The sequence below is a fragment of the Neolamprologus brichardi genome, chromosome 5, assembly GCF_056152115.1.
Source record: "Neolamprologus brichardi isolate AB-2024 chromosome 5, ASM5615211v1, whole genome shotgun sequence".
Classification (NCBI taxonomy): Eukaryota; Metazoa; Chordata; class Actinopteri; order Cichliformes; family Cichlidae; genus Neolamprologus; species Neolamprologus brichardi.
The window spans coordinates 20,231,915-20,376,093 of NC_142108.1; the positions used below are offsets into that span (position 1 = coordinate 20,231,915).

General features: G+C 38.8%; 7 protein-coding genes across 18 annotated transcripts; 2 read left to right on the forward strand and 5 right to left on the reverse strand.

The window, feature by feature from the left end:
• Positions 1–4,215: 4,215 nt before the first annotated feature.
• Positions 4,216–7,678, forward strand: rdh20 (retinol dehydrogenase 20). Its single transcript, XM_035904486.2, has 5 exons — positions 4,216–4,668; positions 5,505–5,603; positions 5,851–5,996; positions 7,230–7,361; positions 7,492–7,678. Exons 1-5 carry the CDS (start codon positions 4,216–4,218, stop codon positions 7,610–7,612), a joined length of 951 nt encoding a protein of 316 aa, XP_035760379.1. The 3' UTR covers positions 7,613–7,678.
• A 4,076-nt stretch (positions 7,679–11,754) lies between these two features.
• On the reverse strand, positions 11,755–20,718 carry stau1 (staufen double-stranded RNA binding protein 1). 3 transcript variants are annotated; one of them, XM_006783116.3, is made up of 15 exons: positions 20,517–20,718; positions 17,684–17,963; positions 17,303–17,424; positions 17,063–17,219; positions 16,800–16,956; positions 16,525–16,696; positions 16,325–16,420; positions 15,965–16,177; positions 15,735–15,878; positions 15,462–15,608; positions 15,292–15,367; positions 14,894–15,213; positions 14,659–14,781; positions 14,039–14,118; positions 11,755–12,561 (listed from the first exon to the last, which is right to left on the reverse strand). In XM_006783116.3, exons 2-15 carry the CDS (start codon positions 17,865–17,867, stop codon positions 12,474–12,476), a joined length of 2,079 nt encoding a protein of 692 aa, XP_006783179.1. In that variant the 5' UTR covers positions 17,868–17,963; positions 20,517–20,718; the 3' UTR covers positions 11,755–12,473. The 3 variants fall into 3 exon arrangements, with proteins under 3 accessions (XP_006783179.1, XP_006783180.1, XP_006783178.1); XM_006783117.3 differs by having other exon boundaries at positions 16,800–16,953; positions 17,684–17,967; XM_006783115.3 differs by having other exon boundaries at positions 17,684–17,967.
• Positions 20,719–20,869: 151 nt separating this feature from the next.
• On the reverse strand, positions 20,870–35,502 carry pbrm1l (polybromo 1, like). 6 transcript variants are annotated; one of them, XM_006783113.3, is made up of 30 exons: positions 35,397–35,502; positions 34,926–35,102; positions 34,657–34,754; positions 33,108–33,255; positions 32,793–32,939; positions 32,467–32,583; positions 32,192–32,260; positions 31,997–32,095; positions 31,833–31,918; positions 31,608–31,699; positions 31,305–31,521; positions 31,055–31,196; positions 30,808–30,893; positions 30,392–30,671; positions 30,184–30,289; positions 28,938–29,577; positions 28,219–28,433; positions 27,943–28,125; positions 27,632–27,789; positions 27,314–27,550; positions 26,552–26,697; positions 26,268–26,425; positions 25,769–25,952; positions 24,989–25,196; positions 24,683–24,881; positions 24,427–24,582; positions 23,510–23,671; positions 23,095–23,159; positions 22,613–22,826; positions 20,870–21,265 (listed from the first exon to the last, which is right to left on the reverse strand). In XM_006783113.3, the coding sequence occupies exons 2-30, from the start codon at positions 35,067–35,069 to the stop codon at positions 21,102–21,104; spliced, it is 4,920 nt and encodes a 1,639-aa protein (XP_006783176.1). In that variant the 5' UTR covers positions 35,070–35,102; positions 35,397–35,502; the 3' UTR covers positions 20,870–21,101. The 6 variants fall into 6 exon arrangements, with proteins under 6 accessions (XP_006783176.1, XP_035760526.1, XP_006783175.1 ...); XM_035904633.2 differs by having other exon boundaries at positions 24,511–24,582; positions 27,943–28,128; XM_006783112.3 differs by having other exon boundaries at positions 27,943–28,128.
• Positions 35,503–38,492: 2,990 nt separating this feature from the next.
• camk1a (calcium/calmodulin-dependent protein kinase Ia) lies at positions 38,493–57,810 on the forward strand. The gene is made up of 12 exons (XM_006783111.3): positions 38,493–38,683; positions 39,881–39,999; positions 50,924–51,055; positions 52,083–52,157; positions 52,625–52,763; positions 52,887–53,013; positions 53,292–53,367; positions 53,470–53,582; positions 53,683–53,761; positions 54,235–54,322; positions 54,488–54,656; positions 55,141–57,810. Exons 2-12 carry the CDS (start codon positions 39,914–39,916, stop codon positions 55,242–55,244), a joined length of 1,188 nt encoding a protein of 395 aa, XP_006783174.1. The 5' UTR covers positions 38,493–38,683; positions 39,881–39,913; the 3' UTR covers positions 55,245–57,810.
• A 389-nt stretch (positions 57,811–58,199) lies between these two features.
• LOC102784765 (protein FAM107B) lies at positions 58,200–63,841 on the reverse strand. Its single transcript, XM_006783110.3, has 5 exons — positions 63,324–63,841; positions 61,897–61,948; positions 61,462–61,648; positions 61,214–61,373; positions 58,200–58,666 (listed from the first exon to the last, which is right to left on the reverse strand). Exons 1-5 carry the CDS (start codon positions 63,345–63,347, stop codon positions 58,562–58,564), a joined length of 528 nt encoding a protein of 175 aa, XP_006783173.1. The 5' UTR covers positions 63,348–63,841; the 3' UTR covers positions 58,200–58,561.
• An 859-nt stretch (positions 63,842–64,700) lies between these two features.
• LOC148102775 (protein FAM3C-like) lies at positions 64,701–68,648 on the reverse strand. The gene is made up of 8 exons (XM_087840840.1): positions 67,571–68,648; positions 67,390–67,488; positions 67,016–67,139; positions 66,861–66,919; positions 65,582–65,632; positions 65,391–65,475; positions 65,183–65,309; positions 64,701–65,049 (listed from the first exon to the last, which is right to left on the reverse strand). Exons 1-8 carry the CDS (start codon positions 67,581–67,583, stop codon positions 64,957–64,959), a joined length of 651 nt encoding a protein of 216 aa, XP_087696966.1. The 5' UTR covers positions 67,584–68,648; the 3' UTR covers positions 64,701–64,956.
• Positions 68,649–68,788: 140 nt separating this feature from the next.
• cfap20dc (CFAP20 domain containing) lies at positions 68,789–106,960 on the reverse strand. 5 transcript variants are annotated; one of them, XM_035904563.2, is made up of 19 exons: positions 106,839–106,960; positions 106,600–106,689; positions 106,200–106,293; positions 106,022–106,094; positions 104,922–105,036; positions 104,603–104,750; positions 104,007–104,153; positions 101,751–101,866; positions 101,457–101,559; positions 99,797–99,907; positions 97,015–97,328; positions 87,103–87,444; positions 85,301–85,537; positions 79,987–80,048; positions 76,061–76,155; positions 73,608–75,184; positions 71,673–71,779; positions 71,461–71,572; positions 68,790–71,334 (listed from the first exon to the last, which is right to left on the reverse strand). In XM_035904563.2, the coding sequence occupies exons 1-16, from the start codon at positions 106,857–106,859 to the stop codon at positions 75,066–75,068; spliced, it is 2,187 nt and encodes a 728-aa protein (XP_035760456.2). In that variant the 5' UTR covers positions 106,860–106,960; the 3' UTR covers positions 68,790–71,334; positions 71,461–71,572; positions 71,673–71,779; positions 73,608–75,065. The 5 variants fall into 5 exon arrangements, with proteins under 5 accessions (XP_087696967.1, XP_035760456.2, XP_035760455.2 ...); XM_035904562.2 differs by having other exon boundaries at positions 99,797–99,919; XM_035904561.2 differs by having other exon boundaries at positions 99,797–99,937.
• Between the last annotated feature and the right edge of the window lie 37,219 nt (positions 106,961–144,179).

The window sequence follows — 144,179 nt, forward strand, 5'->3', positions numbered from 1 at the left end:
ACAGAACTAAAAGAGTTTCAAAATAATATGTTTTATTTTCTAAAGAATGCTTCTCACACCAAAAGGTCAGATTCACAATGAAATAAGAGGAAATGATATCCATTTGGGAACAAGAGCAGATTTCAGTCAGTTACAATTTCTCCAGTTAGTTTATGGTTTTATTCACACAGTGCTGTGAAAAAGTATTTGCTCCCTTCTTGATTTTTTCACTTTTTTGGCTTAGTTATCACATTTAGATGTTTCAAATAATCAAACAAATAATAATATGAGATGAAGATAACATGAGTGAAAACAAAATGCAGTTTTTAAATGATTATTTTATTTATTATAGGGGGAAAAGCTATTCAAACCTACCTGGCTCTATGTGGAAAACCATTTGCTCCCTAAACCTATTAAATGGTCGTTGCCACCCTTAGCAACACAGTCAAGTGTTTCCGATAGCTGGCAATGAGTCTTTTACATCACTGTGAGGGAATTTTGGCCCGCTCTTCTTTGCAGAATTGTTTTAATTCTTACACATTGGAGTTTTTTTTAGCATAAAAAATCAATTTAAAATTAAACTAATGTGCTCTTGGAGGTCATTTTTTGTAGGTCGGCCACAATCCAGGTAGGCTTGGATATCTTTTTTCTCGTAATAAATTAAATCATCATTTAAAAACAGCATTTTGTGTTTATTCCGGTTATCTTTGTATAATATTAAATTGGTTTGGTGTGAAAGATCTAAGTGTGATAAATATGCAAAAAATAAGAAATCACAAAGGAGGAAAGTACTTTGCTCTGATCATTTTAATAAATTATTTTTATAGTGATTTTTTATATCACTCTACTTATTAAGATAGTAATTATGAAATAAACAACATCTCAATGTTGCCACCCTGTAAAAACCCGACTGGTCATCATTTCCGGTTTTGACATGTGCTCTGTAAATATACTGACTTGACTCAACCTGTCTAACGTCACCATGGAGAAACCCATGAAACAGGTTTTGCTGTTATGGTCATTCATCCTATCCATGCCAACCGATTATTGCTTAATTATATTTGTCTCCATTTCACAACAGGCAACAAAATCTGCTTTACTCAGTTTTTGCTAAAATATATTATATTCAAAGGTTTATTTGCAGTTCACAAAATATTGAAACGGCCCAGTTTTAAATGGCTCACAACAGTAAGGGTGCTGAATACTGTTAGAAAATGTATCGTTATCCATGCATGTCCACCAGAGGAAGCAAACAATGATACACAGCTCTGTACTGGGTTGCTAAACCGGCACACTTGACAGAATTTAACATGTTAAATGCTTGTTAGACACAAACTAATACCAGCTTAAAAAGCAGGTTTGCTTACCTTAATTTTGTTTCATAATTTACCCCCCACCACCTCTTTAATTCACATTTCAATATGAGAGCAAATTATGCATAGATTCAAACTGGGGTCATCCATCACAACTAAATCATTGCTGTGGAATAGGCATTGCCTCGTGGTAAGTAAATGTTCTTTGTAAATCCTATAAAAATACATACAGTGGGGCAAAAAAGTATTTAGTCAGCCACCGATTGTGCAAGTTCCCCCACTTAAAATGATGACAGAGGTCAGTAATTTGCACCAGAGGTACACTTCAACTGTGAGAGACAGAATGTGAAAAAAAAATCCATGAATTCACATGGTAGGATTTGTAAAGAATTTATTCGTAAATCAGGGTGGAAAATAAGTATTTGGTCACCTCAAACAAGGACAATCCCTGGCTCTCACAGACCTGTAACGTCTTCTGTAAGAAGCTTTTCTCTCCCCCACTCGTTACCTGTATGAATGGCACCTGTTTGACCTCATCATCTGTATAAAAGACACCTGTCCACAGCCTCAACCAGTCAGACTCCAAACGCCGCCATGGCGAAGACCAAAGAGCTTTCGAAGGACACCAGGAAAAGAATTGTAGACCTGCACCAGACTGGGAAGAGTGAATCTACAATAGGCAAGCAGCTTGGTGTGAAAAAATCAACTGTGGGAGCAATCATCAGAAAATGGAAGACATACAAGACCACTGATAATCTCCCTCGATCTGGGGCTCCACGCAAGATCTCATCCCGTGGGGCCAAAATGATCATGAGAACGGTGAGCAAAGATCCCAGAACCACACGGGGGGACCTGGTGAATGACCTGCAGAGAGCTGGGACCAAAGTAACAAAGGTCACCATCAGTAACACACTACAACGGCAGGGAATCAAATCCCGCAGTGCCAGACGTGTTCCGCTGCTGAAGCCAGTGCATGTCCAGGCCCGTCTGAAGTTTGCCAGAGAGCACATGGATGATACAGCAGAGGATTGGGAGAATGTCATGTGGTCAGATGAAACCAAAGTAGAACTTTTTGGTATAAACTCAACTCGTCGTGTTTGGAGGAAGAAGAATACTGAGTTGCATCCCAAGAACACCATATCTACTGTGAAGCATGGGGGTGGAAACATCATGCTATGGGGCTGTTTTTCTGCCAAGGGGACAGGACGACTGATCCGTGTTAAGGACAGAATGAATGGGGCCAAGTATCGTGAGATTTTGAGCCAAAACCTCCTTCCATCAGTGAGAACTTTGAAGATGAAACGAGGCTGGGTCTTCCAACATGACAATGATCCAAAACACACCGCCCGGGCAACAAAGGAGTGGCTCCGTAAGAAGCATTTGAAAGTGCTGGAGTGGCCTAGCCAGTCTCCAGACCTCAACCCCATAGAAAATCTGTGGCGGGAGTTGAAAGTCCGTGTTGCTCGGCGACAGCCCCAAAACATCACTGCTCTTGAGAAGATCTGCATGGAGGAATGGGCCAAAATACCAGCTACTGTGTGTGCAAACCTGGTAAAGACCTATAGTAAACGTTTGACCTCTGTTATTGCCAACAAAGGTTATGTTACAAAGTATTGAGTTGTATTTTTGTTATTGACCAAATACTTATTTTCCACCCTGATTTACGAATAAATTCTTTACAAATCCTACCATGTGAATTCATGGATTTTTTTTTCACATTCTGTCTCTCACAGTTGAAGTGTACCTCTGGTGCAAATTACTGACCTCTGTCATCATTTTAAGTGGGGGAACTTGCACAATCGGTGGCTGACTAAATACTTTTTTGCCCCACTGTATATTAACATTACCTATAAAAAAATTGACAAGAAATGGGTTAAAACTGCTATTGGTTGATAAAAGTGGCTCACATGCCAATGCTGAAAGTAAACAAGACTTGCACTGTTCACCTAGAAAACAAGAACGTGATACACAGCAAGCAGGCTTCATGGGATATAAGTAAGAGTGCAGAGATTTATCGTTCATAGACATAATCTCCTTATGTTCTCATTTAATATGATTCTTGCTGCTCTACTGAGCAGCTGTAGAGCTGGGACCAAATCTTATCACTGAATCGTATCCCTTAACTGAACCAAATTAAGATCTATCTTGCGAGGTAACTGTGACTAACCCTCAGAGCCACTGCTGTCCTTTTGTCTAAGATCTGTGGGAGTTTAGAGGGTTTAGAATATGTTCCTGGACTTTCAGTAAGCTCTTCTTTCTTGTTTGGCTAAATCTGTATTATTTCAAAAATGCTAAATACGCCGCGCTAATCTTTCTGGTTGCTTGACTCGGGTACAGCTGGAACTGAAAAGTTCATTAACCGAGCTTCTTGTTTCCCCATCACAAATAGATATTAGGATACAATTTAATTACTGATCACTTTGCCTGAAAGCGATATTAATGGAGCTCTGTATTAATGTGAACTAATGATGAAAAATCACCTGTCCCTATTATCCATTTAATAATTTGTCTCCATCATTTAAAGCAGTGCCTCACCACCTCCCACTTTCAGCCAATGTTACTGTATGCATACATAAAAAAAAAGATATTTTACATACAGTATTCAAAGTATTTACTGATGTGCATCTGTTAGTATTTGTCAGCTGTGAACTTTAAAAGGTTAAACCTGAATTTGCTGCAAAGCTGTTGGTCCACATTTTTCATCTATAATAATTCATACATTTACAGCTTAGGAGCTCAAGTTATTTCCTCTAATCCGGGGGGGGAGAATTTAAATCAGCCACAGTTGAAGACTGAGGGTCACAGGAGGAGGAAAGCACCAGCTTGGTTGTAGGACAGGTAGGAAATCACGCCTTTTCAGGTAACAGGGGTAAAGTCTGAGCCTCTGTAGGGTAAAAAAACCCCCAAAAAAAACCCCAACAAAATGATCTTTCTAATGGACCTCCAGATGATGCTGCTGGATGTCATTTACTTCATCCTGAGAAATTCTTTGCGGGTTATCTTGCGTCCACGCACCAAGCCCATTGATGGCGAGCTGGTGCTCATAACCGGATCAGGCGGTGGCCTGGGTCGTCTCTTTGCTCTGGAATTCACCAAGCATGGGGCAGAAGTGGTGCTGTGGGACATTAATAGCAATTCCAATGAGCAGACAGCCAAGCTGGTGCGTGAGATGGGGGGAAAGGCGTACACCTACACAGTGGACGTAACCAGCCGGGAAGACGTGTACCGCAATGCAGAGCTTATGAGAAAGGACCTCGGCCGGGACGTTACAATACTAGTGAACAATGCTGGAGTGGTGGCTGGGAAGCGCATCCTAGACTGTCCTGATGAGCTGATTGAGAGGACTATGAAAGTCAACTGTCATGCTCTGTTCTGGGTAAGAACTTAATGTTTAAAATCTAATGTATAGAAGACATTTCCCCAGTCACATCTGAAGCAATGAAGCTTCTTATTTGAGTGGTTTAACAGTCCAGATTTACTTAATCTTTCCAACTTTCTTGTTAGCTGGATATACTTGTAGATGCCAGTGTACCACAAAATTTTAGATGCTAAGCTTTGGGGCTTACCATAGCTTCTTTTCTTTTCTTTTTTCTAACTTGATTATCCAGAGCAATACTGTGTTTTTTATGAGTATGGTCAAAAGAAAATGTGTTCCTGTCAAAGTATGCTACTATCATCGCAAACTACTGATCAGAAATCAATCAAGGTCACTAACCATGCACATCCAGAAGATGAATGCTGAAAGTTAATCAGCTTTGAAAATGCCAAAAGCTGGAACAAAAGGCAGAACGGTTTAGCAGCACATCACAGACGATTACACATCACACAATCAAATCATAGCACATCTTCGGCCAATAACTTTTACCGACTAAGAATCAGAGAGCTGGAATTCTTTCTTTTGGATTTCATACTGGATAATCTTTTTACAGTCGGCTGTACACAGAGCACGTTATTGTGCAAACGCTGAGGGACACTTGAAATGTAAAATTGCTTTGCGTCAAGAGCATTATCCCATTCACCCTATGGACTAGCAACTTTGACGTCAATCCTCTTAATAACGAGGTGCTTGTGCAACGTAAGCTACACACAATAACCTACACATCGAACACTATTTAAGTCACATTTAACAACACTGCACAGTTTATTGCCTCATTCCATTTTGCTGCTATGACAATGCATGTTTGTCTGGTTGTTCCTATGTGTGGGCCTCAGACAGTGAAGGCTTTCCTCCCCCAAATGAAGGCCCAGAATCACGGACACATCGTGACCATTGCCAGCGTCCTCGGTCTCTTCAGCACAGCTTGTGTGGAGGTGAGCCAATGCAGGAGAAATACCGCTACAATAAGTCTATATGAGAAGATAACTAATAAGAATATGACAGCTTTATTATTGTGTTTTACACCGTTCTCTCACAAAGTCCCAAAATCAAGTAACACATTAAAATGCATATAACGGCACTGGCAGTCAAAGCAGGGCTGGCAAATCAAAAATAATGAATATTCAGCATCTTTAAAAGCAGCGTGAATAAGCTCTGATGGATAGATTTTCTTTGTGGTAGGATTACTGTGCCAGCAAGTTTGCTGCAGTGGGCTTCCATGAGTCTCTGGCCCACGAGCTGCTGTCTGAGGAGGTAGAAGGAGTGAAGACTACCCTTGTGTGTCCCTACATCGTGGACACGGGCATGTTTGAAGGCTGCAAGATAAGGTATGCCAACATAATAATCATATACAGTTAAGGTCCAAAAACTATGGTGAGCGAAACAATTTTCATAAATTTGGCTCTCTTTCATGAAACAATGACGATGTGACAAGAGTGCAGACTCAACCTTAAATCAAGGCATTTAACTAAAAACATTGCATTAACTGTTGAGGAATTACTGCCATTTTTATCCAGAGTCCCTTATTTTCTGTTAATTGGAAAGATCACTGAAGACCTCTTTGGCTATTTTTCTGTAATTATTTATTTCTTTTCCTTTTTTCCCATTAATTAGATGGTAAAAGGTCTAGCGTTGACTCTCGAGGTAGTATTTTGAATCTAGAAGCTATATATGTGAACAAGTAAAAGAGAAATAAAAACAAAACAAAAAATCCATCACAGGCCAACTCAACAGTTTGGTACACTCAGGAACATTAAAATAAGATGAAACACACACAGGTTTATCTCTATCCATCTATGTAGAAGACTACAACAAAGAGAAAATATAGAGTTCCCTAGAAAGTATGAACAATTCATCACCCTCAGCAAGAGCTAAATTTTGATCTAATTATTAGTTACTGTTAATCGCTGGCTCTCTTCCAAAGCATGTCTGTGTACTGTCTTCATCCACTCACCCCCAACCGGCCGCAGCACTCGCTGATCCTGGTTCTGCTGGAGGTTTCTTCCTGTTAAAAGGGAGTTTTTCCTTCCCATTGTTGCCAAAGCGCTTGCTCATAGGAGACCATATGATTGTTGGGGTTTTCCCTGTTTTCTTTGTATTACTGTAAGGTCTTTACATTATAATATAAAAATAAAGGGTGTTGTGATTTGGTGCTATATAAATAAAACGGAACTCATTTGAACTGAAAATTGAATTGAACTGAGAATTTAATTGGTTATTAAAAATTAAAGGTCTGTATTTCAGTTGTAGCTTGCCATGTAAAAAATTATGAAAACGGTGTCACTGACAGTCCTAACATGTTTACTCCTAACTCTAAATTTCTTTTGAGTGTCATAGTTTAGACACAAACAAGGAGAGTTTAGTCTGTAGACCTGAATATACCTCACTCACATACACATACAGACTGAACATTCTTTGAGGGTCCATCATAGAAGGCTAAATCCAATTTTGCTCTTAACAGGACAAAAAAATGTCCTCAAATACTCAATGACACAACCTATGTATGAGTCTATTGCTAATGTTTCATGTTGCTTGATATTTTAAATGTTCCTTGATGTTAGGGAGGAAGTGGAACTGCTCCTGCCCCCTCTGGAGCCCCAGTATTGTGTTGAGCAGGCTATGAACGCCATCCTGGTAAACCAGCCATTAGTGTGTATCCCTCGCCTCACCTACCTGCCTGTTCTTTTCAGGGTGTGAGTCTCACAACCTTCACATTTTCCAGATACTAAATAAAGATGAATGCTTTTCGAAAATGTCCTTTTCTATCCATTTTCAACAGCTGATTACAGTATTTAAGCTTCTACTGTCTTTGTTCTTTTTCAGGTTGTTGCCATGGGAATCTAACGTGACTGCTTATCGCTTCATGGGTTCTGACAAGTGCATGTACCCCTTTATTGAAACCACGAAAAAACAAGTGACAAATGGCTCTGTTGCAGTCGCCTAGTTTTTACACAAAGAAACAACTTTAGGAGTACAAATGTTAACAATATCTTCAAATGTATTTCAAAGGGTCCACAATACATCAGACAGGACAAAAAACAAAAAAAGAAAGAAACAAATGTGGGTTTTGTGAACAACAGGCCAAATTGTCCATCTGCAGCCATGAGTCAGTCAAATGGAAATAATAAAACAGACTTTACATTTTCAGGCTGATCATTTGGAAGTCTGTACTGGATGACAACTCAGCCAAGTAGTCATCAGCCTCCAAGAAGATTTCAATAATGCTCATATGAAATGTAAAGTGCCCTTGAAATGTTTTCACCATAGATCTGTGAAATGCCCAAACAGTGATTAAATCCTACACTGATCCAAATGGGAAAGCTTCTTTAATAGCTGTTATGCAATCCTCTATACTCTGTTATATTCACATATAATAAAATGACCTAAAACAACACCTACAAATGCTGTTAGAACACAGCAAACGACGCGTCTGGTGCATTGTTTTCCTGTAAAGATCATAAACTGTAAGCAAGCAAAAGTAAGTAACACTGCAAAAGGGGAATTTTATTAATCTTTCTCTATGTAGACCAAGAATAATAACTTTAATAATAATGTGTCTAGTATTTATGACGTATGACTTACATATAAAAATATGTAAGAACTGTCCCTTCTAGAAAAAAGATGCTTAGCTCCACTGACTGAATGCTAATATGGACTTTTGAGTGGAAAATTCTGGACAAACTGCACTTGCAGATCATGCATGTATGAGTGCACGTGTAGTTTACGTAGCAGAAGAAGGCTAAAAAGTATTGCTAATCTCACAAGACAGAAGTGATGCTGCGCAGCACAGTCACTGGACAAACGTTCTCTAATTTTATGCAAGTGAACGAGTATGACTAACGATGAAACATTTCCTGCAGCACAATGTGGTGTTGTAAATGTCTCCGGTCATAATTGCCAGAATGAGCTCTTGTTTGTGCACTCAAGGAAGAACAACTGAAAAGTTTTGGATGAGAAGATTCAGATCATGCACATTTGTTTTTATGAAGCAAATATTTGGTTATAACTCAACAAACGATTAATAGGACTGTTAAAGTAAATACTGTAAAACTAACCCTGAATTCAATTAGCAGAATCAATATTTATTCAGATATAGATTTACTGTAATGATACCTTCAACCACTGAATGGGACAATAAAGTATTTTCTATAAAAATGTTAGCAAGCTACCTTGAAAATGGTTATGAAAGAGGGGGTGAAACTTTAATTACAGAATAGGTTTTCAAAACCACTACCTGAGTGACATGCTGTTAGTACTGTGTTGGTACCCTGTTTATGTCTTAAGAACCACCCTCATTTTTTATGGCACAAATTAAATTCAACAAGGTGCTGGAAACATTCCTCATAGATTTTGGTCCATATTGGCATGTTAGCGTCACACAGTTGGTGCAGATTTGTCAGCTGCACGTCCATGATGCCAATCTCCAGATCCACCAAATCCCAAAGGTTAAACAATGCTCAAGGGCCCAAAGTGTGCCAAGAGGAATTCCCCACAGCTTTACAACAGCAACATACTGAACTGTTAACACATGACAGGGTTGATCTACGCGTTCATGTCGTTTACTTCAAATTCTCACCCCACCATGTGAATACTGCAGCAGAAATCAAGGCTCATCAGACCTGGCAATGTTTTTCCAATTTTCTATTATCCAATATTTGTGAGCCCATGTTTATTGTAACCTCAGTTTCCCGTTCATAGTGTCTTAGTCTTCTGTTGCTGTAGTCCATCTGCTTCAGTGCTCCATGTGCTGTGTATTCAGAGGTGTCTTTGACGCATGCAGAGCGATCCAACGTTTTCAATGGAGCAAATGTTTCATCAGTCATCCAAGTGACTTCTTCAGTCTCAGCAGAGTACAGGTTGCCGAGAACTTATTTGCACAAGCTTAGTTTCTTGATTTGCATATTAATAATCATGAAACTAAGCCCATGGCTCATTGTTATGCAATGGTGCTAGTTTTGGTCATTATGCAAATGCACTGTTTATAAGGTTTGGGAAACCTGCAGTCAGCTGGGACTCAAGATGTCATTTGGATGAGTGATTAAACGCTCCTCTGACTGAAAACACTCTGTTGTCATGAACAGAATCAACTTTCAGGCAATATGTTCAGACGTGATCATCTGCATGTGGTTATTTGAGTTACTTCCGCTGGCCTATCAGCTCCGAGAAGTCTGGCCATTCTCAACTGACCTCTGGTATCAAAAAGGCTTTTTCACCCAGAAAACTGCCCCTTACTGGATATTTTCTCTTTTTCAGTAAACAACTTGCTACGAAATAGTTATTTGCCGCAGATGCTGTTGACAGTATCATAAACAGTTGAATATTGAGTTTATGTTCTACCTAAATAATCTGTCCAATCAGGGCATATTAGACAATATATACCCCCTTGATACTAGTTTATGAAATGTTCACTCCGTGTGTGCTTGCTGCAGGGGCTTTATTTACATTTTTTTAAACATCAAAAAAATGAATCACCAAAATATGCAATCTGCCCAGAGATTCACAAGAATTAGCATATGTGAAGGAGATTAAAGAGTTAGTATATTTGTAACAACTCTTTTTTTTTTTTTGCCTGTCCCATTTGGTTCTTTAGCCGTCAGAATTGTTGTCTGAAGACCAACAAGGATACCCAATGGATTTATTTTGCCAAATGGATCATCATGGCATTGCCGTATTGGTCCATTTGATCGACCTTTGTTTTTATTATTTATTTTATTTTATTTTCAGTTGTTACAGACGGGACAGACATGAGTGAGGGATAGGAAAGGGAGAAAGAAAGAGGAAGGAAAAGAAAAACAGAAGGGGAGAGGGACAGTGAGAAAGGGGGGAAAAAAAAAAATATCTCCGGGATCACCTGTTGAGAGAAAAAGAATAGAAAACAAGCAAAAAAACCAAAACAAAACAAAGCAACATACTATACACAACACCATCGCATTAATCTACCTAAGTGTAAACAGCAGTAAATACTAAATATTGAATGTTGTTGTGCAGCACGCAGGACAGACAGCGCACAATGTGCTTTGAAGTAGCAGCCAAGAAAGGTGTGATTTAAGTCTACAAACAGTGAACACCTGTGTGCACACCTGTGTGGATCGGCGCGCTTGTATTCAAATGGGTTCCCCATGTAATGGTCTGCAAGAGGATGTAGAGAGCCATAGCCCTGTCCCTCAGGGCATGAAGCAGGCATGGAGGAGATCCAGGCCCCAGACATCCAGAGGTCCCAGAGTGCAAGAGCCCAAGGAGGACCACCGGAGGGGCATCCGTGCCACCTTCATGGGAAGGGCTGAGGATACCCAGGCGAGGGGTCACCCAGTAGCCACCGGGCAGAAACCAGAGGGGGCTGCACCGGCGTGCTCGTCGGCTCCGCCGGCAGCCAGCTGTGCCAGAGTGAACCGAGCCGCAGGCACAGAGGCCAGAGGCCCGAGGGCACTGTTTATAAGGTTTGGGAAAACCTGCAGTCAGCTGGGACTCAAGATGTCATTTGGATGAGTGATTAAACGCTCCTCTGACTGAAAACACTCTGTTGTCATGAACAGAATCAACTTTCAGGCAATATGTTCAGACGTGATCATCTGCATGTGGTTATTTGAGTTACTTCCGCTGGCCTATCAGCTCCGAGAAGTCTGGCCATTCTCAACTGACCTCTGGTATCAAAAAGGCTTTTTCACCCAGAAAACTGCCCCTTACTGGATATTTTCTCTTTTTCAGTAAACAACTTGCTACGAAATAGTTATTTGCCGCAGATGCTGTTGACAGTATCATAAACAGTTGAATATTGAGTTTATGTTCTACCTAAATAATCTGTCCAATCAGGGCATATTAGACAATATATACCCCCTTGATACTAGTTTATGAAATGTTCACTCCGTGTGTGCTTGCTGCAGGGGCTTTATTTACATTTTTTTAAACATCAAAAAAATGAATCACCAAAATATGCAATCTGCCCAGAGATTCACAAGAATTAGCATATGTGAAGGAGATTAAAGAGTTAGTATATTTGTAACAACTCTTAAATTGGCCAACATCAGTGCAAAATCATAACCGAGCACACCTCTATACATTACAAAGAAAGAGACAAAATGGCAAATCTTAGTTTTGTGCATGTAAGCACATTTAATTACCATGGGGAGCAGAAAGAGTAGGGAGAGTTTGACATAAGGGAGGAAAAGGGATTTTCAAGGAAACTGGTGCAACAGGGAAACATCCCTGCCACACACAGATTCGACAAGATCACATTACAACACGCTACATTTAGTCACAGATTCTTCCCAGCCCTACATGGTAATGTTGATAACACTTCACTTGTGGTTGTTGATATAAAGCACTCTAGGAAAATCAGAGGTTCGCCAGCTGCACCCTAGACAAAGATCTAAACCATATTGAGAATATTCTTTAATGAACTACCTCTGCAGGGGACAAAACGTAAAACACTTAAAAACAAGAGTTAGCAGTTCTCACAAAGAGTAAACAAGTTCTATGCAAAATAAAGAGTTCACAGTAAATCACTTCTTCCTTTTTCTCCTCCCCTTATCAAGCACCCCTCCTCCCAATTGATTGGCTAGGATGCAGCTACTTTTTTTTTTCTACAAAGCAACAGAAAAAAAATAATGTGTACAATTAAACAACATCAAGGAGGATAGTCTATTTTTCCTATTAATCTTGTTTAACTGTGAACATTTTGTAACGGTGAATATGAACAGTGATGGTTTAGAGTCTACAGAGTCCAAAGTTTCCTGTAGCCTTCTAAATCTGACTAAGAACACAGTGTCTGAGTTTTCTCTAGTGCTTTTACAACCAAACCTCATAATCTAAACAGTGCCATCCAGGGTCTGTGCCAATGTGCTTGAGTTAGCCTGTTTGATGTGCAAGTCCCCTTCAATTTCTTGTTTGCCACACCTGCGGAAAATAAAAAATTATTAACTTAGCTGAGCTCTCACATAACACTCTTTTTTTGTCTCCATACACAAGTGTTTAATGAAGTGGAATATACTTCATTTTTAAAAATAACATGGAAGAATTTACACGTGACAATTCTGTTGTGTTTACCAAGCCTCGCATCATTTAACATCTAACAAGATGAGGCGTTTACTTCTTCCTACACCCCTTATAAGCTCAGTAAGACAATAAAAGACAGAAACCTCTTTGTGACTTGCATTTGCTGCACAACTAGCAGTTGCGGTGATCACTTTCGATGAGAGGGTATCGGCACAGGTTGCCTGATGGGAGGCAACCTGTCTCCAAAAATTTGTGGTGTGATTTTGACTGTGGTCACTCTCAGAGAGATTTATTATTTGGTATTTGTCACCAAAGCCTAACTGAAAAACATAGAAAGATTGCTAACGTGTTGCAATCAGAGTCAGTCTGCACCAACTGGACTTAACTACTTGCCAGTTGGTGTATTCTGGTTATACTCCGATCTAAAAGCAAAGTTGCTGAGCGTCTATGTAAGTTTGCATTTAAATCCCCATCCAAGTAATTTCTGCATTTCTATTTCAAATTTATAAGGTTCGGGCTGAATATAGACAGTTAATGTCATTTTCTATGCATGTATAAAGGGATAGAGTTGCAAAATTTTTCAATTTTCCCCAATTTATCACAGTTAATATTGTATTATCACAGACAGATTGCATGTAATTCCCAGCTTGACCCTGTTCAACTGAAAACTGATCGCAGACTGACTCCATACTCACACACCAAAATTGCTTTGAAGACAGCAGCTGACTAACAAGTGGCTCAAACCTGGTCCTGGGCTTCAAACCAACCATTTCCAAGGTAACAAGGTCACAAGTTCATCACACATTATCTTTGGTTGCATCTCAGTCTCCAACCACTGTTTAGTGTCACTATTAGCATAAAAAAAGCATCAGACGTCCAGATCTTCTTCTTCTTCCTTTTTTTTCTTTGAACCATCCCACACACTCTTCCTCCTTGAACAATCTAAATACACAAACCCCAAGGATGTATTCTCGTGCCATCTCAAACTTCAACCTCACATCATCTACAATGCAACTCAACTTAATCAGAGAATCAGGTGTGTTATATTGTTAGTCCAATATGTAGATATGGGCATAGTTCCCTTCTCTATAACACTACACCGCCAAAACCTCTTTTCACTCTCATTTTTACTTTTCAGATCTAACAGACATTTATGCAAACTGACATCACTGTATGTGATTCATCAGATTTTGGACAGCTGCATTTGTCTGAAGGTTTTAATAACTCTTTCCTGACTGGAAAGAGTTAAAGAGCTTCAAAGCTCCAAATCTTTGTCTTTATTGCAAGCAAACAAGAGAAAATTAGGTTTTTAAAGACGTAACGGCAACGAAAATGCAAATGCTTTACAAGTTGAAAGGCAGTGTTTCTCATAGCTTACCCAGAAACTGGTCCATTTCCTGTCCTTTCGTTTGACTGCTGGTCCAACTCTGAGAGCAACTTCAATATGTTCAGTGCAGCCTAAAAAAATAAGCAACAGTATGCGTTATCTGAGCTGCAACCTGAAAAGTATGAGTCTTGGAAGTCTTACTGTCTTGGAAGAAGCAACAAAAAGGAATGGGAGTGCATGAAACAGCTGGCTTATACAGCCCCTATTTTGGAAACGGCTGGCCTAAAGCCTTTGTAATGTGTCATCATGACATTATGACATGACATTAACAGCAATCGTGTGCCTTTTGGTCACACTTGCACGACTCCACATGAGATTTATTCCAAATTCTCTTCACGGAAAGTTGCTGGGATAAAGTTAGGAATTATTAAACGTGTTTTTCTGTTAGTAGCAAGGGCTCGGGACTTTCACACTGAGAAAGAAACCCGTATTACCTTTGAAAGCTTCCTCTTCCACTCTCACGAAATAAATATTTAACAACTGATTATTATACATCAACAACTGACTATACCCCCCATCACTGAAAATGTATTTCCCTCATCACTATTGTGGCTCACTCACAGAGGGTGTCAATGAGTGTTAAATCTGTAGTTTCTGAAATAAATACTCACCATATCATGACAGGATTCTACATCTTTCCCAATCCCATGACTGATGAGCGGTGGCTGGGAGGAGCAGTTAATCAGTGACACAAACTCATTCTTATTGTTTTTGGGAAAATCCTTGTATTCCACCTGCAAGCAGATGATATATTTTAAATTATTTATACTCATTTGTACCATAAAAAACAATTTATACAATTCAAACTGAATAATTAAGCTCATGAAAGTCAAACCCGTTGTTTACCTGTAGGCCCTGCACAGATGCCAGATAGCCGAGCTGTTCCGAGGGCCTGGTTAGGGGGCCGTGGGGCAGTTGATTCGTGTTATTTTTAGTCTTCAGGATAGTCTCTGCAGTCAGTGATGTCCCAGCGTAAAGCAGCTCGTTGGCAATCATGGCAGTGATCGTGGTCTTGCCTGGGTTGGGTATACTTCGACTGTAGTCCTTGGCCTGGGATCCTTGGCAGGCCCCAACTGCTTGTGCCACCTCAGGCATCATGGGCAGGATCCCTGCAGGCAGCTGCTGGTGGCTCAGGTAAGGCAGGCGGAAGTCCTCCTCCTTGGAACCTTTTGAACAAAAGGCTCCAAGGTTAATGATTTTCTTCATGATTGTTAATAGTTTTTTATTTTCCCATCAAGTCTTACCCAGTGTCCCCTCCTCTACAGAACCAGGTTCGTAGAAGGTCACTTTGCGCCCATCACCTGGCTTTTTTACTGGGGTCTAAATATAACAACAATTTTACTATATAAATATAATATAAACATTGGCCACCTAACTTATTTATGAGACTTTCCTGAGAAGGTCTAAGCAGTACCTTTTCATCAGTTTTGAGTGCCGGTTTTGGGGGTTGAGGCTGAGGCACTTTATACCCCAAGAGCTCCAGCATTTTCTCTGCTGCGTTCCTCTTGGCCACCTTCTTGCTGGGTCCCATTCCCTCTGCAGACTGCCCACACACAGTAACCTGGACCAGAATAAACAGATGGAAGAGATGAACGAAATGAGAAATTAACAAGCGGAGACAGAGGAAAGCAGAGACAGATGTTACATAAGTGCTGCTGCCAGCATGCCTCGGCTGCAGCTGACTCACCTGCATGACAAACTCCCTGCGCCGTGGCAGCCCTCTCTCTGTCACCATGCTATACTCCGGCTCCTTCTCCTTCTTGGCCTGCTGGATCTGAGCCAAGCGGCTGATGGGATTCATTCCCTGTCCATATTCTGGACTGGTCTGCAGCTGTTGGCACGACAGGTTAATGATTGCTTAAGGAAGCCGTTAGGTGTGTAATCACTATCCCAACTCTAGTATAAAACTTGCACTACCTTGATGATAGATTTGGTTTTCTTTTTGATGCGGGGCTGCGTCTTTTCTACACTGGGTATATGGGGTAGTCTCTTCAACTCTCCCAGCACCGCTGCTGCTGCTAGCTTCTTTGCAATCTTTTTACTTTTTCCCTCGCCCTCTCCTGTGAACTCGCCAACTGTAACACGCACTACAAAAGTCTTCATGTGTGGAGGGCCCTCTTCTTTTAAAACCTGGAAAGCAACAGTGGAAACACCTAATGTAGGGGAGCATTTATTCTATTAAACTCAATAGATTATGGGCAGAAGGAACATGCAGTGGTGTACAAATTGGTGAATGACATAAATCCCCCCTAAATGATAAATAAAATCCATTTAAACCTCAAAGCTGACAGGTAAGTTGCGTTTAAGTGCAATTTCAAAGACTTGACTGATTTCTGATTTGTTCAGGTTCTCCTCCTCTGGCTCTCCATTCACCTGTCAAAAAAGAGGACATGTTTTAAAAAAAACAAACAACAACGACAAAAAAAACCCAGAAGCAATAAATATCACAGATGCCGAGTGTGGGCTTCTTTCCTCACCACTGGCAACTGTTGCAGTATTGGCTCCTTCTGCAGTACTTTCAAGGCCTTGGCAGCAGCATCGTGTTTGGCTAACTGCCGCGTTCGTCCTTTCCCAAAAAACTGCTGGCCTCCAATAGAAAGCTCCACATGATATAACATTGGTCCCACAGGAGGAAATGGGTAGTAGTACCTGGATGACAATTGAAGTTAAATACAACCCATTTTCCCCCATTTCCTCAAAAAAAGAGAGACAATAAGATTTCTGCTCAGATTTCTAAATGATGCAAACTCACTGTTGCATAGAGCGCTGGTAAGGCCCTGGAGCCCGCACATTGTAGTTGAAGTTTGGTGGTCTCATCCCCGTATATGCGTCGATGGGTTTATAGAGAGGCTTTTTACCAAGTTTGATGCATAGTGCACTCAGCTCTGTAATATGCGTCATGCCATCTGCTTTGAGATAAACAAAAAAACAAAAATGAATTCACTGCTTCTATTCTACAAGGTGTTAGCAACAATTAGAAAAGAGAATACAATAAAACCAGTGGGAAGAGCGTACCTTGGTGCTTTCCTGTGCTGCGGGGTGTCCTCACAGTGGGTTTAGGGAGTGTAGTCTCAGCGAGGGCTGATGCAGCAGCGGAATGCTGAGCTTTCTTGATACTGGTCCCCTCTGCCTCCCAATGCTGATCTCCCAGCGTGAGCCTCACTGAGAAAATCTAAAATTGATTCTCTATCATTAGCATAAAGTTGCAGCAGAACAGGACAACAGTACTAATAAAATGATGTGAGCAACTTGTACCTTTGAGTGAGCTGGCCCTTGCTCACAAAGCAGCTTATATTCAGGTTGAATCTTGTTAAAACGGGCTAACTCATTCACCAAACACATAGGGGTCTTCTCTTTAGGGTTTGCCATGTTAGATACTGTTTATGGAAAAGAAAGATCCAAAATTTTCTTTATAACTATCTACAGGAACCATCATAAAGTCTCACAATCTAATACACATACTATCTGGCAAAAGCATTCAAGGTTCTAACAAATTTTTGAACAAAATATTGCAATAAAAAGGGTATGAGATGCATAATGTGATCATAAAAACTAAACAATAAATCCCAAACTAATTTTTTTAAATGCCATCACCGATAAGTAAGCTTTTTGACCAAACAAAATCAGAAAACCTACCTGTGGTGCTATTGTAGGGAGTGGCTGACCCTGCGGGGAGAGCGGAGCTCCTGATGGGCTGGCTGGCGCTCTCTGACGGTAGGGTGCCTGAGGCACAAGGGATGCTGTAGCTAGGCTGTGGCTGCAGGGGGGCAGAAGCAGCGGGCATGGGGCTAGCTGGACACTGAAACTGGAGCTGAGACATCCTCGCTGCTATAGCTAAGTTAACAGTAAGATGAGGTCAAGAATATAAATTTACAGTGGGGCAGGACTGCTGATTGAGGTGATCTGAATGTAGGGTCTACCTGGAAAAAGAGGACATAAGTTTTCAAATAATAAATAACTAGAATATAAGAAAATCTTCATTTTGAAAAAATAAAGCAGCATCAAAACCTTCACAAGAGCAGAAACCCTAGAAGTCAAAGATAAAAGGTGTCAATTGCAGGACTGTTAAACAAAGACTTAAACACCTGAACAATTTACTTACAAGTGCAACAAAAATAGACAAGGGGAACCAAGAGTAGCACCGTCCAGCAGTCAATAAATGTTCTTTCTAGCACATTCAATCAGTTAGGAATGCAATGAAGAAAGCCTGGCTTATGTACAATACAATTTTTCTTTTTTTTCAAGATGTAGAAGGATGTGTTTTCTATTGATTCAAACTAATGTTTCAATACAGTCCACAGATGTCACATGTAATGGTAGTGCATTCCATAGTTTGAAGCTGCAACTTTGAAAGCACAGTCTCCATTAGTTTTCAGTCTGGCAATATGTGTCGAGCAGAAAGACTTGAATTATCTGCACGTTATATAAGGACGAAAGAGTTCACGAATGTAAGCAGGCATTTGATAATGCACATCTCTAAAAGTTATCGCCAAGATTAAAAAAGCAGGATCGCACAAGACTATTACTACTTTCCCCATAAAGACATCATTTAAAAACTTTCCCTGTACCATTAATGGCAAGTTTTGAATCTCTGTATATATCAATAAAGATGTGATCTTGGGGCCTTAAGAATAGTTTCGGTAGCTGCCCAGGTAGAGACCACCCTCACCGACTTCTGCCACACACGCACACACACAGTCATTTTGTTCCATAAGCAACTGCTCAGTTCAGAAGAGCTTCAATGGTTACTTCTAGCAGGCTTTCAAGGGGTAAAGACTTAATGTGTTTATCAAAACTAAGAAACTGGTCCAATATAACGCCTACATTTCTGACATTTGATTGAGCTGCCACTAGCACAAACAACAACTTATGTTGTTCCAGTAATAACTAAAATGTAATCAACAGCCATGCAGTGCTTTATGGCATCATTAAAGTCATGAAGGATAGATATTTTTGGAACATTGTGAGGCGAAGAAAAGGAAATGTACAATCGGGTATCATCTGCATAATGATATGAAACCCATTTAAGGTGGTTTAAGGGTGTAAATACATTTTATTGTAAGTAACAGACATTTGACAGCATAGCATGGGGAAAAAAAATCACTCTGGTAGCTAAATACAAATTTTGTGTTCATTTGAGCACTACAGACAATTTGCCAATTTAAAGAAAAGCTGGACAGAAACAGTAATATGTGTTGGGTCCCAGCACAGGTCACCCAGTTTGTCTATATTGGGGAGATAACTTTATCAATCAGCCTATAAGAACAGTGTTGTGCCCAAAACGGATTAACAGCCTTTGCCAAAAAGCGATTGGCTGTATTTAAACTGCTAAAAATAACTTGTTGGCCTATACTGTGTGAAACATATGTCAAATGTATCCCTCATGAATGATATCAAGTTATCTTGAGCCACAAACAACATTCCTATCACATGGTAGAATCAGTTTATGGCTATTATATATCCATTTTTAACAAGTTAAAAAGTTTCATTGACAAAACAAAAATGGCTTTTTAAGAGTAATCTGGCCAAGAGGACACCAGAAACTGCAAGAAATATAAAAATAGTTATTTAAAGGTATTTTAAAGGGCCAAAAAGGACTGGAAACATGGGAAGCAAAAATGCATGGAATCACTGGAAATCACTTTTTGGCACAAAAAGTGATAATCTGTTAGGTGACCAAGGGAACACGTAGCCATATAGTGCCTATAATAATACAGCACAATAATGTTTTATTAACAGCATTTTCGCTGCTTTGATCTCACAGTAAGGACGCTGCTGACAAAAACTCATCACTTTTTGTTCTCATTCAAACCACAGCTGGGAGGGTCCGTGCTGTCAAAGGGGCCCTGGGAGCCTTCACTAACTGTGATAGAGCAGAACCACCATTTACATGCAACGACTGTAACCTGCATCTCATGCTAAGCATTGTTAGATACAAAAATAATACTAATAATAACTAATTTGTTTAAGAAAAAATGTTTACCATTAGCTCGACTTACAACACGAAAAACTGAGGCTAGGTTGTTAGCTGATACAGCCGCTTGCAAACAACCACGATTACTGTCTGGTAGGCTTTCTGGACCTGTATATTCGTCAATGATTTGACTAGCTGTGAGCAGCACAAGCTACTGGCAGCTAATTCCTAATTAAAATCAGGCCGCCGGCTGGATGTACAAGCTTTACAGGAGAAACATGCTCGCTAACTAGCTTATTCGCTACGAAAGGCAGGGGTGGACAAAATAGGACAATCTTTGCAAAAAACAAGACTCGTTACTGAACAGGTGCTGAGAACAGCAAGACAACGCCCACAACTCACTGACAACAGCACTTGACATTTGTTTATTAAATTAATACATCAGAAAAAAGGGGAGGAAACATCTTGTGTTTAATTCAAAGCGAGTCTGGGAGCACCCGGTGTCACCGCTAGCTAGCTAACGCCGACAAAGTCTGAGCACAAAGTAAAGCTCACCTCGTCGCTCCTTCTGTGCGGTTTTTAGTTACTCCATATGACACGCTGATTTACGGTCGTTTGCTTTTGTTAATGGCCAGTTTGGAGACTCACAGTGCGTTATTTTGATATCGAAATGCGAGCGGTGAGGAGGTGGACATTGGGAAGACAGGGCAAACACTAAAGAGAATGGCACTATCTCGCTTCACTCTGCAGGAAGTGACATCGACTAGGAGGAAGTACTTCCACGATCTCAAATATTATTATTCAGGATCGAGAGGCTTGTGAAGCACAAAGGAGTAAAACACAAACATGTTATGAGGGTAATCACATTAAAAAAAACACCATCAACAACAAAAAGAGGACACCGTCTATTTGGGGTATTGACAAATTTATTTGCACCAATAAGCCAAAAATCACAGGTTTAGCAGAACTATTCATCCAAATGGTATAAAAAAAATGAAATGCAGCACACAATTAACTGTTAGCTAATAAATATAAAATTGCTCATGATTCACTATAAAATATTGCTTCTAGGGTCTACAAGCTAAACTCCGTGACTTGAGGATAAGAGCAGTGACTGAGCAGAGTGGTAAGTTCAACAGGTTACAGGTTGTGAGCCTGACAGATGTTCAGAGAGTCTCTTAACATCAGGTCACGCAGACGCCACAGTGCATCCACCATGGTGGTGTGGGCTCCTTTGCTCTTCAGCCAGTGAGCTGGCAGCCGACTCTCTTGTTCTTTGGTCAGGTGAGAATCTCGCCTTTGCGCTGTTAATGGAAACGCATATTTCTCCTTAAGTGTGATTATTCAAAAGGCAAATAATGTTCAATATTGCCTTTGAAAGCAAACAAAAACAAAGATATGCACACACTCAAACAGGTAAACATGCTGGGAAATGACAATTTGGGCTTAATGCAAAAATTAAGGCAACACAGTCAACATTTTAGAAACATATTCCTATCATGTAAGGCCAGCATCATTTATGGGGAAAAAAAGGTATTGTGTAATGCTCTGAAAAGCTCCTGCTTGAATGCCTCAGAGCTAATTAGGCTGATTGGAAGGAGGTCAGCAACATGACTGGCTCTAAAATAAGCTCCCCATAGAGGTCAAATCTTTGAAAGGTGGAACAATTCATAATATCGTCAATGTAAAATGTTAAAAAAAAAAAAAGGATTTGTGGATTTCAACATCTACAGTGCATCAGAAGCTGTCATTTAGCTATTTCCCCTAAATGTACACATGAAAGGGTTGATACTGGTAGCATATAATCATTTACAATTACTGATATGCAGAAATATCACTTATCAGTAAATAGCACTGGAGAGTAGCTGATTTTTTTTTTCTTGGTTGAAAGAACTTTATAAAAGTTATACTATAGTAAAAATATGAATAGGTTAAACACACAATACAAAATGAAAGCATTTGTATGAGATTATTTACATATTAAAAGTGTGCCATTTAAGTGTGTTGGTCAATAAGACAGGAAAAAAAACAACTGCTCCGTTAATTAAATGTTGCCCATTTGAACCCATATGAAGGAAAGCTGGCAGCAATGTAGGACTGAAAGAAGTTACCATACTTATAATCACAACTCTTCTTATTAAGACATGACTGAGTCTGATAATTATAATTGAACTTTTCATTTAAAATATTGTTTTTACTGCGTGTCTTTCCCCACTTTCTCTCCCCTCCTGATTTCATACATGTTGACCTCTAATCAGGAACCTACCCTAAGTTACCATGGCGCTCTACCCCGGTAGGAGGAGATCCACCTTCGTTGCACTGAAAACCCAGTGTCAACCCTCAAGTTTCTCAGACAAGCCGAAATCCTGCTTTGTATTACAGGAATCTGGTCCTCTCAGTTTTCCAACCTCTTACAGAGGGGTGTTAATTATGTTGCTTTAATTTTTGTGACAATGACTTAGACATCATTTTAACATAAGAAAAAAAAACTTCAGAGCAAAATACAGTCTTTACAGTTGTTGCAATAACTCTTCAGAGCTTAAAAATACAAAAATGTTAAAAAAGAAAAAAGAAAAAAAAAACAAAGCAACTGAAAAAAAAAGCAGTGATGGAGAGTTTTCTAGAAATAAAAGTAAAAGCAAAGAACCTACCTTTGAGTGCTTGGTCCCACTTGCTAACAGTGCTGGAGTCTGAATTTAAGCCCTCTATGTACTTCAGGTAGGCCTCTGAGTGAAGCACTCTCTGAGTCTTTGGTGGTGGAGCCACAAACATGGGAGTGGTGGGCTGCAAATGTGAGGGTTGGCCTAACTGTCCTTGTCCAGGGTAGGGTGGAGGAGCATGCTGTCCTGGGCTAAACATCCCAGGCTAAGGTCACACAATAACAACATTTTGTTAGCATGTAGATGATACATAGAATGCATAATTAAAATTATCATTATGATTATCATTATTTGCAAAAACAAAATAGGCCTATATATACACTTGCTAGTAAAACTGAAGCAGGTGACGTCTGATTATGCAGGAAACAAAACAAAATCCATATTTTCTTGTACAGTTAAAAACACCAATATAAACTATATAGAAATATGAAATAACACCTATACAGCCAGGGTTTTTCTGCACTCAGGCTCACCTGCTGAATAAAGTTTCCTTGTGCAGGACTTCCCGCCATGCCATTCATACCAGTCCCCATCATCCCTGTTGTAAATGATAATATTTAGCTTGTGTGCATTTTGTAACTGTGGTAAACTCTTGTTTTTGTTCATTTTATGTTAAGCTTTATAATGGCTCATGGAAATGTTAGTTTTTTTAACTACCAGTTGAATGTTAGTGGTTTGGTATCAGTTTTGCATGCATTCCATGTGTGAATTTCATATATTTGTTCGTATATTTTAAGTGTGAAATGTGGGAGCACTTTAGAAGAGACTGCTTTGACTGCTCAGTGTGTAGATCAGGCTTTGCAGCCTGTGGACCAGGTAAACCCCCTCCAGCAGGAGAGACACGACTGGATGTGACTGAGCAGGTGCGGCTAGGACAGTGGCCCTTACCCTGATGAGGCATGCCAGGGTACCCGGGCATACCTTGCTGGAGATGGTGAGGAGGCAGGTGAGGACCCCCTGTAGGGTGAGGTGGCATTGGGGCCACACTCAGCAAACCCTCATGGGGGCCCTGCATTGGCATGTAAGGTGGACCGTAAGCTCCCATCATGCCTTTGGGAAAAGTGTGAGGAGAGGACAACATATCCATGCATAAGTGACATGCAGCTGACACCAAAATAACATGCACTACTACTGCACACAGTGGCCCCTTTCACACAAGTACCTTAAACCACAAGTGCTGTTAATTTAAAAGTTTTCGCATGTCTACAGACTTTCTACCATTCATGCAACTACATTTTTCCTCATTTGTGAGCTCTGAATGGCAAAGATGACCGTATGGGAGATAAAATTCCACCACTGTGTGAAATGTTGTTGTTAGCATGGAAATTCCTGAGATAAGATCACAGTGACCTTAGACCACTGAAATCTAGTCAGCTCTTTCTTGCACCGATTACATTTCCAAAAAAAGAAACGTTGGCCTCCAGCCCCACATGGTCATCGGCAAAGATAAATAGACACAGTTGATGGTTGATATTGAAGGTTTCGTGTGAAAGGGGAAGACAATACATATGGGTTTGAGAATGTTAGCAAAACAAGCATGAATGGCAAATGAAATATTAACAAAAGGCATTCATAGTTAAAAAATAATATTCATGCAATTCATGTCATGCAATATAAAATATGAAGGTTGATGACAAAACTACAAACAAATAGCAGCAAATAAAGAGGAAAAACTGCAATAACAACATCGTTTTGAGATAAACTTCTTTTCAAGTGTTAGAAAATTACAGGATTACTGTCTTTAATTCAGTCCAGCCTCATTTTTCCTGCTGTCAAACACTCGTGCTGTCTCTGAGAGGGGTTACCTGACACAGGTGTCATGGTCTGGTTTATCATTCCCATAGTGCTAGGCGAAGGTACCACCCCCATCAGTGCCCCTACAGGGGTACCTGCTCTTGGGGAAGCTTGCTTCTGAGGTGGCCTCTCACGCTCTTGCTGTTCCACTATTTTGGCTGCACGCTCTGAAACATCCAAAGATGTGATTTATTTATTTATTTTTGGTTTTGCTAGCACAAGTTCAAATAGATTCATATTTGTATTCATTTAATTATTTTATCTGACCTTCATACTCTGCCTTCTTGGAAGCTTCGAGGTTCCTCCACTCTGTGCCTACCAGTCGACTCAGCTCCCCGAAGGAAAAGTCTGGGTGACGAGCTTTTATCACTGCTCTCATTTCACTGCTGAAGAGGATATAACCACTCATGTTGATCTTTCTCTTGGCCCCTTCCTTCTTTGACAAGCCTTTAACCTTAGGAGTGGTCTAAATGGAAAAGCAAAGACACAAGTTTATATAAAAAAAAAAAAAAAACCAAAAACAACAACAACAACATTTTCAAACAAGGAACAGATGGTTTAAAAAAATTAGACCTGCGAGGGTGTGTATGGCATGACGTCCATGTCATTTGTAAGTGGGGTTTGCATCTGAGGCAAAGAAGGTGTCTCTGGAGCTTCCTCATCCTCATCCATGTCTTCCATGTCATCATCTGCATCCTCCATATCTGCCAGTTTAACCTCAAGCTCATCTATCTTCTTGTCCAAAATTGGTGATGCTTCCTTCTGTGGCACTATTAATTTTCTACGTGGAATAAAATAAGCAGACATCATAGCACCTCAGTGCTAATTGTTAAATTTAAATCAGAATCATAGAGAGCATAAAAGACAGCTGTGGCTTCAGGTCTAAAAAGAGAAGCCCATGTGCCTCAAAGCTAACGTTCTACTCAATTCCCAGCAGGGGGCAACTTCACCGGTGCAGTTTCACTTCATCCTGAGTAAAACATAAAGTCCATTATGATCGTTATTCATGTCAGAAACAAGAATCAGCCAATCAGATCAGATCCACCCCTCACTCATCAGCTCCAGTTTTACAGGAACAGCTTTACTGAATGGGGCAAAATAGAGTAAGTTCAATCCCCACACAGTGCTCAGAGGTTTGGTTAGTTTTAAGGTTGATCCAAAAGATTGGACTGTTTTCTAAATACAGGTGTAGTCAGTTATGGTAAATGGCCTGTATTTGTACAGCGCTTTTACTTTTACGCAGTTAATTTCAATATCAAGCACAAAAAAAAGCTTATTGGCAACTTCCTGTTGGCTACATCCATCCTTTATACCATCTATGATCCTAATAAGTGCTCTGTTTAACCAACAGACCTGAAGTAGTAGATCTCATCCTCGACCACTTTGGAAGAGTACGAGAAGCGTTTCAGACCCTTGAACTTTTTCATCATCTTCTCACTCTCAATGTAACGGCTTTCGCACAGCAGTACATCGTCTTCTGAAAGCTCGGTGGGTCTGCATGACAGGTAGTCCTTAAAGGAAGACACTACACATTTGCCTGGAGAGCAGACAGGCAGAATAAAAGATTAGAAAAGACTGCTATGAAAAACTTGTTCTGAGGTAACTCAAATGTAGAAAATTATAGCTTTAATGTTCATTTAAACATTAATAAATGAAATGGCCTGGGAAATGCACTTTTGTCTGTCTTATCTAAGACTATTTCTCAAGTCTATGAGGTTGCCATTTAACCAATTTGTTTTCTGCTAGAAAAACAAAATTATTTTTTTCTTTAGTGCACAATTCATTTAAATGCATTACACAATGAGTGAATGAGCTGACTCAAGAAATCTTTGGGAAGTTTTCAAAATCATACCTATGACACAAGTCATGGGCAGCGTCTCCTCCAAATGACTCAGAAACACCTCCCTCTTGTAAAACATCTTCGTGGGCTCGTGCTCTGTTTCCTCAGGGTGAATGAAGATGGGTCCAAAGAAGAATGTAGTTCCATTCTGTTGCCACAGCTTCTCTATCCTATAGCCCAGCACAGGAAGTCATGTTACTAACAGCTAATAACTCCATCTTATCTAAACACCACCAATCAACACATCAGGCCCTATTTCAAAAAGTGTCTATGTAGCCTAATATATGTCAACCAACCTGGCAACCCTAGGTTTTGATAATCCATGAGACTGAATGTAAACACAGTCTCCCACTTTAAACCACATGTTTTTGTAGCATAACTGTTCATAGTACTGGCAGCCGGGCTCAGCTCCACTCATCTCCGTAGGGACATCCTCTCTCTCCTAAATGAACACAGACAGAGGATTCAGGTGTTTATTATATGGAAAAACAATCAACAGGCTCCTTATCAGTGTGCTAATAGTTTATGAGTTAATGCTTTCCAATTAACGCCAACTGGCCAACTGTTTCGTTTTTTTGGAGTAGTGAACATAGGGCGGGGAGGGTAAAGCTGGGCTGGCTTCCTCCGAGGAGTAAGTTTTTATATCTATATATCTCTATAGATATAGAGAGATATAATAATAATGTTAAAAATAACGGATTGCATTTATATAGTGCCTTTCGAGACCCTCAAAGCACTTAACAATTCCACTATTCATTCACTCTCACATTCACACAATGGTGGAGGGAAGCTACAGTTGTAGCCACAGCTGCCCTGGAGCAGACTGACAGAAGCGAGGCTGCCATATCACTCTATCGGCCATCGGCGTCTTGCCCAAGGACACAACGACCAAGATAGACAGAGCTGGGGATCGAACCGGCAACCTTCCGGTTACAAGATAAGCTTCCCAACCCCCTGAACCACGGTCGCCCTGATAAATATATCTATATAGATATATATATTCTTCTAAAAGTAACATTATATATGTTCAAAGCCTAGAATACACAATCTCACCTTACCTTCTCTACAAAGCCATTGACTGTATATGCCAGCGGTTTTTCCTGGTCAGGCTTCACAAACATTGAGGCTACACGAACAACAGGAAGAGGCGCCTCCCGAGGGACTAATTTAAAGGAACTCTCCGGCATGGCCCAAATCTTGATCTTTTTGAAAAACTTGTTCCTGGCAGTGTAGCGGGATTCACATACATAAACGTCCTCAGGTCTGAAGCCCTCGGGTTGCATTTTGAAATAATCCTACAGAAAGATTCGTAATTAGACAATGGACTTTTGGCGGCTCAAATTAAACCATTTTTAATATGTGGTTCACTTTCTCACCTTCACAAAAATGACCACACATTTGCCCAAAACCTTACTGATGGACACTTTGTTATAGTAGTCACTCTTGAAGACTTCTTTTTCCAGAAACTTGCGTGTGGCCAAGTGAAAGGTTTCACTGGGTCTGTAGAACCAGCAGCCATAGAGCCACTTCTCACCTGCATATATAAAACACAATCTGTTTTTAGCAAAATATACTGACTAAATGGAAACAAAATCAAGATGTTGAATCAGCTAACTTGCAGAAACAGAAATATTTAAAATCATGATATAATTCTATAATTCTTCCTATAATTTTCAAGTTAGGCTACCTGCTTCATCCTCCCAAAGACGTTCTATACAGACAATGTGGGGCTTGAGGTTTGGTTCTGACGGCTCCACATAGACGAAGTCCCCCACGTGGTAGGTACTGTTTTCAAATCTGCAGTCTTGACTGTACACATGCTCTGGCTTTGACTGCCACACCTCTCCCGCCAGGTCCTCTGGCTTCTCGTCTTCTTAAGGTGAGAAATATGTCATGATTTCAATGCCACAACCACATTTAATATTCTTCAGACCTCCTGCATGTCTTCTATACGTTTACACACCTTGGTTTTCATCCTCATCCTTCTTTTGTTTGTCCTCTTCAATCTCTTTGGGAATTTTCTCCCTCTTTTCCTGGTCTACGTCACTGTGGAGGTGTTTTAACGTGTAGTTGAGTGCAACGGACAGTAAAATCTCACCATTCTTGCACAGCTCATCCCTTATTTTGATGAAAAACTGTTGTAGCTCCACTGCATCCTCAAATATCTCAGAGTCAGTCCTGCCAACGTGAAAAACATTCATCATAAGAAAACACTGGCACACATTTGAGTTGTATCACCTAGTGTAGCAAAGCAAGTATAAACAGGACTTATTTATTAAGAAGAGCCACATATTTAACAATAAACAGTGATTTGCTTACAATAAAACTGATTACACTTAATGCATATAAATTTTTTTAAATTTCAGTTTCAAAGTAAATATGTACCGGTATATGCACCATATCACTAATTTCTCCTGAAGAGCAGCACACAAACAAAATGTTTGATCTTTACAAAATGGAAAATATAAAATGGGCAATGTTTCAAGGTAAAAAGGTTCTAACCAGTTAGCATTGTCAGAAGTTTATTTATGTTGTGAACACCCATTTTCATTTGCCATTTCTCTGGTTTTTGAAGCCTTGGTGAACCGCTCAAAGCAAATGCACTTTACTTTAATGGATAAACAATTAAAGAAAAAAAATTTTTTTAATGCACCAAGCTCATTTTATAATAAGTTTCCATACCTGTGTAACCTTCTTGCCTTCTCTAGCACTTCAAACATGTGTTCCTGGAAGACATCGAGTCTCCTGTAGCGACCGCGCTCCACATTCATTTTGATGACATCAAAATTAAGCGGCGGCTTTTCAGGGGCAGCTGGATCAACAGCAGGAATCTCAGCCAGTGAGTCACTATAGCAGCGACCCTCTTCATCCTGGTGACCCATCACGGATACAAACAGGTTCCTGATCAGTTCTCGCACCAGAAGACCCACACCAGGAGGGCCAAACTCCTCCCCTCCCTCTTGCTGTTTCCGTGTCTCCAACAACACTCGGTGCAACACTAAAGCATCCCGATAAATCAGAGACTCAGGCTCGTTGTATATGCAGGCATTATTGAACATCAAAGCAAAGTCCTCCACCAGGGCGTCGACATCTTGGTAACGGCCTGCAGCCATGTGGCTTCGCACACGTTCCATGTCGATTGGTCTCTTGATTGTAGCGTAGTAGTCAGGCAACTCGGCACGAGAGGGTAGACGGAGGAAGATTGCGCTTAGGCGCCGACCTCGGCGGTCAGTGAAGTTTCGCACAGCATCATACAGCTCATTTAACCTCTGCTGAAGAGGGGTGAGGTATTTGGACTTCTTTGGAGAAACACCACTCTTTCCTTATAAAAAAAAAATGTATGTTAGTTTTAAAAAGCTTTAAAAAAAGAAAAAAATGTGAAACAGAAGCTAAAAAGAGCCAGAAAACAAAAGAGCAATACAGCTCAAACTGTCCGAAATACTTAAAAATGCCTTTCTTGTTCTTTTTTTTTAAGTTGATTTTTGAACATTTTTGCGCTATTAGATAGTCACAGCAGATACAGACAAGAAGCAGGAGAATAATATGCAGCTACAGTCCGACTGGCTGGGAAATGAAACAACTCATTACTAATGGCATTTGTTCACATACTGTACAAGTCCAACCACTAAGCCATGTAGATTTCCAGCCAGCCCTGATTTCCACAGCTGCTGTTTTAAGTGTACATGAGAGACAGGCAGCGTTTTGGCTGATAATAATTTAAGAGGAACAACTATATAGTAGGTTACCCCCTTCCCCCCCCAAAAAGTGCAAAGAAGTAGTTCGACAAATTAATTAATTTTTAAAAATGAAAGACTAACCAATTAGTGAAAAACGGGTCAAGGATACACAGACGTCAGTGTTATTACATGGTAATATTTTACAAGTGTAGAAGTATTTTCAACCAACATGCACAAGCATTCCCACTTACTTAGTTTCAGTTTGGGAGATCCCACATCCTCCTCCTCAGGTGGAGGACCCATCTCCTTGCGCTTATCTTTCAGTATCTTTTCCAAAATGTCAGCATCATTATATACCTACATAAACCAGAAATTGGGGAGTCAGAAGACTTAAAATCATTATAAATTTGACTATAACAAAAATTAAAGTTTTATCACAGAAGGAGTGAAAGTCCCAACCTGAGATCCCTCTTCGTTGTAATGCCGGGCATTGCGGAACATTAGCTTCATGTCTTCCATCAAAGCTTCCTCTGTGGCATAGCGCTCATTGCGAACGTTATGTTCAATTGTTTTCAGGTCCATCGGTTCAAGGATGACGTTATAGTAGTCAGGGTAATCCTTCTTGGATGGTTTAACCATAAAGAGATCACACAGACGTCGATTTGTGCCTGCCTCCCTGGCCTCGGTCACGGCAGCATAAAAGGCTTTCATTCGGTTCTTTTTCACGTTTTTTTTGTGGCTGGACAAAAATTAAAAATAGATAAAAGTATGACAACACTGAGACATTGAGAAAACATAAAAAAAATTATAAACAATGTTTGCAATTTTAATACTTTAAATTTCAAAAGCATTAGTATCAATAGAAATAGTAATACCTTTTTCTCTTAACGCTCCCTGCATCAGAAGACAGAATGCTGTCCCCATCTTCGTCATCTCTCCTTAGAAGTTCCCTCTTTTTTGCCTACACAGAACAGGCAGATGGGTACATTGCCTTGCCTATTATTATCCATTATCTACAGTCTGCTTCAAATATTCTGCTTTTATAATGTGCTCTTTGACTTTTAAATGTACAGGTAAAACTGTTTTAAGCACAACCTGACAGAATGATTAACAAGGTGCTACCTGCATGATCTGCTGAAGCCTGAAAGCCCGTTTATAGATGCTTGAGTTAGGCATGTTGTAGCGCTTTGCATTCTCAAACATCAGATTGAGGTCAGCCTCAATTTGTTCCACGCTTTCATACTCGCCATTCTTCATCTTTGCCCTAAGAAGGAGAAAGAAAAAACTTTTTTTAAACTTCCCCCAGAAATGTAATTTGGTAGAAAAAGGGTTAATTTTTAAATACCATATGGTATGAATATCTGGTTCTTGCCTGATTTGCTGGAGGGAAATGGGTTGTTTTATCTGCTGATAATAGTCGGGGTATTCCCTGCGAGAGGGCAGCTGCTGAAAGGGTTCAGAGAACATCTGGCCCTGGTTATTTCTGGCACCCCTCACAGCTTCGTACAGTTGAAAGATCGGGTTGCTCATCTCCATACTTGAACTCTGACTCTCAGCTTCTGACTCTCCCTCATCATAGCAAACAGAACCTGCAAACATCGACGACACAAAGTGTTACTTTTTTCTGCACAGCCACAAAGTAAATTTGTCTGCTACATGAACTGTTAAAAATTACCTGAGAGCACAGGATCGTCCTCACTCTCAGAGCCATACTGTAGAGCTACGCTGACACCAGAAATTCGATCTCCCTGACCAGACCTGCGATTTCTAAATAGTAACACAAGATACACAATTCACCAGATATATCTTAAAGGTATGAGATTTTTCTGTTGGTATAACAAGCAGATTTAATTTGACAAAAAGACAACGCTAAGAGCAATGTTATACTGTTGTTTAATACCTGATACGAAGACTAGATTTAGTAGGTTCTGCGTGCTCAAGCTCTGTCTTACGTTGAATGAAGACTTTCTTTATGGTGTTGGCGTCCTATAGAATAAAAGAGCAATTGTTAATATTCAGAGTATTAAAACTCATAAAGAAGAAAACTGAGAAAAGGACTTTTACCTTAAAAACCTGAGATCCTGGCTCATTGTAAGTTTTAGCATTTTTGGTCATCAGTTCAACATCCTTGGCCATAGCATTGACATTTTTATAGTATCCAATCTATGCAAATTAAATTACATTTTAATGGTTAGAAATGCAACACACTGAAGCTGTAAAATTAACAAATGGTTAAAGGTCAGGAAGCAAAATGACTACCTGTATTCTTTGAGCGATTGTTCTCAGATCTATCGGCTCCTTTATAATGGCATAGTAGTCTGGGTAATGCTAAAAAAGAAAGAACAATTCTATAACGGACTGGAGTTGGTACACAAAACCACAAACACAGGAAAACAACTGGACTTTACACTCCTAAAGTGCCTTGAACAAAAAACCTATATGTAAGAAAATAGCAAAGTGAAACTTTGTTCAACCTGTCTTATATTATTAAGCTTTGTGTGAAGAACAGTTAATCAATTTCAAGTGCAACTTACCACTTTGGAAGGCAATTTCTGGAACAGTTCACTGACCAGACGCCCTGAGGGATCAGCATGTGACACTATAGCCTCCAAAAGTTGCTCCAGCACTTCCTTCAAACTTCCAGCTGAAGTCTAAAAGACAAATATGTATAAATAAGTTCTGACCCCACACAGTGGTGCTATTTATTCATAATACAAAGGCAATATCCTGAAACAGATTTTAATATTTTTTAATTATTTTTAAATTCAATACAGAAATATGAACCCTTTGTTATTATTGAGCTAATAACTGGCAATCATACACACAGGGCAACTCAGTCTTACATGTAATGAGGACTTACCTCCTCTTCAGTTGCCATTCCTGGGTTATCCATATCATCGCCATCTTCATCATCCTCATCTCTGTCTCCAGGTTGCACAAACTCATTCCTTGTTTGAAAATACACTTCCCAAAGCTTGCATGCAGCTTGATACTCCTCACTGTCCCTCTGAATCATTAAACATGAGGCAAAATAAACAATCACATAAGGTTTACATTGGGAGATGCATACATAAGTAAAGGCTTATATAATGAAGCTGAAGTAATAGTGTATTTATTATAACCTTAGAGGCTACCTGTAGGAATAAAGAAAGCACTGTCGTTCTCCAAAACCTACCTTGTAGAATGATCTGGCATTGTTGAACAGGAGCTGAAAATCTGCAGTAAGCTGCTCAACATCATTATAATCCTCAGACTTCAGTTTACACTGAATCTTCGTCATATCAATTGGCTGGGACACCACTTCATAATAATCAGGCTGATTCCTGAAAAAGAAAAAAAAAAAACAGGCTAATTGAAACACTTTCACATTATCCAACATTATTGAGTATGTTCAATATACATTATTCATTCATTTTACAAAAACATTTCTTTTTTTTCCTGCATATTTGTCACATTAACACATTTCACATGAATTTAATTTTAAAAATAGGCATAATAACATAAAATAAATATATAATAATCAGTAAAAATTCCGTTTTTACATGAAAATGTCATTTATTGAGGGGAAAAAAACTGTCCAAACCCATCTCTGGCCCTGTGTGTGAATCAAGAAATTATGGGGAGAAATTTGGCTCAAAAGGGTTGCAAATGCCAATCAAATAATCCACAAGCATAACTAATTCTTGCAAATGTGCACAACGAGTACAATGATCAGTATTTATTCAGGTTTGGATGTATGAATGTGTAAAATTGTTTTACATGTGGTCAAAGTGCTTTGTATTTGTGTGTGGATTAAAACATGTTTGTGAGTCCTCAAACGTTACACACAAATCATTGTACACATTTGTAAATCTTAGTTTATGCTTGTGGATCATATTTTAGGCACTTTTGAGGTAAATTTCTCTTCACAAGTAGTCAATCAAACTGAACCAAAGTGAGTAGGAAAAGATGTCAAAAACCAACATTTCATGCCACAAACTAAACAAACAGATGAAAAACAAAGTCATTGACATCTATCAGTCTGAAAAGAGTTACAAAAGCATTTCTAAGGTTTTGATAATCTAGCAAACAACAGTGAGAGTCATTATCCACAAATGGCAAAAACTTGGAAGAGCACTGAACCTGCCCCGGAGTTGCTGGCCTACCAATATTACTTATAGAAAGAACTCATCCAGGAAGTCACAAGTTCATGATGAGTTCATGATTCAACAATAAAAAAGAGACTGCAAAAATGGCATCCATGGGAGAATTCCAAGGTGGAAACCATTGCTGTATAAAAAGAACATAAAGGCTCACATTTACCAAAAAACATCTTGACAATCCCCGAGACGTTTGGGAACACTTGACTGCGTTTCCCACAGCTTGCAGCTAACCGTTGCTGCCAATGGTGGCACAACTAGGTTTTAATTTTTTTTGACCAGTTATTTTTTTCTAACCTTCTTCCCCATAATAAATGAAATCTTCATTTTTTTATTTACTCAGGCTTTCTTTACCTAATATTAAATGTCAAACAATGTAATTGTGACAGATATTTAAAAATAATAAAACAACAAAGGGGTAAATGCTTTTTTCATAGCAACGTCCATTATTCCATATATTCAGTACACATTTTGTGTGTTTGTCTTTTGCAGCTTCTAAACATTACTATGTAGGTAAGCTTTAGCTTTTCTGCAAAGATTACCTTAAATCCTCTTCAGTATTGTAATATCAAACAGATACAGTACCTCCTCTTTGGCACCCTCTGAAAGACTTCACTAAGCTGCCTCCCTTGATCATCCTTGTAGTCTCTGATAGTGTTGAACAATTCATGGCATACAGCAATCTAAGAGGGGGGAAAAAAGCTTTTAAAACTCCAATATACTTTTACTATGGTTTCAAAGGCACGTACAGATCACATCGGCCTTGCTAAAGTCAGGTCATGTAAAATACACACACACACACACACACACACACACACACACACACACACACACACACACAAAGGCGCATTTACCGTATCCACAGGAGGGACATTGGAGACTCTTTTTCTTTTTCTGCCACTTCCAGGAGTAGAGGAAGAGACATCATCGAGGTCTCCCCCTCCGCTCACACTGCTGGAGGGAGAAGTAGCTCGTCTCCGTTTGGAGCTCGCTGACATCGCTGGCTGGTTAAACAACAGGCTAGCCCACGGCTACAAGAACAGAGAAAAAATAATAACGCCACTGTAAATTTATTTTCAATCAACTTAGTATAAAGAGGACAGTCGGTCTTTTATTCATTTATAAAGTCTAAAATGGGAAGTAGTACTTAATCAGATAACATTAGCGTCGCTTGGATGTATGAAACAAAGCAAACAAACGAGCGACAGTTAGCATGCTACTGCAACACGAGTAAATTAAAAACGATGAAGTTCTCCCCCAATAAAATACGCGCAAGCTGGGGGAAAAAAACAACAAATAATTTAAATTTCAAAAACAAGTCTTACCAAAATCTCAGAAAAGTTAGCCGTAATTCCCTGAGCAAAAATGTTTAGCGGCTAACCGGCTAGCCAGTGTTGTTTGAAAACTCCTGCCCGGATGTTGAGGTTGTGTTTGGAAGACAGAGGCAAAAGTGCCAACCGAGGCAGTGCTGACCCCTAGAGTCTAGGTGTAATACTGCACCGTGTACTATATTCAACGAACATTTTTACAGTAATATGATTCATTGATTGACAGATTTCTATTTCACGCCGATTTAAATCACAGGCAATACATTTATATGAATCAACACTGAAATACTGAAAGAAATTTCATATGGATCAAGTGGTTTTTCATAGTGGAGCTTCTGGAAGCATTACATAACAAGAAGCACATTCATGAGAAACAAATAACATTTAAAACAATCACAGAATTTATATTAAAAAAAATTTAATAAGAAATCACAATCGACCCAGGCGGAGGTACACCCAGGACAGGTCACCAGTCTTTCACAGGGAGACAGACAACCATTTACACTTAGAATCATAAATTAACCTAACTCATGTCTTTGGACCTTGTGAGAAAGCCAGAGTACTCAGAAGCAACCCACGCAAACAGGCCCCAGCCAGTTAGGGATTCGAACTCAGGACTTTCTTTCTTGGACTTTCAATGGTATCCACACCACTTCTTTGTGTTTTGACCTAAAGATTTGTTCAGGTTGAACCTTTTTCATGACTTTTTTTTTTTTTTTTTTTTTGGGGGGGGGGGGGGGGGGGGAGGAGGAGGTGTCAGAGACTGCAAACCCACCCAGTTGTGCTTCATCACAAAGAAACCTGGCAACCAAAAAATTAAAGAAGATTAAAGAAATGCGCAGAAACAAAACCAGGAAATGTGGTGATTTATGTGGAGAGGACACCTCCACTCCAATCAAAGTCACCTGAATCACCAGAGTGGAGTGGAGCAACATGGAGTGGTAATGAGAACTAATATCTCAGAAGTCCCAAGCCCAAGAAGCAGTGGACACAATGCATTCTGAGCTAGAACCATGGAGCAGAGTCTTCACCCTGTAAGTTGTCCCTGTATTTTAACAAACATATGACATCAACTACAGAGGGATCAAGCTGATGAGCCATACTGTGGAGACAGAAGGGAAAGAGTTGTTAAAGCTAGGTTAGGAAGAGAGGTGATGATCAGCAAGCATATATATATATATATATATATATATATATATATATATATATATATATATATATATATATATATATGCTTGCTGATATGCTTCATGCTAAGAAAGAGAATCCAATGTTTGCTTTGAGAATGTTGATACAGAAGAATAGAGAACGTCAGAGGAGAGTCTTGATAGGTGGAGGTATCCTCTGGTGAGAAGAAGAATGAAAATCCATAGAAGAAAAACAAAAAATGTGTGTGAATAAGAAGGAGAGAGGCTTAACAGTAAAGCTGTAAAAAGCAGATGTAGCGAAGGTAGATCCTTTAAATACCTGGGGAGAATGATCCAAAGCAAAGGACAGTCCACAAAAGAGGTGAAGAAGAGAGTGCAAGTAGGTTGGAGTAGGTGAAGACAAGTGTCAGGGGTGATCTGTGACAGAAGGATAGCAACAAGAGTGAAAAGAAAGGTTTATATGTTTGATTGCGAAACCTGCTATGATGTTTGGTTTGGAGATGGTGGGATGTGAAAGAGCTAAAGATGCTAAGATTTTCATTAGGAGTGACCAGAGTGGACAAGCTTAAATATGAGAACACCAGAGGGACAAAGTTAGAGAGGGAAGGCTGAGATATTTGGACATGTGCAGGGAAGGGAGAATGGATTTATGGAATAAAGGATGTTGAAGATGGAGCTGCCAGATTCATGGATGTAGTGAAGGAGGACATGAAGAGGGCTGGTGTGACAGAGGAGGATGCGGGGGATACAGTGAGATGGAGTCAGATAATCTGCTGTGGTGAAGAGCTGAAAGAAGAAGCGTAACATGGTAACATGTGGTTAATGTAACCGCAAGAAACTGAAAAAAAAAACTGTACAAAAGTATAATGTAGTAGTTTTGTTGTGAAAATTATAAATGAGAGTTAAAGAAGAGTATTTTCATTATGGTAATTATGATTACTAGAAGAAGTTGTGGTAATGGCATATTACTTGTACTTCAGCATCACTTTGTTTGAAAAGCACATTTACACAAGTGCTTAAGACAAAAGAAAGGAAATAAAAAACACACAAAGGAACTGGCACTCAGTGATGGTTTTGGAGTAGTATTGGAGTAAGTGTTCAGACACTAGAGCTTTTTATGAGAGAGAATTTCACTTAGCTTTTCTGTGTTTTTAAGGACATTTGTATTATAATGTATTGCGTTTGGATTTACAATATTGGCTATGCAGTACGCCCAACCAACATTTATTTACAATGATACACTGCGAAGGACAACTCGCTGCCTTTTCCCAGAAATGCGGGCTGTGTGCTACCATCCCTGTGGAGCCTTTTCTCCCTATGATGTTCCATGGAGACTGGTTGGTGGAGTTCTCCGTATACGTCTACCAAGAATATACATTTAGATACTCAGTGATTGTCTTCTTAGTATGTGGACAGTATCCTGCAAGTGGTGATAAAAATAAAGGAATAATAATCACTGAATTACGACATAAATATTAAACTAAAAAAGAAACAATAATCAAACTTTATTCAAGGGGGAACGATAAACTTTTAATGAGTGAGTGAGACATTTTATTTCTTCCCGGATCTTCTCACCTGTTTTTTGTTTGTCCACACCTTTGCATGTCACTTGGTTGCCAGGAAATGGTTTAAGTGTGAGAGTGCACAGAGCTGCAAAAGAAAGATGCTTGGTGCGGAAGGGAGATTTAATCCTCTGATAATTCATGCGTAAAATAATAATTCGTCCTGGGGCCATTTTGCGTTTAAAATGTTTAGTCTGCTGTAGCTAAACCGGCTTCTCTGGCTGTGATTGATAATTTATTCAAACTGGATTGTTATGACTTTCAAAAACTCTTGAAAATTTGCCTAAATCTAACTCGCACAGTGCTTAAGGAGGAGAATTATCTGCGCTATAGTATCGCCAAAAATAAAAACTCTTCAGCTGTAACAGACAGTCGCTCGACAGTCATAAGGTGAATCGCAGATCGCGTTGTTGAGGGAACAGATAGTGATTTTATGGTGCACTACGTCCATAGACGTCTGGCTTTCTTGACGTCAGGAGAAGTCGGAGCGGACCCAGCGCTGCGCACAAGCACAGCAAGCACACTCGCTCCCAGAGGGAAGAAGAACGCATCACAGCCACAGATCGCCATTTAGGTACGTTCCCTTTTCAGTTCAACATTCATTGCAGGCTTGTTTGCATTGTGTTATTTTTATCTGTGAGACAAAGTGCCTTTGCTCCACTTCCTTGTCGCATGTCCGCAGCCTCCTGCTTAAACCTAAAGATGCTGTCTTGATTTGACTGCCGTACCCTTGAGCGCTGCAGTATGCTTCGCACACCCACATCGTCTATTCTTCCTGTAGTCTATGATAGTTGCATGTTCACCACGACCCACGAAAAACGAGCTCGCTGTGGCATTAGAAGCATATCGCATCGTTTTTAATTTCCATTCAAACTCCTTGCTTGCTTGCCATTCACGCCCTGCAGCCCTGCAGCCTGTATTGTCAAACCCTAATCACTGGAATAGCCTACACTTTCCACTTCAAAGATCTCCAAGGATTTGTATATTTGTAGATACTCATTCTTCAGAGAAACCCAATTGTTTCAAGCGAAGTGTTAAATATAGCACAGGTCCCCCAGCTGGTGTCTGCCTACAACCTACTGACCATGCGTTTGTTTTTGCCACGGTATATGGTCGCTTTCTTGTGACAGCCTCTGCTGCACTGTTTGCCCTACTTTATTAGTGTTTTTTAGAACTGGAGAACTGTCATTTTTAGTGGTCTGTGGTTTCTGTTTGTAAACTTGTCCTAGGTTTGTTGCTACAGGTTTGTTTTGTCGTGATCTATTTCTATTTCTATTTCTTATCTCATTAATGTCTACATCTTAATAAGACATACCTTGCTTATCTAATTTGTCCTGTTTGATAAATTCAAACACAAAAGCTGTTGTAATTTTGTATTTTGTCATCATGGGCTTACTTCCAGCTTTTTTCTTGTCATTCGGTGCAGCACACCAGATAACCAGAGTGTAATCTAAAACAATTAAAAAACACTGAATATTTTTGTTTAATTTTAAATATTAAACACTGTAGGAATGCACAGATTGTATACAAATTCCTAAAAATGTATATCTCCACTTTGCATTTAAATCTTTGCAAAATGGGCAACATAAAAGTAGAAGAGAAAAAGTGGATGTTTTTTCCTTAAGAATAAAAAAAAAGTCTTAGAATGTAACCAAGTCACTAATTCCCCGAATTGATCATTTAATTTGTTTCTCTATTGAAAATCAGTGCAGTTGATCTGAACTTAATTGTGTATACTCTGAGTCTTTTCCTTGATTATTTTTTTCCACAGCTGTAGTGTGGCGTTTCCCATCAGCATTGTAGGATGCCTCTTGGAGAGGATGGAAATGGATGGAAAAAGAAGACATCAGACATCAAAGAACATTACGACTTCAAAGAAGTGCTGGGAACGTAAGTAGTACTTACTGTTTAGTTGTCAGATTTCGGCTCGATGGCTGACTGGCCGAAACTCGCAAAGGCACTCCCACACCTTTTGGGAATATTTGGATGTCACGCTCCTTTTTGCTTTGTCTGCATTACACCAATACTGCTGAAATCTCAGCAACGGGAATGCCTCTATAACACTATGGATAACTAGATACAAAAACAACCATGTATGTTTAGAATTTGAATTAGATTTCCCTTTATTATTGGAGGTTCTATCATCACAAAGATAAAACCCATACAAGTACTGGTAGGTTTGTAAAGTCTGAGACATCATATAGTGAAGCTGGCATTTGTTGTCCATGCGCATTGTAACTTATGAGTACTTGCAGGTGACAGAGTGCATATGCATGTTGCATGATTTAATGTGGTGAAAGCAAAATAATGAGGATTAACACAGCCTGACATTAACACAGCCATTCTACCATATATTTCCACACCATTTAATCTATCACCTATCACTGATCTAAACCATACTCTCAGGAATGCAGCTACCATGGCATCACCAACTGATTTGCAACTGCACGCTTCAGTGTTTTTACTGTTGCTGCTGTTGTTGTTGTTGTTATTTGTTTGTTTTGTTTAGGTAGCAATGACCATATTTCAGCAAGAGGGTGGAGTTGTCATGGTAACAAGTAAACCATGTTAGTGCATTTGTTAGTTGTCAGATTCAATTAAAATGCTCCAAAAGGTATCAAAAGCAGAAGCACAGTGTAGTGGTCCAGTTCAGTGACTCCAGCTAGTGGAGAAAGGGACCAGCAGATACCAATCGACTGCAGCTGCCTGTGCAAAAAATACAATTAAACACAATAAAAAAACAGAAAAAAGAAAATGTACTCTCTAGAATTGTTATGAAGGGAGAAACTATCCATAGAGATGAAAACACTTTTCGTACCAGAATGTAAAACAGACTGTTTAGCGCTTTAAATTTTGTCATTTTAACATGAAGTCTAATGGGACTGATTTGTTTTGGGAACTAGCCTCCAGTGGTCAGCAGAAGAACTGCAGTTTTCAACACAAACGTAAAAAAAAATTTTGGCTCCAGAGGTTAGCGCTTGAGGAGGATGTGAAATACTTGTAGGCTGTTTGTTCTGGGTTTCCTCTTTCCTACAGTATACATAATACATTTTCTCCTTTTATGAAAACTCTAAAGTAAAAAAAGAAAGAATAAGAACACATTTCATACTAACATAAAAACAATGTAACTGGATAGATCCCTTTTATTTATACCAGTTATGAAATTGTAATTTTCAGTATGACTTGTTACTCTTTATCCTTTTCATATGCGTCTGTGGGAGCTACTCCATCATGGCTGACAGGAGGATATAAGACTGTTGTATGAACTCCAAACTTGGGTAATCAGGAGAAGTTGGCTGTAACTGCTGACTGCAGTTTGCCAGAAAATCTGTTGAAGCTTGAGTCCAACCAGTCATGTAAAATCTGGCGGTGAATCATATTTCCCGCTGCCCTCATATTGACCCTGATTACATTTTGTTATTGCCTCATAGTCTGGAATTTAAAATACATTTTAAATCTTGATTTAATAAGTCTACCAAATTAATCTTCAACCAGCTGGGTTCAGGTTGCCTTGCAGTCTGTGATGGTGAAGCATGGGTTCATGCAGACCTGCATCTGCACCCTCCAGGGGGACAGGACTGAGCCCAGATGGTCGGGTGGGCACCTCTCCACCCCTAAACTGAGTACAAGTGACCTAGCACACATCCACCTGTGATGACACGGGTGTGCCATATGTAGTGTGGCTGTTTTCTCTCCTCTTGGAATCACACCTGCTTCCCCAGAGAGGCAACACAGAATCAGATATTAATGACTGCACAACTCTGGTCCCCATCCAAAACTGTGAGATAGCAGTGGGTAGATGACACTGTCTCGTTATCTAAAACACTGTAAGAAACAGAAAATCTGTCTCTCAGAGCTGTGTATGCTGTCTGTAATGCACTTTGACTGTATGTTTCAGATTTCATGACTGCTGCTTAATGCTCATAACTCCTGAAATGATTCTACCAGGACTCCACAGCAACTTAAAACAGTGACTGTTAAAGTATGATATTAAAGGTTATATAACTTGGATTGAAGTGAGTAAAATGCCAGGATGCCATGCTCTCTTATTCCAGAAAAAAAAAGAGAAAAAGAAAATGCTGTAGTAATATTCTTTCCCTCCTGTCACTATAGCTGGACCTAGCAGAGGGTAGAATTAATGTGTTGACGGAAAGCTCCTTATGCTCAGAGAAAAGATTACTGGGGAGCTTTATCCAGGAATTCAGTGTGTGAAGTTAATTGATTTATGTTGAAATATTATATTCAGATCCGAATAATCCTCACAGTTCTACCTCTGTTTGAAGTCCACTGGAGAACAAATTGTCCTCATGGTAGTGTTAGCAGATGGGGGAAAAGAAATCCCCCCTCTACAATTAATATACCTGTCTTGCTTTGGAGACTGTTTTTCACTTTTGTTATTCTCATGCTTTTCTCCTTCAACACTGTGAATTACCAAGAATGAATGAATGAGACAGAGTTGTAGGGCACTATAGAGTCTTGGGATTTTGTTAGTGTAATGCAATTGTACACAAAATTGTATTTTTCCCAAAACAGAATATTTGGGTGTCATGCTCTTAAAAATTTGCCCATTTTTAGCCTCTTGGTGTGTTAAACTATTCATCAGTTTATTTAGGACACCTCCTGAAAACAGACAACTTGTTTCTGTCCAGAGGTAATGCGTTCAATCTACCAGTTTCTCCAGAGCACATTCACTCTAATCCTCAACACACTTTTTTTTTTTTCATTTATTGACAAAACCCAAGTGTCATCGGATGATTAGATAAATTGTGTCAGGCAATCAAGTGAGACTCCATCAAGATACAGTTTTTATCACCTACCTAATTGGGGCTGGTTGGGGCTCATGTGGTGGCACGCTCTATCCCTCTCCCTGTTCCTAATGTATGACTGTGAGCCTAATTTATTTATGGGTCAATATTATCAGCTATTATTAGATATTTGATGATCTATTGGAATGTGTATTTATAACAGTTGATAAATTAAAATGTAAAAAGTGAGAAGAGACACGAGAAACAACTTTCAACCCTGTGATGAATGCTGACGTTGTGTTCTCATTGGCTCCATTTTTAGTCATCACCATGATTTGTATATACACCAGCATATACAAAGACACTACATTTGTGCAAATTAATTGCATGCTGTGTGTTCAAATGTTTGTGCATGTTGGAGGTTTTTCCCCTGTTTGTTGAGGTCAGAGTTGGGGTCATTACTCAAAAACGTAATGTATTACACATATCACACAGAACATTTTTAAATAAAGCAGTATGTTACTTAATTACTCCAACATGAACAGGTAAAAACAAAGCCTGCAGCCTGACTGCTCAGCAGTTTGTTTCCTATTGAAGTTCAGGGTCTGGCTGCTGGGGTGGGATCAGCATTCACTCAGCTTTAACATCACTCTGGGGTCTTCGCTAGCTTACCGTTAGCATGCTGTCTGTGCAGGGGATTTCAAACTACTCAAACTGGTTCTTCATTCCCATCTCTAGATATATCAGAGTATCACATTTATAAATCATAAAGTGCCATGAAGTATCGATATCCATCTTAAAGAGCTTATATCAGTCAACCTTTACTTTGTGGAACTACTAATGTTAAAAGGAAGTATATGAATGTGTTACCAAAGGGTCAAGGGTCAATCTCAAAGGGTCAAGGGTCAATCTTTCATCATGAAAAATGCAGTAAACAAATACAGATAGAATCTTTTTGTTTGTTTGTTTGTTTGTTTGTTTCTGGAATTAATAGTCATAAGTAGTAGACAAAAGTTCAGATTATATTTTGATACTTGTTATGGAGGTGTAACATGCGATGAGAGTCTAGCTGACTCAAGTTTCTTCTGTGTTGGCCCTCTTTACCGAGAGTGTTTGTTTAAGACTTTAAGATGGAAGGAGAGTCCAGGGGCCGAGGCATTGCTGTAGTTGCTGTGGTTTATTACTGCCATTAATACTGAAAGCCTTTGCTTTTCTGTATCTCAGTTGTCCAAATAGATGTCTTTTTGTTTTACAGTGTGGATAAATGTCCTCTGAAATCACTTAATTTAATGTGTTTATTTACAAAACAGAACGCTGCAGCTTGACTTTAATCATGAACAGTGATAGTGTGCAGGAACATAAGTTCAGTTTATGAGTGCTGTGGACAGGGATTATACCCATGAGCTGGTAGCTTGTCTAACAGAAATGAGCTACACAGAGGCTACTTAACAAATCATTTAAACCACAAAACAGTAGTAAAATCAGTCTTAAGCTTCCACAGCAGAGTGATTCTGAAGTTTACTGCTGATGCCTGATTCTTCTTTTAGAGCTCCCTGTTAAGGAACAAGGTAATTACATGATACCAAACAGGTTTTAGAGGAATAATGCAATAAGTTCACAATCATAGTTTACACCTAAGCGATAGTATCTGACTCAGTTTTGGAATACCCCTTGTTTCAATTAGTTTTAACACCAAGACCTAACTGACATTTTAAAAGGGAAGCTATTTGGCATAAAGTATGACTCAGAAAGACAGGATAACCATAAAATGAGCCTTAATTTCAAATAAAACAAAGAGATGAGGCAGGTCAGCTTTAAGAACTACTTGTGCTGTAAAGGTGGATGATGAGTATAAATATTGTGACTGTGCAGTACTCAGAATCACTGGAAAGCACTTGTGCTGGTTAGTTTGTTTGAAGAGAATAGGAGAGGAGTGAAGAGGTTTGACTTACACATAACTCTAGCAGAGTGAAGGGAGAACGTACAGTTGTACAATTGTTGGTGAATAGTCCACTCCACTCCCAAGCTTTGGTGGTGTGAATGTATAAAGATATTTTTGAAATACGAAAAATGGATCTAGAGATAATTTTGAATTGGATTGTACTATATATCCACAGAGATGCAGTCTTCTTTTACACTCTCTCAAGCCCACACACACACACATACACACACACATTATGGATTGGACTAAAATGGGAATGGTTTTTTTGGGACTTGGAGGCGTGTTGGGTTTGAAGTGAGTATTTTGTATCAGGTGAGATCGATAGACTTACGGGTCCTTGTAGATGTTTTCAAAAAGGGGAACAGCTTTTACTGATTGTGAAGCTATCACCTAAAATAAAAAAAGAACCTGATAAAAGTAATTGCCACAAAAAATTATATTTTTGAACTAAGGAACTCTCAGAACTTAGAAAAAGTATTCATTCTTAAGTAGCAAAGACTTAGACCCGTATGTGACAACCTGTGTTCAGTGAATATATAGTGTTAGTGTACAGTTAGGGTTACCATCTATGATACTTAGAACTCAGCGGGTTAAGGCTGCAACTTAGTGTATGAAGTCACTGGCTTAAGACTAAAACGGTGAAAATACACTCACTGGCCACTTCATTAGATACAGCTTGTTAGAAGCCTTGGTTTTAACAAGGGATTATTTGAGTTATAGTTACCTGCATATCAGTTCTGCCCATTGTCCTCTGACCTCTGGAAACAACAAGGCATTTTCACACTTTTCTCTGGAAACTCTGTTTTCAGATTGTTGTGTGAGAAAATCCAAGTAGATCAGAAGTTTTTGAAATATTCAGATCAATCAATCACCATCAATCAGACCATGTTCAAAGACACCTTTTTCCTACTTTCTGATGCTCGATTTGAACTCCTGCAGGTCTATATGCTGCCTATGACATTTGTGTTAACAAAGTATTGAAAATGTGTACCTAATGAAGTGGCCAATGGGTGTATATATGTACAAAAGTCTTGAGCAATACCTATTTCTTCTCTTGAAACCTGTGTAAAAATACATAGAAATAGCATGTAAGGCAATGACAGAGTTTGTACCATGTCACAGGTATGCCTGTGCTTCCTCTCTTATTATCTGCAACCAATCACCAACGAAAAATTTTGATATACCTTTGAAGGCCTGGAGAACACTCATGCTAACGACCACTTTAAAAAATTAACACATAAAATGAGGGGTGGCTCAAGACTTTTGCACAGTACTGTATATTATGTACAAAAATGAAAGCACGTGCATGTGTGTGTGTGTGTGTGTGTGTGTGTTGTACACTACAGTGATACCACTAATTAGAGTGAAAGCAATGCGAGACATTGATATGAGAATGTGTGAATCAATATTTGTCCATTTAGACAGCTGGGCTGATAGTGTCATCACCAACTTGTGTTTTTGGTTTTTTTTTTTTTGTGTGTGTGTGTCTATCTATCTATCTATCTATCTATCTATCTATCTATCTATCTATCTATCTATCTATCTATCTATCTATCTATCTATCTATCTATCTATCTATCTATCTATCTATCTATCTATCTATCTATCTATCTTCTTTTACAAGATGTCTTATTCAAACTGCCAAGATGACAGATGCATCAGTTATGAGTCTGGAGTCCAGTGACTCATGTGAAATGTATTTATTTCAGTTTCTTAACAGCGAGTTGATGCACATGCCAGGATTATTTACTGGCATTAAATACATTTCCATTGTATGTTACCAATTGCTGGTTAGATACAGAAACAATGTTTTAATCAGAGACTGAAAAAAAGAAAACCTTACAGCTGGATGAGAACATACAGCCCCATTTTTGCTGGGTTTGCGCCTGTCCAGGGTTAAAATACGCAGCACTTCACATATTCTCATTAGTTTAGAGCAACAGCTACAGTAGGTTCCTCTGTGTTCCTCTCCAAAACCCATTGAGAGTCCACCCCTACTATGTCTCCAAGGAGAAATGAGCAACTGGATGGTTAATTACAGTGTGTCTCATGGCAACAGTGGGGAAGTGTGTACATGTGTGTGTATGTGCGTGTTTATATGTACATCTATGATGATCCTTTTCTGGCTCTGTCGTCTGCTCTGTCATTCTGTCACTCACAGATATGTGCTGAAATCACGCAGTCATATTGTTTTAAGAACACTTCCGATCATTATACAGCCTCATAGTTCTGTTACAGCTAATGATATTTTATGTTTACGCATGTTAAATTACATTTTGGATAATATATTTTTATATTCTTTTATGTCGATACATTCTTGTCACAGCCTTTACCGTAGTACTAAGAGACTGACTTTTTTCAGTCACATGACATTGTTTAGAGCAAAGTGAATAAACTGTGGGATTGAACTCTCAATTAGGCAATAGTGATGAGAGGTGGGCGATACAGCTTGAAAATTATATCATTATATATCAAGGAAATCTGTGACTATGAAATCTATGATAATATAGAAAAAAACCTCAACAATGTTTCATCAGTAATTGCAGCTTGCAGGCAGCAGTATTTATCAGTGCAAACACAATGAAGAGCACTTCCCATCCTTCTTTTCCAATGAGCTACTGTCACCGATGACAGACTACCTAATTCAAAATGTGAATCTATTCCCACAAGGTGCTTGCAGTAGATGCACCATTTTAGTACAATAGTGGTGACACAGCTTTATTTACAGTGACACAGCATAAATCACATGCAAGCACAAAAAGTAGCCCAGGTCATGTTTTTCACTGAAAATTTAAAGTAAAAGTACTTAAAAAAAACTGCTTGACAGAATACCTAGCAACCTAGCATTGTAACTGTTTAGTAGTCAGTAAAATATTGTTACATAATAAAGCTGAAATTGAAAAATATTTTCTACTGGAGATGATACTTAGGTTGACATTGTTAACCAGCTGGCTAAAGCCATGCTTTACTACCATGTGACCACATGTTAAATTCCATCTGTTCTTTGTGCTTCCTGTCATATGAAGTTTAACCAGCGAGTGCAACTGGTTAGCACTCCAGCAGCACTTGTTGAGCTATCTGTTTACTCCTGGCTCCCACATCACAATCTGCTAGAATCTCCTCCTCGTGACTCTTTAAAGCTTGTGTTTTTGCCTCAAATGGTGGAACAAGTTTTTTTCACTTTTAGCGGGAACAGTTGTTTTTCTTTTGTTTGTTTGCATATTTTGCAAAGCATTGGATTTTATGTACTTGGTCTTCACTGGGGACTGACTCCATGCTCTCACTCTCGGACATGCCTGTGCTTGCGTCATTGTTGTTTGCTCCCTACTGATCTGTGAGAGGGTGTTTTTAAATGTATTCCAGTAATATTGTATAATGAGGCACAGCCCTAATGGTAACTAATATCATATTTCCAGGTGGTAGCTATTACTGCTAAAAAACTGATAAAATTTTAAACCCAAACCTGAGCTGGCACGCCTTTCTGTTCAGGAAAGTAAAACTTCAAACTTAATAAGGAAAAATTTAATTTGCAAGGTAATAAAAATATCGATCTTCTTTACTGTTTTTTCCTTTCCTTTTTTGTAAAACTGTAAATGAGAAAATTCATAGATAATAACAATAATTATATTTTACCATTAAAATGTTTTCATATAAAAACATAAATATATATATATTTTGGTAATTACCAGTAACTTTAATTTACAGCAGCTGTGGCATTAACATTACCTTTGGTAGGGTCTAATAATTTGTTAAGCACTATATGTATTTATGTATTTTATTCTTAATTTTTTGTTTATTGTTTTTTATGGCTATTGTATTGTGCTGATATTTTGCTGTCTGATATTATAGCATTTTGAACAGTACAGCATTGCACTCTGCACCTATAAAAAATGAAAGTGATGATTTTTCTTTCTTGTTGTTTCACTGTTTTGTCAGTCACTTTGGTACATATCTCAAATCACTGCAGAACAATTCCTGGTGGTGTTTCTTATCAAAAACACACAGCAGTCTACACGCTCAAAATCTTTATCAGTACAAAGTAAACAGACTTTAGCTGTCAGTGTAACAGTGAATTCTGTGTTTCGTGATGTAAACTGCACTGTGGGTTTAAAGGCAATGATTGAAAATCCACAAGGTCACACTTTTCCACTACAACAGTACACATTACGGCATATGGGTGACTGGACAGGATTCACATTTATACCTGTGTAATTTGTACTGCAATTTGCTAACAGATCCTATTATTTTGATATGGAAAATAAAAAGATAAGACTCTTTCACAGCCCTTTATCAGAATCAGTCACAATGAAATTCTGTTATTTCAGCATGTTTTAACTTGTTCAAAAGGACTGACACCTCGGTGCTTTAGAGTTAGTATAGAAGGAGCTGTTGTATACAATTTGAGCTGCATTACACAAGCATTTAATATGTGGTGGTAATGTGGAAGTTGAACAGGTTGTTCTAAGAATTTCAGAGAAATGTATCAAAGCAAGGAAGTGTGTAAATGCCATTTATAAAGTTGATGAGGCAGTTCTTAATGTAACAGTACATTTCAAACACATGTTAAAATGAGATAATAATGCCTACATTTCCATGAGAAAGTCACCTGATCAAATTAGGATTTCCATAGGTCTCTCTCCCCCCTGAGGTGTTGATTGCCTTACTTTCAATAACCCCCATAAAGTTAGACAGAGTTTTACTGACCGATAGTGTAAGTTTAGCACTCTTGACCCTCTGATGAAAGCCTATGTAGCTACAAATCCTGCAGGCTTAAACATATTAAAATGCTTTCAAGGGTCGATGAGAAATGGACGTTTATGTAATTTTGCTCTGAGACTATTTTAAGGACGTTTTAAAAATGAAACCGGAGATGTGTGTTAGAATTGGTTGCTTTCTTGTGCATCAGCTTCACTATGCAAATGTTTCCACTGCTTTGGTTCGCTGAGCACAAGATGGCCACGGCTCAAAGCCATCTCAAGGATTACCACGGATTCAGGCAGAGCATTTATTATGGAGAGATGACAAAAAAAATAGAAGAAGAAGAACCTTACATCAGCTTTGTAATTACATATTAATTAACTTTAAAAGCAGAAAGAATATAAAGCGAGCAATTATTATTTACGATTTTTAGTAAAATCCAAACATTTTGAGTTATGGCTCAAAAGATGACGTATTTTAAAACTTGAACATCAAACATCCTTTTGTGTTTTGAGTGACAGTGTTGCTTCACACACATGGAAAGGATCCCTGTGGTTGCTAACAATGTTGGTGCATTCAGGTCTCCTCCTGAGCTCCCTCCCACGCTCCTGTGGGGAGACTGTGTAAATACAAACTATTCTGCCTCTCATCATCACCAGACCGTAATCTATAATGCAGTCTAGTCTCCCTCAGATACAGCTACACTACATTTACTCTATCTATTATTGAACATCGTTTCCTTTTTTAAAGCAACTTCTCTTCCCATCTTTCTATGTGACTGTTGCATCACCTCCCGAGCCTTTTCTCGGCCCTCCAAAATCCTCTTGGTAATGCCACCGTTGTGAATTATTCATCTAAACATCGCTCTCTCACGCACACACCTTTGCAACACAAACACAAACCCCGATGGTTTGAATGCAGCGTATGAGGAGGTCTGGTGTGGTTAAGTGGTAAATTAAACATTGGTGTTTTCATAGCACTTTTCCAGGCCTATTGACCGCTCATGCATTAATGCACAAATACAGTGCCTCATTCAGTGCGTGCAGCCCTTTATCAATCACACTTTCAGAGAGGGAAATTCATTTTCATTATTTTGCACAAGGACGGTACAACATGCACACCAGAGGAGCTGGGGTTCAAACCACCAACCTTCCAGTTAGCAGAACATATAAGAAGAAATAAGAAGATTGCACCAAAAACCAGTATATTTAAACATATATAGTTATTTTTTATTTATTAGAGCTTATTAGCATGAATGTTTTGTTAAAAAAACAAAACAAAAAACAACTCTTCATGTGTTATTCTTTCATGTCACACTCTCTAGGCATCGTGGCACAAAGCTTTCTGATTTTGTCCGTTTCAGTCCACACTCCTCACACGTCTCTCAATTACTGTCTGATTGGTGCATGTACGCTTGTGTGTGTTTTAGGGGTGCTTTCTCCGAGGTGGTTCTAGCAGAGGAAAAGAGGACTCAGAGGCTCGTGGCCATTAAGTGCATTCCCAAGAAAGCGTTGGAAGGCAAAGAGAACAATATCGAAAATGAGATTGCAGTACTACACAGGTGAGGCCGCTGGAGTTGCTCGCGATGCATCGGCTGCTGCTTTGTGTCCAGCTGGAAGGATCAATCAGTGCAGCCTGGTACTACAGTGCATATACATCCCTCCAAAATATATGCAAGGGGTCAATTGAATGGGTGACTAAATGCATGGTGTCAGTTGAAACAGTAGGATTGTGCACCGGAAATGTCAGGAGTAAAGAAGATAGACCTATTTTTAGTGTCCCTGTTGCCAGGGCAACAGCACACAGAGGCGGAGATGGTGTGGAGTTCCCCGCAGCAGTGTACTGAAGAAAGAGAAAGAGACATAGAGGGAGGAGAAGTGGAGAGGGTGGGGTGGGGTGGGGTGGGGGGGGGGGGGGAGTATTATAGAGGGAGAATGATATGAAAGAATGGGAGGAGTGGACTGAATATTTAAGTCAGAATGAAATAAATAAGAGAGAATTGAGAGTGAGGGAGATGAGGGAAGTTTGAAAAAAAAATGATCTGAGAAAAGAAAGAGGGATTCTCTCACCCTACGAAAAGTCACATTAGCCCTTCTCAGCTGCTGTTGTGTTAGTGATGCCTCATATGCTCTCAACTTGACTCAGCAGCCAAGAGAGATGCTCAACCTTCTGTTGGCTGGTTCATAACAATAAGCAATCCAAATCAATGTTTTAAGAGACTAACATTTGTTATAGCCATGCTGTTAGGCCCTATAAGTGTTTTTCATTCATTTCTGCAGGCGTAGAAAAGAGTCAAGAGGTAATCTATCTAAAACTTAGCTGTGATTTCTCTGGGAGGCTGTCACATTTTCTATTTTTAGGGAGCAGTGTAAATAACTTGTTTTAACCTGAGTTCACCATTGTACACATCAGGGAAAAGAGAGAGCAGCGCTCACTAAAATGTGAATTATGCAGCAAGAATGCCATCTGGTGACCAATTAAATATAAACGTTTGGTGTTTGGTGAAATGTGACTTGTTTAAAATAAAAAAATGAATTAATTAAAAAAAAAAAACAGATTTCTAATGATTTCTGTTTGTGAATTTTCAGAATCAAGCACCCCAATATTGTTTCGCTGGAGGACATCTTTGAAAGTACATCCCACCTTTATCTTGTCATGCAGCTGTGAGTTCTCCTTCCTCATTGCTTGCACACAACTGCCAACTGCACAACACAAGATACACATGCCTCTCATATTTCTCTTTAAAATAGCCTGGAAACATTTGATTTTGTTCTGTTAATTTAGAGAAAATAAATCTGGAAAAAGCTTCTTTTTAAAAAATCTGTTACATATGACATTATGTAACACCTCAGATTTGACAGTGTATCATATTCGTATTAATATATGTCATTTCAAATGTTCAAACTCATGAAATCACTAGCAGGATGAAGCAGTCTTACGTAATTCGGACAATTTGCTAAAATTCAGTAAACCGTTGGAAACACCATTAATAATCATAAAAGAATAAGATAATAGATTTTTTTTATTTAAACCAATTTAAGCTCATTTTAAAGAGAAAATCACTTCTAATATTTGCAGTACTGTAGAGACGACAGAATAGCTCTTTTCCCTGATTTTGTTTTACTGACAGGGTGTCTGGAGGTGAGCTTTTTGACAGAATTGTGGAGAAAGGTTTCTACACGGAGAGAGATGCCAGCCAGCTCATCCATCAAATCTTGGATGCAGTCAAATACCTCCATGATATGGGGATAGTCCACCGAGACTTGAAGGTATCTTAATTCAGCAAAAGACAGAGATATAAAAGCTCAGCCTGTCTTGCAGTTGGCTTGTTTTTCTTTCTTTTCTCTTTTTTTTCTAACCTTCCTCTTTGATCTTTCTTCTTGTCTCTGCAGCCGGAGAATTTGCTGTATTACAGTATGGATGAAGACTCAAAGATTATGATCAGTGACTTTGGACTGTCAAAAATTGAGGGGGCGGGCAGCGTCATGTCCACAGCCTGTGGTACTCCTGGATATGTGGGTGAGGCATTCAATTTTCTGGTCTTCTCACGTCCCCCCGTCTCTTTCATGTGAGCTTAGCACTAGCTGTTTCAGCTGATATCCCCTCTTTATACTCTGCATTGTGAGAGGCTCTTTCATCCACTATTGAGTCAACTGCAAGTGTTTCAGAAGTGCTCTCTACCTGTTTAACATGACCTGGCAGATCACATAGTATTACTGAAAGGTCAAGATTACTTGAATTCATCCTCACCGCTGCTCTGTCTCTATACTTTCTCACTCTGTGAATGTTGACTGCAGCTCCTGAGGTGCTCGCTCAGAAGCCATACAGTAAAGCAGTGGATTGCTGGTCCATAGGAGTAATTTCTTATATTCTGTAAGTTGCAGTTTATTTATCCCTGAGAAGTACAGAGAGCGTTTTGGGAGGAAGGGGGGGTGGGTTCTTGCATTAAATAAAAATAAAATGTCGTTTCTACAGCTTATGTGGCTATCCTCCGTTTTACGATGAGAATGACGCCAAGTTGTTTGAGCAGATTCTGAAAGCAGAATATGAATTTGACTCTCCATACTGGGATGACATCTCAGATTCAGGTAACCATGAAATGTCTACTACAAATACAGATTAAAAAAAATACATAAATGACAACTAATGAGATTATTATTTTCACATGAACTTAAATTTTGTTGGCAGCCAAAGACTTCATCTGTCACCTGATGGAAAAAGACCCTTTGAAAAGATACACATGTGAGCAGGCGCTCCAGCATCCATGGTAGGAAAGCTAAAATACTAGATCTATATGCAGCTGCTACAATGTCATAAGCAGCAGTGTGAAAATGTTTTCAAGTTTTTATTTATATATTTGTTATATTTTATTTTTTAAATTTTTCTGGTTTCTCAAGGGTGACATTTCGGCTTCTTTAATATCGCAAGATGCAAAAATCAATCAGTTATTGACTGCGATATTGTTTATTGTTTTTTCTTACTGTCAGTGTGCATATAACTGATTGCTTTAGCTGACTCATCTCTTTGATTGTGCATTGTCAGATGTTTGGGAAAAGCCCAAAGAAACATTTCTACATTGCAGATCAGCAGATCAGTGTCGTACAGATTGGCTTATTCTTCAGTGAAGTAATGCTTAGCCACGATGCTAATGATGATGAATGATGCTAATCGTTTACAATATGATGTCTCAGTCATGTGCCTAAAATTCCAGTAATTTCTCCAATTCATGGTGACTTTCAGGATATGTGGTGACACAGCTCTGGATAAGAATATCCACGAATCTGTCAGCGCACAAATCAAGAAGAACTTTGCCAAAAGTAAATGGAAGGTCAGTTCCTCGGCTGAATCACGCAGCACCCTGTGGGAAGAGGTGTATTAAGATTGCCAGGAGTTTCATTTTGTACAGCTTAACTGTTTTCCTCCCTCAGTAGCTGTCAGACACAGAAGGTTCTTACTATTTTTCCCCCTTCCACTCTTTCCTCTCTCAATGTAGCAAGCATTTAATGCCACAGCAGTGGTGCGCCACATGCGGAAGTTGCAGCTGGGCACTAGTCTCGAGGGACCCAGTCAGATTACTCCCACCAGCCCCTGCCATGGACATCTGCTCCCAGAGGAAGAGGAGGAGGAGGATGACGATTTGGGGAATGGCGAGGAGGAGAGCTGTAAGTTAGCAGTTCACAGTGAATGAACATATGCAATTTAATTTTTTCCCAGATAAAAATTTAGGTGATTCAAGGTGTACGTTTTTAGAAATTGTGTGAATTTTCATGAGTTTAATATGTATATAATAATATCATAGTTACTGTAATTATCAGCTGCAATTAAACCAAAAACAAACTATTTTATTTTAGACAAAATTTCTTCCTTATTTAGGATAGCCCTAAAATGTAAGTTCATAATAATTTATGATGTTTGCGGTAAGGTTTTCAGTCATACAACCACACGGATTTGTCATGAGATGTGAATCTGGTACAATTGGAAATCTTGCCCATTTCTATCATCAGCCCTATATGATGTGGGTGTTGAATTAGGAGGAAGAGCTAGCTGGATTAGGCCAATTTACAACTTTGAACAGACTCTAGCTCTTACACCAACCATGGATAATCTCAGACCCCAGAATAATCCGTGCTCTGCTCTAACATCCAGTGTCTAACTACGAGGATGGCCGTCGTGGAAGCAATGAGGGCAGCACGGATCGGGACAGCCTGAGAAGCTGCACCTACTGCTGCAGGCCAACTAGTCGGATCTGAGCACAACCTAATAGTGTTGTCATGTCACATCGAATCCCTGGAGCGCCCAGAGCCCGCCGACCCGCTGACCCGCCGACCCGCCCAGTCTGGCCAGGAATGCAGAGCAGCTATCAGGCACGGTCCACCAGAGTACATCAACAGCCAGCAGGTCACTGTTACAGTGCAGACAAAACATACATTTCCTTTGCCTGGAGAAAAAAAAGAAAAAGAAAAGATAAATAATAATTTTTAAAAAAGAAAAAACTTCATGAGTGAAGATTTACAAGTTTTAACTGCATTGCATTAATGGTAAACAAAGCTGCTTCAAGTAGGCATGGCTCTTTTAAAGGATCTTGCAATATGTTGGTCCAGAAACCCTCCGCCAATACTCCTCCACCACCACCACCATTAAAGCACGCTGTTGAAAAAATCTAGGTGAATGTGGCCATTGACATTTTGCTAGTACTATAAGTGGTTATCTTCAGGAAGGGCCTAGAGTTTTAATCTGTGATGAGATAAAGGTATTCTCTTTGATTACATATCTCTTATATTATCTGTCATCTGCAGTACCTCTAATTGCAGTTACAATGGGCGTCCATCTGGACCACATGCTAGACATTTCTCGCAGCCTTCTCCAAAAATCTGGCCAGACAGGGGGGGAAAAAGCTAATGAAAAGAGTACTGAAAACTCCTTCTGCATGTCTTTATACTCTTCACCCATCAATATGACTCAGTCTAGTCATCGACCAAGTAGCTGTTTAGTTAAATCTCAAGCTGTGTCTTCACTGCTGATTTCACCTGCCTATCTATTTCTGTTTGGTTAACCCTTTTTCCCCTCATATTGTCACTATTTAGTGTTTCTGTCTTTTTTTAAAAAAAAATAAGTATTCACTTCTTTTGTTTAAAGCCTATTTTCAAAGGAGATAATTGAAAGTGAGAGGTGATTCTGGGGTTATGGACTCTATATTCTGGCTCAGACTGGGTTTGTGAAGGGTCATTCTGACCTGAAGTGTCTGCATGCTTTTTGTTAGGAAAAACACTGAAATGTACGAATATCAAAAGGAGACTTCTTTGTTTGTTTGTTTTTCTTTGTTTGTTTGTTTGTTTTATGGCTGTTCTGTTATCTGAGGCTCAAACTGAGATCCCCAAAAGTCTGGAAATCACAGTAATCTCACCTTCCTCCATTGGCGCTCGTCATGTTAGAAAAAGCATACAGAGAATCCACAACAAGTGGGAAGAAAACAAACATAACCATATCATGTTCATCCTCCCTGTTCTGTTTCTGACAAAGTGTCTAAATGTCCGCCGGCTGTCAGTCTCGAGGTCTGGCTCCTGTTGAGTCGGAGGGATCTCAGTCTGCGCGCTCCGCCTGCTTTGTGCTGTGCACCTCTAGTGGAAGAAGTTTTGGTCTACTGTTTGCATGACCTGGTTCAATATGTTTACATGAATGATGATCAATTAGTATAAACACACATGATTATTATTACTCTGTTGTACTGAAAAAAAAAAAGATGTAATACTGTAATTTTGAGATATATAATGTGAAGTGAGTAACACCAGAAGTAATGTTGTTAACAGAATACAACACAGCACAGTGGACTTATCATTTGCATTGACTGTGATGGTCAAGTCTCTACCTGAGTGACAATTCTCCTGTACTATGTTTATTTCCATCTGGAATCTCTTTTAATCGTTCTGTTTTGTTTTTTTTTTGCTTTTATTACTTATGTTGAATCTCTCCAACAAATCATTACTAGCTGATATCTAGACAGTGATGGGAAAAAAACACATCAGTGCCACTGTGTGCATCACCCGTCTGCCAGTGTACAAGCTTTGTTCCTCCAGAGCAAAAGGCCCAAAGTACTAAAGCCATAAAGGGAAATTGGAATGCTTTACTAAAGATACAGATCAAGCATGTCATCGTTTTTAAAATGTATGACTCAGGTGAAGGACGGCCTTCGAGAGATTAAAAACAGAAAAGGAGTGTGACAAAGCATTTTCCCTCCAACAGCTTGCTAGAATTACTTAAATCCCGACACTTGTTGTGTAGTGTTACATTAGTACGCAAACAGTCCACTTTAGTTGAATTTAAACCTGTTTATTTCCCCCACTCATATTATTATTTTCCCTCATTTTGTTATTGATACATATAGTACAGTAAAAGAAGGCTATCACTCTGGATTTACATGACTGTAATTGTGGAAAATATGCAAACTGTGTTTGAAGGGCTTAATGTTAACTGTAAGATAGCCAGTGTTGATGACTTTGAGAAACTGGCTATTACATGTTTGGTAATGACCTTCTGTTCAACCTTTCCTGGGATTTGTTTCCACTTGGCTGTGTTTTTTTTTAAAGCTTATATTACCCATTACAAACACATCTAAATTCATAAAGAAACACGTGTATATTATATATATAAATATAAATATAAGTATATATTGTATATCCTTTTTTGTAAAAGCTGTTTTGAGCTACAAATGTATGGATGCAATGCATCATGGGTTATTGAACAAGATGTAAGAAAATAAGATTTGTACCCACAGAGATATGATTGCTGAAACTGAAATAAAACTTCCTTGTCTATGCATTGTGTGTTCTGTCATAATATAATAACCAGGTTTGTGAAAGATTTCAGGTGAAACTGTAGAAATGTAAAGTGCGCTGATTCCAAATAGTCTGCAAAAGGCAATGCATTCACTTTTTTAAATGCGGCGCTTCTTAACTCACCAATCTCAATACTACAAAATTCAAACTTTTAAAACAACCGCGATCAAATTCGTTTGATTACAAAGTATTTAAAGTATATTTCATATCTACAGATCTAGAGTAATTGTCGGTGGTAACATTAATCACAAATGTACATGTTTGCTTGTCTAGTATACAGTATGTATGGTATGAGGTTCTTCTGCCAGCTAATAATATGAATGTCAAAAATTCTGAACACAGTAAGAATGTAGATAGAAAGCATGTAAAAAATGTTTTATTATGGATTAAATGGACAAAATAAACACCTAATAAATTGTGCCACTGGAGAAAAAAGAATCAACAATGTCTGTATACAATACAATTTTTTATAGTTTTCTTTTTCTACTGAACATTTTGCTCTAAGTCACATTTAACCAAAGTATTGAGAAGAAAAACAAAAGAAACACAAAAGACACTATTCACAGTGATGACGTGTCTCCACTTGACCAGAAGGTGTCGCCTCGATCATGAGCATTGAGCTGTATTATCTATCTATTCTATTTATAGCAGAAGAATCCTTCACCAGGTCAGTTATTCCCAACAGTCAATTGCACCGACTGTGAATACAAAACACACACGTAGTTATAAAACGGTCACACTTCTTTTGCCCTTGCACAGGGCACTGCAGTCTTCCTCAGTCTCTCTTTGACTTGGATGAACTCTGGTTCTTCTTGTTTAACTTTTTGATCTTTTTCCAGCTGTGGAGAAAAGAGAAAACAACTTAGAAATGACACAAATCATTTAAACTGTAGTGAATTACCTAAATACATTCATGGAATTAAGCTTAAGTACATTTAACTGAGTGCAGACATAAAGTACACAGTGTACGTGCTCACATTGTTTCCTTCTTATGCATGAATTTAGTAGAATTCAGAGGCGAAGCCTTTACTCAGTATGTTGACTTTACACAATTACATTTATTTGACAGGTAGAGATTCTATATATTTTACAGATTTCATGAACTGTACTGTAAAAATAACCTCCATCTCTTCTGGCTGAAAGAATTACATTTACACATTTAAAAGAGCCTCGTTATTGTAACACCAAGACTGTAATACACCCACTGTGTCTATTTCTTTTTTCTTATTTTCCTTTTGCAACTGAGTACTTTGTTTAAACCTTTTGCAGGATCTTTTATTTGTGACAAATATATAAATATTAAATATTTTAAAAAAAGGTCATATTGATATGTTTATTGCATAACATTGCATAGATATGACAATATTTGAAATCATCAGTAATCACTGATTCACTGTTAGGCCATGTAGCTAGAAGCTAATGCTAAACAAAGGTAAACTGTCCAGCAGAGAAATAGATTTGTTGTGCTATTGGACCCCAGAGTGGACTAGACTGCCCTCAACTGGCTGTATGCAGAACAACTTAATGTTCTGTTTCTTTATATTTCCATGATTACAGAAAACATTATTGTTAGGTACACCTTGCTAGCACTGGGTTGGACCCTCTTTTGCCTTCTGAACTACCTTAGTCCATCATGGCACAGACTCAACAAGGTGCTGTAAACATTCCTCAGAGATTTTGCTTCATATTGACATGATAGCATCACACAGTGGCTGCAGATTTGTCACATCCATGATATGACTTTTTCCATTCCACCACATCCCAAAGGTGCTATATTGGACTGAGATATGGTGACTGTGGAGGTCATTTGAGTACAGTGAAGTTGATGTCAATGTTCAAGAAACCAGTTTGTGATGATTTGAGTTTTATGACATGGTGTGTTATCCTGCTGGAATTAGGGCATCAGAAGATGAGCACACTGTGGTCATAAAAGAATGATTATGGTCAGTAACAGCACTCAGATAGTCTGTGTTGCTTAAATGATGCTCAAAGTGTGCCGAGAAAATCATCTGCACTCCATTACACCACCATCAGCGGACTGAATCATTGATACAAGGCAGGATGGATCCCTGCTATCATGTTGTTTATGCCATTTCTGACCCTATGACCAAAATGTTGTAGCAGAAACCAAGATTTTCTGCTGAGTACATGGAAATTGTAGCCTCAGTTTCCCGTTCTTTGCTTGATAGGAGTGGCACCCACCATGGTCTTCTGCTGCTGAAGCCCATCTGCTCCAAGGTTTGATGCATTCAGTTATGCTCTTCTCCATACCTTGGTTGTTTGAGTAACTGTTGCCCACTCTAAGCTCAAAGCAGTCCACCCATTCTCCCCTGACCTCTCTTTTTTATTCTCGGCAAACCTTAGAGTTGTGCAAGAACATCTCAGCAGATTAGCAGTTTCTAAAATACTCAGACCACTCTGTCTGGCACCACCCACCACACCACATTCAACGTCACTTGAATCATCCTTCTTCCCTGTGCTGATGCACGTTTTGAATGTCATCAGGTTGTCTTAATATCTACATGCCTAAATGTACTGAGTTGCTGCAATGAGCAGGTGTACCTAACAAAGTAGCTGGTGAGTGTGATATACCTGTGTATGTGTGTGTGTACCTGTTTAGACATCTTTGTGAGGACCAAAAATTGGAGTGTTGCTATAGTTGTGGGGACCAACAGTAACGTGAGGACAAAAGTGGCTGTCCTCACAAGGTTGAAGCCATTTTTGAGAATCAAAATGTGGTTTTAGTGTCAGGGTTAGAATTAGGTTATGGTTAGCTTTTTTTATTTTGTTTATTGTTTATTGATTAGCATTCAAATATCTCAGTGAAGACAGAACAAAGATTTACCACAAAGCAAGAAAGCATGAGACAAGGCTAATCAAAAGGTATTGGCTGAAGCATTTGCTTATTACGCCAACCCTTTTAACAAAAGATCTTTTAGCATGCAGCTCCTGTACACAGGGCTCGAAGCAAATAATAAAATTCAATTCAATTCAATTTCATTTATATAGCGCCAAATCACAACAAATGTCGCCTCAAGGCGCTTCATAGATACAGAGAGAAAAGCCCAACAATCATATGACCCCCTATGAGCAAGCACTTTGGCGACAGTGGGAAGGAAAAACTCCCTTTTAACAGGAAGAAACCTCCGGCAGAACCCTATAGCTTTAGGCTAAGGGTTAGGTTTAGGCATTAATTTTTGATGGTTAGGGTTAGGGTAAGTGGCAGCTAGGGAGAGCATTATGTCAATGGGATGTTCCCACGAGGATAGCAAAGCAGACATGCTTGTGCTTGTGTGTGTGTGTGTGTGTGTGTGTGTGTGTGTGTGTAACAAGAATATTCATGAGTAAATGTATAAAAGAAAAAATGTTGTGTGTCCTGTGCTCACATTTTCAAGCCTCTGTTGTCTTTTCAGCAGCTCTTGGTGTAGCTCTGATGTCTTCTTCTTTGCCTCCTCTTGATCCCTGCTCGCTTTCAATCTTTGTTCCCATTTCCTTTTTTCCAGAACTCGCTGGAGTTCAGTCTTTCCTTCTTGAGACACTCTCTTCCTTTCAGGCACACAGACACACTTAATGGTTTATGCAAGCAATGACACTGGAGTATGAGCATTTCTGACCTTTAATCTCTCTGCCCAACCTCTTGTGGGTCATCCGCAGTTCCTTATGCAGCTCCCGGTGGCTCTCCAGGGCAGTTATCGCACTAGTAGCTTTTAGGGGTCTGATTAGATTACGGCTCTCCTCCTTACTCTGCAGTTGGGATGGAAAAGCCTGAAGCTCTGAAAATCGGCCTTCGAGTTCGGTTTGATGAGTCTGCATCATGGAGGCTAAAGGGAACAAACAGTTTACACAAATATGTTTTCCTATCAAGATGATTTCCGGGTGGAATTATGGCTCAGATTTGTAAGATTCAGTTTTACATACCAAACTCACTCTAAGGTTTGCCAGACACATTTACAACAAGCTTTAATGAGTTAAAAAGGTTTTACTGTTAAAACAACAAATTTATAATCTATATATTACAACAGTATTTCAACTAGACAGGATATACAACATCACTCTGATATTTCCTCACCATACATATGAAACTGTGTCTCATCTCTACCTGGAAAATGCTGAAGATCTCTCTGTCAACAGAAAAAGGTGGGGGGGGGGGAGAGAGGAAATAATACATTCTAGAGATACCAACATCCCCCAGACAAATATTGCTGTTTTATAGATACGTACATGCAAAAATAAAAGCAGCACAGGGAAAAGGAAACAAACAGAAATCTCCAAGCCGAGTCAACACTGCATCTTATTGGAAATAGCACAAACACAAAGCTGCATTATGATGCTGACAGACAAATGAAGTGTCAGCTCCTTACACATGTCCAGTGAAGCGAGAACCCTTACTGTTGAGGTGGAAGGCTGCCACCTCATTAATGACAGGATCAAACAAAACACAGTTAATTCCCACTGAGTTATTTGCTTGCTGGAATTTAAGCAGAATTAATAGCTGGGACAAGAATCATTATCCTCTGTGAATCAGTCTGGACAGCTGAATAAACAGTTCTTTCAGCCCGGGACTGTTTTGGTTGCTTACTGAAGTATTTCATAAATATGCAGGAAACGCATGCATGGTAGCATAAAACCTTTTTTGTTTGAAAACTGTCTGCTACTTCGGAGCTTTCCTGCTTGCCATAGTGACATTTGAGCTACATTTAAACAGGCAAAACAAAAAAAAACAACAAATTTGAATGCTCAATGTGATCAAATTCCAGCAACAATATCCAAATAAATGGAAAAAATACAAGATGACAGTAAATTGTCAGAATGAGAGGGAATCTAAATGAGGAATGAATACATTTTAATGACAAATTGCTGCTAGCCACTGGTTTTTTTTTCGGGGGGAAGGGGGGGGGGGGGTCTTGTTTTGTAAAGCTCACACAGTGGATATTGTAGGGAGAAGAATTAATAGGACATGACAGGATAAACAGTCTCCAAGGGCAGCTTCTCAGAGTGCATTTTTCAGAGTGCATTTTTTCAGTTGGATATAAAAACCAATATTTGTTTAAGCATTCACTGCCTTTGAGCAATGGGTAACAAAAACGAGAGATGTCAGTAAGAGAAAAATCTGCCACAGGAAAAATGGTACTGTAGGACAAAAGCTGTGAGCACTTTATGTCAAGCTCACTAATAACACAATGATACCAAAGTACAGCGATGAGGTAATAACTAAGCAAAACTAAGTTATAACCAGGTAATAGCAAAGTATTACAGACAGAACTTTATTTTAAAAGCAAAAAGGAAAACCAATTTAAGGATAGCAGTAAAGTTATACTTTGGTAAATATAAATACTATGGAAATAGTAAGGTAACTTACACTAAAATGGTTGTGTCACTTACAACATTTGGATTCTGAAAATACCACTTACACACACAAACACATGCACGCACGCACACCTCCTGATGCTCCCAAAGTACTTTAAATGAAAATTAGGACGGTAACGACAAACTTACCTTCTTCCCATGAGTGACTCCCATGTCTTCAGAGTGAGTCCAGATTTGGTGCTTGCACAGATTCCGTCTGGGCTCACACTTTACGGGGTTTCAGCAATAATTTGAGGTTACCCTCTCTCTCTGCTCCAGCAGCCAAGAATGCCACAGAGGGAGGAAAGTGCCCTGTGTTTGGACCAGAGGGAAGCCTCTACCAAGAAAAGCTCCTGTTGAGCAGACTAAAGGTGTTCAGCAAAAAACAGCCAAAGCATTTAACTCTATACCTACTCATTAAGTGCTGTATTTAAGTAAATTTGTATACATGCATTTTATTGGACTGTTTATTTAAAAGCACTGCCATAGGCCGGCTAAATGGATGAATGGATGGCTGGATGGATTTAGCTAAAAAGATTTAAGATTTTAAATTAACCGCACAAGGCTCGGGGAAAAGTCTATAAAATTACAAGAGAACAGAACTACTTCTTCTCTGTCCCATTAATCATTTTCTAATCTGTCACATTTAAACTTGTGACCCCCTTACAGGAGCCGTCGCTGTATGCTTTGAACCACTGGACCAAAGTAATTAGTCTAGTGGTAAAGCAGCTTTGTTGTAAAGGAACAAAAGTGTTTCAAGGCCATTAGTAAGAGATATGTGCACAGTACTCAGTAACTTGACTTCTACTATTTGAACATTTACTATACAGCCCACAATCACTAATCTAAAAAAAAAAAAAGACACATCTTCTATACTTGGAGCTTTCATTAGGATAAAAATATCAAGGAATATCAACGGGGGAAGAAATACTAATCCTTGAAGGATTGGACTGGCAGGCCATTATAGTACAGTGGACTTACTGTCAAGGTCAAAAAACCATGACAGTGAGTTCTGAGCTTTGTGACATGGTGCGTTATTCTGCTGGAAGTAGCCATCAGAAGATGGAGACACCGCGGTCATAAAGGGATGGACACGGTCGACAATTCTTAGGTGGGCTGTGGTGTTTAAGGAGCCCAAAGTGTGACAACAAAATAAACACCATTACACCAGCAGCAGCAGCCTAAGCCACTGAAACAAGGCAGGATGGACCCACGCTTTCATGTTATTTAGGTCAAATTCTCACGCTCCCATCTCCAGGTTTCAGCAGAAATTGATACTCATGCATAGTATTACATAAGCAAACTGGAGCTTCAGTTTCCAGGTCTTAGTTGACAGCAGCTGGTGTGGTCTTCTTCTGCTGCTCCAGCCCATCTGTTTCGGGATTCAATGCACTGTGTATTTTTGTGCATATCTTGACTATAATGGATGGTTATTTGAGCTCCTATCACCTGAAAGCAGTTTGGCCATTCATAATTTTTCTTTTTTGGACCATTCTCTGGAAACCCTAGAGATGGTTGTGTGGGAAAATCCCAGTAGATCAGCAGTTTCTGAAATAGACAGACCAACAACCATGCCATCTTCAAAGTCACGTAATCATCTTTCCTCACCGATGATCCACAGGTGATCTCTACCATGTAATGTAGGGAAAATATTAATATGTGCTTTTACTGAAATTATAGACAGGTATGTTTTTTGTGTCAGTAAATCTTGAAAGGCCAATTAAAAAAAAATGCAGTCCCTTTTTACAGTTCATGTTAATTAATGTTTATGTAAGTCAGTCAGTCAGTCGCTGAAGACTCTTGGGAAACAGCCGCCCACCTCCACCATCTCTGGCCATCCTCCATAAATGTTGTTTTTTTCATCATTAACAGCTTGCTGACAGATGAACAGAGGAGAAGAGAACGGTTGTTTTTATCATTTTCCCCCTTCCAGGCAGCAGATTTTAAAATAGATGGTCTTTTCTGACACAAATAGAACAAATGAAACTGCACTTAACAGGTTCACTAACCTTCTCAAAGAGGCTTTTGATTTTTGTGCCTGCTCTTCCAGCAAACACCCAGCTGTCTCTGCGCTTCACAGAACTGATCAAAGTGCTTCCCATTTCACTGAATATCTCCCTCATTTCATTTGTCATTCTGCCACAAAGTAGTAGAGCGGGTCACATTTTGTGACATTAAATTTGTTTTAAATGTTGAATAACTTAGATATGGACTTACTTTTGTGTGACATCATCAAAGGAGGCCACCAAAACGATCATTCCACGTTTTATCTTCTTCAGGTGTGCAAGGATGTCTTTTGGGTCTTTTGTCAGAGTATAAATAAAAAAAAAATAAAAAAAAGACAAAGCTCCCTTACAAGATTAAATCAAAAACTTGATTAGAAGATTTAAAGAAAGAAAAGCGCTTACCTCCTGTTTTCATGTTAAGACAGACAGATTTTTCTACAACTCCAGTTTCACCTATGATTAAAAAATTGCATATGATCAAAATAATTCTAATAATAACAGACAGAAGAATATTATGCATGCAGTTCTGCACAAAATCTAGAGTCACGATGCATTTCTTCCTATTTTGCGAGGAAGAATGGAAATAGATGCAGTGATGTGTTGAGTTCTGTGGAAAAAAAAACAGATGGCCAGTCCATGACTGATAGTGTTTTTCTATCCAGGTATGCTTTTTATGTATCGCCAGTGTGTTTGGGATCATTGTAATTGTCGGACACTTTTCCGACAGTATTGCGCAGTAGATCACAATCCTTTTTTTCTGGGTTAATAATTCCACAAATATTGATTTCCCCAACACCATTGACCAAAGCGCAGCTCCAAATCACAACAGAGCCTCCGCCGTGTTTTAAAAATGGCTGTTGGCATTCACTATTGTACCTCTCTCCTGACCTCCTCTGTACTTACTGACAATGATTTGAATCACATATTTCAAATTTGGATTCATCTCCACAGCCACACATTCAGATCTTTCTCATGAAGGCGTAGATGCATCTATCAGGTCCTGTGTCAGATTTTTATCTCTTATAAAATTTCTTTCTTCCTTTTTCCTCCACTTGTCCAAAAACTCTTAAAGGACACGCTGCACACCTTGCCAAGATATGCCACATTTTCTGCTAAAAGTGTTTTGCTAATGGCTTCGCTGATGCAAAAATACTGTTGTTTTTTTTTGTGGGGGGTTTTTCATTGTTGATTGATCTTTTGCAACAGGCTGCTAGTAACAAAGTCCCCAAAGTTATCATTTAAAATTATTTCCTCGCTAAGTTGTCTGTTATGTTAGGTGCCTTTTTTTAAATGCTTGAATGAGTCGTAGGTCGGTGCTTAACAAACAAACACTCCTCTGAAAATGCTCAGGTACAAAGTCTAGACTGTTGATAAATGATAAACTTTGAAAAATCTTCAGAAATCCTGGAAAACTATTGCTCTTTTAAAAGTTTAAAGAATGTTTGATTCGCTGGAAGATATAAAGAAATAAGAGAATGTGCAAGACTTTTGCACGGCACATAAAAACACTAAGACTCCAGACCAGCTATTTCCAAGTTAGATAATTATGGTATTATAATTAATATTATTATTAAGCTACTATTATTGGTTATAACAAATATTAATCTTTAAAAGATTATTTTACCAGTCCATTTTTTCAATGTTTATGCATGTTTATGAGAAGTCTGAGTATTATACTCACCATCTATCACTGCAATGTTTAGCCCTGGTCCCACGTTATTCAGTGCATGACTCATTATGCTGTTGAAGCACTGACAGGGTTCAGTTTCACTGCAGAATCTTGTTTGTTTTTTTAAAGTACTCTGTTAATTCAGGTGTTACCAAATGAATACATACATTTTGCCATCAAAACAGACCGTTGGCCCGACAATATCAGCGGCGCCGCTCCGGATACGTAAAGCAATATGGCTGGGTGGACACACTCTAGAGAGGCTGCACTTTGGGACAGACGTAGGTGGAGCTAAAAAGGCACAGAAAAGATTTTACTGCGGGAATACTGTGATTTTACCATATTTAAACTCAGATAATGACATGTGAGAAATAAATATTTTGTACAATGTTGCTAAAAAGACATTGTTTGAGATTCGCTTTGACTTGATCTGCATTATAAAACCCTAAGTTGAAAGAAATGAGACAGTATGGTGGAGACAGCAGGCATAAACTGTCACTAAAAAGCTGTAGCTCCGGATTTAATAAGCAAAACATCTCACCAAGAGTATTCCTTTCTCTCTCCTGTGCTGCGGATGAATTGATGGATATTCCCCATGTGATTAGGAGGACAATAATTACAGCAGCAAGGGGCAAAACAGCTGTCAACAGTAAAAAGATAGTAGATCAAATCTGCAGTCACACAACTAAAAGCAGCTGTTGCGAAATGAAGGAAAAGCTTACCTCGATATTTCATATCTGCAACAGATCAGAGAGCTTTTTTTTCTGTCCTGAGGGGAAGAGTTGAGACCTTTCAAACTCACCCGAAGAACTGAGAAAAGAAAGACATGCTAGCAGAGCTTTGGTGTCATCTCATCTGTGAAAACGCATCCTGATAATTCCTATAACCCATCACTTGTGGGAAAAACCCTTCTTTCTGTGTTACATGTATATAGCTACTGAAAACTAGATGATTAAGTTTCTCCTTTTCACAATGTCAAACAAAGGAAGGTGTCCACAAGTAACAGATACTATTTGTAGTCAACAACAAGGCTTGCAAACAGCCGATTTTGTGTTGCAGGTGTATAAACAAGCCTCTGAAACCTAGAGAGAGAAAAGACACAGAGGAGGGCCCAAAAGCCTCATATTTCAAATGGGATGAGTAAGAGAAAAGGGGATTTAAAGAATCATTGTACCAGCTGTCAGAGTTTTCCATTTGTATGTAAATTTGGGTAAAAACCCATATGATGTGTGGAAGGATCTGCATAAAGCAGCTCATACACAGAAAAAAACATGCTAGAAACTAGAAAAGAAAAAAAATCAAAAGATTTTACTGAGAACTAAAAAATAACTACGCGAAAGGGCAAAGACAGCGTTGCTGAAAAGAAACATAGCAGAATCAAATGGGAAAGTAACTCACAAAACCTGGAAAGCTGACCACGGCGGAGAGCGAGAAGTCAATTATCTAGAATAAAAAACACAACCACAGGGCAATAGAGCTGGTGTTTTTTAAGGCATTTAAGACAAACGCGTTGTTGGCACAGGAATAAGCCATTAGTCACATTTAGATGGTGAAAGATGTGGTAATCCCCAAAGAGGAGGTCAAGCCTGTCTGTCACAAAGCGTCTGCCCTGCTGATCCTTCAGCAGTAGCTGAGCTCGAGCCTTTCCTGCCTGGAGAGCTCGTAAACAAAAACAGCATCTCCTTGTATCATATTCTGGCAAATCGAGCGCACAGATGAACACAATGATCATTTTCTCTAACAGACTGATTTCGCTCTGCTGCCACGTGGACGGATACAGATCTTTACAACCTCGTCCAATAACAACAACCGGCACATCTATCATGGAGATAATACTATAGTCTCATTTTATGGGCTTTATTTCAAACTGCACTGTTTGCTACACTTTTATCTCGCCGTTTATTTCCTATTACACGTAGTGATCTGTTTTTATTTTTTGTTTAATTTTATTGAGCTCTTACACTCATCGAGCCATTTTATTTTATTGCCTTATTTAGTTTTTTTTCTAGCTACTCAATTTTGTTTTATTTTGTTGAGCTCTTTTCTGCTTGAGCTGTTTCCCCCCCCATCAAGCTATTGTACCAATTTATCTAAAATGTTGCAAAGGTGTTGTTTTCCTCCAGGACAGCATCAGCATCAGATCTTCCCGGCATAGATTCCTCAAAACAGTATGAAGGGATGTACTCTTTTCTTCTAAATTTGTGTTTCGTTTTCTTCTTATGACAACAGTGTGAAGCACTTCTAGATTCAGCAAAACAACCAAACAGACTTGTTCAGCTGAAAAATTACCAATTATTTTTCCATATTTGTAGCCAAATGAAGTTTAACAGATTTATTACTTAACTTTACATGATTTTACCACAGAATCATGAACTAAACTCCAATAAATGAATTTTGGCTCCCTTGTACAAAGCATTGCCTTTGGATTAAAATCGTCTTGCCTTAACACCCTTGAATAAGACAGAAGGTATCACACAAGGAGCCTGGGATGTTGAAGAGTGCTGCTTTGTTTCTGCTTTGTTTGAACTCACCAACTGAATTCCTATCAGAACTTTTAAGATTGTTTAAAACCTTGAAAGGCTGAAGAATTACAAACAAAGCACAAAACTATTTAGTATCAAGGATTTCACATTATGTTCACACCAACTTCAGGTGACGATGGTGTATTACTAAAGGTGACCAGCAGGTGGTATTTGTGTACTGCCGTTTACTGATCAGTGGTAACACAAAGCACACAGTAAGGGAATCGGTTTCCTTTTGTATGATTATCGACATTCTGCAGACAGCAATCAAATGAACGCCGGCAATATTTTTCAACATTTGACTCCATAGCTCCTGGATTTTTTATTCCATAGCTACATTTAATAAAACATTCCCTTTATATAAGGACACAAATCATCAAGGTAACAAACTGGGGGGGAAATAAGTACATACAGAGCACACTTAACCAGTCCACATGCTTAATATGTTTAATAACCAGCAGATTTAGATCCCAGATGTCCACAAAATAAATAAAAAGATACAGTAGGTTTTATAAATACTGATCCACATCAATATCAGTAACTACGCAGCAAAAGATGATTGGAAAACACAAGAATCGGGTCTCGTGTCTGATTTGTTGATCACACGAATAACTTAAAATGAACCATTCGTTAGTTTGAGCCGTGACACTGACGTTCACGTCAGAATGTTCACTTGCAGCTCCCAACCAGGTAAGTGGCTTTTTTTCTATCTGTGACAAGTATGGCTGTCAGAAAGATCAGGGTACATCATTCAGCCCAGCGCTACATTAAAGACCCAGTGGACTAAACTGCAAATTGCCTTTAAGTGGAACGATGAAACAGGAAATCCTTTCAAAGGGAAACTGCCCAACTGGCAGACAGCTGAAGTCCTATTTTGACTACCTTTAGCTGCACATCATTTGGGGTGTGCGAAACATCACATCTCCATGTGCGACTTTGTAACAACCGCTTAATTCATAGCATTGCACATTTACATGTTCTGTGGAAGACTTTTTCAGACAAACATTGAGCGAATGTGAGTGCGTCTGCCCTTTCAATGTCCCACTGACATTTATTGCACTGCCAGTAAATAATACAGGAAATAATGTTCCGCTTTAGATTTTATATTTAAGGTAAGGGTCGTCATTTAAAGTTAAATAGTGGAAATAATGGAGTAAATAGTGGAGTGTTGACTCTCCATATGATCAGCAGCATTAGCATCCAAATCACATACCCACAAATCTTATCAAACGCATAGGTCTCAGAGCTCAATTCGTCCAAAAACAACAACAAAATAAATGCAGCTGAAAGATGTGCAGATAGCTCAGTAGTTATCAGGCTTTCCAAAATAAAAGAATAATTTAAAAAGGCTGCATGAATTGCTGCTTTAATACACTGACCGTATCGCCGAATAACACATTCAATTTTGTTGACAATTCATTACGACTCTTATCTACCACAGCTAACGCTGAATGTTTTGTTGGTTGTTTTATTGTAGCATATTTTAGCAGAATATTGATTGTGAGAAATAAGGATTAAATGAGTTTTATGCTGGAAAAGAACACCTTTTTTAAGCCCTGAGCTGTGCCTGCGGGAACAACCTCCACCCATCAGAGGGTTGGGTAGTAGCCAAAGACATCAAATGTCATGTGTTATGTGTAAAAAAGGGAAAAAAAGAAAAGAAAATGTCAGTGATGATTCAAATGAAGGTCATTATTTCACATCTAAGAGTATGAAGCTGCACAAATAGAAATCACATTTAATCTCAGAATTATACTTTAAGATATAACTGCAAATACTGAATACTATTTCCTCACTTATTTTATCTGTAATTGTATATTTTTGGTTTTCACATTCGTGGCTCGCTTTTTATCCCCGCTACGAAAACAATCCTCCATTTCATTCGTACACCACACAGTTTATAGAATAAACTCCATTTCAGTCAGTCCAGCAGCTTCCCAGTTGGAGATTTATTCCAAAAGATCCTGTAAGGGGAGAGAAAAGGAAGTTGAAATTGACTTGTGATGTGATTAGGAAGGATACAGTGGTGCTGGCTTGTACTGGAAGAGAGATGACAGCGAAAGCTACAATCAGAGCCACGATGCACTGACCTCGTCTGAATCCTCTCCCACTGTGCGCGACCTCCTGTCGCCATCCTCCTCTGCCGCTGCTGAATGCCCCTCCTCCATCTGTCTCAGCACTGAGTATCTGTAAGTTGCCTCACTGATAAGAAAGTTATGCGGCAAACCAGGGTGAGTTGTTTTTACTGCAATCTAAGTGTTTAAAATAAACACGTTAAGGCTCATTAATAAATTTTCATTACTTGACTGGGAAGCAGTATTTTCGGATGATCAATACGGCAGCAGCTACCGCCGCCGCAGACACCAAGATCACTGATGCAATAATCCCGGGGTGAAGCCTTAACCCGGCCTAAAAAGACAAATGAATCCAATAAGATCTAACAGTGGGGTAGTTAAAGAGCCCATAAACCTAACAGCTCAGTTCATGAAGTGTGGCAAAGATAAAAAGGAAATACAGCAGGAGATATGACAGCTGAACAGCGGTGCATTATAAATCATAGTGGTGGGGTACATCCCAAAAGCTCAGCAGCAGGGCTGCAAGTCTCTGGCCAAGAGGAGAAACTGATGCAATCCGGATGACATTTCGTCACATCATACTGCAGATCACTATAATATCTTTAAGTCGGGCCTGTCCATTAGATGATTTGGAACAAAGTATGACAAAATTAATCTCTGTAGCAATAATTCAGATGGAGCGTGACCAAAATGTGACAATGAACACGAACAATTTTGTTTGGCGGTGCCAAATATCACAATCAACCAAACAGAGATGAGTGGGGTTTGATGGTTATGAAGCTCATTTTTTCTCTTTTGTTTACTACTGGCAGCAACTCAGTGCATTTACACATGGAGATAAAGGTATTGAAGTGCAAACTAAGCATTGGAACAGAGAAGATGATTTAAGCGACTTTGAATGTGGTGTGGTTGTTGGTGGCAGATGGGCCGGTCTGAGTATTACACAAACTTCACCCACTGGGATTTTCCTACACCATCTCTAGAGTTTACAGAAAATGGTCTGAAAAAGAGAACATATCCAGTGAGTGGCAGTTCTCTGGGAGAAAATGTCTTGTTGATGCCAGAGGTCAGAGGAGAATGGCCAGAGTGCTTCGAGCTATGAGAAAGGCAGCAGTAACTCAAATAACCACTTGTTACGTTATGCAGAAGAGCCAGGTACCACTCCTGTCAGCTAAGAACAGGAAACCGAAGCTACAATTTTCACAGGTTCACCAAAAATGAACAATAGGAGATCTGAAAAATAATGCCTGCTCTGATGAGTCTTGATTTCTGCTGCAACATTCAGATCAGTATTTGATGTAAACAACATGAAAGCACGGCTCCATCCCGCCTTGCATCAACGGTTCAACGGTGGCGGTGCTGTTGTATTGATGTGGGGGATACTTTCTCGGCACAGTTGTTGCCGACCATGTCCCTTCCTTTATGACTAAAGTGTACCAATGTTCCTATGGCTGCTTCCAGCAGGATAATGCAACATGTCACAAAGCTCAAATTATCTCAAATTCATGACAGTGACCAGATCACAATCCAACAAGCATCTTTGGGATGTGGTAGAATAGGATGAATCATAGATGTGCAGCAACTCTGTGATGATATCTTTTCAATAAGAACTACAATCTCGGAGGAACGGTTCCAGCTCTTTGTTGAATCGATGCAACAAAGAATTAAAGCAGTGGCGAAGGCAAAAATGGGGTTCAAGTCAGTACTGGCAATGTCTACATAATAAAACGTAAGTGTAGATATGCAGTAATACACACACACTGGAACAGGAACCCTAACCCATCTGTATGGTTCCAGATAAATTTGAAAAACAGCAACGTCTGCAACACAAAGATGACGAGGTGCACAGTAACACTGAGTGAATTCAGAGGGGTATAAATATGCTTTAGGAAATGGAGTACTGTTCCTCCAAAATGCATCAGTCTCAGTCATATATCAGCTTGTGCTTTTAGACTTCCAAGAAGTGCTTCAGGCTATTTCACTACAAGTCAACAAGCTGAGACCAGAGATACGAAAACTTAATCTCCATCTAAATTAAAGTAAGTCCACTGCACTATAGGCAGAAATGGTTACATCGCCATAAATTAGGGACCGTGTTTGTAAACTAAATTAACTTTTACCTCGAGTTTATCGGATCTCATTACTCATGCGGCCTTACATACCTGTTGTTCAGACATCCTTGTTACCTTTAAAGCCCCGCTAACTTATTTTCATTATGCAGCCTCGAACTGTGAACATTATAGCCTGCAAGGATCCAAACTGAAGCGATTTAAAAGCATTTAAACGATTTATTATTATTTTTGGTCCGAGTATAGTCGTAAGATCTACAGCTGTTTACTTCCTGCTTCTGCTTTTTTCACCTGTTTCCCCGCCCCTGTTAAAGAACACCATGTGACATAAAGTTATGTGTCACATGACCTTCCGATGGCCTATTTAAAACTTATTTTCAGACTTGTCGTTTTTGCTGCAAACGATCCACTAAGTGTGATAGTACTTACAAATGGTGACGTATGTGTCTGATTCATTTAGAGAGGAAGTCAGTTTTAACTAATGATCCTTTGGCATGTTTTTTATTGGGTCCTGTACTATATAAAGCACTGAGATCATGCTTGAAATGCGACGCAGTTCCTTATGTAACATTCAGTGCCTTTTCGAGGCTGTCACACAGTTCCTAGGACCAGTTTTGTGAGTCATAAGCGCATTAAAATTCAGAAATGTTGATTTTTCTCTGTCCAAGGTCTGGTTTTGGCAGCTTGTAACTGTTAATTGGAAACAATACATTGTGAAATTGAACATTTGTCACTCTGCTATTGTTTCCTGAATTTCTACAAATAATAAAACATTTCCCAGGATGTGATTTTCCTTTCTTTTATGCCATTTTTTTTTCTTCATGGTTAGGCAACAGTTTATATCAGGCTGAAAATAATGATTCAAGCTGGTATCAGGCGCTCATCAGGTGTGATGAGTGATTTGGCGAGACTGACGAAAAGACTTGCCAGCCTCATGAGCAACCCGCCTGTTGTACTCCCAGTTACAGTCGCAGGCCATGAGATCCTAATTTTGAAGATTTTTACATGCATTGAGTATATTAAAAAACAATCATCTTCCTTTATCCTTGTCCCAATTCTGTCAAATTACTCATTTTAAATCCAGATAAACAGAAGAAATTCAAACCACTGCTATTTCAAATTTAATTTAATTCACATTACACATATGCACAGCATGGCTTTATGATTTTGTGACACCATAAATTATCTGTATTGTAACATGTAAAACTGAAATATCACAGATTCCGTACGTTCTTTGAGGAAGCCCGATAAGAGTTTGCCAGCCAAGCTTCATGAACAGACTCTTTTTAGCATCACATGTGCGAATGAATAAGCAAGAACTTTCAAAAAGCAAGTATCTGTATTACATTCCCAGGCTCTTACAGACTTACATGACACTACATATGGTGACACAAAGCTCCTGTTAGCTTCCACAAACGAACGGATAGACAGAAAGTGATTTTTTTCTGAATTGGGAATTCAATACCGATCAATAAGCTCAGCTGATAAATCCTGAAGCCATTCATCCACTTTCAATTTGATTTATTATTTTTGGCTCTAATTGACTTCAAGTCATGCCAGTTCATAGTACTTTCCTGTCTTTGGATCAAAATAGCAGTTCAGGCAAGGATCATAGAGCAGATTCAAATACTCATCCTCGTTCTCCTCTTCATTCACTGACTCATCTCCTCCTGCAATAAAGCCAGAGAACCATTCAGCGGCACTGGGTGTAGCTGTTCAAAAAGTACATAAGTAACAGTACAACAGCGATCCATAATGGAATTTGCACAAATACAATGTATAAGTGTAAGACATTATGTTTTTAATGCACAGCGGAATAGCCATAGCAGATATGAATAAGAGCCTACTCTGTCAGCTGTTACTGGAATAAAATGAGAAGTCTGGATGGTGGGGTGACCTTCAGACTCAGGTGGATTTAAGTTTTCTGCCGCTGCCATTTTTTTCTTCATCAATCAAGACCCAAGACACCCAGGCCCAGTACCACATTATGAAGCTGTAAAGAGATTCCCTGTAATCCCCACGACTTTAAAGCATGAGAATTTAGCTGTTAAATTGACGGGCAGTTAAACACTAAAAAGGTTATGGAATGCTCCGGGACGAACATTTTATCTTATCAGAACTCGGGCAACAATAATGAAAACTAATTATAAGACACATTGTGTAAGAGCTTTAAAAATGATGTTGTAAACTGGAAAGGTTTCATCAATTAACCTTGTCCATGTGTCTAGGGGGTACAGACCTGTAATGAGCCTGTCTCTTGTGACCTTTGGCATAATGTGGAGGACACAGACCTTCACTCTTATTTTTTTTTATTCTTAATTAGATACAGTTTCACCTGCTTTCCCACCAGGTTGTGTGTAGTCTTTGGTGGATTTCTGTACCCTAACATTTCTGCAAGCTCTGACATCAGCAAATGTTTCCATTAGCTGTATCCATTTGTGCCATTAGTGTTAATGCTACAGCACGGGATTGTTTTCTGTCTTCCTGACTTTCACATACAAAAAGGCAGTCTGCAGGCAAAGGGACTAATATGAAGGTTTCTGTACCTCTGACTAGACTTCCCCCATTGTTCCATGCGTTGCCTGACCTTCTCTGCTGGCTGGGAGGCATAATAGGAGGGCTGAGCACGTCCATCCATTCCCTAGGGAAAAGACCATAAAAGCAGACAGACATGACAACACATACCATTACACTTACCAACCTACTCTATGACATTTTAACAATGAAGTCCCATCATCGTGGGTTCTGAGAAGCCCATCTAAGCTCCCACTGTCCTTGAGCCACTTCTCCTGCAGCTCCACAGTTTTACTTGAAGGATCACTTATTAGATTTTGACTCAAGCTGTGACTTCCAAGTGTCCACATTCGGGCACGGAGTAGGGGTCTTAACCTTGCCTGTTTCAGAGAGAGCATGACTTCATTTCTCTCTAAATGAGTTTATCCTCCCTGTCTGCGATGTACTCAGGCTACAACTATACATCAGTCATTTTCCACTAAATGAAAACACTGTTCTGTTTTAGTATGGCGTAACAGATTACAGCCAGAGGAGAAAATATCACAAGATGAATTCCTTTACTTGGAGGCAATGCAACATTCATTTGTTAAACAGCATCCATAATCATTTTTGGCTATACATCAGTTGTGCAATTATGCATTAACATCTTCTGCCTTTGGACAAAACCTCTCATGAGAACACATCATAGCATATTTAATGAGGAATTACAGTATAATCGTCTTATGCACAATATTCTCTGCCTCACCATCATCAAGTGCAGTGATTGATAATGTCACTCTTTCTCAAAACAAAGTATTTTACCTAAACTAGAAAACCATTCATGCTATCTCTACAGTGTGATCCTTTACACCATGGTGTACTTAATACTACTACTTTTTATTTTCACTGGCTCTACTCTTGTGTCCATGTTTTTAATGATAAATCTTTACTGGGAAATATTAAAATACAGAAATTACTTATGAGCAGTCCTCTTTAGTAATGTGGTCTTCTGATAATAGCTAATAAAAAAAACTCCTATGATCAAGAGTAAATGATATGATACATTAAACCTACAGAAAGAAGGTTTCCTTTTTTATCTGATCTTCCCATACATTTAAGTGTACATTCATTTCATTTTCTTTATGCCTTTAAGTGATAAAGTGCATTATCTCTGTTGAGGCTCTAATTTTTCTTTCTAACAAAAGCATCTGCCTCTTCTTTCCAACACCCATTTGACTGCGTGATAGGCAGGAACATTGTACAAAAGTTAATGGAAGCAATTTTCAAGGACAAAAGCCTCTGCTACTGAACTGTAAATTGAACTTCAAATTGTTAAGTGGGACTTGGCAAGAGTGATTAAACTCTTAGATTTTCAAGTCATTATAATCCAAATATAGACCAGAGATAAAGGGAATAAATTGGTTTTATTCAATTAGAGAAAGCACACTGCTTTTGCACAGTGGTTGAGTGTACTGAAAATGAGCTTTCTAAATATCTCGAAAAGAAACAGTATCAAGAAACTGTTTGTCTGACACGCTGGTAACAAAAGTTCACAATAGTATGTAATGTACAACTGTATTTCTAGTCAAAGTCTCACTGACAGCCTTATTTGCTGTTTCAACTTTAGCATTCTAGCCAAAGGCAGACACAATTATTACGTGCAAAGAAGCATGTTAAAATGCCAGAAAAGCCCTGGCAACATTAAGCACAGCAATCGGGGCATTTTAGCTGTCAGGGAAGCTGTTGCTCTCAACAGCAAGAAAGCCTTGCAGTGGTGCCAGGATGCTCAAAAAACACCATGATAGAATTCTCTGTAAGGGTGTCTCAGAATGCAATGCCTAAAAGAAATGAAAGAAAACAACGACAAATCCTGTGCAGCTGCTATTCAGTATGTAAATCGAGGCTTACTTCGAAGTCTCATTTCAGGACTACAGCTGTGGAAGCTGCAGAGCTCCGTCAGTGTGTTTGTGAACAGTAATATTAATTTCAGTGGTTATTCAATCAAACAGCACCGCTTAACTAGATATTCGCCAGTCGGCTGGATGGATAAATTTGAAATCTTTAAATCTGCATGATACAGTAATGCAAATACAAATATTTCAGCACAAGGAAGTCTACACCATGTCCACACCATGCTACCTTGGTTTTCATCAACAAATCAAATGTGTTTGAGAGATGGGGGTTGCGTAATTTCAGTAGTGAAACTGTGATGCAATTCCTTTGTCTTCTTTTGTAACCTACAACATGGTTGTGTAACAGACCACATGGTTGTCTATATTCACAAAGAGATGGAGGTGTGCAGGGACGTGGCTTTATAACTGCCAGCTGTGGGGCTACAGGATTTCTGGAACCTTCCAAGGTGAACTGGATCTATTCATACCCTGCCGCAGTTTGTTTTTTTGTGTTTTTTAGACGCATAAAAAACACCTGAAAGCAAGTTTGAAATAATGGTATTCAGTGTTGTGAAGTGGGCAGTAATATTCTCCCAGTGTTAATCTGTTAAATTGAAAGTATTTGAGCTGTATTTCTGAGACTCTTTCACCTTGTGCTCTAAATCAACACACTGAATCTGTTCCAAGAGGTGTTTGACTCAAGCCTTAATTCTGAGCTATTTTCCCCTTCAAGGAACATTAGAAGAAAACACACAAACACACACTTACACACACAAAAATGATGGTTATAGAAAACATTTTACTTCATCTTGCCTTGACAATGACAAATCCTATTTAACTTACGAGTACGAGGGGGGTGGGGAGGGGGGGATCTAGTCATTCTCCTTTCACTGCTACATAATGACAATCTGTAATTCTCAACACATGTCAAAGGACGTTTTCAGAAGTCTGTGAAAGCTTGCAAAATTTCTTTAGCTTTACTTGATAAACCTCTGGTGGTTATTTACTTTTTTGGGGGAGGGATACTTTTCTCCAACTTCTAAAATATCTTTTCTGTTATTCTGTTTCACACTTCATAAGCCTTAAGTTGATACTGGATATAACACTTTTTTTCTTTCGCCCTCAGCAATACAAAGCCATCCATCAATATTTTTTTCTTTTTGAAGAGAATTTTATTTGGTTTTAAGCTGTAGGTAGGCAAAGCAAGGTGGAACGTGTCTTATGGCTGTTTTGCATTATGAATTACTGAACTGAAGCCCCTGCTGTGCAGAAAATCTAACCTGAAGTCTACTGTATAGCAAACAAACAAATGCTTTAACAACTTCTGACAAGTCTGACAAGCACAATGACACATCTTCGGACTGCTTTCTTTTACCTTTGCTCTGGGCAGCTAATCAGAGGCACCGCTATCAGAAGGAAATGAACACGATCAAACTCTGAAAGCCCCACAGATGTATATCTTGTATATGAAATAATACCTTGAAGCCTCTATTTGGAGGGTGGGGATGGAACAGTACTATTCTCCTCTATTAGCTTCTCTATTACTATTACCCTTATCAATTTTGTGTTAAGAGAATAAAAGAACTGTACCTACCACACCTCCAGGTTATTTGCACTCATGTGAGTAAGGTTAGCCCCATTCAGAAAATCTACCTGACAGCTGACATTTAGCAACAAATATTGCACTGACTCGTAACCATCCAATCTAGATGATGGAGCCAATTATAAATAGAGGCTTGAAGGTACACACCAGCAGGGCTTTAAAACTTATATTCTACTCGCCGAAGTTATCAACAATTTAAAATATGTGTCCGTTCATTTTAAATAAAGGGGCTCTTAACCCTCTCGAGGCAGGCGTTGCCGATTTGAAACAGTTAAAAACTAACAACCTGATTACCCCACAAACATATTTTATGAGGTTTTTTTACTCAGAAATACCACTGCAGGACTTGGTTGTGCATTAGCAACAAAACGTTTAATTTGAGCCTAAGAAGGTTAATAGTCAGACTTCCATGTATAATACACTGGAATGCTAAAAAATAATGTGTAAAAAAAAAATTGTGTGTGTAATAACACACACTTCTTACCTGGGGTTTGATTGCAGGAAGGGGTTCATTTCCGTCTGATAGTGGTGTCCCTGATTAGTCGGCTAGAGCAGAAGTAGAGGAAAGCTGTGTTAAAATGTCACCAGATGCTCCAATGCAAATCATTTTCCCCAAGAATTCTCATTAGGTTCAGTTGAAAAGACCACTAAGTACTCGATTAAGGCGCAAAAAGGAAAAAGATTTACTTGTGCAGCACATCAAAATCGAAAATATTTTTTGGTTCAGAGTGACCTGTTTCATTCAGTAAGGCAGTAATGAAGGTCGCCGCCATTTGACTCCTTTTTAAGCCCAGTCGCCCTGTCTCTCTATGAAAATTGTGCCACAACACTTACCTGTAACTGATAAGTGTCACTGGGCCTTTTGCTACTGTTGTGCACATCGTGTCGTTGAGTCAAAGGAAACTGTTGCAATGTGCTTTGATATTTCACTACTTTTGCAATACAGGTTGAGTCCTTCAGGGATCAAGAGATAAATTTATAATTTTTCCTGTGCAGATTCATGAATTAATGCATTTAATGCAGTCTTGCCAGAGAATTAAACTGTGCCATGTCGTGCTGTGAGGTGTCACTCAGATATAAATAAAGCATGAGGAGCAACATTTTGTGGAGACACAGCTGTCCAGGACATCCACAAAGTTGCCCGTTCAAGGCTCCCTGAAATTACACATAAAGAACACCACCTGAGAAAATTAAGCTAAGTGAACATTTTTCTTTGTTAACAAAAGCTTTAGTCCAACCACAAATTAGCCTTTACCCTTCTTCTTCTTCTTTTTCTTCTTTACAAATTAACAGTTGATGAAAATCCTTGCACTGCAAAAACCCAATTCTATGTTTTGTGGCTTGGCATAAAACTCAAGTATGACAAATCTGAGCAGCAAGGAACAAGAGGGATGGGTGAGCAATAAAGGGTGAACAAACCGTGATCAAGAAATCCGTGGAATCTAATAACGTGTTCAAAACTTTAGATGTCCCTATACTCTGTAAGTATGAAAGACCTAAAGCATAGGTACAATTACAGGTAGAAGACAGCAATGATTTCCTTTTTAATATATACTCATTTTCAGCTGTATGAAACACAAGCACATTACCCTCTCCATCTTGTCAAAGTTAAAGACCATATTATAGCCTCAGGAGGATTTTTAAGCGTAGTGGCTGTTAAAGGCTATTACATTACATGACTTTGATGAAGAAGCACTCATGTTGAAGCTGCAGTCCTTGCAGTGCTTGAGTTTATTTTAGCTATCTGTATGCTTCCGTACCTTCTTTATCTAATCACCTTCTTAGAATAAGACAGGACCTAAAATCGCAGCCTGTGGAATTCTGCTGGTAATATGGACTGAGGATGATGATGATGAGTTACTTGCCTGTCAAGGGATGGAGAAACTCTGGGGATCTAGGAAATAGCAACCATTTCTATATTCCAACTGTAACATTAAACCCAGTACCTCACATGGTCGATCGCACCTGCATGAACTCCAGTTTCAAAGACAGCGCTAAGTACATCTGCTGCCAACAGAAGTGCATCACTTATTTTGAACAAACATCACCTCGTGACCAAACAGCAAAATGTGGTGAGGATGTTCAATATAGCAGCGCTGGCTGTCAGCAGCTTGGGAGTCAATGTGATGACTTGCCTGGCACACTATCTGCTGTGTGTCTGCGAAGCCCACACACTTCTCATTTGCTCTTGGAGCTGACATCTATAATGTTTGTATTGTCTCCCTGGTGGAAACACCTTGGACTTTATTGACTCTTCCCTTTATATATCAACCATTATACATCCTTTAATCCCCTGTATGCCAGATCAAACAATCAGAAATCTAAAGAGCTTCACATGTATCTGATCGACATCGTCTTAGGTTCTGATTTCTGTTTCTGCAACTATCTCTTAGGAAAATATTAAAACAGAGCAGTGATGTAAAGTGTTTGTTTGTAAACTTATGCTGCACAAACCTATTTGGCAGAGAGGTCGAGTCAACCAATGATAGATAATTTATTTCCATAGCTTTCTGCTTTTTTTAACCAGGTATTTTCTTTGAGACAAATGAATGGTGGCTGAATTCCCCTCAAGTGGCTATTTTCTATTATTTATTTCCACTCTACATCTGCCCATGAAAATTTACAAACTGGGTTGTATTACAAAACTAAATCTCAGACCTCTCACTCTTCCTTCCAATATAATTTCTGTAATAACACATATAATAATAATAAACTCCATTAAATTTAAAGATCCCGTCCTAAGAAAATCAAATATTTAGGCCTAGACTTGTGTCCATAATGTATTTTTTATTTGGTAGAAGACACATCATGAGAAAAACAAGCAGTTTTTCTCACGATGAAGGTTTTTACCACTGTTGTTCCAACATTCAGATAGTCAGGGTTTTTGTATGTAACAATGCTAAGAAACCAAACCCATCAACTACGAGGTGGAAGTAACTGGTCAGAGATGAGAGAGATCAACAGTGTTTATCTGTCATTAACAAAGCATGTTTGCCAAAGCAGAGCAGTCAAATTTACAAATTAATCCCAGCGGCTTCCTCTCCTGCTTAACAAAGCACACACTTTGACAGCGTGATGCACCGCTGAGTCTCCCTCAGTGCAGCAGGAGAACTTGTGAGTGAGTGGCACTCTGAGACGCTGAGTGAGGGGTGGCTGCAGGACTGTGGCAGGGACTGGATAATAATCCAACATATAACTGCAGATTGATCGTTTGATCGTTTGATTGTTTAAAATCATTAAAAAAAAATTTGGCACTTTGATTTATTGTAGATTTCACAGTCACATAATCATTAAATCACTTTAACCTTTTAATTACCAACCTCCCATTAATTAAAGTGATATGGCTAAATGTTTTTAAATCTTTAATTCCCTCATGAGATGTGTTTGACAGGGTAACTTTATGTTGAAACATTCTACAGGAAGACAATTTTGATGCCAGAATTTCAAATTAGTCAATTTTCTTTATCAAATAAAAAAATAATCACTCTTCAGGTTAAATTACTAAAAACACTGCTCACATTTTTTTTTATCTCAGTCAGTCTCCCACTTGTACACCAATTATCAGATTTACAAATGTATCATTTTTATTCTAAAATGACACTGCTGTAGCCATGTGTCCACAAAGAATATGTTTCACATCTAGGACAACATACCACTGTGTCAGAAATCTAATTCATCACATTTAATCTATAATGTACATTTTTTATGGAGATTATACAATTTTATAAGCCACTGGCTCTTCCCTTGATGTAACCTTTGCAAATCTACAGCCTCTTTTGATGCATTTCCAAAATCTATCATCAAAAGTAAGCTTAGTTTAAAGTGATAAAACTAAGTGCATGCTATTCACGAGGTCACCACAAAGTAACCAGCCTACTCCCCCCATGGTCATAAAACTGAATCTGTTAGTATCCAAAAGTTGATTCTGTTCATTTGGACGTAGCGTTTTCTGGGAGAAATGTTTCGTCACTCATCCAAGTGACTTCTTCAGTGGATGAGTGACAAAACGTTTCTCCCAGAAAACGCTACGTCCAGATGAACAGAATCAACTTTTGGATATTTATTTTCCTGGATGATTGAGAATGCATCAAGATGAATCTGTTAGTGTTTCTAAATACGTAGGATGCTTAATGTATCCCAGACAACTTAGAAAATGAAAGAGAAATTTATTTAACTTTTTTTATACAGAATTTTTTTTTTTTTAATGAGATTATTTTACAGTGGCTCATATGCATGTTTGCTTAACCACAGTGTGTTGTGATCTATCACAGGTCATTCTTTGTGGGATACTCATCCTTAACAAACAGGGAGAGAGTAAGACTGTATGCCGTTTATTTACAAGGCTCTTCTACAAAGATTGCCTTGTTCAGAGCTTAAATTTAAATACAGTACTTGGAATATCAGGTCATAGGACATTCTAGCAGCTGTACTTTTAAAAAATGGATTTAAATACTGTGCTGCCTACAAATAGGAATGAGCTACCAAAAAATATGAAACTACAATTATTTATCTGCCATTATTCTTGCACCCTTTTCTTTATTTCTTTACATGCAAGACTCTTTACTGAAGAATTAAATAATAACACTTTTTTATATAATATATATATTTTTGTAGTGTTTTGTTTTCAACATTGTAATGGAAGCTTAGCACACGTTTGTCTGGAGGTTAAGTTTTGTCTGCACTGCCATAAATCACAGCAGCAGAAACCACTTGAATCACAACATCCAGGATCCAGAGATGGATTATCATTGCCAATGGAGGAGTCCCAGCCCCAGACAATGACTATTTAGCTCTTGAAATCACTTAGTGTCTTTTTTTTAGAGAAATCTATCCTTTTGATGCAAGTTTTAGGTGCTAGATTCACTAAAATGTTATATCTCTATTTCTCTTCATTTGTGGTCTGTTTAATGTGTGGTATCTTTCTTTATCTTCCTCACTTTCACGTTATCAGCAAAGTGTTTTCTTACAGTACTGTTGGTGGTGCTGTTGCCATACATTACAATTATAAACACAACAGCTAATTGAAAAAAAAGAAAGATAGAAAGAAAAAAAACATAACTTCAGGGCATGATAGAGTAAAATGTAAATCCTAAAGTGGGGTCTAAAGATACATGTCTTTATTGGTGGCCACATAATTGTGTCCTCAATAGAAACAATGAGGTGGTAATCCCTGAGGTAATAGCACTATTCATTGTGTCCTTAAATCTTAGGACATTAATGGATACCTGAATATACAGAAATGGTAACAGGCGTATAACTCAAGAATTTGTAATGATTTTATTCACTGGGGATCCTACAGTGGACTCAGCAGAGCCAGGCATGATAGTGTTATCTCTCCATAAGTGAAACATACTTTTGTTAATGGACCATAGATCTAAATGACCTTCAATAGCTGAGAGAAAACTGCACCATCTTTGAATTCTAAAAAGATCTCTGGGGAAATTTTCAAATGACCTAAATAATTTTTAGTCACTGAGGGACCTGTGGATATTGCGCCAGTGTATATTTAAAAACTGGAAGAGGCCAATTAATGTATTTCTATCTCAATAACCTTTTATAATGCAAAAACATACTGGTGGAAGAGGTGCATTAGCACTTCATGGTGGTGTAAGTTGGGGTTTGAAATGGAAATGAGCAAGAATGAGGATCAACCCGGGTCAAACAAAATATTCGAGACAGGAGGACAAAAAGAGGAACAACGTGCTAATGATTGTAAGTAGTAGATGAGCTGCACATGTGCTGCTCGTTAGTGAAGAGTCAATAAAATATGAAGAGTAGCAAAGCTGGACAATACAGACCAGAGAGATGTGGGTCCATGTAGAAGTATCGTCACTGCTCATGCTGATGCTGACATTACACCGGTGGATCTGAGATGCACTGAGGCCCGAGGCTTTACATTCATCTTCCTCTTGCTCTCTTTTTAGGCTAGCCAGCATTCGAAGCTCCTCATCATCTTGTGTCTGCGGACTGCTGAGCAGGTCCAAGTCGCAATGACTGGAATCAACAGGCTTTAGTGTCTCATCTTCTTCTTCAGCCTTCAAATTTATCACCAATAAAACCGAGATTACCTTTTTGGGAGCAATCCACAATACAATACCTTGCACTTAGTCACAGTCAGATATACACACTGATATAATGTTTTGTGCAGACAAATAAAGTACTGAAAGTCTTAACAATAAGCTTTAGTCCCAGATAGAGCTCAAGGCAATTCTGGACATACGCCATTGTTTTGACCCACTGAGGAAATGTCTTTTAACTGTGAATCTATTGATTTAGCAGACTACTATGGTAACAGGATTTTTCTGACAAAGTGTAAGGAAGTCTTGTGATACCCTGGTGACGAATCAATAGCAGTCAATAAACCAAGGCTGCAGGGAGGGAAACAAACTCCTTGTCATATTCATCAGACAATCTTTCAGTCAAAGCCTTCACTGCAGGTTGCCTGCTGTAGTTGGCACAAATCAGCAGTCAGGAGCTACACTGATGAAGGAAACTGGGATATCACTCAGCAGCAAGTTGTGTAAATGCAGAAAGCAACCGTCAAGTGACAGATCTCCCTTCAGGCCTTGTGATCGCTTCAGTTGACTATCCTCTGATCCTGGATCGTTTCAACTGGTGCTGGGGCCTACCTCAATTTGTAACAGACCATAGACTGATCCGGCAAACCTTTTCCCCAGCTCTTTTTAGCTGTCCAAATCAGCAGTGATCACACATTACTATGAGTAAAGAGAGACAGCTGGGTGTACGAACATCAAAGTTTTTAATAAGCTGCACATTTGCCACAAGGACTCCAAACCCCCACTTGCACATCACAGTTAGAGCTCAGCACCTTTATGACTGCATACTAAAAGAATTGAGTTAACCCATCTACCAAAGATGGAATTTAATCAAAATAATTTTCATTAAACCATGCTGCATTAATCAATTTTCAAGGGGGTAAAAGATATAAACATTAGCCCTCATTTTTATTCTGCTGTGGTCTCCAACAACTTCAGACAAACATGTCTGGTTGTTTGAGCTAGCCTGCTCAGTCTCAACTTTTTTTCTTTTTTGCCACTTGATAACTTTGTGTTTTTGATGTTTGGTCCTAGACAAATATTGTGTAGTGGACTCATCAAAGCTTTTTTAGTGGAAACAGTTGCCTACGGGGCTTGTTGTGAGTGACTCAGACTCAGGCTCAGACAATAAGTCTGCAAATTTGCAGTGCATGAAACCAAAAAATGTGCTTGAATGAGTCTAAAAGCTCTGTAAAGCTGCAATTTTAATTCTCTGATTTTGAGCTATGGGCATCCCCTTACCCCACTCATCTTAAAGTAAATATCTTAAAGTAAATATAAAAAATATGAATAAAACAAATATTAACTTTTTCTTTTCAATGCAAATGAACAAGATTTTTCATGGGTTGTAAAGTGTGTCTTCACTGGTCAGTGTGACATCTTAATGAGCATGCATTCCTGGGTGTTGACACAATAAGAGGTGATCTGAATCACTTTTTTTCAGCAATAAATTGCAGCACTATTCAGCTATGAGTAACTATCACAAAGATACTGAGCCATGATACCGGGTGAGAGCTGATGGTTGTTAAAATTGTAATCCCTACCTTGTGCTGTTTTGAATCATCCAATTTGACTTCTTGCAGGAGTCTTCTACAAACTGATATGCTGCTGCTCACATCAAGAACCCGGTTTACTTTCTCTGAAACTCTCGGACCACGCTTCTGTTCCAGTCCATTAGGTGAGAAGCACCGTGTGGGAAACAGCCCAGGTTCAGCTTTCCCACTGGAATGAGGCTGCATACCGGTGTTAAGTGGAGGTGTTAGCTTCACATTAGGAGATCCAGGGTGACCTTCAAGTTGTGTGCTCAAAGTTGGATCAAGCGTTCTGGGAGATGTAAGATTGGACCCACTTGTTTGTTGATGTTGGAACATGGTGAAGTTGTTATCCTGAAAGAAATACATGGACACCATTGGGAAATAAAATTATTAAATTCTACCCACTAGTTGATTAATGTTTCTGTCGTGCTCTCTTTTGGTGACACACATTTATAATAGCATTTTCTTCTTATCTGCTAATCTCTCACACCTTCCGATTTAGAGCTGCAACTCGGTATTGTAGTTTCAAACCCACATCCTACTGTACCAAAGAGATTATATAAGATACTGCATATGCAAGAACTACACTGGTCGTCTCAGCATTAAAAGGAATACTCAACACAAAGAGATCTGCATATCACACATTTAAGTCTGTATTCTTGAAAGAGACCTGATCCTTTGCAGTTCGTTTCCACATTGAGATTACAATCTGGATTCATACCAGCAAAAATGAAAAAAAAAAAAAACTTGGTGCTGCAGTGGTTAGCACTGTTGCCTCAACATAAGAAGGTCCTAGCTCAGGGGTGGGCAATTCCAGGCCTCGAGGGCCGGTGTCCTGCAGGTTTTAGATCTCACCTTGGGTCAACACACCTGAATCACATGATTAGTTCGTTACCAGGCCTCTGGAGAACTTCAGGACATGTTGAGGAGCTAATTTAGCCATTTAAATCAGCGGTGTTGGTTCAAGGACACATATAAAACCTGCAGGGACACCGGCCCTCGAGGCCTGGAGTTGCCCACTCCTGTCCTAGGTTAATACTGACCAGCCAGATGGGGTCTTTATGTGCAAAGTTTGCATGTTTTCTCTGTACTTACTTGTAGGTTCCCTCTGGCTTTCTTTCACAGTTCAAAGACATGCTTTGGGGTAGGTTAGGTTAATTACTGATGTGTTAGCCCTGCGATAGACTGGTGACCTATCCAGGGTGTACCCTGCCTTTTGCTCTGTGACAGCTGGGAAAGGCTTCAGTTAAGTAATCAGTTAAGTGGAAGAAAATGGATGGATAAAAATAAAACCGTTGACCATCCTGAACCAAGGTAAGTAAGTGTAGTCAACACAGATGTAAAAAGCGAACTACATCATCCAGATGCTAGCACTGTGTATTTAGCTTTTGGAACATACATGCAGTACTGTATGTGCAGACAGAGAATAAGGGAATTCTACTCATATGAAGTTGTTCTTTTACTCTAAATCTGGATCAAACTTAGAACTCATCGCAACAGTTATAAAAAAATATGACAATAGTAAAAAAAACCTAAAATTACAAATCACTTGTATTAAATACCTCACCCTGAAAAATAGATGTATTGCACTTATTTTAATAAATGCTGCTCCTAATGGAATTGAAAGATTAAGTATTTAAAACAAGATGCTGTTTACTATCCTCTCACTTTTCACGTCAGCCATTGCCAGTTCTTCACACAATAGAAAGAATCACAGTTGTGGGATACTCACAACCAGATTGTTATCACAAAAACATTTCTTTGTTCATAATGTAGTCTTTGTTTCTCATGAATTTAAGAGCTCGAAGCTTTCCTTGGGCCTTGGAGATCAATATTTTTTCCTTATGCTGTCTGTTTTTTTGGTGTTTTCTTTCATCTCTGAGCTTTGTTGTGGGGTGAAAGGTTATCACAAGCCCCTTGAGGTTTGTAGCTTACCGGCTCTATATGTTATTTGTTTTCCCTCATTTTTCAACACTTTATCAATTTTTTACATTCAGGTGAATAAACAATAAACAATATGTATTACTGAAATCCTAATATGGGTGCTTTTATGAGCCTGAATGCATTTTAATGAACTAATTCACGGTCCATTGGCTTAGGTACTGCATTTAAAAAACTGCACTTCCCTGAAAATATTGAAAAAAAAAAAAAGATAAACGTGATTTTAATGTATTTCAAAGTAGTTTATACAATCAAAGTTCATTTCTTTGTTTTGCTTTTAATATTTCTCTATGTTTAAGAGCAAATGCTTGCTCAAAAGAATTGTATGAAGCTGACGCAACACCTTGAAAGATGATATTGCTCCAAGTTGAGAAATGAACAACCTGACACAAATAAATCAAAACCAGGTTTTATATGCAAATCTTATTATTCCATTACATCAATATATGTACAAAACTGAAATCTCTGTCTAAATTTTCATTTTTTTTTCTAAGTATAAGGAAAAATAATGTTCTTTTAAATGTCTTTAGAGCAAAATTATTATTTACACAAACACACAATCTGCAATACCTGTACAAAACAAAACAATACTTTAGAAAAACATATACATGACTTATTTAATTTAACATGTAAATTTATTACATGATGGCAACTGAGTTGTGTTTTAAAAATGAATGTTGGTATCAGAATCTACAAATATAGATAACAAAAGCTTACTACACAAATCCAGTGTCTGTCTGCAAACCCCTCCTACACAATTAGGAGTTGAGCAAACAAGCTTGGCACACAGGTACATCTTACGCCTGAAGGTTCTTATCTATATATCATATATTGTTTGATCCTATATTGATGTCATGATGTTGCCTAGCAACCACCCACCTACAGCCTAAAATGACCCATCTGTAGCATCTATGAACCTTTAATGCCTTATAAAAAGGATTATATTATCTTAAATTTCACAACAATAACAATAATTTAATAACTAATTATTCATATTATCAGTCTGTCATATTGCCTATCAACCACCTAATAGCTACCTAAAATCAAAGACCAAACAATACTGTAGCACAGTTATGTGTTAATATAAAGGATTACATCTTTTTTCACCAGATAGGTGTTCGCAAGACATTTATTTTCAGTTCCTTTGAAACCCAAACATTATATTCCAATTTTTTATTTTTATAATCTTGTTTAACTTTTATTGGTTTATATCTGTGGAAAATCTAAGATACAGGAAACATGCTATTAGCCAAATCATGTGTCACAGGTTCAAGGCTCACTCGCGCATATCGTTTTCAACCCCCCCACGGTCTTTCGCTACTCACGTTAAACATGATATATAAGTCACTTAGATAACTTAAAAATGTTATTGTTTGGCTTTTTTTAGTGTTTTATTTGTTCATGAGTAAATCGGTTTGGCTGAGATTACAGCTCAATAAACGTCAAACGGAAAACTGATTAAACAGAAGTGTGAGATGATCCTGTGAAGACCGACCCAGTGAAAATTTAGGCAGTGGTGGACTGGACTGGCCAACCCCCACCTCTTGTAAACACCTCCAATGGTTCCTCGGTTTTGCAAATTTTTACTGGAGGTTCATTCACAACAACAGCCAGGTAGTTGCACCCCTAACATGCCTTACCTCCACTAAAATATACTTTCTCTAGTCCTCAGAAGCTGAAACTGTCTGACTAAAGAAGCTGTACACATCACCACCTGTTCTTGTCCATCCTGACACCAAGCTGCAGTTCATTGTGGAGGTAGATGTATCTGACTTGGGGGTTGGGGGCAGTACTCTCTCAATGCTCCAGTCCACAAGGCAAGCTGCAGCCCTGTGCCTTCTTCTCACACCAGCTAATCCCAACTGAAAAGAACTACGATGGCATTGGTTAGAGGGGGGCGAACAGCCTTTTGTCATCTGGACAGATCACAAGAACAGGACATACCTAAGGAGTACTAAACGACTCAATGCTCGCCAGGCTCACTGGACTTTATTTCTCACATCAAGTTGCTCTAACTTCACTATTTTCTATGGTACTTGATGTTCCATAGAAAATAGTTCCATAGAAAAAAGCCAGACGCCCTGTCCTCCTGTCCCATTTTCTGCTGCCACTAACTCAACAAACCCCCAAACATTCTCCCCTGTTCATGCACAGTGGGCTCACTAACATCAGACTATGAGGAGACAATTCAAAAAGCCCTGCAGGATGAACCAGACGATGGCACCGGGCCGCCTGCTCTACAATCATCCACTGGTTCACACTGCCTGGTTCAACTGTCACCCTGGGGTGAGTAGAACTACCATAATTGTCGGGCTATAAGCCGCTACTTTTTGCACAAGCTTTGAACCCTGCGGCTTTTAGTCAGGTGCGGCTTTTCTATGGATTGTCCATGATTTTTGTCATATCGTAAGACGATTTGTTTTGTTTATTCCGCTGTTGTACGGCACTACGTTGCCTGGCGGAAGTTCATGTGATCAGACACACAGTATCGGGGTTCAAGAGTGGTATGTTGGTCACATGTCCATCCGCCAGGCAACATAGTGCCGTACAAGTAGCCCGAAAAACAAACTTCAAAGTAGCGCTACGCGTTCAGCGGGAGGCATGGATGATGAGCGGCGATAAACTTGCGAAAATGGAGTTATGCTCAACTCCACCGGTGGAATCTGACAGCGTGGAAAAGTGTGAAAACATCCATGATCACCAACGGATTTCGAAGGGCTCGACTGCTGCGTGATGGAGAGGAGGACACCGCCACGGCCCTTCTGAGGGTGTTCAACTCTGACACTGACAACGAGAATTTGTTTGGTTTTGAAAGTGACAACGAAGGAAAGAAGCTGAGAGTGGACGATGAAGCCATCCTGAGCCTGTTCGTATCCGACACTGGAGAAGAGGACTTTGGTGGTTTTAGTGCGCAGGAAGATGGTGGTGAATGACTGACTTTTCTTCTTGTTAAAGCCGTATCACTGCACCTGAGCTTAAAAGGTAGTCCGAATCTATTTTTCTGGTGTGCTGTAGGTTATTGTTATGTACTACATTTGTTACTCATTTATGAAGCACAGTACATGTTTCGTACTTGTAATTACCGCTACTTGTACATTATGTAAGTTATGCAAATATGTACCCATAACTTGTTTTTCAAAATATTAATAAAAGAGGTGTGTCTCCAAACAGCATCTCTTTCCTGACAATTCCCTTTGTGCATATTCTCTTACATATGATAAGTCAACATTGAAACACCTGCAGCTTTTAGTCAGGTGTGGCTAATGTATGTACAAAACAGGATTTTCCCCTGATTTTAGCTTGTGCGGCTAATATTCAGGTGCGCTTTGTAGTCCAGGAAATACAGTATATTGTTCCTCAAGCGTTACTTGTGGTGTGAATCATTGGAAAGGGATGTAAATGATTATGTGGCAGCATGTTCTAGCTGTGTTTGTAGTAAGAGTAACACTCAATGCCCTTTGGGGCTGCTGCAATGTTTACCTACACCTCATCGCGCTTGGTCCTACATAGCACTACACTTTTTTTATGGGTGGATAGGTTTTCCAAGGCTGTTCACTTCACCAGTCTCGAGAAATTAACCACTGCCACTGAAACTGCAAAATTACTGACCCATCATGTTTTCAGGCTTCATGGGATCTCTACAAAAACTGTTTCTGACCAGGGCTCTCAGTTAATTTCCCAAGTATGGAAGACCTTTTGTTTTGCACTCTCAGCCAAGGTATGTGTAAGCTCAGGTTTTCATCTTCAAATCACTGGCCAGTTGGAGAGGCTAAATAAAGAACTGGAGACGGCTCTCCACTGTGTAACCTTCCAAAACCCTTCCTCCTGGTCCTCACAACTGACATTGCTGGGATACGCATATAACTCTCACATCCTCTGCTACTAGTTTTTTGCCCTTCGAAGCATTTCTAGGGTACCAGCCTCCACTCTTTCCCCTCCATAGAAGCCGACCTCACCATGCCAACAGTACAGCAACAACTACAGAGGAGGAGGCAGGTGTGGACCCGGACCAGGGAGGACCTCCTCAAGATGGTCGAGAGAAACCAGCATTATGCCCATCGCTGTCGGCCTTTCACTCCCTCCCAATGACCTTGGACAGAAGGTGTGGCTCTCGGCTAAAGACATTCCCTTGATGTCCTTGACACACAAGCTCGCACCATGCTTCATTGGTCCTTATGAAATTGATTCTGTCATTAATTAGTCATGTCACATAAGCATTGTTATTGTTACTGTATAAAAGCTGTACTGACAGCATTATGAAAACAGTGAGATGTTCTATAACAGTCACCCTTTAAACAGGTATGGGTCTCTGTTGTTGTTGACAGAAATGAAGTTCTGGTTTCTTTTGCATTCATAGCAGCTTTTTCATTATGAGGAATAATAGTTACTGACCAGAAAACAAAAAGTCGTAGGTGGGGAGAATGAAAACATAAAAGTTCTTTCTGTTACTGGTTTTAAATGGCTTTCAGCTGAGTGAAAGCAGCTGATTACCGTTAAGAGGTACAAAGAAGGGCAAATTAGTATGATGCTGTAATTGGACTAGAAAAAACAGATGGAAGCAGAAAGTTCTAAGGGTGATCCACTAACAATTCTCCAATTTCTAAACACAAACGTAGTCAGTTCATTTCAGTAATCACCAACACCATTTAACAAGAGCAGCACAAATTGACCGGTCGCAAATAAAGAACAACTAACAACAGAGGCATAGCTTGTTGCCTCTGTTGTGATGGAGACAATATTGTATAAGTCTAGGTTTTATATATGTGTTTTTCCCATGGTAATTCAGACTAGGGAGAGGCCACAGAGGGAAAATCGATTTGTTCTAAGGCAATGGTGAAATCTTTAGTCAGACACTGAGTGGGGACATGGTGGATCGGGGCAGACGCTCTGGATGAATCCTGAAACATGTGATGGAGGGCAAAACCATGTAATCTGTGTGTAACAGCTGTGTAGTGGTGTAGAAGAACGCCGAACATTATTTACCATTAGATCCAGAGCGATCCAATAAAGCTACTGCTGTGCCACATGTGCAAAAATACACACCCCTTTTTTCTGAATGCTGCGTGATATTACAGGTATTTTACTGAACTCAAAGGAAAAAAAAAATCAGATACACACCCAGCTGTGGAAAACACTCAGTCTCAATCTGTGAGTCGAATGCCTCTACAAAATCCAGAGTTACAGTAAATGGCATTATTCTAACAAGTTTAACAATAGCCCGAGGTCCAATAACAGCTGTTTTGACAGATACTTTTAGTGTTATGTAACAAACACAATATGTAACAGAAAAGAAGAAAAGAACAGCTCAGAAAAAGGTAAGCTATCGAGGTGAGGACTTGAGTGACGACCTATAGGATAGACCGAAAACTCTGGCAGGCAGCTGTGCTACTGTGGCGTTAAAGGGATTGTTCAAATAAGAGTGTTGGCAGCTATGTCAAGCGCAAATGAGTTAAAAGATGATTTTCTTTCAGTATGAAACAATGGCACACACAGCAGTAAACTGCCTACCGCAAACCTCAGTAAATTACAGCTGTAAGACTGATTTTTCAATTCTCCCTTCCCAAATGTTTCTACTCTGAAAGAGAAACTCCTGAAAATGCATGTGCAATGAGGCCAGCCACAAAAATAAATGTCTTCATGCCTTTAAATTGCTAACCTTTTATTATAGCGCTATTATAAATCCCCCAAAATAGCATTTTAATGCAAACAGATTACAAACTCTGTATTAAGAAGTGACATTACTATATGTGAATTGTTATAATTTCCTTTTTTCTTTGTATGTAGATGTCAACCTTAACAGTTAAACACAATTACTGAAAACTCAGTTCCCCCAAAGCACGGTGGCAGAGATGGAAATAATATTGAGACAAAGCAATGCCTTTTGGAAACAGAGCAAAGATAAAGAAAAAAAAGTAGTAAACAAGAAAAGTTTTACAATTCACCTTATAGGTACTTTTTCAATCAGTCTAGTGTTCACACACATTGTTCTGGTTTGGACAGCAGGGTACTGAGGTCTTTAAAGAAAAGAAAAGAAACAACAACAGAAAAAGCATGCTGCACTAACTATACAATGCCCAATGCTGAGGCAATAAATCCCTACAGTATTTTTTTATTCTTTATATGTGTTCTGATAGGCCCTTTATTAGATTATTTAACAAACACTATAAATTGGCAGCCAAGGAAGTTGAAATGGCTGTGCTCTTTTGACAGAGGTGAAAGTAGTTATAAAACCATTCTCCAAACCAATATTTCATGCAAATTCTAAAGAAATGTTCAACCTGGAAAGAGCTTTATGGAAGAAAGGTTATACATGCAATTTACAAAGGTCACTATAAAAGATTCATTTTTTGAAACCAATCTATTTTACTGTTTTCCCAATACAATAACCCTGGCTCCTCAGTTTCAACATGTACATCTGAACCTGTACACAATGTCAGTGATAAATGTAAGCCTTAGGAGAAGGTCTTATAATACAAAATACAAAATCAGAACATGCACTATTAATATTTTTTATTCAATGTAGTTGCTAACCTTGTAGATATAATGCATTAATTTAAAACTGCCATAAAACAAAAAGAGTGTTGAGTTTGATATTGTAAGATCACTGGCCTTGTGTTTCTTAAGATGTACTGTTCACACTAAACATGGTTGTCTTGTACTGTGCCCATGCACAACTGTACTCCCTTCCCCCTTGTCTGCTGGACTGCACTCACACTGTGCTTTATGATCCAGGCCTGAGCACGCATCAATTTGTCTCAGCATCTCAATAAGCTTTCTCCCCATTTCATGCACACGCGCTTTTGAAAAGCACTCTTGTGAGCACAATGAGGTTCACAATTTTATGTATTTTGTGGCTTAATTTGGACATGGTTTTGTTTTGTTTTTTGAGCGGCGACACACTATTCTCTCACATGCCTTACAGATTTATAAATTACTTAATGCATTGACTTTCTCAGAGGCAATGGGTGTTTGAGTTTCATGCTTGGGCAGAAAACATATACCCACATCTTGGACAGACAACATGCGCTCCTCACACAGTAGCAGTGATCATATTTGTTAAAGGAACTGGTACAGCCTAGCATGAATAAAAAACTTTACATAATGTAATTGATTCAATATATCTCCTTGAATTTGTATGTGTGTTAATTTCCAGTTCATTTCTGGGTTTTGCTTCATATTTTTTTGGTAATTGATTTTCCTCTTTGTTTCCTGTAACTTTACATTCTGTCTTTGTCTTCCCAACACCGATTCCACCTGTTTTTTGTTTTCTTATTGAATCTCTGTGTATACTTTGGTCTGTCCCTCCTTCATTTTTTGTCTCTATTTTTCTCATGCCCCTTTCTGGATTCCTATTTTGTTTTACCAAGTACATGACATGTTTTATTGCCAGTCAATAAAGCCTCAGCTTTTGTATTAATCCTGGCTCAGTGTTCTGCATTTGAGTCGTCTCCTGTAGAATCACAACAAGGATATTAATTCTGAATTATAAGATTTATTATAAAGTTTTAAATGAGTAAAAGTAATTAGCATGTCTTTGAAGATCATTCTTTGTGATCATAGTTTAATCTCCTTGCTAAGCATAAAGAAAATCATCACTTTTTGTTACAAGTCTCAGAGCCGTTAATAAATTATCTGATGATAAATAACCACACTGACCTTTCAAGTGAAAATTTGATGCATAATATGAAATGTGCAATATGAAATACTACTCACCAAAAAATTTAAAGTGAAATTAAAGCTAGTACTTCAAACTTACTCTGATTAAACAGAGATAAATCAAACTTTGGGCATTTTGAAGGATTTCTTAGTGAATTAGACATAGTTTTTCATTTCTACTCCATGTCAAACTAGTAGTGCATGTAATATAAAGCAGTTTTTGCTTGACAGATAATCATTAAGTGTCCCCGCAAGACAGGGGCACTTTGTGTGTGTGTGTGTGAACTCAAAGAACAGTGTGCTTGTGTCTCTCCCTTAACATACCTCATCACTTTCACTGCCAATAAAGTCATCCTCGGGCTGGACATCATACCGCCTCCCAATCTTGCTCTGAACCTGACGATCTCCCATCTCCATCTTCTCCTGGTCACCCTGGCCTTGTCCTCGTTTGGGTGAGTGAGGCTGGGATGAGAAAGTGAACACCTCCTCTTGCAGAGTGAGCTGAGGCTCAGACCCTTCATTACTCTCCCAGCTGTTCCAGACCTTCAGGTCAGAAGGCAAACCTTGCTGCACAGAGCACAGTTGAGACTCTGTGACCATGAGTGCTGAGCTTTCCTTTGCAGGAGTGTGACACTCATCTAAATGAAAGATGATAAAATAAGATCAAGTAACAAAAGAATAGTTGCAAGGAAATGTCATTAAGAGTTTTAAATGTACAAATTCCCAAGTATGTCTTTCGTAACGCGTGTGAACAATTAGACATGGAGTCAAATTACAATGAGCAATAAATCACTGTTTTATTACTTTTTAATCATACGGTTACTCTCATTCTAATTTGATTTGAATATGTGCACACGAAATTCATAATAACGATATAATAGGGTTGCAAATCATTCAACGACCTGGCAAAATAAGCATTAATGAAGTTATCTTTCACTGACATGTTTGTATCGCTTATTAACAACCCTGCTAGGTTAATTAGGTTCAATGAAACGTTATAGACAAAGAAAGAAGAAAAACATCAGTAGTAAGAAAACCATTTTACTGCTAATTCGTCACTGATGAAATGTCACCTATGCCAACTTTATATACATATATGTATATACATAGCAAAGAGAATAAAAGCTTGTTTTAGCCTTTAATGAATGCTGCATCCACTTCTGTTGGTATGCGAGAAACAATGAATCCTCATACTGCGAGATAAGCCTGAGATCACAGAAAGGGGCACCTAAATTTGAATGAGTGAGCACATTTGAATCTCTCGACAGTATAATCACTTTCTCTAATTGCCCACTGTGTGGCAAACCCTGTGCCCAGGAGATGTCCCTCTGACTTTTATTTAATGCGCCACATTACCATTAATGAACTAACTGCTTTCCGTCTGTGGGCAGGGCTGCAGCAAAGGAGCTTACTGCTGGAGAAACATCCATAATTGAGCTTTCGGAACACATGCACTCACTTCACAAGGACAATGTGGGTATAGGTGTGTCCATGTGTGTGTGTGTGTGGGGTAGCAGTGTGGGGAGAGTTTGTGGGGGAGGGATCCCACAAGTGGCCTTGACACAGGTTATGCAAAATTAAAAAGGGGGGAAAAGCTTGTGTCCAATGTAGAATGAGATCTTTTAAAATTCATGCAACACTTCAACAATCCAGTTTAAAAAGTAAGAGTGGGAACACATGTTGTTTTTCTCAAGCATAAACAAGGTGCTTATTAAAATCATAACATGCAAAGCAGTCATCAAAATCACCCAGCATGTACATTGCTCTATTTTGTCTCGTGTTCCCATCTCTTGCTGTCGTGCTTAACTTTTCACTGATATCACAAGTCTTCCTGGTGTCTATTTACAGCTGCTTTAAGCCTCATCGGCTACATGTTCTGACTTTTCTGCTAGGGTTAGAGGCTGGTGCTTGCTGTCCTGCCTGCTGGATGAAGGACTGCAGCTTTCCCAGTTTTCACTATTCCCTCTATGGTGCTGAGGTACAGCATCCCAAGGAGACGTTAACCATAACTGAAACACCTAATAATATAAAAGAATAGTACACCTTTAGCCCACCACAACACACATAGAATATACACTCAACTGCCACTTTATTAGGCACACCAGCTCATTAATGAAAATATTAAATCAGGTAATCACTAATAGCCAACAGAAATGGTTAGGATGACATGCAAATGAAATGTTCAAATAAAACATTAAAATGGGGAAAGAAAATTATTTCAGTGTCTCTGAACATGGAATGGCTGTTGGTGCCAGACGAGCTAGTCAGAGTATTTTAGAAACTGTTGATCTGCTGGGATTTTCCCACACAACCATCTCTAGAGTTTGCAGAGAATTGTTTGAAAAAGATAAAATATCCACCGAGCAGGCACCTCTCTGGGTGAGAATGCCTTGTTGATTCCAGAGGTCAGAGGAGAATGGTCAGGCTGCTTTGAGCTGATAGGAAGGCAAAGTACAGTGACTGAAATAAGCTCAAATAAACGCAACCAAGGTATGCAGAAGAACAATTCTGAACGCACAACATGTCAGACTTTAAAACAGACAGACAGCAGCAGCATCAGAAGACCACACCAGGTTCTGCTTCTGCCAGCTATGAACAGGAAATTGCAGCTAAAACTTGTATAGGTTCACCAAAATTGGAAAAAAGAAGACTGAAAATTCCCTGCCTGATCTGATAAGTCTTGCTTTCTATTGCTACACTTGGATGGTAGGATCAGAATTTGGCATAAACTACCAAAAAGCATGGCTCCAGTATCCCTTGAATTAAGGGCCCCTATTACCAACTGAGCATTGTTTGAACATCACAGCCTACATAAATATTGCTGATGATCATCCATCCCTTTATAAACACAGTGTGGCCATATATGACACAAAGCTCATATCTCTAATAGAGCTCCTTTGGAATGTGGTAGAACAGGAGATTTATATCACAGATGTGGAATTTACACATCTGCAGCATCTGTGTGATGCTACATGTCATCATGGACTAAAATCTCTGAGGAATGTTTCCAGTAACTGGTGAACCTACACCACAAAGAATTAAGGCAGTTCTGAAGGCAAAATGGGGTCCAACTGGCTGGTAAGTTAATACAGTGCACACAACTTACTTGATGATGTTTGCTTTTCTCCTCCAGCACTGATGACTCTCAGCTTCTTAGATCCCTTCTTGTCAACTGCTCTTTTTTTAGGGGGATGTGGCTGTAAACTGCCAGATGCTCCTACATAATGTACTTTCAACATTACAAAAGCTTTATAACACAAAACAGTCAAACAACAATGTTATTAGAGCTTGCCAGAAGCATATCTGTGAATTGATTATGCACCGTGAAAATCCTTATTAATGAAGGCATTTCAGTAACTGAGCTTCTTACATTCATTCAGTGAGGAGAATATTTCCAGCTACATTATGTTCAGCTGAATTAGGGAATTTTAATCATCCCATTTTTTCATTCTGTCATGCTCAAAGAATGCTGTATTACCATCCATAAAAGCTGTTATTAGGTGCCTGAAAGAACATGTTCTGAGAAAGAGGACTCTTATTTTGTTAGTTTGTTGATTCAAATGCACTGCATTTACTCATGTCTAGTATCTGGAAGAAATGAAAAGGCAAAGTAATCATCTATGCTCTAAGGGCAAAGATGCACTGGAAATCAAGTATATTAAAATCCCACTATTATATTAAAACTTTTTTACTCTTTGAGGATTTAGTGTCAAAAACCATTCACAGGTACTGAGTCAATGGCAGCTAGTTTTGCACTGAAGATTTGTGGTAAAATCTGTTTCAGTTCGTTTCATTATACCAATGTTTAATTCAAAGTATGATGAAAATGTTTTTCCAGACCACAATTTAAGTTCATAAAATAGGCATTAGTTGTTTTGTGTCTATATCTAACACTTCACATCAGCAAGTATAAGGTGAATCTGCTTCACAAACCTAAACTCTAATGAACTCTTCATTTCCTTTGTTGGCAAATTAGATAAAGTGGTCCTCAAGACCTGCACAGATTCAACAATAACATATCTGCCCAGTAACTGAAAGGTCACAGTGCAAAACTGCAATGCCCCTGGTTTGATTACAGCCAGCGGGTGTGTTGCATATCACACCCCTCTTTCACCCAATGTTCTGTTTCCTTCTTTGCTGTCAGCTATTCACTTAAGGCATAATGCCAAAAAAATACACATCTAAAAAAATATGACCTAATGAGGATGTGGGGAGTAGTGCTTGTAGTATCTGTTTAATAACCCATCATCATTCTGCTCAGCGTCGGCACAGAAAAAAATGAGCAGAGGAAGTGAAAATAATATTTTTTTTTTGGCTTCTTTCCAAAAACTATTTTTGTTCTTCAGGTTTCAGCCTCTTTTTTTCTTTTCGGGTTAAAGAACTGTTTTTTTTTTTTTATCCCTGTTGAAACCCCTAAATATTATTTTACAATTAAATATTTATCTAGTCCCATTTCCTGGGTTCTTCCTCATTTTCTAAACCTTGTTTAATGTGGCATGGGTTCCTGCAGATACACAACACTCCCAGTCCACACAGACATATGTTACAATGGTGTACATGCAGCCAGAAAAGCATATCTTCAGCTTGAGCTAGTGTACAAAGAAATAGAAAGGAAAACAAACAAACAAACAGATAATAGATAAATAAAGTCTGTAACTAGCGATGCTAAGTGTTTGAGTGATAAAATAGCAAGATAAACAGGGTTTGTTCATACATAGATAGCATTCAGACTCAATAAATCACTCTTTGTACTCTGTCAAATTTACCCTCATTGGGAATGTGGGAAGGTTCTCCATGTGATAAATTCTCACTCTGGTTGGTAATGCTCTGACTTTCTGTAGTAACCTTTTGGTTCATTCTACTCGATCCCTGTGGGACGTAACCAAAGGAAACATACAAGTTCTGAGACAAATTTATTCTGTTTTGTAGTAAATACAATTTATGGCAGGCATACAAATCATTCAGAGAGATATGCTGTATGTTCTTACAGGATTGGTTAGATTACTAATTTGGAAAGGAAAAACAGAGACTACATTTCTTTCAGTTCCATCTTATGTTACCTTGCTATTTCTTCCAGTTAGGAGAGGTGGTCCAGAGGCTCTGGAGCCTGAGGCTGTGTGTAAAATGCCCTGGGGCCTGGTTCTCCGATAACAGGTTGATCTGGCAGTGGTAGGAACTGCACAAAAGTAAGGCATTCCCATTAGTTATTGATCTGAATTGATTAGTTCCTGTAGGATTTCTCTTATGCTACTACATAAGGCCATTTCAGTTTGAAGGGCACAGACCAGCATATTAAGATGAGGAAAGAGCTGTGTTCTTTCAAACTAAAAAGATCCCTTAAAGTCCCTTTGTAACTGTGAATAAAAATCTTTAGAACGTTCCCTTTTATGTAGATTATATACTGCAATATGTTTTTTTTATTAAATTTCTTAAACTATATTGCAAACATAATCAATCAAGAAAATACTATGCACTTTACTAATGCTTAGCATTTTAATTAGAGTCTAATGGGCAAAATATTTTAAGAGGAATGAAAATTAATGATTGGATACAAATTTGACTCTACTGCTGAGCTGATATAACGGATGTTTTTCTTTAATCTAACAATCTGTTCCATTTCATCATGTGAAAATAATGGGCTACAGTGGGAGATGTGATATGGCGACAACTTGACCCCGCTGTATCTGTGCCAGGACTCATCAGGACCACCTCGGCTGATGTTAACAGCCAAACACACTTTCTTGTAAAGCCTCATCAGAAGAGTGAGCAAATACTTTGCTCTCTGCAAAACACGCACACACACACACACACACACATACACACTACAATAAAAAACAGGCAGAGCTTTGGTGGATTTAAGAAGAGAAAGAGTTGATGTTGCCCCTGTGTGATGCAGCAAGTTAAATTAATTGAACTTTACTGCTGGAATGTGTACATTCCTCCTGAAACTTGAAAGAGTGATATAACAGCAAGAACTACAACAAGATCTATGTCTGCATAAGCTACAAATATTTTTAGAACAGACTTTAATTTATGAGAAATTTTTGTCTTTGGGATTAAGAGAACGTCTTTGCTGAAGCACAGAGATAATCAGGACTTGTTTGTTGTCGCATGATACAAAGTGCTGTAGCTTACTTTTAACAGTTTCTGACACTTTGGCTATTGAAGGATCAGCATTCACCCAGCAATTCTGTCAAAGTCAAAATTGGATGCCTACTTTAATAGCAATCGTTTTAATTATGATTAGGAATGTTATGCTAATAATGCAGATGCTAATTATGAAAAGATATTTCTTGTGCGTGGTTACTGCTCTCTTCTATGGGCACTGCTGGTTGACTCAACATGACTTAGACAGCTGTCAGAACAAATAAATATGCACTGATAAAAAAGGCCACAAAGGCGACAGAAGTGGATTACTGGTGCATGTCTTTTTATATGAGGAGATAATTGCAGCTCCTTGAGTACAGGTGAGGCACAAATGAACACAAAAATGAAGACCACGGGAATTTCATTCCAGGAAAACAAAGTGATTATCATCACAGTGCCTTTGTAGCAAACACTTTCTCTACATGTAACCATTTGTGAACCGTTTTCTATTCATCTGTATAAATAAGTGAGTTCATGGGTGGAATGTGGCTCATATTGTGTACTCTCAATGTATAGACTCACATATTAAGACTCACATTGTTTTGTAAGTTACTCTCAAAACAATGACCCTGCTGTGATCCATTAAAGAAGACCTACACTAAAGGACAAAAATATCTGACAAATTATGTTAACCCTGTGAACATTACATTAATTTGCAATGTTGTAACACACCACTATTATGCTATAGTAACTATCACATCTCCTCTGGGGTCAAGAGCTTTGCACGGATTTTTAAATCCGGCTGCAGGGATTTCATCCACAACATTGTTGGTGGAGTCAGGCACTGATGCTGAAGATAAGGCCTGTCTTTGAGTCTGCACTCCAATTTATCCCAACAGCGCTCAGTGGCATTGAACTCAGATTTTGTGCAGAAAAATTACTTCACACCTAACTTATAAAGCCTTTTTCTTTACAAACCTGGCTTTGTGCAAAGGGGTTCTGTTATCCTTCCAGATAAAACTCCTTCCTCCAAACTGTTGCTGAAAAGACTACCAATCTCAAAAACAAAGGGTCCTACTCCAAATAGTCAAAATCGTCTTTGTTAAACAAAGCAACAGCTACTTCATATATGATTTTAATGACAGTTTACACTTTTGCACGCTTTATGGTTACTTTTGATGAAATTACAATTCTCAAAATGTTTTTTGTTTGTGTCTTATCTTACGTACCACAGTCAGAGTTAGAAAGACCAGTCCTCAAATCTGTTTTTCGCACATTTTCCCTGTTGAACACCTGAATGACTTGGTTCACGTCTGGTGGGAACTGGCAACTGCGTGGGATTAAGTCCATGAGACCAGCTCCACTGCGAAACATGTCTAGATTGGAAAAAGTAACAATCTCACACTAATATTAGCTATAAAATAAGCTCAAACACATTATTACAATATATAACATCACACCACAAAAGTAACACTTTGATCAACTGAAAAATACGAACTGACCGAGACACCCTTTTTGGTAGATAGAGTAGGTGTGCAGTAGGCAGCCAGTAATGTGCAGCTGTTATCACTGCTGAGCCATATCAGCCTTGAACAAAATCTACCACTGAGTTCTCAGCCAGCCACAGAAAAACAGCCAACTGTTTGTCTCTCTATCTCTCCAAACACACAAACATAATTTCACACAAACCCACAAGAACAAAGACCACTGGCTTGCTTCTGTGGCAAGTACTTAGGTACTGTATCTTTATTAAACACATTTGGAGTAGCGTATTGGGTAAGTCAATAAAACTTCAAAATTTGAAACCAGCAACCAACTGCTTTACCATCATCTGACATTCCTGCATGCTCCGTTCTTACAGTGAAGATTCTCCGGACTTTGCAGGTAGCGAACAACGTGATGCCATCCAGTGTCAAAAATCCCTTGAACAGTTCACCGCTCAGTGATACAAGGTCGATGCATAATGTTGACCACTGAGAAAACACATACAATATGAATTTGTAGTTAAAAGCACCACACACAGATAAAGCTCAATGCCTACTAAGAAACATGGCAAAGGAAAAAAACAAACAAAAAACAAACAAACAAACAGCGGACAGCAAATTTAATACTAAAGGAATGTCAAAGATGAATAAGATACTCACAACATTGCGTTTCAGTCCAACAAAAGGTATCTTTGCATGCAAAAGTGTGGCAGACACCTCTTTATGCACTGTTGATAAGTGGAGTCTTCTTTTTAGGCCCTCTGAATCAGTTATCCTGTGATTAACAGACAGCAAAGTAGAACATGAATTATCACCAGCATCAGTAGTGCCACTAAGAAATCATGACCTGTGAAAACAAAGAGCTTTATTGGTCTCTAGAGTAAGCTCTTAAAGATGTTTTCACTTTTATCTCACGCTGTGAAATCAGCTGTCATGACATACTCAAATGGAAGAAGAACAACGACACACAATGTTTTCACCGATTCTTAAAATAGTGTGCGAGTAAATAAGCAGGTAAGTGTAAGAAAATCATTTTAGGCAATATCTCTCCCTGATGCTCTTGATATCCAAACAGCAGTTTCTACTGCATACTGTAAGCTGCAGTTTACCAAAGATTTTTTGGGGTAAATATAGAATTTACCAAATTAGACTGAAATAGAATAAAGATTGAAATAATGTGTGTTTTATCCACAATCTAGAGTGGCATTCTTCTTTCAGTGACTAAATGCAGCAGTGACGATATGTGAACACACAATTGCATTATGCAATCAGAGCCACTAAATGCAAACTGTGGAGAAAAACAGCGAGCACTTGACATTCACATTCTACATTGTAATAATGTGGCTGTTCAGAATTTATAGTGGCACACAAGATAAAAGCCTTCTTTGTAACAAATTGTTGAACAATATCTTAATAATAAATGGTTATTTAGGCTGTTACATAACAGTCAATGAGGCACTTTGTTTTCTAAGTGGCTCGATGGGTTTTTTCCTACCAGATGTAAACAAGCTGTTTTCACTGTGAGCACATTGTTATTCAATCACTATTTCTTTGTCACACTGTACATTACTGGAAAAGCATTTTTCACTGTACATTACAAAAAGCAAGTACTCTAAGTGAGTACATAAAATGTTATTTTGTTCCGCTCTGATACAATTTTCAGCCAGAATGTTAAAGATATATACCGAAATGTTGAAGTTAGTCAATTGAATTAACATTTATAACATTTGTACCATAAGAACAATCTCTGCGTTACTTACACAAGCTCAGCAGAAAAGTCATGACCGTGAGAAACATTGACTTGAAGCACCAAAAATCTTTGGAGAAGTCCAACTAAGAAAAAACAAACAAACAAACGAAAAGAATGAGTTACTATTAATATTTAGAATTAAACAAAACAACAAGTTGCACACTTGTATGAAAGTAGTGGAGACTTACGAGACATTTTGCCATTCTCCGGCATTTGCATCTTGACTGTCTGGCTGCTTCCATCCAGACAGTAAACACATCCTTTGACTTCTTTATTATACTCCTAAGGGAGAAAATAATGCATAAGAGGAATTGCTCAGTCTCCGTGTGTTATGACCAGAAGACTACCTGTTGTGTAACTGCTCTCAGAGATGCAAAATTTCTTTTGTGTATTTAGTTTTGTTTGTTTGCTTTTTATCTGAATAAGTCTATAGTATATATGTTTAGAGAAATGCAATTGTTTCAGTCCTCATATGCAGGTGCCAGATTGTCTTTGAGAGGATGTAAAGCCTAGGTTAGTGTGATTACGTTACTAGTAATAAGCTAATAGTAAGTTAAACAAACAGCTCTAAAAAAATAAATAACTAACTTTATATATGGCTGACGGCCCTCCGCAGAGTTTCCATTTAGCCGCAGGGTCTTTTCCTTGTCCACTGAAGATCTCAACCACAGCTCCACCCTGCAAGAAACAACTAGTTCTCGCTAGCCTGCAGTCGATGTTACATCAGCCTGAAGCTCATATCAGCTCCGAGGAAATTGTATTTTTATACACAGGGCAAGCATTTTAGTAAATAAAGGGCTAAATCGATTCGGTTAAAATAAGCTTACCTGATAATTATTCCTGAACATTTTACATGACACAACGTCAGCGGTGTGAAAATACTAATTTGACGTGGGCGTACACCCCTGTTCAAATGATAAAGGCAGTTGAGGAACACCAGTTTAGTTAACTCTGGACACGTCTCCATAACAACCGGCAAAGTCCCGCTTGTAGAGCTCAAATCTCGCGAGTGTTTCTGTTTATGTTGTTTGTGTGTTTCCGCTTACCTTAACCTGAACAAAATCCCTATTAAAGTACAGATTAACCCCACAATCCAAATCTGACATGTCTTATAAAGCGATACCTGACCAAAGGTTAACTAACCAGTCATTTTTCCTAAGCCTTTCGACAGAGGTAATTAGTAGTTTTTTAATATACCTTTTGTCTGTAAAAACAAACAAGAGCCGATGGTATTGGTAACTGGAATAATTAAATCGGCACAGGTGACTCAAACAATTCTCACCTGCTATTTTCATTGTAAATAGCTGTTGTCGTTTACCTGCCACTCATTAAATCCAATAGGCGAATAACCTACTTTTACTTCTTTTTAGAAAAAATCCTGTCTGACACGCAGTTAACGCAATTTTGAAATTAATGTGATGGCAAGATTAGCGGCCTACTTCTGACAGGGTGCTATAAATTAATCAGACATAATAGTTACTCATCGTATAAATTAGCCCCATTATTGACAAAATGTAGCACAATGAAATTTGAAAGATTTAAACAAGAAAGCTCAGATCACGAAATGTCCTTTGACTCTGCTTTTTTCACAACCAAAGTTTGTTATAGGCCAATTTTATTGGATTTCATTGTGGGGTTTTTTTTTGTTTTGATGTTTGTTTATTTGAGAGAAATAAGTTATCTTTTATGTCTCATCATATTTCATGTTGCCAGACAATGTAGATGGAGAGTTTAGCAGTGAAAAGAAACCTCAGAAAAATACAACATTTTTTTTTTCAAGAAATATTTGTGGAGTTCCAAAATCTAAGATGTGTTAATTATCCCAAGAATATCATTCCTAAAGGTGCTGCTTAACAAACAGTTAAAAATAGACCAGTGTTTAAGTTCTAGCCTCTCTTGAAATGCTAAAATCCATTATTGTGTCATTGTCACTTGCTTTGTTTACCCTGGCAGCAAAGCTATTATGAGATCAAAAAGATGTCTTTTAATTAGCTACTCAGGGAGGAAACATCCGGAAGTACAACTGTATGTCTTACAGCTTATTAACATTTTTTGCTTGTATCTGACTTCAAATACGACATGGTCTCAGTTATTTATGGATATAGAACAAAGGAAAACAAAGAAATCTATCCACTCGCACCTATGATGACTACAGTGAGTTTGCCAAACAAGTACTGCAGTCATTTTCATTGTGAGGGATTTTAGTGTTCAGTGCAATAACACCAACATCTTAAAACTCAGCATTGCAACAAAAATATAATGTTGTGAACTGTGAAAATTCTTATACCAGCAGATGAATAACCAAACACACGTCTCCAGTTTGTCAAATGTCAAGTATACACTCACTGGCCACTTTGTTAGGTACCCCTCTTCAGCTGCTCATTGATGCAAATATCTAATAAACCAATTAAATCCAGCAACTCATTGCATTTAAGCATGTAGATGTGGTCAAGATGACCTGCTGAAGTTCAAATAGAACATCAGAATGGGGAAGAAAGTTGATTTAAGTCACTTTGAGTGCAGTGTGGTTTTTGGTGACGGGCAAGCTGGTCAAAATATTTCAGAAACTGATGATCTACTGAGATTTCCCCACAAAACCATCTATAGGGTTTACAGAGAAAGGTCTGAAAAAGAGAAGATATCCAGTGAGTGGCAGTGGAGCTGGCTCTGGATAAAAATGCCTTGCTGATGTCAGAGGTCAGAGGAGAATAGCCAGATGACTTTGAGCTGATTTGAAGAAAAAGGGTAACTCAAATAACCACGCTACAAGAATTAGCATGGCAAACCTTAAAGCAGATAGGCTACAATTCACACATTGAATTATTGTTGGTACTCCTTGCTTCGCAGATGCCTTTCTTATTATTAACTCTTCTTACATAATTAGATACCTTTACAAATCTATCCACAGCAGAACAGAAAGTCTTGTTTTAATGGTTGATAACCTTTTATGAGTGTGGTATTGGAAGATATGTAATACTTAAGATTATCTTATGCTGTTCAGTATATAACATATACAATCTATCAAGTGTAACAGCTCATTGTATTCTTTACCTAACCTTAATAGAGAGTACTAAGGTGAAGAAACTCCATCAACCACTGGCTTGTAGTCTCTATATAGTCTGTCCTTTCTTCGTAGCTATTTTATTATGGATACAGAATTGTGTGTAAGATGTGTGCAAGATCAGAAACAGCGTCAACAGAGCATGGTACTTTGAAAGGTTCATAATTGACTTTTTTCTCTGCAGAAATGGCTTGACGCTGATTGGGACAGACAGCATCATTAAAATAAAGCCTGGCATGCAGTGAACACTGATGAAGCCGGTATGGAGAAATCACTTAATAAATCAGCTCTTGTTAGCATACTTAATTATGACTAATTATTCAGTCATTATTTTGAAAAGAATCTATTCATTTACAACAGTCAAAACACATCAATTACTGTTCTCAATGTTAGTTCTGAAATGTTGTAGGGTGACTGCAACACAGAGGATTTCAATGGAATGACCACAGTCATGTCACTGATACTCTCAAAATACAGGCTTTATCGTGAAACTATTGTGCAGTTCAGGGCTTCTGAGTTAAACTAATCATTTCCATGACTACGCATTGCATTTACACATGATTTGAATGCAGGGATTGAACCTTACAGATGAGCATTTCAGAGTATAGTAGCAGACCTCTACCTTAAAGCCATTTGTATTGATCCAGTCTGGGTTTTTTCTTCTAAATGCTTTGCTTCTTTCAGCATAAAAAAAAAGATCGTTTAACCACCAAAAGGAATGGATCCCATTATGCAAGTGGGTTTCTGTTTTTTCTTAACCCCAGCCTAGGCTAATATATTATAATTTGTGTTCAGTTTGCCAGCTATAGCTTATGAATTCAGATGAATTAACGTAAATCATTGTCAGATGATAGGTGGTAGGTGGTAGTTTTATGAGTTCCCTCTTTTGTTCCTCACTAAGACTGTGTACTTGCATGCAACCAACGCCTGCTAAAACATGATTAGTGAATTGTATACCAGCATACAGAATGAGAAAACTCACATCTGAAAAGTATTTTTCCTGCAGATTCTACTTATTCATTTGCAGATATGCGATAACCTCCAAAGTATGTAGTTATTATAAATGTGCAGCCTTGGAATATGAACACATGCTTCCCTTGAGTGTCAACACAAGTTCAAAAAGACAAACTAATCACAGTGAGGAGTCAGATATCACGGTCATTAACTTCCTTCTTTCTTTTGCTAGCTGTGACACATGGGACAAATTCTGGACTACTACGGCTTTTGTGTTTCAAAAAGCTTTATGCTAGTCTTTTGATAGCAACTGAGCAGGAAATTGCAAAGCTTACATTACAACACAGCAGTCCATTATATCTGCTCATGTTTCTCATGAAGCCCTATTTCACTTAATGTTTCAAATATAGCACAACCTACATCTCAACCCCATACCCTTGAAAAGGGCTTTTGTCTTAGCTCAATTCGAATATCTCCTCAGACTTAAGTCCTTACTATGTGAAGTGATTTTTTTTCACAGCATTGCACTGCACAGCATTCAGTTAAATTTTGTATACATACTGTGCCAGATTTTATAGTGTGAATTTCAACAGCAAGCTGTGAGCTTGAGCAAAAGGTCCCAGCTTCTGGTTTAATAAACAGTATCACCTTGAAAGGCCAGCTTTTCTTTTATATCTGAAGACATATTTAGGTCACTGTGTTCTTTTGTTTTTATTCTTTATAGAATTGCTTTCAGCTAGTCTACTAGGATTACCAAGAGGTCAGTGGGAACACGTACATTACAGAGAAACATTTAGTGGAAGCATTGCAGCTTTTTTATTTTGAAAATAGCAGTGGAACCATTAAAAGACAAAATACCAAAATCTGTGTTTCCATTAAAATTACTCTTAGGAGAATGTGACATAACGTACTTAGCTGCCCATTATGTACAAACATGCCACGGCTCAAGGGACACGGCCATGAAATGTGTTCAGATACATAGGCACAAACACGTGCACACGAGCAAAATATGTTTTAAAGCATTTTTTTTAGAAAGAACAAGCACTTTAAATGTATTAAAGGTAAAATATGTGAGATTTCTCATCAGAAATAGTGAACACAGAGGGGGCAGCATTTTAGGAAAAGTATTACCATGATTTTATGATCAAAATTTCCCCCACCAACCGCCTCCATCTGTGCACTGCATTCACGTGGGATAAGAAAAGTCTGTGCTTTGCTGACATCTGTGGTCAGCGGCTACATTAATAGTATACCAACTGTTGAGTCTGCTGAAAAGCAGCAACATGTTGTCCATCCGTTCGTGGAGATTTCACAGTTTTTTGGGTTTTTTTTCCTTCTTGTGTCCATGAATGGATTTCCATGCTGTGCTGCGACAGGAGTCCTCCTAAATTTGGGTCTATAATGCTGTCCAAACTTTTATTTATAATTACCAATGTTGGCTCCATAAGTCCCGTGCTGTAAAGAGGCAGAACATAGGTTCAGACGGCATAAAATCACAGCAAAAAGAAAAAGGATCAACATGCCATATTTGGGCAGAAAAGATTTTACCTCTGTGATTTGTGCTAGGTGTTTTTTATTTAAAAATTAAAGACATATCAGCATGGTTCTTTGAAAATATTACAAATTACTAGAGGTCCTGAGGTGGTAATAGTCACATATGAATAGTATTAATCATACTATTAACAACAGTTTACTTAGCAGTCTAGAAGAATCAAGTTCAGCATCAAACTTAATTCCTTTTTTTCTCCAAAAGCTGTCTGAGGCAATGGAAAGTGGTGCAAATGTTTATTCTTGTTGTTATCATTTCATTTCTTGAAGAAGCTTCAGACATTGTTCTGTTTACTGTCTCAGCATCAGTTCTACTTCTTTGTTCTCTCTCTTCTTTGGACTCAAGGCAGGCTAGATGCAACATTGATTTACTGTGGTAATGCCTGGCAATATCTCAACTTTACTATATATCTCTGGAACGCAGTGCATAGAGATCGTGGATATACTGTTGCATTGTTTCTTCACATTTTGCTGATGTATTTAGTTCAAAATTCTGCAAATTGTAACTTCACGTTTGTGTAGCCCACAAGGAGAACTTTTATTTCAAAGCTGTCTCATTTAAATTACATACCAAACTTCCCTTAAGCCTAAAGATGCGCAACAGTCTTCTGCAACATTTTCTCTCACTGAAAATCCCAGTTGATGTGGATTAAATAAAAGAAAATCATGTCATCATTGTTTTCATAGTTTGCCATTTTATAGCCTCCCTGGGTTTAAAAAAATACTGTGATCCAATGAAGTGTCACTCTAGAAGAGAAAAAAAACTGTACCAAAAGGTGAGCTGAAAACAGAAAAACGAGAAGAGGACTGTCATTAATTAAAATTAGCCTGAGGCAGTCGGTAAAATCATGAAGGAGGGTGCTGATTAATTTGTCAAAGTACGCTGTTTCCAAATTTCATTTCACTGTTGTTCTGAAAATACTGGACACCTCAGTGACAGGTGATAATTCGCATGCATGGCTGGAGACACTTTGTGTATTTAAAGATTTAGGGTTCTGAATTTGACGATTAATAATTGCTTTTTATGACCGAGGTGTGTTGCTTGAGGTGCAAGGAAGCGTGTCAATGAACACAACACACACACACATAGTAAAACCCCTTAAACATGCCCTGAGACAAGGTTTTGGAAGAGCAAAGACTGATGAATGTATCTGTGAAATATAGACAAAAAGCTGTGGATCTTTGAATTGGCTGGGACCATGAGGCACATGATGAAAATGCATTGCCTCTCTGATGTTTGTGAAGATAACTAGAGAGCTCTGCAGGTTACAGTAAGGCGCTCCTAAAAGGAAATGAAGAAAAATGGACTGTGCTGCATTAAGTCACCAGTGTTCACCCCCACCCCAGCCCCCAGGTCTAATATTATTTTCTACACAAAAAGATGAAAACATTTGGCATAAATCACACAGTTACAATACAATGCAGAGGGCCCTGAATTCTTAAAACCAATTGGCCTTTTCTTTTTCTCTTGAATATATGACCAATATCTTTTCCCAAGGCAAAACTCCTCATCACAAATTAGGCATGAGCAGAGCACCGCTAAAATATCTGCAGTTCTGATCATGATTCCACTTGATGTTAATGCTGAAAGTGTTTCTTTTTTTCCTTATACAGTTAATTTGTCAGATGTTTTAAAAGGCACTTAAGCTTCACTTTCGTGTGTGTCAAAAGTAAATGGAACATTTACATTGGCATATAAAGACTTCACAGAAGGTTGTGTGTGTAGTAGTTATTAAATACTAGCTGTGGCACAACATGGCACCCATTCACACAAAGGAGAATCCTTGTATATTTAACAAATGGGTGTAGCTGGATAGAGCTTTTGATTTCAATAGGGTGAACGTCAGTGTTGATCAAACACATTACGCCAACAAATATGCTCATAATGTGTAGTTATCACAAGTATTGCTCATTTTACACTCGCCTATTAAAGTGGGTGACACAGAATCTTTATCCTTGTATTGAAATGACTGCATCATGCCTAATACACTTTAGATTTCCAATAATAAATGGATTAACCTGGGGACTTTGGGGGGCGTAAGCCATTACTGCAAAAGCTAATTTCTTATGACAAGAGCTCAGAGTACCAGAACTTTTGTGCTAGCAAGGCTCATGTCAGCAAGCACTATTAATGTTCTGGTAAAACAGACTAACAGCACACGGCAATGGAAGATACGGAGGCTTTATTCATTCCCACTTTGTTTTGCCACAATTGCTGAACTCAAGTAAAATACTTTTAAAAGGGGGATAGGTTTGCTTAATCATATATTGGAGTTGTTGTTGTTGGATTTTCTTTTTTTTTTTTGACTGATTAATCTACCTTGTGACCAAGGCACTTAGAGCTATTTTCCCAATTTCCCATATTATTATGTATGCATACTCAGAGACACAATATAAACTACCACATTGTAGTTGTTCAGTACTGGTACAACACTGGCGATCTTTCACTGACTGGATGGCTTGTAAAATGTACATTATGTGTGAAATAGTGAGATATTTTCCCCCAAAATTTTAAAGCGATTTCTTTGAATTTTTTCACATTTGGCAACCATTTGTAAGTAGTTACACTACCAAACTGGTCATTTTTCAATCCAAGGCAAGTGAACAGGTCACCTGTTGGGAGGCAAACTACCTGCTCCAAATAATCACCGTCCGACTCGGAGTGACTCTCAGACAGATTGGCAAGAGCTGGAAATAATTTCAATCTAATTTACAAATGCAGACCGATTGCCAGTTTATTGCAGTCAGTCTTAGCTGGTTGTGTTGTGGCTATATTCCTATATTGAAAGCAAGGTTGCATAACACCTATATCATTCTGCACTTAAACTGCCATTGTGCAGCAGCTACATCACCATTTATGGAGGAGTTTCTGAATTTCTGATTCACATCTATGAGGTTCTAGTTGGACTCTAAATGTAAATAGTTAATGTGAATTTCTGGCTATGTAGATGGCAGTAGACTTGCAACAGATGGCAACAGATTTGCTATTTTATCCAATTTATCACAGTTAATCAGTGTATTACCACAAACAGATTGGATGTAATTGCCAGCTTGACCCCATTCAATAACAAACTCATAGCAGACTGATAACAGAGTGATAGCAGACTCATTCCGTCTTATTGCCAACTCAAAGTTGCTTTGAAGACAACAATTGTCTGCCAGAAGTTGCAGATCTGGTCCCTGTCCTCAGAGCAACCATATCATAGACAAAAAGACAAGAGCTTCATGGCAAACAGTCACAGTAGTTTTGGTTGTGCCAAAGCCTCAAACCACTGTCCCTAGTGTGACAGTAGTATTATGGATTCTGATAAATGTAACATAACAATCTGTCACAGGTTTATAACAGTTTATATAGAGGTGAAAAATCTGTGCAATTTTCATGAATGTTAGTGCAACAACAAAATGCAAAAAATGAGAAAAATCTTTCTAATCTTATAACAATAATGCACTGTTATATGTGATTTAAAGTAAACTGTAATGTTTACAACACATTGTGGATTTTTTCCATTTTTTTTTTGTCTTTTTTTTTCTTTAACTATATCTAAAAGTGACACTACCAAAGCCAAATACACATCAGGTTGTCAGTGTAGCATTTACGTCTATGCACACTGGCTGTTTTGAAAGGGGATAGTGAAAAGCTATTCATCTTTCTGATATTGTAGATATTTTATTAATTAAACTAGAGGTCTGTCTGAAACTATAATTGTAAAGAGGCTGTATGCTTATTAAATAAGAGGTATGCTGCTTCTGGACAGTCCAGACAAGCGAGAAGCAGTAGGGGAAGACCAATTTTTCTAACCAGCTCAATTCTTTTCATGTTGTTGGACAGCTGTGAATAGATTCGAGACTGGTTCATCCAACCCGTCTTTGTAAAAATTACAGTTGTAGCTGCATGTGTGCGCTGTGTGTGAGAGAGCTGGAAAGAGAATAAGACAGATGGGCAGAATTGGATATTTTCTGTGGTAGTTGGCATAGCTTGACTAAGAGCTCAGTGGTGGTTTTGTTTAACCCTGATAGAGCTCAGTGGTACTGACAGAGGCACATTACTGGCTACCAACACCCACCTAAACTACCTGCCAGTAAACAGTGCTCTGTCATTTTCACCTGATCAAAGTGGGTGTCTTATTTTTTTATTATTTTTTTTTTGGGGGGGGGGGGGGGGGGGTAGTTTTACATTTCATGTGTAAATGTAATTTATGCAGATATGTCTCAGTGGAACTGGTTTCATGTACTTGATCATTCATGGATGCCAGTTTTTATGTGCTTGTGCGTGTGTGTGTTTGAGTTTGTACCCCTGGAGGTAAGCTTGGCAGTATGACAGCATTATGGTTGTTAGTATCTTCCTGCAGGTTGAGATAGCCCATATCAGCAGACCAAAATCATGCATTTACATTGCAAGTAACTTGGTCTATGTGCTGCTTTGTTTGCTTTGCTGTTGTTAATAACCCCATTGTCTATGACACACTGCCAAATTGAGGGGGAACAAAATGCAGACTAGAAAGCATCTTTTTTCAACAATATGCACATGTAACCTTGTGGGTCAGTAATTTTAAATCACTTACTGTGTGCGCACTGGGGTCTTTGTTTGGAAGCTACCATACTGGACGCCCTGACAGCAGGAGAGCAATTACACATAATAACACTGGTTCTGTTATCCGTAGCTCCAAAGTTGCTGAAGACTTAGTGGATTCCCAGCGAGGTCATCCTGGGGTTCGGCAAATTTCACTTCATGGGAGAAACCTGATCCGTGTTTCAAGTACAATTTATGCAAAGTGTGTACAAGTGTGAGAGTGTATTGTAGTCACCTTGAATGACACGAAGAGGACTGCAACCCAGTCAGCTTAGATTGGATATATATTTGTGTGTGTCAGCTGTGATTTAGGAATTGTTCTTTGAGAATTTAACCCCTTTAAAATGTTGGTGTTAATTAGTTACAGCTTTTTTTTTTATTGCCTAAATGTATGAACAGAAAAGATTATAAAACATCAATGAGCGATCAATAATGACAGCAAGAGGAAAAAGAAGTGTTCAAATAAAAGCCATGCAAGCACCGTTTCCTCTCACATAACCAGCATTTATAAAACTTGTGGCTACCTCACACATCATACCATGTGGAAATTATGAGGAAATTTAAAATAAAGTGAGTAAGTCTTATCATTACATTTATCAGCTGTTTAGACAAACATTTTATGTTGTAGACAGGCCACTTAGTGCTATTGTTATGTGGTTATTCAGTTACTGCAGCTGCATTACCCTTCTCAGCTGCCTGATAACTTGTGTTTTCAAACACAACTCCAGCCACTAAATTAGGTAAACCTGCTGAGCTGTGTATTAATACAGATATCTGATCAGCAACTCCAATGCACCAAGGAATGCTGAAGTTCAAACCAAGCATTAGAATGGCAAAGAAAGCTCATGTACGTGACTTTGAAGGCAGTGTGGTTGTTGGCGCCGGTCTGAATAACTGTTGATCTACAGGGATTTTCCCTCATAACCATCTCTAGGGTTTACAGAGAATGGTCAAAGAGTGAGAAAATATTCAGTGAGCAGCTTTTCTCTGGGGGAAAATTGTTAATGTCAGAGATCAGAGGTTATTTTCCAGATTGCTTCGAGATGATAGGAAGGCAACAATAATCTAAGGTATGCACAAGAACACGTCTGAATAGACAGCACATTGACCACTGAAGCAGAGAGACTACAGCATGAGAAGACCACACTGGGTTCCACTTCTATCAACTAAGAACAAGAAGCTGAAGCTACAATTTTCTTGGGCTCACCTCGTGAGGTTGGCAAAACATTGTGTGGTCTGATAAGTCTCAATTTCTGTTCCAACATTCACGTGATAGGGTCTGAATTTGGCATAAATGACATGAAAACATGGATGCAGCTTGCCTTTTATCAACAGTTCAGGCTGGTGGTGATATAATCGTGTGGGAGATATTTTCTTGGCACACTTTGGGCCCTTAAGTACCAACTGAGCATAGTCTAAAAGCCACAGCGAACCTGGATATTGTTGGTGACCATGTCTGTCCATTTCTGACCATAGTGTACCCATTTTTGATGGATGCTTCCGGCAGGATAACACGCCATGTCACAAGGCTCAGATGATATCAAGCTGGTTTCTTGAACATGACCATGAGTTCACTTTACTCAAATGGTCTCCACAGTCATCAGATATGAGTCCAATAAAGCAAAGTTTTGAGATCTGGTAGACTGGGACATTCACATTCTGAAAGTCCAGCAAATAAATATGTTGCAACTGTGGATCAATCTTTGAGGAACATTTCCTGCACTTTAGATCGACTCTTCATGGAATAGATTCAATCCGAAACAGTTTTGAAGCCAAAACCAGTTCCAAATCAGTACTAACAAGATGACCCTAATAAATTGTCCAGTGAGTGTATATGCAAATGTTAAATAATGTCAACCTCTATTCATGGCTAAAGATAGAAATGAGATTTGTGTACACGTATCACAAAGATTCGGCTCTGATATAAGAGCACCCTGATGGCTGTATGGACAGCTTTATACATTTGCTGTTGATGCTTCTTTAAGAGTTTTAATTTTGAATCTCGAGAGCCGCACACATCTAGAGTTGTTGGCATCTGGCACCTTGTGGATACATTGTAAATGAAGAGAGTGGTTGCTGTCAAATGGAGTCTGGTTGCTACGTTTTCTCACATTTAATGAGGAGCTGCCAAAATAGACAGCACACCTGTGTTTTAACCCTTACGTGAACTGATCCAGTATTCACAATCTGTGTGTTACAGAATACAAATTGAAAGTTCATCAAAGCATGACACATGACTTATCCTCATTAGTGCCAGAGACAAAAAAAAAATTGTTTAACTTGGCTCGAGCTTTTCTATACTCCCTATTGGTCATTTTAATTTAATTTGCTACTGAGTATGAGGCATTTGCTGAAGCAAGCTATATCTTAAACACATGCCTGCACATAATAATGTCCGGCCCGCTGGGAGAAATTAGTCATCTAATATGCTTGCACTGCCACAAACTAAGATTATCTGATGTAATACAGTTATTCCTGAGCGGTAGTTGTGTAAGAAAGGAACCATCTATTATGCTCAACACAGTGAGGTGTGCATTGAAGGGTTTAAACACAATGAGAGGTTATGAAGCAGAAGTTAGTCATTCCATCTCCATCTTCTTTTCTGCATGTTGCCATGGTTATGTAGCCGGTAAGCCACTTTGTTTCCAGGAAATAAATTGAAGCAGTTTTAAAATAATTTTATAGCAGAGGTGAGAAGAAAAAAAATGAAAAAGCATTTTGTAAATTTGTCTTAAAACTTTAATTCAAAGCTTGCCATTCAAATCTAGCACACTTTCTGACACGTGTCAGGGTTTCTCTAGACCAGAAGTCAAATTATTTCTGAGTACAGTAAAAGCGACGATTTTCTGTTATATTATTTGAGATAAAAGCTTTCATTGTCCTCTGTTTCTGACCAACTAAAATTCTGAAATACTTAAGTGAAATAAAATTGCTGGGTGTTTTTGGCTCTCTTTGGAAAAAGTGGAAAACATTCCTCTGTGCTTGAGGAGCTCTCTTTGTTCACAGCTGTTTTATGTCTTTTTTGTTTCGTGGGTTGTTTGTTTCTTAATAAATGGCATTCATTCAGTTTTCCAACCTCAGATCATTGTGATGCATTTTGAAGTATTAACTGAATGCTTGATTTTAATGTACATCCATTCAGAACAATGCTAGCTTTCTTTTAACCCTGAGCTGGGCGTTACATTCAAGTATGATTGGTCATTTATCTAGAGAGCAGTGTAGTTGATATTCATGATATTCATGATATAGATATTCATGTCATCTTAAACACTACAAGAAATGCAGGAGAAATGTGTCCACCCTAAGGGAAGTATAATCTTAATATAACCACCGTCTAATTCCCAGTAAAAAACGATATACATATAAAGTGTGCACTTGCAAGCCAAGTCTTAAGGCACTGGTGAACAGGATTTAGTGCAGGATAACATGTAAAATGCAGTGTTTGCATTTTGTAGATCTGCATTATTCCAAAACAGACAGACAACAATAAAGAGCATGTTGGCATCACTAAATTAACACATTCAGATCCCTGCTTCAAGCACACACAATCAAATCCTTTCACCGAGTTGTTGTATTGGTTTGATACAGTCTGTAATATTCAGCAGGTCTCATTTCTCAGGTGTATTAATAGTCTGAGGTTTTTTTTGTTTCGTTTTGTTGGATTTTGAGTAAGGTGGTGTTAGGTTTGCTTTATAAGTTTTTCGGTTTGGGTTCCAGCTCTGTAAAATTGTACATTTCTCCGCTATAGTTACTGCTGGTTACTATGTTTCCATAGTAACACAGATATGTGAGGTGCCTTGAGGTCAACTCATTTGTAATACTAATGTAGCCTTCTGTACCATATAGAGGCACATCATGTGTACAGAATACAGAGTTTTATGACTAGACACTGCATCTCTATTTTTTTTGGCTATTTGCTAACTGGACCCATTAATGGATATTAGCTTCTAATGGGTGCTTAAGCTCTACTTGGAGTTTTTTAAAAAAAAAACATTAACTGAGCAAAACCAAAGCAACAGAATCTCAAGTGCAAATACATAACTGGGGATTTCATTTTTCTTCCAGTCTTTGTGTTTAACGTGCTAAACACATCTCAGACCATCTGTGAACTGGACACCAGAGGTAAGGTTTGTATTAACGGCTTGATATTATATTTAACAATAAGGAAATATATTATACTATATTTCCTCAAACAAATACATATTACAAACACAGCTACCAGGACACTCCCCAAACAGAACAGCAGCATCAGTGTTCCACACATCCCACACAGCGTGACTAGCAAAGTAAACAAAACAGGAACAAAGGAAGAAGTCAGATGACATTATTATACCATGAGTGAGATGAATTAAAAAAAAACAAAACAAAAAACAGACTTTCACATAGGAGCAAGGTGATTGTCCGTTTATGTAAAGCACAAAAAAAAGTCTTATTCTGTAGATGAGGCGTCATATCAGAAAGCTCATGTTTCTTTTTGTTTGATCTGGAAGCGTCATTTTTGGGCTAAGGTGTGTCTCAGGGCACCAAAGGCAGTTTTAAAAGATTTATTGAAAGGCAAGCAGTTCTTAATATTGAGTGTGAAACTTGAGACTTTGGTTTAACAGCGGTGACACAACTGGGATCTCTGAGGAGGCGGAGAAGAAGATGGATTAGATGAGGCCAAGGTGGGTATGAATTATGTAGTAAAAGGTGGAGGTCAATTTTAACAGTCTGGCTTGGAGGCGAGTGAGTGACTGAGGCTCAGGAGCGGTCTTCGGGGGACAGGCGAGTTTCCAGAAAGGTGACTGGTGCAGCGATGAAGAGTGGGCAGGCACGTACGTTTCAGGTAAGTCCTCTTTACAATAACAAGATTCAAAGTTGAGTGGCTGTTGGTGAACACATATTTCCTTGGAGCAGAGCGGGTTAGAGTGAAAAGACCTGGGCTGACAACTAGAAGAATGATGGAACAACAAAGTGTAGTTGACAAAAAAACAAGCACATGCAGCTAACAAGCAGATTACCACCATGAAAGACAATCTGGCAGTGATCTGCTGCACCATCCACCCATAAAATACCCAGGGATTGGTGAGGTTGTTCGAAGCAGGTGGGAGAAGGACAGCCTGTGCAGAGAGACTCCACCCAAAGAGCACAGAACTCAACATGAAAAATCAACGAGACTCTTAAAGAAAGGAATACAAAATCTGGGAAGTCTTGAAATCAGACATGAAAAATATACTTTTCTGTTTAAATTTGACTTGACTGGGCAAATGTGGCTTCTTAAAGACAAATATGAAGGTTTTACATCTAAAGAAGCTTAAAAGACACAGAAATGAATGAATTAAAGGAAAATTTAAATGCCCAGATAAACATTTCTTACCCAAAATAGTTATATATCATATTATTTTTATTTGTATTTATAATAATAAAATACCTCAGACATCATCTGTAGTGTATAGAAGAGAATTTTATTGAAAGTCAGTGTGGTAGAATTCATTTACCACATACTACATTCCACTTATGCAAGAGAAAAATGTTCAGTGTTATCTGAAAAAAAATTTTTAATAAATACAAGCCGCTTACTATTGAAACATTTTCCTAAATGTTGAGTCATTTCGGTAAAACATTTGTGAGTAATCCTCTGTCAGCCAGTATGGCACCTTTGGCCACAGACAGCAGCCCTTCTTTCATCATTAACCTTTACCTCACTTTCAAATTACTGTATAATAGAGTAAGGTAATCTTTTGCACTGCTTAGAGGAGACCTTATGCACTGCATTAAGTTCATCGGTTTCTACAGTCTTCTTAAGATAAAAAAGTAATTTCTAATACACATAAAGATAAGACCCTACGGAAACTCTTTCATTTTCTGCTATGTGGCATTTTGAACTTAAGACAGAATCTTTACTTTACTATCTGTGAGTCTAGAGACTATTAGAGATTCGCTCTATGGTGTATTTTGCAGAGGAAACATAGTCATTTCCCAGCTTCACCAGTGCATCGTTATGTGAGTGAAGGCACGACAGCAATAATTTAATAACTTGAGTCGTGGATAGACGTAAACTATGACAAAAAAAAAGATTCAATATTCACTGATGTTCAATATTGGTGAAAGAGCGAGGGGGAGACTCCTTCCTGCAGCTCTTCAGGTTTGAGAACGCTTGGTTGACAATTCTCTAGCCCCTGCAGCCATAACGGTATTCTCAGATCTGCTTCAAAGTGACTCATCAGCCCGCAGGCGCTGTGACGCTCCTCTTCCCAAAGCAGGTCTGCCTGTGCTAACATCTCTTCTGGGGATGGAGCTCTCTCCCGAGCCCCAGAGCATCACAGTTATTTTACTTCAAGGATGTTTTCTTTAAGGGAAGGCAAGGTCACTGCTTGGTGTAGGCACACAATACACTTTGTGCTCACACCATTTTAAGTGATCCCATGAGCCCTTCTGCATGAAAACACAGTGCAGCAAGATGTTTGCAAAGAGAAAAAAAATCCAAACTCAAAACATCAGATGCAAATTTGTAATGGAAATTACCAAAGAAGGGACTCTGTGGTGGGAGAGTGGAGGTGGAGGTAGTTACTCTGGGGTTCATCTTGTTGTTGTATTACACAGTAATGTGGAAGTGTGCATTTAACACCTGACCACATTCAATTGCTTCTTTAAGTTCTCCTCAGTTCTTCAAGACATAAATAAACCCAATAAAAAAAATAACAAAAGAAATAAAATGCAGGGCTTTACAGTCACATATCACAGCAGCGAGGTGACCTGCAGGGGTGAAAGAAGAGGATGGGTAAATGCAAGATCCAAGGTAACGTTGCGGTCTAAAAACAACACTGTGATCAAACACACACACAAACACATGAAAGTTATATAACATGTTTACTTCTGAAGTCAGTACGAGACCTCTCAGACATGTCCGATTTTTAACAATAAGCAGATACCGTCTAATTTGACACCGTTTTTTTATAATCTATTCATTATTTTTCTGACATTTCCTTTTGTGCCACAGACAAGTGGCATTTCTACATAAAAACAATTCATGTGAACTTCAACCTCACCTGCACTTAGAAATTAAGGGCAATAAAGGCCAGTAATTACAGTTTGTACATTACTATTAGTAGGTGGGTACTTGAAACCTGCTGGTGTGGTGGTCCAGGCAGTGGAATAAAAGGCCAAGAAGTCCTTGAGACCAACCTAGAAAACACTGCTTCATGCAAGACCATTTTTTATTCACTGCAGACACAGAAAAAGCAGATACACTACATTATCAGGTACCATATCCAGTCTTACACTCTGCTGCTTTGGTTAAGGTTTGGTTGCAGATGCAGGTTTAAAATTATTCTTAAAGATAAGAGGCGTTCAATGTGATGGTGACCATAGAAACCACCAGTGTAGGGTTTATTTTTACTTAAATATTGATAATTGGTATAGTTCTCATCTTGAAAAAAATCGTCTCTTGGGAACAGAAATGTAAAGTATAAAGGTAAAGAGATTATCATCCATTTCTTCCACTTATCCAATTTAGGGTCACAGGGCCTGCAGCCTATCCCAGATGCCATAGGGCGAGAGACAGAGCACATCCTGAATAGGCTGATAGTCTCTAACACATAGAGACAGACCATTCACACTCACATTCACACCTACAATAAATTTAGAATCACCAATTAACCTTACCCCCATGTATGTTTTAGGAAAGTGGGTAAGCTTTTTGGAGCAGACTATCCTTGAGACCTCTGGAGGTGCATAACCAAAGACATCAAACTGAAGTCAGCTAGAGCTTCCGTTCAGGCCTACAAAATAGTGAGAACCTACCAAATAGAGAGACCATATTAAAAAAAACCATCTGAGTTAGGTTTATGGTTAGGTTAACATTCACATCTTTCCATGCAGTGTTTGGCACACCCAACTGGAAAGGCTTATATAAGAAAAAACAGAAAGTGCATAAGACTTCATTTTGAGAAAGTAACATCTAGTTCTGAAAATGTGTGTGTGGTTAAAACATGTCAAAGTTACAAACCGATGTTCTCCCTTTCTTATCTGTTCACATCCAGCACAAAATAGCAGGCAACAACCGATGCCATGCATCCAGTATGATACTTTATGATGCAATAGCCCGGTTCATGAGGAAAAGATCAGTCTCAGCAACTCCAACAATCTTGCCTATGTATTTTATTCAGCTCTGTATTTTGGGCGGTGGGTAAGTGAGTTTTTGACATTTACTGTAAACAAACAGAGAGAAAAGCAAAAATGAACCTCCTCAGCTGAGGCCAGAAAAAGGAGTGCAATCATCACTGATGCCTCTGAGTTGTTTTAATTATGACACAGTGCACAGAAAAAGAGGGAACGGAGGAAAACAAGGGGGGGGAAATGAAAATCAATAATGTGGCAAGGTGACGTATGCATCGATCCAGTGTGATGACTTCTACTAATGAAAAATAATAGTTAATAACAGACTTGTTTGTGGAAAACAGAACACTCCTCTTAACAGGATATTAGAGTGACAGAAATGGATAAAGGGCCTTTAAAAAGTGCTTATCTTGAACTCATTCAGCTGTCTTTCTCTGCATAGTCCAGGCTATTCCCCCCCAGCTTCAGAGCCAGAAATCCAAAGAGCAATTTACAACACTGTTGGCAGCGATTTGTCTGCAAGTGCTTATGTTCGATACACATTCCCTTGGCTTGATTCTTTTCCACTGCCGATGTCATTTGTGTTGGATTGATAGATAAGATGTGTCTCAGCTGAAAACCGCTGAAAAGGCCTTGATGATCCTCTCCATATGTTCGGCTACATGAGTTCAAGTGTTATGCAGTCACTTGGGTGATGAAAGACCCCATCACTGATGAATCTTGTCAATGCCTCATTAAAAACGGTGGTGAATTCAGCACAGATGATTCGCTGATGAGGTCAAGATGGAATATGGAAAATGCATGTTAAATACATTAATGTTGCACTATAATGGCACAGAAAAAAATGGGGGGGGGGGGGGGGGTATGTAAATCAGTCATTTCGAATATGTGATAACTTCAGGCTAAGATGCAAATAAGCATATTATTCATTTGTACTTTATATCAGCTTACCGGAGTTCACTGTCAAACAATCTCATAACAGTGTGTTCTATTTTTTTCTTGATGCAACTTTTATGACTGATTTCAGGGTGACTATAGAAGCTGCAAGAAAATTGTGCCAAAGTCTGTTTGCTTGAATAATGAACATGACCTGATAAGGTTGAAAAAGATTCTATTCTCACTTTAATTTATGAAGCTTCACCCTGGAGGTATGAAAGTATATTATTTCTCATATGATTTACTGAAAACCGCTCTCATTATGCGACAGTGAATAATTGTGGCATGTACCGTATGTTTGTTAAAGAGCTGAAACAACACTTTCTTATATACTGTAGCTGGCACTGCTAGGCTGCAACGTAAACACGGATTACTTGGCAGTTGGTTTGGCAACTTAAAGATGTTCAATCTGCTCATTTGTGTCTCTAATCACCCTCCGGTTACACATGATGCCTTTAACGATGCCCTCCTGCCACATAACTCCACTAAACAACATGCTGGGGATTGGCTCGCTGCTGTGTCTCGCAGAAGGAGGGAAAACTCTGTCACCGCTGTGTACCAGCCCAAATCCCATACCTTCCTTTTAACCTGTCATAACAGATTGTTTGGCCACTCTTGGGGACGAGGAACTCGAGGTCCCATTTTAACTATCCAGTATTTACACTCATCATTCATTTGAAAGCATGCTCTCTTTTTTTCCCCACAGAAAAAGTCCAGCATTGAGTTTTATTGTTAGTTGTTTTTTTAGTTCTCTTTTTGCTCCCTTCCCACTCCTGTGGGGAAAATAGAGTATTGCTCTTTAGCTGCTATGTTTTGCCATGTTCACTAGCTAGTCAATGGCTCTGACTGTCTCGAAATTGTTTTTTAAGAAGAAGAAAACGGCTCCCTGCTGTTACAGCAGTATGTGAGTGGGAAGCTTGGACCAAAACAAAGGCTAGCTAGATAGACAATGAGATGAAAACAATAAAGCTCTATAGATCCATTGACATGTCTTATGTTCTTTTCTTTTTACACATCGCTCTTATGAGGGGGAAAAAATCGATTTAAGCGGCTTTAAAGTAATATAATGCAAGCCACCAGTGGATGCTTGTTTTGCAACACAAGCCACCAGAAAGGTCCACGTCAAGGGTGAATGGGCATTGTTAGCTGCGGAGACAACCAGTGACCTGATGGCCAAACACTCCAGACACAATGCACATACACTTCACTTTACTTTAGCTGGTGCCTATTTATTTCTCGGGTACTTTCTTTAGCACTGTCTGAATGTTTTTATTCAGACAGAAAAGTTCAGTAAAGGTGTACTGCTGATGTGTCTTTTAAAAGGAGGAAAGACATTAAAGTAAAAATGGCATCTTTGCAAGATGCTTGGTTTTTGTTTTTATAATCGGACTCAACAACGTTTCCCGATGTACCTTTAAATCGCACAGTGACCTGTGTGGATCACCTCCATCTTTGCATCACGCTTGGCATCGGCAACCTGCAGTCCAAGTAGTGTTTGTTGCTTTTCCAGATAGACAAGGTGGACATACTCACGAGTGCATTCATTCTCAGGCGCAGGGCTTATTGAATTTCAGCAGTAGAGGGCACAATGGCACTTTCGCACTAGCCCACAGATTGATGCCTTTAATTAAATTACAGTAAATACGTTGCCTTTCGTGAGGACTGTCCACACCTTCAACATGCATTATGTCCGACCACATGATGTGCTTTCCAGATAACAGGCCTTGAGGGCAATTACATTCTGACTTTAAATCATTACTTTTACTGATGATTATGACTTTAAATGCATTCTACATCTAATTCATGATTCTAAGCATTAAGGCCGTGCGCAAATCATAGTTTTTGATATTCAAATCAAATAAAAACTGATTATTCTATTTTAAGACTATAGTGATGCAAGTCTTTGAAATATACTGCTTCTAATTCATCAAAGGCCAACATGAAAGTATTTGGGTGTTTTTTATGTCTTTCTTTTAAAATATTCAGAAACAATCAGAAATTGAAGGCATTTTTTCTCAGAGAGGGGTCACAAATTTCTCGACCTGCTAACGATGAATGTGCACTTTTTTTGTTATTGAATTTCCAAACCTGGCTGCCCAAGCATCGGCAATCCAGAACGTATCGCGAATGTTCAAAGGATCGTGTGATCACGTTTTCGTTTTCTCCGTCACTAAAAGATCCGTAACTCAGAGGATGTTTGATCGGTTGCCTTCTACTGTAAGATACTAAAAAATTCATTTTAAAGTGATGATGATTCCTGTTACAATTTCTAAATTACTGTTTATAAAAAATCACAAAATGAATACTCATTTTTACATTTCAAGGTTTCACTGTTTCATTTAAACCAAAATAAATCCCCTTTTCTGGTGAATGTGTTTAAACAGCAGTGGGTGAATTTCAATCAAGGCTAGAAAGAATCAATCCAGCACAGACGAGTTGGTCTTTTTCTCCCTTTTTCTTCATTTTGCCGTGAGAACCTTCACGTTCCCTGTGGACCATGCCTGTCTAAATGTAGACCCTCTCACTTGATTAAATGTGTCGGGTAGTACTTGGCCTTCACATCACTGCAGTGCTGCCAGCTGCCTGGGGGCTTCCAGTGGGTGTAGTTTCCTGACAGCCTCTGGATTTGATCTCTGATCTCTGTTTTTTACAGACATGAGCAAAACATTAACAGTTATACCTTGTGATTAAAGCTACCTAACACTGTTTTATTCAGTAGACATGATCTGATTGTTATTCAGAGTGTGGATGGGTGTTCCTGCTGGAGAATCAGGGTGGGGTTTTCTAACACCTGCTGACTTTGTCTTTCTTCTGTTTGATGCTGGACAGATAGGATGCAGTGAATTTTTGGGAGTCTTTTGTTAAAACTCGCTTTCTGCCTATTATTATGCTGTGAAAATGGGTCATGATTATTAGTGAACTCATTACACAAGCAAAGGCTTTCATATAGAAGTCATGTGATTAGCGTGACAATTGCACAGGGGGAGAAAGACTAAAAAGCTTGGCGCCACACGTAGTTAAAAGTCCAAAATCTGAGTCAGGCTAAAGGTCATCCACCAGAGATCACTACACAAAGGAAACGAAATTGGTAGGAGGCACACAGCAAAAATCTAAAAACAGGAAACTAATGAGGAAATGCAATAAGAATCTAAACAAGACAGAAAGTAAGGAGCACTAGGCATGACTGGAAATCTTAAATGCTGTGAGTACAAAGCCAGTCTAGCAAAAGGGAGAAAGTATTGAGTGAGCGATAAGCTGATTGAGCACGAGTTTGGCCAAAAACTGGTGGGAAGCAAAGAAAATGGCAGAGGTAGAACTAACTAAAGTGCAAGATAAAGAATGATTTCAAAACAGAGTCTATCCCAGTGCGGTATGGAGCGTTAAGACTTACATTATTCCAGTTTTGCCTTTATATATTGCAGAGGGCTGCACTGTTGTGCATCATTTAGCATTGTCGCATGTTCTCCCCTGTGCCTGTGAGGGTTTTCTCCATGGTTTCTTGCCATAGTTGTGGATGATTGTTTGTTTTTCTGTGACAGACTACTGATCTGTTCAGGTTCTACCCCACCTCAGCTGTGATGGGCTCTATGCCTGCTGCAGCACCAGTTCATTAACAAGTGGAGGAATTTATATATACTATATACTATCATGTAGCGATGCTGGATATTATTTCACAGGATTCCTTCCTGATTTATGGCCACTTTCTGGTTGGTTTATCATGTAAGTAATTGTGTTTTTTTGTGGAGTTTTTTTTCATGTATTCTCTTCGCTGAACTATATTTAAACCTCACTTGGTTTATATAATAGCCAAACTGTGGGTTACACTGATGATGGCTTATTGCTGAAACACTTTTTTTTTTTTTTTTTACCCACAAAAAAGGAAGACAATTTATCAGTGAGCACCGGCATCCTTTCTCTTTTCATATGTTGCACATTCCCCAATCAATCTCTTTAATCAAACCCCACAGCAAATCTGGGGCAGAGTTGCACTGCAGTGCAAAAAAACACAAGTACTACAATGGGAATTATACTCATATCGGTGACATATTAGGTCCAATCTGCCTTTCAGTGTTAGTGAAGGAAGTAGTGTGTACCACAGTACCAGGCAGATTTTAAGGACACCATGAACTGTTACCATTTCTTCCTAATCGTAATCATGTTGTCGTTGCCAAGCACATATCTTGGAGAATGAGAGATTTTTATTTATTTATTTATTTTATTTTTTGAAGAAAGGGACTCTTGACATAAAAAACAGAAAGATTGCCACAGAACATAATCCAGAGTTTGGCAGAAATCATCAAATTCTGTATTTCTTGTCTGGTGATAGGGCTGGGAAAAACTGTAAATACATCAGCACACAGTGAAACAGTAGGTGGTCTACTAAATAGGAGAGTAACGGGGCTAGTGGCTCATTTTTTCACTCTGGGAGGCTTTTTACAGCTCATTCCAACCACTGATTATATAAAAAAAAAACATACATTTTGTACTTATCCTGCAAAATTGTGAGCACATATGAAATGTTACAAAAATCCGACATTATACACTAAATCTAAGGCCTGATAATGCTGTGAGAATGAGGTCAGGGTATTATCCAGTGTCTAACATGTGGCAACAAGAGCTAGTTCACTTCAGACATGCTCTCTCACTACAGGAAAACTTTAGGTTTAGGAGTGGTTGCTACATGTTTAGAACAAATGGACTACTGTGGGTTTAACATACTATAGCACAACCTTTGCATTAGGCAGCTGTCAGGTTACAGTCCATTCAATGTCCCGCTTGCATCCTCAAGAGCACCTCTGATGGTTCGGGGCTGAAAAGGCCTCTCTCATTCTTCCACGACACCCGAGGTCAAACATGAACCAGACTGCCAGACTGTGAGGGAAAGCAAACTTTTTGGGTAAAGATTTTATAGCTCACCTTTAGGTTCTTTTTAAAAGTAAATATGGTTTCTTTACTACTAGGCAGCACGGTGGCACGGTGGTTAGCACTGTTGCCGCACAGCAAGAAGGTCCTGAGTTCAATTCCACCATCAGGCCGGGTCTTTCTGTGTGGAGTTTGCATGTTCTCCCCGTGTTTGCGTGGGTTCCCTCCGGGTACTCCGGCTTCCTCCCACCGTCCAAAGACATGCAGCTTGTGGGGATAGGTTAATTGGATAATCCAAATTGTCACTAGGTGTGAATGTGAGTGCGAATGGTTGTCTGTCCCTGTGTATTAGCCCTGCGACAGACTGGCGACCTGTCCAGGGTGTACCCTGCCTCTCGCCCCATGACAGCTGGGATAGGCTCCAGCGCCCCCCGCGACCCTGAAAAGGATAAGCGGAAGCGAATGGATGGATGGATACTACTTCTCCAACACTCTCCCCTGACTTTACCTCTTTTTATTAACAGATGCACGTCACGTTTCTTCCTGTAGGCAGCAAAGATGTTGACGGCCGTGTTCAGTTTCTCAGGAGTAAGCCTCCCAAGGACTGGATGTCTTTTATTGAACCACAAGAGTATTGTTTGCGATTATTAAATGCACTCATTTCTTCAGATGAAACAAAGGCTGATTAGTGTATGCTCATATCTGTGGTCACTGTCCCCAGGTGGAATCAGTTGACGGGAACTGTCACGGGCTGATTTAATTTCCATAGCCTCGTTCGCAGGGACTCGGGGAAAAGCGCGCACCTAACGCTCTTTCTTCATTACACTCCCAGTGCACATTCCCTTCATTTCTACAGACAATCCATCTGCTGCTCTAAACCCTGTTTTGTCAAGAGTTGTTAGCCGCTTGGCCCCAGGGATGGGCACCGCAGGCGATTATTAATCTTGTTTGTTTCGTGTTTCTCTTTCTCTGTGCAATAGCGGGACTGAATGCCCGGTGGACTTTCTCTTCCACAGACATAATCAATGATGTAAGTAAGTGCAGATTATCATTGAGACTTGTGAAATAGGGCCGCCTCTGAGGTCTACAAGTGTCACCTTGTGAATGATTAGATATTTGTACAGAAGCCACTTTTCCTTCCTTGTAGCTTTAAAATTCTACTGAATTCAGTAAAAATATATGGCCGTAGAAAAACAGAGACATCTTAAAATATATCCTGGCAGGCGTATAAACCTTTGTGCCATCTCAGTAGAATTCCATTTTTTATTTGCTGTCATGTAAATAACAAAAAAATTAAGTTGCATTGTTTTATCTGTCATTCTTGAGTTTCCTGGATGTAACACTTGGGGAATATTCCTGCAAATGAAATTTATAGCTATTAATTAAACACCCTCAGCAAGTGTGATATCCTGCAAAGGTATACTGTCTGCTTGTTAATGCTCCAAACCCAACAGTGGGAAGAGTTGACATAATCAGATCCCTGATAATCACGATCTTGTCAGAGAAGGACGAGGCCAGAAGAGAAGGACACTGCTGATTCTGGCTCGGGCAGCTTTAAGCTATCCAGCGGCACTGAAGTTTTCTAAGCACTCGTAATCGATACGTTTACACCCATGTTTCTCATGTAAGTGAGATGTGATCCAGAATCAATCCCACTTTGGTGACTCCGATGCCATGCTGACCTCATCTTTTTTCCATCACATTAGCATTGAACAAATGAGGCGTATCCCCCTGTGTTCCTCTGTGCTCCCACAGACACCCCAGGAATCGAACTGGAAAGAAGAAATATAAAAAATGCACGGCAGATGCCTTTGCTGCCCTTCGATTCTTTCCGTCCTCAACTCAAAAATCTGTAGCCGCTGTAATATTTAATTCCTGCAGAAGGCATAATAATGTTCCACTTTAACAATTACGTTTGAATAAAGGCAAGTCACGACTCTCTTTTTTGTACTGAAGCCAGTTGGGGGAACAATAAACCACAATTTTGAAATTCAAATTCAAAGGCCCTGCAGATTGAAGTTTCTTGATTGAATTTATGATAATTTGGTTATGCTTCATTTATCAATGAAAATATGATAAATATTTGAAACAACTCTTGATATCACACAGTCCTGCTCAACACTGCCAGGGACAGCCTCCAAGGTGACCTTAATGTTAATTAACACCTCTACTTTTTAAAAGAAATTGATTATTTTAACCATCGTTTAAAAAGAAAAGAAAAAGCAGGCTTTATTACAGGGTTGTTCTATTGGATTGCATCAGTTTACCTCATCAACTGAGTGAAAGCTTACCTTAGTTTACCCTAACAAATGAAAACAGATTCCCACACAGTGTCTCTTGATCACTGATTTTTCATCTTTAGTAGGGAAGCAACCGTGATTTGATAATGTTATACCATTTTTGTCATAATGAGTCGATTTATCTCATAATCTTGTGGAAAAGAAGCAGCTTTCGGAAGATAAGGAGCTAATTTATCAGAATAAAACAGGTTCATTTTCTTTAGATCACGGGATAATATAGAGCTCCATAAAGATAACCTAATACCCTTGTATGCTTACTAAAGAAGTTAATGATCCCCATCTCTGAGGTGTGATTGCCTAAGAAGTAACTGATGATGTGTTGATCAATAATGAATGCTCCTTGATCTGACACTTGCTGCTTAAATTAGCTATATATACACCACACATGCCCTGCTGTTGACAAGGAATCACGTGTGCCTGCTGCCATGTGATATGGGAACTATAGCACTTAGTCTGTGGGAACTTTTTATTTTAGTCGGAAAGGAACTATACATCTGCATCTCTAAAGCACTTTGCTAGCCTTTATTCATTATTATTTCTATTAATAAAAATATGAGTAAAGAGAATAATAAACAGATAATGAAGGTGTTGAGAGTGACTATTTTTATGTAAGAATAGAACTCTTTGCAGCTGGTAGAGACCTGTTTGTTTTCTCCAGTTTATGCATTATACCATTTTTTTTTCTTTTCTGTCTTACATTGGTAAGAAGAAAAAGCTTGGTAAGAATAGCATACATGCTGGTATCTTCATTAAAGTGAAGTAGTGATGAATCACCCATATGCATGAATCATAAATCTGTAATAGCCTAATTTCAAGTAGGATCTATGATGCTTAAGATACGGGGAAAAAAATAGAAATGCAATGGGAGAAAAAAAAAAACCCACACATTTTAGAGACCCTCCAAAATTTTACAAATCATGTTTTCAGGGCAGCTCATTAGGCACAGTCAGGCGCCCCCTGGCTTCCCTGCAGTTTGCACCCTGCTGATATTCTGATCTATGATAAACATAGAGACAATAGATAGATAATGGTGAAGTAGAAAAAAAACTATATTTAGCTGCACATTAGCCTAGCTCTAATATAGTGAACTCTCAATGTGTAATTTTACCATAACAAAAGATTGTAGCGAGAATTGTGATACTCACCCGTTGCTTGGCTGTAATAGGCTAACTTGCTCTCCATTTACCAGCTGCTGGAGTGACACTTAAAAGCTCAAAGCTGCCATTAAATCACAATCAATATTTAACCCCACCAAACCAAATTCCAAGAAAATTCAACATTCAACATGAACATCCACCCAAACTCAACATAAAACCATGGCTCTAATATGCAAATATAATATGACGCTTCTATAGTTAGCACAACATAATTCATCCTTTTCCGGAACTGATGACACTTTGTAAAGCACAGGAAAAGATTGTAATCTGCTTTGATATTACCGTGACTTAGGAGATGAATTGTTTATTTGCCTTTAATCAAAATGCTTCGTTTATTAACCTTAACCAAAGTGCTTTTATTACCTTAATGAAGGCTAATCACAGACGGGAGTTTGAATGCAGACTCCGGTCTCTGGTGTGAGATTTGGATGCTTCGTGCAAACACCATTCATCCCAATCACCGCCGCTCCGTCGTGAAAGGAGTTCATAAACGTGGAGCTTTGTCTCTGAACATGATGATATCATGCAATGGGTATAAATAGCACCCCGCTTCACCACATTGTCATTTCTGCACATTTCGACCTTTCTGCGTGTCATTTATAGCTTTTAAAATAACTACACAGGTAATCCTCCAAAACCTTTAAGGGAAACAGTTACCTGATGATAATGATAGGAAGCATTTTCAGGTCAGGGTTAGGCTGTCCTTCGGCTCTGATTAGTGAATGAAGTCAGTGTGAAATTAAATGAAAAAGGCGTTAAAAGAAAACACACTTTAATAACATGTGAAATCATGGTGTTATTCTTATACCATTTCATGCCATCAGGCTGCTCTGAGCATAATCCAACCAGAGATAATGCTGCACTTAAATGTAATTTAAAAAACAATTTAGCAGTATATAAATGCAATCTGTAGGAGACGTGGTTGCCGAAATGTGGAATTTAATAAGTGGTTATGACTGTCGCTGTCCTAGGTCTGGGTTATGCTTCAAATCTTGAAGCACAATTACCCGTTAATGTCTAATATAGAGACTGTTTCTGAGTAAGTTCACAAATCATTTTTTAGATCGCTTGTTTAAAAAAGTGAGATTCCTCAAATAAATATTCCTACGACGCTTTCATTTATTTGCAGTCACACAAAGTCACTCGTGAACCCCCTGTAGAATATTTAAGGATACCTCATTAAAACTGGTTTGTTCGTGACCCTGGTGTGATTGTTCACAGAATGCTTTCCATCTACATGCATAAAAAATGATTAAAAAGAGGATTTGCACAAAAGACTGACATCTCCCAAAGCACTCAGCTAAACTGTGTCCAGATGAAAAAAGGAGATATAATTGAAATTTTCAATGTAATTTGATTTCTTTGGCATCTCCATTGACTCGTGCTGTGAATGGTGAGGCAATTTAGTCACTTAGAAATTATTTCTATGAAGCACCACTTATTCTAAATCATATGCAAGCATACCTCCTCCTCAGAGCTGAGATTGAACTCCAAGTATGATTGTGTTTTTTGTTTCCATGCAAAAAATAAAGACTTGCAAAGAAATACCCCGAACAAAGAAGAAACTGAAGGGTTTTATGTAACTGCAAATCATCATTGCCATCTTTTTTCTTACATTTAATGTTTTTGTTTATGCGTTTTTTGGACCTCACTTGGTGCGTAGCCTATTATTATCCCCAAGATATTATCCGAGATGTAGATTTTTTTTGCATCAAAGACATTGCTTTGGGAATGTTTCTGATTTTTTGTCATGCAGAGACTCTGTTCCGAGGTGCAAAGTGTCTTGATGCACACAGCATGTGATGAGCCACATCTGTAGACCATGTACCTGTGTATATAACCTGAGGCGCAGTTTTAATGAGCATTTACAAAACAAAGAAAACATTGCATATCAAATGGGTTGGTAATGTCCCTACAGAAATGAATTAATTTAAAAAGTATTTGACAATGAAAGATAAAAATCGGCAGTAAGTAAAAATTACTCAAATTGTAATTATACAATAATCAGTATTCAGGGTAAAAAAAAAACAAATTAACCATAGGCATTTTACTGCATGTAGAAATCCTGTTGCCATGGGGCTTTTTTCCTATGATAGGACATCTTTCGAAACCAAGAAAAAAAAAGAAAGGAACACTGAAATACAGCATTGTACAAAAGTGTTAAGCCATTCTTCAATTCTTTATATACTGCCATAAAAATTGTAAATAGATGCAGCAATGTATTGAAACATACAAACACAAAAGCAAATACCGTATACAGCAAGCTATGGTCTCTACCTTGAAAGTCAATATTTGGTATGACCACCTTTATTCTTGATAGAGCTGGCACCATGTTTTACAGATGACTGCAGACACTCACTGTTGCACCTCTCTCCTGACCTCCTTCGTACATATTGATGACAACTTGAACCAAGGATTTCAAATTTGGAATCATCCTTCCATAAGATGTATTGCATTTGATTTTCAGTGCAGTTTTCGTGTAATTTGCCATATCTTTTCTCATGGTTTCATTTTCTTAAGAATGGCTTCTTGACATCCACCCTTCCACTGAAACCATTTCTGATGAGGCTTCAGTGAACAGGAGATGGATTCCACAGTAGATTCATCTTTCAGGTTGTATTTCAGGGGTTTTTTCCCTGTTAAGGACTCTCAGATACTGGTCATCTGTAGATCATTTTTGAGGCCTTACACTTGCCCTCCTTTAGTCCAGTTCTCTCAAATTACTTAAGATTTTGAGAGAACTGGACACACCGCACACCACGTTTTCCGCTAATAGTTCTTTGGGAATCATCTTGTCAGTGCAAAAATACAAGTTATGCCTGTCAAACTGTGTTATCTTTGGCATTTTTCATAAATTCAACTAAAGAAATGGTAATAAATTATGTGTTTTTGTGACAGGCTGTTAGTAACAAAGTGCCTAAAGACACAATTTAAAATTGTTTCTCTGCCAAGTTGTCTGTTACATGTCGATTCAACACTGCCTCATCCCTTGAATGACTTTTAGCCCTGTTTTTTCCCCCTTTTTTTAATCATAGGTCAATGTTAAGTTGCCAAACAGATAAAAAAAAAAAAAAACATTTAATCTGAGCATGGCCGGGTGAAAGAACTGGACTGAAAGAACTCTTCAAGACCACTTAAAAAAAAAAGTCTGGCTCTACAGTACACGAGCTTTTGCTTTAATTGCTTAAACCCTCCAAACACTTTGAGAGCACACACAAATCAATGTGAGGAAAAGCAGTGGTACCTGTTACTGAGGTGTCAAAATCTCACCAAATGAATTTTTTTTTACAATGACGGCTTATTTAGCGTAATTATCCACCTGAAAAGTACAATTAGGCTATTATCACAAAAAATCTGACCAAGTGCTTTATTATCACTAAGGATAAAATAAATTTAAAGGTTCCGTCTTGTAAACTCGTGTAGCTTATATTGTGTATGCTGCTGTTTCTGAATGCATTTAGCAGCTGTGATGATTTCTTTTCTTGGGGGGCAAATACGATACATTTCGTAGTTTTTTGTTTGTTTGTTCATGTCTTTGGTTGGTTTTTTTTGCTTTGTTTTTAATTATGAAGTAAGATTCTTTTCTTCGGGTGTCAGGGGGCTTCATTTGTTGTGGAGCAAGGCACTGATAGGTCAACAGGTCCAATTATGAGGCCCACTGTCAGCGCTGTTTTGTAAGGCAGTGCAATTCCAGCCTCAGTAGATGTGATTAGAAATGCTTTCTGTGGGAACTGTTTATGCTGTAGCTTGTTTAAGTTGTTGTGCCAGTGGGTCAGTGGGTCAGCCTGTTGATTCCCAAACCAAAGCTGTGCTGCATTTTTTGAGTTGTTATACCAGTAGGTTTGTCTGGCAGTAGCACTTACACAGCAGTAGGGTTTGGTGTTCAAACTTTTAGTAATGACATATGTAGGTTTTTTGTTTATTACCTTATGTAATTAATTTTTTAATTTTTTTTAAGGTCAGAACATTTAATTAGGGTCAGGTGTTGTTGGGCGGAAGGACCAAACAGTTTGTGACTGCTGTGCTGTTGTGATTAATGTTGGATGATGTTGGATAATTAAGATGAACTATGAAACAGCAAATGCAATCAGTGGTGAGCAATAAATGTTTAAAGTGACAAGATAAGGAATGCTGCAGTTATTGGACTTTCTCAATACCACAAGTTTTCATTCATAACAGTGGCATCACTGCGTCAACCCCGCCCATCGAATACCTCAGTGGCTTCAAGCCTAGGCTTAACCTCTATAACAATATAACAATATAACAATATATATATATATATATATATATATATATATATATATATATATATATATATATATATATATATATATATATGTGTGTGTGTGTGTGTGTGTGTGTGTGTGTGTATGTATGTGTGTGTTGTTGATCTGTAGAAATGTATTTAATTATACAGATCATTATACAGGGATCCACATAGAAAGAGCTTTCCCCCATTTTTCTAGTCTTTGTGCTAATCTAAACTGTCTTCTCAGCTCTCTCAGAGAGAAACTTGTTTATATATGACTCATTCACAAAGTAACATACTAAATTTATATATTTCATAATATCATCTAAATGAAATTCACATGGACTGGCTTTTGTATAGCAATAAATGGTAAATGGCCTGTATTTGTATAGCGCTTTACTAGTCCCTAAGGACCCCAAAGCGCTTTACACATTCAGTCATCCACCCATTCACACACTGGTGATGGTAAGCTACATTGTAGCCACAGCCGCCCTGGGGCGCACTGACGGAAGCGAGGCTGACGGACACTGGCGCCACCGGGCCCTCTGACCACCACCAGTAGGCAGTGGGTGAAGCGTCTTGCCTAAGGACACAACGACCGAGACTGTCCAAGCCGGGGCTCGAACCGGCAACCTTCCGATTACAAGACAAACTGCCAACTCTTGAGCCACGATCGCCCCAATACTGTCAGACTAACTTAGCTTCTTTGATTGGAAAGCAGAGGGAAGCTTCTAACAAACTCCAGCTCAGAATTTAATATGTTAACTCCTATATATAAGTTGTTTGATTTATTAACACAAACCTAAATCAGTGTTTGGCTGGACAGCAGATTGTTAAAACGTGGACAGAGCTGGACTCTGTCTTATTGTGAAGTGTATATATATAGATGACTAACATGGGAAGGGGACGCCGCTTTGACAGTCAAGAAAATAGTCACAAATGACTATCAAAGTAAAACAGTAAATGAAAAGCATCATAACTAAAACACAAGTATGAAAGTAACTAGTCATTTGAAAAAAATATTCATAACCAGGCGCTATGCAAAAGATAATCTATAGAGTAAAATCCTAAAACACTGATCCTCAGACCCAGTGGTCATGACAGGCTTACGTTTCCCCTGTGTTCCTGAGTTTGAGTTCTTTTGGCAAGTATAAAGTATCAATCCTGCACCATCTCTCTGTGATGTGCTGGACAGTCACAGGTGCATGCTCAGTAAAAGACCAAAGCCATCACACTTTACAACTCCTCCCTATGACCCCTGAGGGGTAGACTGTGAAGGAATTTCAACACAGCCAGGATTTCTTTGTCTTAGCTGCCTTGACAAAAGTGCTTCAGGCTCCGTGTGCATTCACACAAAAAGGGGCGTTTCATGCGTCATATGACTCTTCTTCCACACAAAGTGACCCCTGCGAACGCCGCCTACTCCAGTCAGAGACGTTATCAGATGATGATGATGATAAAATGGCAATTAAAAATTTATAAAGGACATAAAAACATGACAGTAAAATGCATCGTGGTGAAAATAAGACGAGCGATTAATGCTGCGGAAAATCATTAATATTGGGATTTAGTGCACAGACCGGTAAATAAAGGTTTTTAATTCAAGTTGATTATTTTAACGCTGCTGTTTATATCAAACTGCACGTTAAAGCTCTGAAACTTTAAAGCTTACTGTCCCGTGGTCTAATAAAGGAAACACGGAATTCACTTTAATTTGTCACCAGATCAAAGTAAGATTAATTTTTTTTAATTGAATAGGTATTCTTGGTGATAAATAGCCTGATCAATTTTCTAATTTATGCTCTAGTAGCTGCAGTTCCAGCAGTGTGAAGCAAAAGTAGAACAGATTAAAACTATAAGAACATTTATATTTTATCTGCTTCAGCTGTTGAATACATGCAAATTTCAGCAGCAATACAAACCACAGCTTTGTGCATTTTTACAGCTGGGCTTCGTTCTGTAATTTTTACACCTTAACAAGTTACATGTATAAAACATATTCTTACAGCACATGATCCATAATGCACTTAAAAGATGCTGTAAATAGTGAGTTTCGGTTTCGTCCATCTGGATGATGGAAGCGCAGAATAGTGTGTTTAAAAACAGCCTTTTTCCAGCAACCATCATTCAGATGAACAAATCATAGCTCTGCGATCCTGCATGAGGCCGGGTAAATTCTCTATTATTATTATTTATTTATTTAGTTATTCAGTATTTTGTGTTATGCTCATCTGTTGTCTGTGTTTGTATTAAAAAATGTACAAGTGAGGATGGATGACTCACCAGTGCAGATCAAATCTATCTACGGGTTCAAATAAAAGCTGTATTATTCAAGTAAAGGAACCTGGGCCTGAACCTGAACCTAAATTAGTGAAAAGGTGACGCTTCCAGTCGATTTTATACTGAAACTTTGAGCCTGCTCCTGTCCAGGTTATGTGCTTAGCATAAGTTACCAGCATAACAGAGCCAGGGAAAAAAGAGTGGTGTCTTGTGACACCGAAAATTCGGATTTTAAGATCTTAAAATCGTAATAATTCATTAGTCTCGCTTCATAATATATAGCATAATATATATGTCATCTTGTATGTATTATTTAACTTTGGAATATTTCTTCTTGGGATTAATGAAATATTCAGATTCGGATAATGCTAACGTTTTTTTTATATCAGTCATACAATATCCCATATATTTTACATTTATTTTATGTTCTTAGTAATATATTTTTATATGGTATATATTTCATGAATCAGTTGTGGGTTTTATTTTTAGGTAAACAGACCCATTTGATTGCTGTTTTCTGCCTCTTGAATGTGAGGTGAGGTTTAAAAGGGTTTTTCTTTGTCATATTAAGTCAAATACCTTGAGTTTTCTTTTCTTTTCTTTTCTTTTTTTTTTTGCAGTATTTGTCTGATAAGAACCAAGAAACTGAATATGTTACAACTGAGTCACACTGAAAAAAAATAAATGTATGTCCATTCTTTTTTTATCTGCGTTGATTTAGGTGAGCTGTCATCTAGAGACAGAACAACAGAAGGTGGGCCGTTTTTTCTAAGATTTTCTGGCTTTAAAAAAAATTGGAAATAAGTTAATAAATAATTCCTGCCTCAGTCAGTCAAATGAAAAGTCAAACCTTAATCCTCAAATGCACACGTGTAAACAGATAATCCAGTTTCATACGACACATAAGCTGCACAATTTCTTGCTTGCGGTTTAGATCGCCCATTTCACTGTCCGTGCATTCATTATACATGCAATAAGATATGTGATTACCATTTTGAATATCAGCACTCCCCCCACCCACCCAAACCCCCTTTAACCATCCACCCACAAGCCAATACGCACACGTGCACGCACGCAGACACACTGACGGTGAAGGTCGGTTTTAAAAGACAGGTTTGCTGTTTTCATTTTTAAGAGCATAAAAATCCGGCAGTATCTGTGTTTAACCACAAGATCATCTCTGACTCAGCATGAGAAGCAGCACCTGTATGGGGTTAAATGCCACTCTAATGGGCAGAAAGACAGCATGGATTTCCATCTTAGTACTGAAAATGAATGCTAATGGTTCTGCTTATTGCGGTGGAGCTGAAAACAGTAGCACCTAATCCCTGACATGATGGAGTGTTCTTTATTTATTTATTTCACTGAGCTCAGTGGACTCCAAAAACCATCTGTCAACTTACCTGTCAGCATCTGTTACTTTGACTGTTCAGCCTTTATTTTCATGGCATTATGTCCAGAAAACTAACGAGAACGAGAGATTTTAAAGAAGACTTCTCGCAATGATTTGACAGAAAGATTAAAAGAAACAGACTGGATTGCATTCTTTTAAATGTGTCATTTCTTGAGTATTTTTTCTGTCTTTACCCCCATTGTATTCTTACATCAAAGGATTTTTGTGTCTCAGAGAGCAGTTGCGGCGAGAAAAGAAAAACTACTTTTAAGAGCTACATAATGCTGCTTTTCTCTTGCTAACTACCTTCTCTACCATACCTTCCACTGATGTCTTGTACTCCCCACTCATTCAGTATACCTGCAGAGGAAATAACTCAGGTGGAAGAAGGGACCTGCCAGCATACTTGCCCATTCATCACAGTCTGTTTGTGGCAACTGTATGCAGCGGGTGACTCAGCAGCAACCTGCACATCAGAGGGTGAGGCTGCATCACAACTCCGAGGATGACTGAGAGGTCATTTGTGGTCTTCAGAAAAGTGGACTGCTGTACTGCTTTTGGCATGTTGTCCAGGCTGCTTGCCTCTCTCCCTGCCACCTCTGACCCAGCCTAGTGTGACTTGAATTCTAATGCGCAGGGTATTGAGTATTGTCGCCGGGCTATGCTCTGAAATGTCATTAGCGATGAGGCCAACCCATGCTAATCGCTAACATCTTGAAAAGGTTGCTTCTGACATTGGTGCGGGCTCTGAATGAGCTGTGATAGCTGATGATTGTTATCTGCTCACAGCGGAGGCGCACTGTGCCTGTCACTGTGCTGCTGCACCTTTCTGAATACGCTGCGACACAAAGCTCAATCTCACATTATGCTAAGAGGATTGATAATGAAGCCCAGAGTAAAAAAAAGAAAAATGGAAAAGTTGGTATTTTCTCAGTGAATGGTCATACAGAGTATCAGGAAAAGCTGTTTATGTGATGATTTGGCGAATAAGCGATTTGTCATAGAAAATCCAGATGATCCAGGTTGGCTTATTCACCAGAGTTATATAACTTCTATAAAAACCCTTCCTGCATCTCATATTGAATTATGCTTGCAAATGAGCATAACATTTTTATTCAGACCAGACACCTGTTCGACAAACCAAATAACTTCCTGATGCCGTGCATACTCTCTCCGTTTCTCTTTCACACAGACATACACATGCATATTGAGTAAATGTTTACCAATTAGCATTTCAAAACAAAACACAAAATAATAGATGCTTATCTTGTGTGTTTTCATAATGGATTGCCGTTTGGCTTACATTACCTGACAAACACGCCGCATACACACCGGTGCGGAACTGTTTAATTCCATCACAGTGTACAGTCTTCGGATTAAGAGACGTGCACAAGGACACAAAGGTAAAATGTTTCCATCTCAATGTAAAGCGAGCGGAAGTCAATTAACATCTAATCGGCATGGCAGGAACTCATTTCCTTGCTTTTAAAAACATCCTCCAGGTCACCAACTAGTGTAGCTCTGCACTTTTTTCAAAAGCAAAGTTTTTGAGTTTGCAGTCACCGCTGCGTATGCTAGCCGAAACTTCAATTCGTTCGTAGAGCGCCATTTCACTGCAACAGTCGTGTCAAGGCATTTTGTGTTGTCACGTAAAGACCCTACAATATTAGAAAGAAACCCAAACAATCCGACAACCCCTTATGAGCAAGAACCTGGTGACTGGGGGAAAGAAAAACGCCCTTTAACAGGAAGAAACAAGGGTCGGCCAGGGGCAGCCATCCATTTGGGAGTGAGGAGGAAGCATCCATTTTTGTTGTTGTTGTTTTCCCTTTTCTTTTACATGAATTTAATGTACATGTTTGATAGGAGGACTTTGTCATGGCCCCCCACTCACTGTGTATTATTGTAGGATCTACCTCGCCTCTGTCAGTGCGCCCCAGGGTGTCTGTGGCTACAATGTAGCTTGCCATCACTAGTGTGTGAATGTGTGTGTGAATGGGTGGATGACTGGATATGTAAAGCGCTTTGGGGTCCTTAGGGACTAGTAAAGGGCTATATAAGTACAGGCCATTTGCAATAGAAGGTTGTTGTGATTTGGCACTGTCTAAATAAAATTGAATTGATCTAAGACTTAGGTGGAGGTGGGCGAGGCCTGCCCTGGGCTGCACCTGCTGGTGGTGTCTCCTAGCTTCACCTTACAAACCTGTTTGTCATCAGGACATCATTCGCCTGTATTAAAAGATCAGTTTAATCACAGCAGACCCCTGAGCCTGGGCCTACTGGAGGTTTCTTCCTGTTAAAAGGGAGTTTTTCATTCCCACTGTACCCAAGTGCTTGTTCATAGGGGGTCATATGATTGTTGGGGTTTTCTCTCTATTATTATCAGGTTCTTACTGACAGTACAAGGTGACTGTTGTTATAGCACCGAGTTGAATTGAATACCTGTCCGTCCTTCACAGATACTGAGGAACCCTGGCTCCTTCCACCACCTTCTCTCTCTCCTTCTCTAGAAAACCCAAATAAGAATTCAGTTTAAATATTAGGGCTTCAGTGCTCCAAGCGACTTGAATCTATCACATTTTTCTTTCTGGCAGAAGTGAACTCCTGAGCTGTTGACCTAAATTCCCATTGACCTCTGCTTGCAAGTCTCATTTGTGAATTTCAAACTCCTATCAATAAATCACTGTACGGGCTTGGGTCTTCTTTTAGTGTCCTTTACAATTATTTCTTATAACCAGTTATGACAGAATCAGGCTGCAA

Coding starts and splice junctions, on each gene's coding strand:
- camk1a (XM_006783111.3), top strand. CDS start 39,914: ATGCCTCTTGGAGAGGATGGAAATGGATGGAAAAAGAAGACATCAGAC. Junction 52,158..52,624: donor CTTTATCTTGTCATGCAGCT/GTGAGTTCTCCT, acceptor TTTTACTGACAG/GGTGTCTGGAGGTGAGCTTT. Junction 53,014..53,291: donor TGGTACTCCTGGATATGTGG/GTGAGGCATTCA, acceptor TGTTGACTGCAG/CTCCTGAGGTGCTCGCTCAG.
- rdh20 (XM_035904486.2), top strand. CDS start 4,216: ATGATCTTTCTAATGGACCTCCAGATGATGCTGCTGGATGTCATTTAC. Junction 5,997..7,229: donor TTTGAAGGCTGCAAGATAAG/GTATGCCAACAT, acceptor CCTTGATGTTAG/GGAGGAAGTGGAACTGCTCC. Junction 7,362..7,491: donor CTGCCTGTTCTTTTCAGGGT/GTGAGTCTCACA, acceptor GTTCTTTTTCAG/GTTGTTGCCATGGGAATCTA.
- pbrm1l (XM_006783112.3), bottom strand. CDS start 35,069: ATGTCAGCGAGCTCCAAACGGAGACGAGCTACTTCTCCCTCCAGCAGT. Junction 32,261..32,466: donor AGAAATTGCCTTCCAAAGTG/GTAAGTTGCACT, acceptor TTTCTTTTTTAG/CATTACCCAGACTACTATGC. Junction 23,672..24,426: donor GACCATGACACCTGTGTCAG/GTAACCCCTCTC, acceptor CTTTTCCCAAAG/GCATGATGGGAGCTTACGGT.
- cfap20dc (XM_035904561.2), bottom strand. CDS start 106,859: ATGTTCAGGAATAATTATCAG. Junction 101,560..101,750: donor TAACTGGAAGAAATAGCAAG/GTAACATAAGAT, acceptor TACGTCCCACAG/GGATCGAGTAGAATGAACCA. Junction 76,156..79,986: donor TTCCTGCAATCAAACCCCAG/GTAAGAAGTGTG, acceptor TCTTTTCCCTAG/GGAATGGATGGACGTGCTCA.
- LOC102784765 (XM_006783110.3), bottom strand. CDS start 63,347: ATGGGAGTCACTCATGGGAAGAAG. Junction 61,949..63,323: donor GAGTCACTCATGGGAAGAAG/GTAAGTTTGTCG, acceptor TTCTGTTGACAG/AGAGATCTTCAGCATTTTCC. Junction 61,374..61,461: donor CTGCGGATGACCCACAAGAG/GTTGGGCAGAGA, acceptor TGTGCCTGAAAG/GAAGAGAGTGTCTCAAGAAG.
- LOC148102775 (XM_087840840.1), bottom strand. Junction 66,920..67,015: donor GTCTGTTTTGATGGCAAAAT/GTATGTATTCAT, acceptor GTGCTTCAACAG/CATAATGAGTCATGCACTGA. Junction 65,476..65,581: donor TCTTAACATGAAAACAGGAG/GTAAGCGCTTTT, acceptor CTCTGACAAAAG/ACCCAAAAGACATCCTTGCA.
- stau1 (XM_006783116.3), bottom strand. CDS start 17,867: ATGTCTCAGCTCCAGTTTCAGTGTCCAGCTAGCCCCATGCCCGCTGCT. Junction 16,697..16,799: donor TACCAGCGCTCTATGCAACA/GTGAGTTTGCAT, acceptor ATTGTCATCCAG/GTACTACTACCCATTTCCTC. Junction 15,879..15,964: donor AAACCAAATCTATCATCAAG/GTAGTGCAAGTT, acceptor TCGTGCCAACAG/CTGCAGACCAGTCCAGAATA.